The sequence below is a fragment of the Crotalus tigris genome, unplaced genomic scaffold, assembly GCF_016545835.1.
Source record: "Crotalus tigris isolate CLP2741 ecotype Arizona unplaced genomic scaffold, ASM1654583v1 scf7180000018042.565515, whole genome shotgun sequence".
In the NCBI taxonomy this organism is placed as follows: domain Eukaryota; kingdom Metazoa; phylum Chordata; class Lepidosauria; order Squamata; family Viperidae; genus Crotalus; species Crotalus tigris.
This window is the reverse complement of record NW_024096791.1, coordinates 439,717-565,515: the sequence shown is the minus strand read 5'-3', so window position 1 is coordinate 565,515 and position 125,799 is coordinate 439,717. Positions and strand designations below refer to the sequence as shown.

The 125,799-nt window shown below is 40.8% G+C and overlaps 1 protein-coding gene across 2 annotated transcripts; it reads right to left on the bottom strand.

Annotated features, from left to right (window-relative positions):
• Positions 1–4,203: 4,203 nt before the first annotated feature.
• On the bottom strand, positions 4,204–116,294 carry LOC120309589 (SLIT-ROBO Rho GTPase-activating protein 2B). Of its 2 annotated transcripts, none has more exons than XM_039346986.1 (9): positions 115,778–116,294; positions 87,104–87,296; positions 63,169–63,331; positions 24,175–24,237; positions 15,011–15,226; positions 12,284–12,412; positions 7,003–7,227; positions 6,130–6,231; positions 4,204–4,949 (listed from the first exon to the last, which is right to left on the bottom strand). In XM_039346986.1, exons 2-9 carry the CDS (start codon positions 87,181–87,183, stop codon positions 4,698–4,700), a joined length of 1,230 nt encoding a protein of 409 aa, XP_039202920.1. In that variant the 5' UTR covers positions 87,184–87,296; positions 115,778–116,294; the 3' UTR covers positions 4,204–4,697. The 2 variants fall into 2 exon arrangements, with proteins under 2 accessions (XP_039202920.1, XP_039202921.1); XM_039346987.1 differs by having other exon boundaries at positions 4,205–4,949; positions 7,003–7,224; positions 115,778–116,292.
• Positions 116,295–125,799: the final 9,505 nt, after the last annotated feature.

The following is a 125,799-nucleotide window of genomic DNA, read 5'->3' as shown; positions in this document are numbered from 1 at the left end:
AATCAATAGAAAATCCATCCTAACTCCAATTAGTTTATTAAATTTAAGTCACACCCTCCATCTTGTCGTAATAAAATAAATTTTTTTTCTTCTTTGGAAACCTATTAAATAAATATCAGGTTCTCTTTTTCTCAAGAGATCCTCCAATATGACTTTTTAAACAAATATGGGTTTTTGGTGCCATCTTGAATAGCTACTATTAAAGTATAAAGAAAGAAATACTCTTCTTTGTCCCTTATACTTAAAAGCTGAGGTTGCTTACATTATGCAGTTTCAAAGAACCGTCATTTCAGATTCATTTGTAAATATATATTTTATGCTACTTCAATTGGCAAGCTTACTTCTGTTAATACATCTGAACATTATAGAGTTCAGATGATTAAAATAGTTTTTAAAAGGTCTCTTAAAATCCAACAATATCCATAACTGTAACTATCTCCCTCATAATCCATATTTAACATATGATGCTGACTGCATGAGGAGATCTAAGTCACACACTGGAAAATATTGCTGCAGCTGCATGTTAAAACAGATCCCAATCTCATACATCTAGAAATAAACCCTGCCGGCTTCAAAAAGAAACCTAAGTCACAAGTACATCTGTTTTGGATTATATCTTAAACTTGGAATTCACAATATAGACTCATTACTAGAAACATTAATGCAAACCAAATTAAGAAGATATGTATTTCCAAGATGGCAGATGCTATACTTTGGTTTATTTATTAAACTTGCTTATAATGCCTCAATTTAATAATTCTAGGCAATATGCACAATACATTATCAAAATTAATACGATAACCATCTTAGCTGCCATACTCTGCACCAATCATAGCCTTCAAGGCATCTTCAAAGGCATCCCCATATAGTTTGTTGCAGAGTGAGCCTATCCAGAATGTCAACTGAAAACAATGTTTCAAGGGGTGAAGATACAAGGGCAATTCGGAAATAAACCTCCGTTTGGTTATCAATGACGGACACTCACAGATACAAACTTGTATTATACACATTAGAAAACTGAATAGCAGCTCCACAGTGCAGGAATTTAGTCTCAGTTTTCTTTGTTCCTTGTGAACTCCTGACACCAATTCAAAACCTCACAGCATTTCTGGTCTGGCTGGGGGTTATGATATATAGCTGAGTGATGATACTTTATCCCAAAACAACAGCTTACCTTTCTTTGAGGCTTAGTTTATATACTGTAGATATTAAATAACACCAGAAAGAGAATTGAGCCCTGTAGTTCTCCACGATGAAGTATTTCCTCCATGACTACAGACTGGAACTCGGATAAAAGTGGGCCCACCATAAAATCTGCTTCTAATCCCAGATGGGTTATTCAAAAGAATATCATGATTGTGTTAAGTGCTACTGAGAGTTTAACAGGAATAGGAGAGACATATTTTCCCAATCCAGAACCTGCTGAAGTTCAGCCACCAGTGTGACCAATCCTGTTTCAGAGGACTCAGGTACTTTTATTCTTTCTGTATTCCTCTACATATAATTCCTCATAAATTCCTCAACAAATCTTCCCAAAAAGGAGCAACTGAATATTAGGTGGAAGCCCCAGAGACAGCTAAACAGAGGGCATATCAGGACCTCTTTCAAGAATTATGGCATTCCACTCTCTCAGACAGTAATCAGTCACTTCTCAAATCCAACTAGGTACCCTTCAGCCACTTAAAAAGTGCTAGGCTGAACATGGCTCCAGACCAGAGTTTATACATTTATTTAGCCTATTCATCATGAAAGCTAGGTATCTATAATGTTATTACACTGTAGATGTTTGGCTGGCTAAGATTGCTAGTTCATTCAGCTCATGCTCATGCACTATCCAGGGTGCACCACAATGGGTAAACCAGCTCTGCACACAAAGCAGTTAATGATGTTCTGTGGAAGTGTTGGAGTCATCTAGGGATTTTTCTCCATCATTTTTTGCATCGCATTCAGGTTGGTCTGGCACTGTTTGGTTGGCAGAAGCTGAAGCGAGTGAGGGAGCTCACTCTATCACGCAATGCTAGGGCTTGAACTGCTGGAATGCAGACAGCCAATCTTCTCTGACCAACACATCCAGCATTTCTAAGCTGCTGAGCCACTGTGCCTCTTGCAAAGTTTATACTATACAGGGTTTTATTAATTTCTTCAGATTCCATGAGCTCAAAAGAATATTAGCTGATATTAGAAGATGTTGCTCTTGTTACTTGGCATGCTCTATCAAATAACATCTAATTCTGAACAAATATTAGTGACTATGTGTGAAGAAACATGAAAAAGCGTCACAACTGCTCTGCAGGTGTCTTGTCTTCACCTCTGTCCTAAAATATCAGGAACCAGCAGGAAACCAAAATAGCATAGAATATACAGGTGTTGATATTTTATTGCCATTATGTAAGCTGAAACTCAAGCATGTATCAGTGCTTGGTTGTGTTTGTTTATAGTTTTCAATATTGTATTTTATTTATTAATATAAAAATTATTAAATTTGTTTACCACCTATCTCGCTATAATTTTACTTCATTTGTTGCATTTCCTTGGAGGACTAATGACCCAGTTGGTATTCTTGAGTAGAAAGTAGCCTGTAAGAAAAAGATCACTGGTTGCCTCCACAGTCATTGGGCAATACCCAAAGTGCCCTCTAGAAAACCTCAGGATCCATTAAGCTCTGGGGTGAATCATCCTAATAGATCTATTGCCCCAAGGGGTCCTGTTTGCTCATGGTCTGTCATTCAATAAAGATGATTCTGAGCTTCAAAGGACATTTTGAAATACTAAAAGCATTCTACGCCCTCTAATTCTGACAGATTCCCCAAAGCATAGAAAAATTGATAATGGGCCAGATCAGCTAATCCGGTGAGCTGACAGAACAGGCTTGTATAATGTAATACCTTTCTTCTTCAGACCTAACATAAAATCCACCTAGGAACACTGCAAACCTAGGTAGACTGTCTTTTACCTTGCTCACAAAAGTGTATCATATTAAAATGCACAGTAATGTAATAGTTCATGTTCTAGTTTCCTTGCATTTATTTTCTCACACCATTAATGCTCAGTCACAACTATTTTCAGGCTGCATAAATCATATGATACTTTTAACTAAAGCCTGAAATTCATATTAAGGGTACCTGTAAGCTGGAAGATCATATGGAAGTTTATTTATCCTGGATATATGAATATGACATGACTAATGGCATATCCATTTCCTAGAGGCAGAAGGTTAATGTCACTGCCATTGGTTGAGAGCAAAAATAGTTATACAATGTGAAGAAAAAAATGCACTGATAAATTCATATTTATTTGAAAAGGGTTGAGTTTTTCCTAAAAACAACAACATGGAAGCTCATTTAATAACCATTGACACTCAGGAGACCTCAACTGCTTGTTAAATGAATCAATCCTTTTTTTTTGGGGGGGGGGTTACATTCATCTTCCATTCAAACCTTCTAATTTAATAAGGCTTTTGAAGTATTTTTATTTCTTATCTAAAAGAATGATATACTCTCCAATAAATCTATTACTAAACCAAATCCAGGATAAACCACTTTATCTGCTTAAGTAATTTGCAGAGTAGGCAGCACTTTTTAAAAGTCCCATGATCCCTATAAGAGGACCATAGCAATTTAAAACATGCAGCCACAAAGCAATGAAGCAAAGCTTCTTTACATATGTGCCAATTCACATGGGGCCACATTCCACCAGTTGGCTGTTTGGGGGAAAATTAAGAAGGGAGATGAAGCAAGTCCAAATAATAGGCCACAGGCCACATCACAGAGGCAACAACTGAGGGAGTGTCAGTTTCTGTCTTGCTGACTGGTTGAAATGTATACAAGAAATGAAACACATCAAGGATTAGAAGCTGTGTATCCGGAATGAATAAGCAGAATGACAAGATTGATACTGACAGTATTCTAATCACACTCTGTTCTCAAATGAAGGTTTTCCTAATGTTACCTCCAGAGTTTCAACCTAACATCAGCTGCTGCTTAAAAGTTGGCTGTAAATTGATCAATTATTTCCAAGGATCCTTTCCTAGGGACAGAGCACTTCTGCTTCTCTCTGAATCTTGAGACGTGAGCATTCTCAGGGATTTAGTCAGGGCTTTTTTTCTCACAGAACGCTCAGAACGGAGTTCCGGCACCTTTTTTGGATGGAACCTTGTCGGGTAGGCAAGGCAAATTGTATGATGTGTGTGAGTTCCTGCACCTTTTTTTTTTAAACAAAAAAAGCACTGGATTTAATTAATATCTGGCTGCCTCAATCCAAGTTGTCTTAGAAGATGGGCCCAGCACAGCCTCCCCTGCAGGTCCTGAGTTCCTTGTGGAACTCTACCCTGTCTTTGAATGTAGACAATTCCAGTGGAATACGATAGACACACATTTTCTTTAGTAAACATCCAGTCATTCAGAACTTTAAGTACAGAATTAAGAAGAAATGTTTCCATTATACTCAACTGCATGTGCATTTTTTTTTCTAGAAGCCTGCTGATGATTGCTTTCATTTGCTCTGTTGTACTATCTAAATTAGGCATGGAATTTTACCAGTTTTTAGTAAAGTTTTAAGAAAATATGTATCAAAATAATCTTTGAATATATTTAAAAATATTGATTTCAGCAAAATTGGAAAATTCAGTATTACCAGCTTTAGATTTTTTTTTCTCACCAGCCAAATTCATTTGACTGAACTTTGAATATATTCCATCTCTAAAATATTACTGTTTTAACACATGAAAGATGATGAAAATTCAGGGCTCTTACTGTGAAGTAGAACTGTTCAGTCTCCTGTTGATTGGCCCGTCTCTTGGCAATGCTTGGCTTACTCATGAAGGTTTCAGAAACTGTGGATTTTACAGACTCCATAGAATTGCTATACTGGAAGCAATCGGATACATCAAAATCTTCAATAGTGACAATATCTTGAATAGTCTGTAGTGTGGCTTCCATTGTTTTTTTAACCTGGCATAGAAAATGAAGAAGGAAAAATAAAAAACAAAAAGTGAGGCTGAAGCATAACTAATCCTATATTAGATACTGTTTCAACATAAAGACCTTTTGTAGAGATGCTGAGAAAGAACAAATCTAATTATGTATCTGATATACCATGAGAGGGATCATGTCCTATTTCTAGGACATGATTTCTAGATCTAGAGCAACTCCTTTTTGAGAGGGATTTCAATACACCATCTTTAGGGCAGGTGACATGTGCCTAACCCCAAAGAAGCACTGGCAATCTCCTGCTTCCAGTCACTTGTGCCTGACTTTGCCGCCCACAGAAGACAAGAAAGATTGAATTACACAGGTTGTTTAGTTGTTGGTTTAGTATTAATATTGATATTAATGTCTGCTTATCTGGGTATTGATTGTGGGTAAGTAGATGTTGTGATCTTTCAGCTTTCTGATTTTCTCTTTTGAATGTATGTTGATGTTGTTTGTCTCTATGTGCCTGTTGATGGTTGATTTGTCTGAGTACCAGGCTTCTAGTGTATTTGGACTTAACTTCTAGGTCTAGGATGCTCACAGTTTCACATCTGAAACTATGGCTGTGTCTATCCATGTATTGTATAATTAAGGACTTTTCATGATGTCCTTTGACTGCTAGCTGCTGTTGCTTGTTTTGAAAAAGGTGGTATTAAAGCATTTTTTATATGTGATTTAGCCAATTTAGATGTTCTAGGTCCTGGGTGTCCAACCTTTTGGCTTGCCTGAGCTGTAATGATTGAAGAGGAAATTTCTTGGGCTGTGTATAAAATATTTAATATAGTTAATGTATATAAATCACATAATAATATTATAATTTTGAGATCTTGTGGGACTGCGTGATTAGCTATCCAGGGCCACACGTGGCCTGTTGGCCACAGGTTGGACATACCTGTTTTAGATGTTTAGGTGGGCAAGGACCTCATAGCTAAACTACATCTTCTCTAACTTCATATAGTCTTCTCTAACACTGGAAGATTGATAGAGATCTTACCCTGCCCACCAATGTGGATGTTGGTCCACTGATGTCCAGCCCAGAATGGGTACTAAATACATGCTGTCAGGCTTTAGGCTAAATGTCATGGAAAAAGAGGAATATGGAGATGTATCAATAAAAAGAGGGAAATTTTTATCAGCGATGTGGAGTTTGGGTTCTTACCTCTTCATTTTCAATCTTCAGAGTGGATAGCCTAGATTGCAGCTGCTGACATCTTTGTACCAACTCACTCTGCACTGGTTGCTGGGCACAAAGCTGGAATACCTAGAAAAGAATAGGCTGTTTTTTAACTTTCCAGACACTTGCTTCTAGTTCTTCACTTTTGTTAAAACTCATAATCAGGTATGAGATATCTACACTGGGCCATAGAACAAAGGATTGCTAAATAAACCAGGAAACAAATTATTTTTAATTCAAATTCAATAAACAACAATTGCCTGGATGTTCACAACTAGTCATACACCACAGTTTACCTTATACAATGGTTAGGCTCACACACTGGAATAAACCAAAAGGGCAGAAGACGGAGGGGAGATAAGTGTGTGGGGAGAGTTCAAGAAAAGGGAATCATTTCCCTTACAGAGGTTTGTGGCTAGAATGGACCAAACCAGGAATGACCTTGGTTCATTCCTTGCCTAATGATCAATGGGATTCAGTTAATTGTGGCAATGGGGACTTGCCACTGCAGAAACAATGCAGTCATGTGACATTGTGCTTTATGACCACACCGCTTAGTGACAGAAATTTTGGTCCCAATTACTGTTGTTAACCTAGAGCTACCTGTATATATACAGAAATGTCCCCAGTGAATATGGAATAGGTGTTTGTTTGGAAACTGGAAGAGCATTGCATCACAATGAGCACAGCTAAGCTAATTGGACTTATAGCATGCATTCAGTACTTAAGGATTGTTCATATTGCTGTAGAATCCTTAGCCAATCATGATTATAGTTTTTTCTGTTTCTTATACAGACTTTTTAATTATGTCTGGAGTGAAGTTTGCAATGAAAACAGAAAATGGAGGAAAAAACTAACCATGTCACCCATGTGGGGCTGAAACTCAAACTTCATGGGTGGGCAGAAAACACTGTTACACATTTCCATCAGACGCTGCTTGTCACTGTTGGCATCCAGATTTTCAACGGCATTCTCAATGGCATCCAGGCCTTCATGCTTTGATTGTTCTAGATTCAGCTCTGCTGATAGGAATGTTCTAAGTGCCCTACCAAGGCTGGCATGATATCCTAAGTCACAGCACTGCTGAAAAAAAATAGGAAAGTAAAAACCACGTAAAATTCAAAATGTTGAAAGAAAATTTATAAATGATACAATATAAAGATAAATACAATAGACAAATATTCATCTCAAAAGATTTATTGTTTTCTGGAAATCAATGGTGTTTACACCAAAACATACATTTATTTAACAAATATAGAGGTTTCCCAGGTTGTAGGAGACCTGATTTATATAAATTCAACTTTACACAAATAATAATAATAATAATAATAATAATAATAATAATAATAATAATAATAATAATAATAATAATAATAATAAAGTTGGAAGGGACCTTGGAGGTCATCTAGTCCAACCCCCTGCTCAGGCAGGAAACCCTATACCATTTCGGACAAATGGCTGTCCAGTCTCTTCTTAAAAACCTGGACCATTCACCACTTCTGGAGGCAGGTTGTTCCATTGGTTAATTGTTCTAACTGTCAGGAAGTTTCTCCTTAGTTCTAGGTTGCTTCTCTCCTTGCTTTGTTTCCACCCGTTGCTTCTTGTCCTGCCTTCACGTGCCTTGGAAAATAGCTTGACACTTTTGGCAGCTGCAGCACACTGCTGGCTCATATTTAGGTGATTGTCCACTAGGACTCCGAGGTCCCTCTCACAGTTACTACTATTGAGCAAGGTACCCCCTACACTATACCTGTGCATTTGGTTTTTCTTGCCTAAATGTAGAACCTTACTTTTTTCACCATTGAATTTCATTTTGTTAGATAGCGCCCAGTGTTCAAGTCTGTCAAGATCCTTCTGTATCTTAAGCCTGTCTTCTGGAGTGTTGGCTATTCCTGCCAGCTTGATGTCGTCTGCAAATTTGGTGAGTTCCCCATCTATCCCCTCGTCCAAATCATTGATATAGATATTGAAGAGTACTGGGCCCAGAACAGAGCCCTGGGGCTTCCCACTACACACTTCCCTCCATGTAGATGCGGTTCCATTGAGGACCACACGCTGAGTATGGCCGGTCAGCCAGCTACGGATCCATCTGGTGGTGGTGCTTTCTACACCACATTTTTCTATCTTGTCAAGTAGTAGATAGTGATCTACTTTATCAAATGCCTTACTGAAGTCCAAGTAAATTATGTCCACAGCATTCTTCTGATCCACTAAGTTTGTCACTTGGTCAAAGAATGCATTAAGATTTGTCTGGCATGATCTATTTTTGACAAACCCATGTTGGCTTTTAGTAATGACTTTGTTTGCCTCTAGGTGTTCGTTGATTTGTTGTTTGATTATCTTTTCCAGGATCTTCCCAGGTATTTATAAGCCACATTTAAGGTGAGAAAAAAAGTGTTACACTGGCAGTGCAAAGTAGTGCAGCTTACAGTTGAATATCTTATTTACACAGTTTGAATTTGTAAAGCTTTCCATAACTGATCAGATATGAAAGTTAGGAAGCATGTGTAATAAGTACTTTCCCTTTTTTTAAAAAAAAAATGCATCACATAAACAATTTGTATTGTGCCAGACTAGGTCAATCAATTGCTTAAATTGAAAACATAGATTTATATAGCAATTTGTTTTAGATGGTGGAATTATAAAACACAGTTTAATCTGATATAACAGAATCTCCTGCTTCAGACTGATTTATCCACTGATACAGCCCATAATAACTTGTCCTCTTAGATCTGTATTCAGTCTTATGAACTGGGACCATTCTCTGCTCTTCCGCTCCCAGTCTCTCACCTCTGGTATTGTATGGTATTATATGAATAACTGATGTGGGCAGGGTATCAAAATAAATTTATTTTATCACATGAGCATGTGGTCCTTGCTCATGCTGGCTAACTGGGTCTATGAAATAATAAATACACTTCTGCAAAAAAAGGCTTTAAGATACTTCAAAAGAGGAGACTACAAAGCCTCTCTCGAAGAAATCAGTCCTGCAATTCAAAAATGCTTTTCCCACTATGGATGAAACACAAATATTCTTCTGTCTGCTTCCAGAGAAAGATGCCTATTATAGGATGCCCTGATGCCAATATAGGAGCATGTACAGGAAAGAGCATAAACTTGTTAAATAAGATATATAATCAAGTAGTTGCTGATAAAGAAACAGATACTTACCACAACATCCAAAACAGAAATCTGAAGTATTTTCTACATTTATTATATGTAGAATACATAATAATAGATGTAGACTACATAATAATAACAACTCTGCCAAAGCCAAATCATATAAAAATAAACTCCTGCCATCACTTGATGAGAAAAAAAAAACTATGTATCAGTAGAAGAGGAACAATGGTTTCAGCTGGTGAGAGGAAAGAAGGGAAGGAAGGAAGGAAGGAAGGAAGGAAGGAAGGAAGGAAGGAAGGAAGGAAGGAAGGAAGGAAGGAAGGAAGGAAGGAAGGAAGGAAAACTTCTGAATGGACAAGTATCCATTTGTTTGACAGAAGTCACAAGCTTACATCTGCCCTACTAGACAAGTATTGCACATAAATGGTGGAACCGAAATGCCATGAATGAAATGAACACGTGCCAGAGAGAGGAATCAGAAAATCAGGAGAGAAGCATAAATGTATGTAGTTAAACTGAGTCCTGCAATAACCTGCTCACTGTGACATGACTGGGTACAGTGCCAAAAGTCTGGGGCAGGTGTGGAGAGTCTGCTTGTAAAGCAGCAATTGTTGGTTTTACTGGAAGCAGGCAATGAAAGAACAATAAATTTAGTCAAGAAGCATAAAAACTAAATAGGGATTAAACAAAAAAAACAAAAAAAATGGTTGATTAAGAATCTGCACATGTCAAGGCTATTTTAATTCATAAATATTCAGTAGTTTCAGCTTTGCAACCAAATTAACATTCCGTGTTTTTCACAGATCATGGAAGAGAAATCGTGAGAATCTTGCCAATGAGGGAAGTCACCAGAAATTTCAAAATGACTAATATTCATCTGTATTAATATATGGTTTACTCTGTCAGAGTTGGAGCCTTATGAATGTAGCTTTCTCAGGTGCAGGTTTCTCTTTCATAGAATAATTTCCCACCATTGCATTCCTCTCTATAAAACCAGATTGAATGATCTGTGTGGGAGTAGATGAGAACAGAATAGATGACTCTATTTTTATATTTCCATTCATGAACATGAAATTATAATTTATAATCCCCATTGGAAATCAGAAGAAGAAAATTAATTCATCTAGGTTTTCCAGCTCAGCACTCCTTCCTTATTTTTTTTGCATTTTAAAATATCCCTTAAATTACATGTACAAGTGTATCAGTCTCACTCATCTTTCTTGGTTATATAAATACTTGATGCATGCTTTTTCCAAAGATTTTTTAAAAAAATAAGAATTCAAACAAATTAAATTCTCAACATGACAAATTAACCCTTCATCCACTAAAACAATCTTGAAATACAAAGCTGGTAATATAAGAAAATGTCCAACATTCCAAAATTCAGCTTAAAAAATACGTTTGTCCACACTTTTACAGGTTGCACATTTATTGTTTAAAAGTACATTGATGAATCTAAAGACACAAATTCAGTAAATGAAGTTTACTGCCTATAAGAGTGCCAAGATAGTTAAATTTATAACCGGAACAGTGAGGGTTGTGTAAAGAGTTAGAACACACAGTTATAGCTGATTGCTTGGTGAGATGGCTCCTTGCATGAGGCAATCTAAGCTGTGATTGGTTGCTTTGAGTAAAAAGGGGAAGTCTCCTTGATTCCCGCCTTTTTGCCCTGTGTGTCCTGTATGCTCTCTGTTGATTTATCTGATGATGTTGCTGATGTGTTGATTTACCTGACTATGCTCCTGATTTGCCTCTCTTATTTACTGTAAATATATTTATTTATATAAAACAACAAGTTCTTGTCAGCATCTCTGAGTCCATTTGGATACTGGTTGCACAATTCCCTGACAAAGAGACTCCTCCTTTTACTGTTTTGATTGTTCTTTATAATTAATCTTGCATTATTTTCTTATTTCTTTTACCATATAGATGGTTTAAAGTCAAGCATTCTAATTTATATTTTTCGGGACTGATGCAAAAATAAAACACAGATCAGAATTCTGGAATACATAAATACTTCATCCAAAAATGGATAAACCAGTTAATAAAGATTTGCAAATTATATGAAGTACATTTGAATTTTTATGAATCATATGGATATTATCAATATAGATTTAGCCAATCCAGACTTAAATTCAATAAATGCTAGCCTGACAAAACTAGAAAAGACAGATGTGTCTGTCCCTACTACTAGCCTTCTATAGGCACTGTGCTGAAGGAGGAGGCCAATGATTTGCTTGTTTGAACATTTATTTCACATACCTTCCTTAATGTGTTGAATTGGGACTGAAAAGACAAGTTACACTTAGGAATATTTTCTGTTTCTCAGCCCAATCTTATAGGATTGGCTGCTATGGTGAAAAACACAGTAAGGCATGTTAAATATGCCAGCATGTGTATCCTAGAAGAAAGACCAGCTGTAGAGTCATTGAATAAGGAGAAATGTTGATATATTCTTTGTGTAAACTTCATGCATTCCTATATAACCTTAAGAAAATTCACCATTCATCTCAACAAATTGGGTTGGTTTCAAGATAATTTGGATAAATGAGGTTGTTTAAATCTTTCAGACATTTAAGATGAATTGCAAACCATTTTACGCATTCTGTTGTAATTCCTGGAAATCATTCAAGCAGTAAGTCAATACAAAAAATAAGAAGAAAACATAAGGTATTTATAAAAAAAACTATGAGATGAAGACATGGCTATTTTATAGTATGTCCCATTGATGCATGCAAATTAAGGTTGTTCCCAAAGCTTTCTACAAAAGTTGAGGAGTGCACACTCCAAAAATAATGTTAAAATAATGGAAATACCTGACAATTGCAGAATTTGGTTTGGCTATTTAATTAGTGCTGTGTTTAAATGCTGTTGTCCTTCAATAATTAAATGGAACACAGATAAAAGATAAAATCTCCATATGAACTTCTGCCACTGAAGAAATTAACTGAGGAGAACAACATAATGAGGCTTAAAGCAGAAACATTCTGGAAATACACCACCAAAGTACACTTACATCAATGAGGTCTGACAGGTCATGGATATAATACTTGAATACAGATGCATTGGTGGCTTCCAGAGCCAACAGATATTCATTTCTTGCCTTAATAGCCTTCAGTTTATTTTCTGTGTATTTTGCTTGGCGCTGAAAAATATACAAATGGATTTTTATTATAAAATAATTAAAATGAATAAAGCAATCACCTTGAAAGAAGGAAAAAATATTCTGCAAAATCAAGAAATCATTTCACTTTCTTTTTAACCCAGACTAAGAAATCTTGACACCTTTAGGCAAAACAAATGCATCATCATATAACAACGATTCAAGGAACTGTTGAGTCCTGAAGAGACAGGAAGGTGATCTAATCCATAGATGGCCAAAAAGTGGTTCACAGGAACACATAAAGTTAATATATCCAATCCTAGAAGTATGTTTGTAACCTGAAGATCCCTGCAGAATTTTATTTGGCTCTGATATGGACACACAGGACTGACATCAGCAGAAGGCACTAAAGAGCCAAGTGTGAACAAAGGTCTGATACCCAAATCCTCCAAATTATAGAGACCGATCATGTATCACTAGAATTTAATATACCGTCTGCACTAGGCAGCTGGAAGCCTAGGCCCACACACATATTTACATTCCTCTGCCCAGAAGAATAGGAAACAGGCCTTCCTGACCTAACCCAATCAATATGTGAATACTGTATATATGGAACATTAATAATTTAAACCATCATAAAGTTAAAATTAATTCAATATTTATTGATTGATTTCTTTACTTGAAAAAATCCAAAATGGGTAACATTTAAAAATATTTTACAATAAATTAGAATAATTAGAAATAAGCTCTATGGCTCTAATTATTTATTAAAAACTGAAATCCGAAATACAATGCAGTATAATCCTAAACCAGATGGGAAGGCACAGCAGCACCTGTCTACCCAAATATTTGATGAAGAGGTCTTAAACTGTCACCAAAGATTTACGATGTTAGCTGTCAACAGCATCTGAAGCAAAAGGAAATTCCACAGCTGAGACTGTGGAATCAAGAATCTCATTCACAACTCACTGCATAGCAAATAGCCAGTGATGCAATAACCCAGTATGTCACCTACAGTAAATCTTCCTATAAGGACAAATTACATGTAGTCCTTGAGTTATTGGGACCAGGACTGCTATTGTTAAGTAATGAGGTCGTAATGTGTGAAATCATGTGACCACATCATTTAGTGATGATGATCCAGGCAGTCCCAGTTGCTGTCATAATCTCAAGATGTGTGGGTCATTAAGCAGGCAGGAAATAACAGGAGCCATAGGTAAAGAGAGCAACAGTGCCACACAGGGACAGGGAAGATCCACCCTATACAAGCTGCATGCAAATTGAAGAAGGGAGTGCTTCAGTGTGGCACAAGAGCAGGAAGGCTGGAAAAGGAGGGCACAGAGTACATGTGAGAATAGAGAGTCAAAGAAGGAGAATGCTGGTGGCTGAAAATGTAGGGAAGTCCGGGTGAATGCTGATGGGGGCATGCTTGCAAGAGCAGGTCTGGAAAAGGAAGACGCTGGTGTGTGTGTGTGTGTGTGTGTGTGTGTGTGTGTGTGTGTGTGTGTGTGTGAGAGAGAGAGAGAGAGAGAGAGAGAAGGGGAGAGGAGGATAGTGGTGGGTGTGTGCATGCGAGTGCAGGGGGAAGAAGGTGTAGTGTGTGCAAATGAGCAAAGAGGGAGGAAGGGTGTGGTGTTTGCATACAAGGAAAAGGGGGGGTAGGACACCACAGTGCATGCAAGCGAAGAAAGGCAGGGATGGGGGAGACTTACCTAAGCAATTTGTGACCTTCCCTGCACGTTTCCCCATTGACTTTACTCTTGTTAAGTCAGCAGGGAAGGTTGCAAATGGCAATCAAGTGACCATGGAACACTGGAATTGGTCATATAGTAAGTGTAAGTTGGTTTTAAAGTGTTCGAATGTTGTTCATGTAACTGTAGGGGTGCTACAAAGGCTGGAACTTTAAGGGCCAGTTGTAAGTTTCTTTGTTCAGTGTCATTCTATCTTTGAAAACCAATGGTCAGTCACTTAATGAATGGTCATAACTCGAGGACTATCTGTATACTGCACTGAGGAACAAAAGAGGGAAAAAAAATCCATTGGCTGTGCTTATTTACTTTACTTGTTTCATGCATGATCCTATGAAAAGTGTGCTTGTATTTCTGTATCTCAGTACAATGAGCATTTCCAATTAAGATTATTACTTCTTAAAACAACACATCCAAGGTAGTCTTCTGCAAATATTAAGCTTTTCCCAACTTTTTAAATAGTCTCTCTGCTTATGGCACTATGTTACATTACCTCTGCAAATTAAAAGATTTAAATATCAAATTGCTAACTATTTGATACATAGTATCTTTATGTACCATGCAAATTAGTTTCAATTTGAACACATTTACATAGTTGACTAGGGATAAGAAGAAATGGATCAGTGCCAAAACGACCTCCTTGGACTTTTGATTCCTGTACCTCCTCATTCCATTTCATGAATACTCATACCTAAATATAGTTTCTAGACCTCAGGTTAATCCCTGAGCCATTAGGTCAGTATTTCTGCTATTTCCCCATTAAATATCTCTTCTCCCTTAACGCCCTGATAGATATTCTATTGTGTATTAGATTCGCAGCAAACACTCAGCAGTTGCTCTTGGTAAAGAGAGCTTTGCAATTACCTAGCAGTTAACCCTGTTGTGCACTCACCTTCTCTTTCATTTTCTCAATCTTCTTGACTGAGCTCCGTCGGACATGCTTTTCTTCAAACTTGACACTGGAGGCTGAATCAGGGGAGCGTGGAGTTTGCTTTTCCTCCTGCTTCACAGACTTACCAATCTGTTTTTCTTCTTGCTTCTCTGCCTCTTTCAGCTTGCTTTGGGCACTGATGCTGTCAGCATTGTACATATGGTAGGTCTTCATTACCTGCAAAGGCAATTCTCACTTAATAAACCACCTTACTTTTTTTTAAAAAAAATCCCACTTGGAAACACCTGAACATTAATCAACCAATGCCTTCAAAGTAAACTTAAAATTCAAATAGAAAAATACCTATAACTATTCTATGCACCTACTATACAGGCAGTCCCTAACTTATGGTGGCAACTGGAACCAGAATTTCCACTTCTAAATGATGCAGATGTAAAAGTGTGACCGCATTGCTTAGCAACAGAAATCTCTGCAGTCCCAATTGCCATGCTTAATCAAATCCCATTGTTGTTAGGCAAGGCAACTTCTTGCCAGTTCTCACAATCAAGTCAGTGGGGAAGCTGGCAGGATGTTGTAAGTCCCAGGTGACTTACAAGCAGGCTGGCAGGCAGGTTAAATGGCTACTGCAGGGTGGGGGAAGGCACGAGGGGGTATACAAAGGTGTGAGGAAGGTGTGGTAAGGCTTGGGAAAAGTAGAAAGGAGGCGTGACATGACTCGTGGAGAGTGTGCAAGAGTACAAAAGAGCCATAGCAAGGGTTAAGGTGGGTCCATGAGGATGCAATGAAGATGCAAGGGGGTGAAAAAGGGAGCAAGGAAGGTGTGGTTAGGGTCAGGAAAGGTATGTAACCGGTGCAGCAAGGGTCAGTGAAGGTGCGCAAGGGAGGAACGATGAGGCTCAGGAGGGGGCACAATTAGTTGTGGCTAAGAGAGGGGCTAAGGGAGGGTATGTGGATGGGGACGACTTATCCCAGTTAATCTGATCACGGAGTGCTGCAACTGGTCTTAAGTGCAAACTAGTTGCTAAGCACCAGATCATGGTCATGTGACCATGGGGGTTATGGGATGGCCTGAACTCTCAAGGATCAGTCATAACCAATACTCGTTCAGCACAATTGTAACTTTGAATGGTTGCTGAAAGAATGGTCATAAGATTTACCTATAGAACTCAAAAGGATCAGCAAAGGTATGGAACATTTTAAAACTCTCATGTGATTCTGATGGCTAACCCAGGGCCTCCACTACTTTATCCTAACTCTGCTTGTCAAGGTTTGCTGGGATTTTTCTTTCTTATTAACATATAATTTTTATTAAAGAAAAGTTTTAAAGAAAAATAACAATTTTGAAAAAAACCTGAAGTAATAAGTGAAAAAGTGCAAAGAAATAGAGAAGAAAAGGAAAGAAAATAAAAGTTATAAAGAAGCAGCTTTTGATACTGGAAACAGAAGTACATTTATATTTTACCCTCTCTTTCTAGGGTTACAGTATAATCTTCTTTTCCTAATCTATCTTTTTAAATCATCAAACTCATAAATCACAAGTTCATTTTTTCATTTGTTAGCAAAAAGTCCATAAGGGGTTTCTAGTCACTAATAAATATGGGTTTTGTTCTTTCTCTAGTCAGACAAGTCAATTTTGCATCTTTGCTAATTGCATCATCTTCAGCAGTTGTTCCTCCATTGTGGTTATTTCAGATTCTTCCCATTTTTGTGCATGAAATAATCTTCCAGCAATTATAACATATAAAATAGCTTTCCACAATGCTTTTCTAACTGTTTATCCATTAGTTATAAAAAGAAAATTTCTGCTTTCAAATGAATATTAATCTTTAAAATTCTTTATTTTTAACTTTATTTGAACCCCAATTTTTTTTGTCACAATAAAATGACCCTTCATGTTTTTCGCATTTCCAACATAAATTGAAAATACCTTTATACATTCTAAATAATTTTTCTGGAGCCTGTACCTCTTTATAAAATTCTCTTTTAAAGTATAACATAATGTAAATTTCAGTCCCTTCAGCCATGTATTTCCTACTGTTCCATCAATACATTATGTCCAAATTTTTTAGGAACGTTTCTGATATTTGTTTGAATATCAGTAGATGTGGGTCATTATGCATAGTGCAAATCTCTATTGTAGTCCATACAACAAAGCTCCAATGATTTTAACGTCTACTGCATGAAGTGAAACACCCTATTAGCACAAGGCTATAAAAGGCCAGATGAAAATAGGAAAGAGAGATGAACAGATAAGAAAGAAGTACAAGAATAATTCTTGTTCCAACTGGAATGTGACAATATGGGGATAAGGACAAGGAGAAAAAGGTCATTAAATAGTATTCCTTTGTTTTCCCCAGGAAGTTGATATCTTTACTTTAAAAAGCAATTACTAGAAGAGAGACCACTTTTTAACTGACCGCATGGCAGTCCATGCCCTATCAGTGCTAATCCTGCTCAGCAATACAAAAGGCAACATAGACAGCAGAGGCTGACTCTGCTAACAATCAGCCTTTCTTTTTGTTTCTCTACAGTCCCTCCATTGTTTTGGATCAATACTGACTTTTCCCTTTCTCACTGGCATTTGTTACAAATAAGTGAGCTCTAATAGTTGAACCACATATTTTGATTCCTGTCCTTCTTTGCATTTTGGCCCTCCTGATAACCTTTTGAACTTGGCAAAGATCAAATATCAAAAGTTTTGTTGTTGTTAATTGCGAAGTCGTGTCTGACCCATCGCGACCCCATGGACAACATTCCTCCAGGTCTTCCTGTCCTCTATCATCTTCTGGAGTCCATTTAAGTTTACACCTACTGCTTCAGTGACTCCATCTAGCCATCTCATTCTCTGTCGTCCCATTCTTCTATTGCCCTCAATCTTTCCCAGCATTAGGCCCTTCTCCAGTGAGTCCTTCCTTCTCATTAGGTGGCCAAAGTATTTGAGTTTCAACTTCAGGATCTGGTTAATTAACACATCATCTAGACATGTTTAAAACTTAGATAGATAGATAGATAGATAGATAGATAGATAGATAGATAGATAGATAGATAGATAGATAGACAGACAGACAATAGAGATTTATTTACTGAAAATCAGTTATATCCTCTCTTTCCCACAGATTCTGATCAAGGTAGCTTACATTATAAAATTTACAAACTGACTTGAAAAGATGCAAAAGATGCACCCTTCCAATTACATCATAGACCTTCATGAAATATTAATAATAACTGCTTTGTAAATGTGTGCTCAAACAGAGAAGAGATCTATGTTCCAATTTTAAAATCCTGCTGCAAGCCAACTCTGGCCTCAAATCCTTCCAGTTTGCAAGCACCAAGCCCCTGAGTCTTCTTTCACCTCAATTTGAACTTGACCGTAATTTTTGTTAGGTGGAATATATGTTCTCATTTCGTTACTCCTTCTGGAGCAATTAAATCAACACTCCTTAGTTACAGGAAAAAGTAACAGTTAAAAATGCTAACCCACTCAGTATTAAAGGAAGCATAATTTATCTATACGGTAACTCTGAATTATTATCAATGAACAGAATTAAAGGTGACATTTGGAATTGCCTTAAAGAGGAAGAAGTATTCTTTCCATGTACCCCTATTCCCATTACTTCTAGTGAAAGACATCTGGCACAAGGCATCAAAATTATGTAAGTCCCAGTTTTAATGGTTTCATATATTTAAGGATGTGTCAACATGGTCGATCCATATTTTCTGCCAAGACTGACATCAAGGTCCAGGGTCAAAGCAATTACATAAGGATTCAGTCCGGGAGTCTAAGTATTATGAATACCACACGCTATTCCCATCAAGGGATTATATTAAGATACTAGATGAGCATCTATTTTGCCAGTCCTGCCTTGTCTTTCTCCCCCTCTCTTTTAATTAGAACTCTCACACCTTCCTATAGGAACGAGCAAAGGAGTTTGTCTTGAGTAGCCCAACTGAATAAAGAAAATAAAACTCATATTTTTTTTTTAAAAGCCCACTCTTGATTATCCTATACTTAACACTGTTGATCAATTGCCTCAACAGAAAAACTTGCCTCTGACCATGATACAGCCCTGCCTATTTTGCAATACTATACTTCAGACTTTGTCCTCGAAAAGTTGTTCAGGTCTGATGTAAAACCAGGATTCATGGAGGAACTTCACTTTGTTGATATTTTAAGAAAATAACTACTCAGAATTTGTACACAGATTTGGAGATACTGGACGTAAGACCTTCTCAGTATGACACTCAGATAGAAGGATTACCTGAAGGAAACTCTTCAAAATGTTAAACAAGAATGCACAAAAATGATACCAACGTTTTGGAATGGACTACTTCCTTCTATTTTTTCTTCTTCTGTTCAGTCATTGTCTGATTTTCAGAGACTGCCTGGACAAGTCCTTTTTTGGCAAGTTTTCATAAGTGGCTTGCCATTGTCTCCTTTCTAGGACTGACAAAAAGCGACTGGCCCAAGATCACTCACTTAGTTTTGTGACTAAACAGTTTCCTGGTTTCAAGCCTAATGCCTTAACAACTACACCAAATTGCCTTTACTTCCCTATATATTATTTGCCTATAGAGAAGTGCCATAGGCATTTAGGGGATTCAGTCCTTTTGATTTCCTACACGGAAAAAACCAAGAGGAGTCCTGGATCAAATGAACTTCCAGGACCAAAGATTCTGATTATGTTATCTCTCTCTCACACACACACAAAAGGGCAAAAAATTCAATGGCATATTTCAGGAATAACTGCACAATAAGACTGATATCATATAAGGCTCTCAAGAGGTAGAAGAAAAAGTGTTGCTTTTCGTTGCCTACTCAAGAATACACATTTAAGCTACTGTAGGTGGCAAAGCTCACTTATGATGATCAAAAATGGAGTACATAAATCACAAAGTAGATTTGAAATGGAAAAACCATCTAGTCGTAAAATTTTAAGAAAGTATGTTGCTTCATTAGGAATATATAGATTAAAAGATCTAGCAAAACAAATTGATAGTTATGTGCCAGATGCACAGAAAGTATGAAGAGACACATATCTTATCTTTGTAACAAAAAGCAAACTTAGAACCACTGTTAGAATATGTCAAGTAAGTATTTACAATCAACCCAGGCTGCATTAGTACAACACAAACATGCTACCAGAGATGCAAACACAATAAAGCAGAAACATCTATTCTAGAACAGGGGTCCCCAAACCCCAGTCCATGGACTCGGACTGGTCCACAACATGCCAGAAACCAGGCCACGCAAACAAGAGAAGCCCCATCCGCGAGATGCAGGAAGCATGTGAAACCACGCCACCTCCAATTCATGGAAAAACCTCTCTCCACAGAACCGGTCCCTGGTGTCCAAAAGATTGGGGGACACTGTTCTAGAGAATTAGAGATACACTGAAGAAAGAAATGCAAAACATGCTAGAATTAAGTTTTGTTGAACTTTCATACGGTGAATTCAGTGAATATAATTATAGTGATTTCTCCTAAGTCAAATGGAAAGGTAAATTTCCACTGCATCAATGCAGTGGAATGTTACCAAGGATTTTCTGAATTAGATTATATCTTTGGTGTCAGAAAGAAGTTAAGCCAGAAGAGAAGAAGATGCAAATTATTTAATAGATGCAGCCTTCAACTACCAAGAAAAACTAAGATCATTATTGCCCTCGCAGTCTTAATCAACAAAGCTTAATGGACTCCTGAGTGTAAAGAAACTTCTTAAGAACTAAAAATTACTTTGTATAATCTTCCCATATATAAGAGTAACAGATTTCAGTCTTCTTTCTGCTTTGAACATAGATGCCTTTGATGTATAATTGAGAGTGATAACACAAAACTCTGAAAGAGGAAACACGTAATTCTTTATATTTCAGAAAAACGTTTATCAATAAAAAAATCAACTGAAGACTGGGAGTCTGAATGGGAGAAAATCTACTCAACACAAATGACCTTCAATGGAATTGAAGGGATGACAATCCAAGATGTTACAACATAGAGAAAAGCCAGCTGCTAACTTGACTGAGAGAAAATTGACACAGAACTCTGTAATCTCTTCCTTAACTCTTAATTTAGGAAATAGGTAGACTTAGAAATAGAGCAGGAAACACATAAATCAAATTCACCTCATGATCCTAAAATATGCAGGCTTAGATTTGTTTTTTGCTGTCTTCAATACAGGAAAAAACTATTCCTTGGCTGTTTAAAATTGCTAATCAAACAATGTTTGAAAATTCATGGAGTAATGCAGTGCAATTAGTTTGCTTGCCAACTAACGCTAAAAAAAAAACTGCTTATGCAACATAGTTTAATATGCTTCTTAATTAGAGGGGGGAAAAACACTGTCTGTTCAATGTGTCATCCCCAACTCCTAAAAATCCAAAAAACAGTCTTTGTCCTTGAAAAGTTGCTCAGATCTGATTTAGGACATGCGGATGTCCATTGTGTGGATGAGTGAATCTCATTTTGCTTTTCTGGCAGATTAAAAGTGATAGTCAGAAATCCTTGCTCATCTCCTGTAAATAAGCCAGAGATTCACTGGTAGAATGAGATATACATTCTGCCTATTCCATGTTTTCTTGTTGTCATCCTCAAGGATGAGCAATGTAGATCTTACTGAATCTTAATTTCCAACCCAAATCAGCATAATCATTGCTAATTGATGCTGTGAGGTATAATCTAGCAACAGATTGCTGACTTAGAGAAACTGCTTAAGAAAGAAACTGATGGAATTCAAGATAAATTAGTAAAAGCAAATTAATGTAATTTCTACATTAATTGCAGAATATAAATTCTAGGAATTCTATTCATAGAAATATGAATTCTATGCTAGGATATTTAATTTGCTGTTAAAATTTAAATAGATAAATAAGGATACTGCAAATGTTACTGCCTTCCAGAATGTGGCTAACACTCAGCCCTTCTTGCAGGTACAACGCAAAACTGAGAGTTGAGCCCAGCACATGTAGTTTTGCAATAGGAATGTAACAGTAATTTGATTGTGTGAAACGAATGAATGGTCATTAAGCAAGGACTACCTGTATGTTGTTGATCAGAGTTATGCTGCGTAAGGTAGGTGAGCATACATAGTTAATCAATCAATAAAGAAAGAATTATCCAGATTAATAAATCTGTGCCATACCTCCTTCATTGTTTCAATTCGTTTTGGAATTAATCTTCCTATTCTCAAAAGTAAAGCTTTCTATTTGGTAAAGGGTTATTATTCTTTCACCGTACAAATCTAGATTTCTTTTTAAAGATCATTTGTAATGAAATGTGTGGATGACTTTATGGGAAGAGGTGGAGAGATGCTGTCTAGGAAACAATCAGGCAACAGAGGCATAAATCCAGGGGCTTAGTGGTCAGAGAAAGAAACTTAGGAAGGACCTGCCCTGATGGATTAAGCAGTTAAAGGTGATAGTGGGAAGTTTGTACTTTCACTCTTGTAAGACTGATATCAGTCTTCCCAGGTAAACCTGACAGGAAACATGAACTAATAGTGAATTAATTCTACTTTATTATAATGCTATATTAATAGAAAGTACAAATTTCTGACCATCCATTGAAAAATATAATTGACTTCTATATCTTCAGAGATTTAACTCATGGTTTCTTTCTCCCATCCTTCCAAATGTACTCAGCGTGGCTTCTTTATATAAAGTTATCTCTGCTCTGGATACACCATTAAAATTTGTCAATCCCCTGCCCCAGTTTACCATTATTTTCAATAACGTTCATAGTTTTTCCCCAAAAGTTCATTAGTATTACTCATTCTCATGTAAAAGTATCTCACAGTCAAAATTGCCAGGTGATATGTATGTATCTATGTACATTCATAAAGGGAAAAAACAAATCAATACTTAAAATTCTTAGCAGTCACATTACATTGGACCCTAGCAATTACATTTCTTCAATGAATTTGTTACAAATCAGTATAAAATCCTACCAATAGGACTTCTCTAGTCCAGGGGTGTCAAACTGCCGGCCTGCAGGCCGGATGCATCATGGTGAAACTGTGCCCACCCCATTGCCAACAATGGAAAAAAAGTCATGATATGTTGCGACACATCACGTAATGTTGCGAGTCTGACACCCTTGTTCTAGTGGCTTTATTAGGGTTAACTATTCCTTTTTTCTAAAAAGCAAGGTTAAAAGCCACAAACAAGGCACACCCTCTATTCATTTTTAGAGCACTTCTAGAATGTCACCATACCAGTTGTATGTTCAAAATGATGAACATCTGCAGCTGGAATTCAGTTTAATAATAATAATAATAAACACCACATAAAGGTTTTAGGTTTGCAGCTGTCAAAAGGCAGTTCCCAACATTTGCCTATAATAAGGTATAACCTTTATCCCTGTGTGATTTGCTGATTCATATAAATTAGACAAAATTGCAACATCAGCCTGTATCTAGACCATCATGATTACTAGTTCTACTTCATGGCAGGGTCTCATTGCTTTTGCCTCAAGAGTTTCTGTGAAACATCTTTTCATGTGGCAACTGGGTGTGGAGAAAAATATTTGCCAATGCAATCACCCTAGCTGACCAAACAAAATCCAAAAACTGTCTGCTGTTTGGGGAAATGCCTCAAAGAAAACATTCAAAGAGCCTAAATTTAAAAATAGAAGTAATTTGCTCTAAGTTGCGAAGTTTCAGTAAACCTGAAACAGGTTTAATAAATATTAAACATTTCCAATTCAAGCATGAAAGAAGAGATGCCCAGAATTTTTATGAGCACATGCCTCCTTTTGTGCCAGTCAGATTCTAAAAAGCCAAATTAAAAAAAAGTTATACAAGCATCTAATGCAAATAATTATTGCATGTGTATTGCAGGACAAAAGCTTGTGCCTCATGCATTCCTACATTTGTGATGAAAGAAACCATTGTGTTTGGTCCATTTGCAGCCAAAACTGACTTCAAAGCTGATACTATCTTTCAATTAAGAGCCCAATGATTTAACTAAACACTCACCAATGTTCACTCAATGTAGAAAGTAATCCCACACCAGCAGCAAAGGCAACAGGGATGAAACCAGAGAATTAAAATGAAACAATAGAAGAAAATAATTTCTGGTGCTTTATTGCCATTTTTGTAACACACAGAGGAAAGTCAAACTTTTTAATATGTTGTTACTTTCTAAAAAGAGGGGGGGGGAGCCAAATGGATTTACCGTGTAGAGCTCATTCAGGACTTTCATCAGGTCTTCTTGGAGTTGCTGTCCAACTTCTTTACTCTGCAATGCAAAATGAACAACAGAAAGTTAGCTGGAAAAAAGATATGGTGGCTGCACGCATGTTACAACGTTCACAAATTAATTGCTGAGGGTGAAGTGTTTGTTCTCCGAGCTTGAGGGTTGGTTTCTGAACGTTTCATTATCAGGCTAGGTAACATCTTCAGCAGAGTCTCCTGAACTCAGCTGGAGATGTTATCTAGCCTGGTAACGAAACGTTTGGAAACCAACACAAAAGCTTGGAAAATGAGCCTTCATCCTCATCCGACACCTGAGCTACAGATATTCACCACTATTTTCAAATTGGCACAGACTATTATGCCCAAATTGAAGAAACATTTTTAATAAAGTGAAATGGGCTGTGTCCAAAACCAGCCAAATATCGGTACTGTTTTGGAAAAGGAAAGCAATCTTTTCTACAGAAAACAAACAGTTCAGTGTCTATTATTTGATAAACTTTTGCTTTATAGGTATTTATTATCAAAAAATCTAACTTTGAAGGAAACACATATGTATGTGATATTATAATACAAGGTTAATTCCAAACGCAAAGTTTTCACTATGTTTTGCAATAAAGCCAGTTTATCAACCCAACTAAGTAAAATAAAAAGTTTTATAAGATAAATGTTCTGATTACTCCATGGAGATACCCAATAGGCATTAGAATTCCATTGCCTTCTTCCAGAATGGTTTTCTATTTCACAATCTAGCTTATTCTTTTGAAATGTCCTAGTACATTCCCACCTGTGTGAGATCAGATAGGTAATTTAGGTGCTGTCATCATTTGTGCATCCATTCAAGCATCAAGCATCAAATTATGAATCAGTGTACATCAACACTTCATTTTGCAATAAAAGGAGATTACTTAATGAGGTGAAATCATACTATTTAAGCCAAAATGTGTCTGGTTCTACAGTCCTGCTCTGAGTGATACCAGAAAAAAAAAAGGTTTCAGTTAAACATGGGTGGAATTCACAATATGAAATCATTCCAGCAGTTAAAAATTTGGGCATGGTTTATATGTACTCTATGGATGCAGAGTTCTTGAACGAGAGTAGCCAGTATTGGGATCTGAAATCTATACTTTAAAAGGATACTTAGATTAGGGAAAGTGGTTTAGGTTAATGTAAGCATGCAGCCCTGGGGTTCCAGATTCCCTACTGTTATCCAGATTTGTTCCACCTGTTAGCAGTAACTCTTATCGAGGACAAAAGCATTTCATTCAAGGTTATGGGACTGACAAGGAACAAAATTAAATGTTTCTCCTGTTTTTGCTTTACATGAGAGAGAAAAACAGCTTGTGATAAATTACATTTTTTTCTGTGGCTCGATTAATACTCATAGAGACATTTTTAATTCTAAACTCTTCTGATTATGTCCATTAGAACCTGGAGAAGAAGTATTGCTTTTTTACAATCCTTGCTGAATGTACATTGTGCAGTTTATAAGACCTGCTACTTTGCCTTATTTTAGACTACAGTTTCATTGCCAAGATTCAACACAAAAGAAACCCCACCCAGTGTACTTCATATTCATACACAGTCAACTCTCAGCATGCCTTCCAAGACTCAGATGTGTCATTGTCTTCACTTCACAATACTGTCATCTATTTTTATCAGCAAACAATCATAATACAGTTATACTTGTACAAATACACAACATTCCATAGTTAGGAGAGCCTGGACTTCTGAACTACCATGTTAAATCCAGGGCATCATGACTCATGCATTTGTTCACTTTAGTAAGAATTATTAATATAATAAACTAATCAAATAAAATTCTTCCCAATATGGACTTTACATGGAATTTTTACATGGACTATAAAACAGACCTGCCTAAAATATATTTTAAGAACAATTTTTCAGCTTAATCAGGTATTAATAAACTATTCTTTACTTGCTTTAATTAGTCATATAATCCACACTCAGAACTGCTAAATAAAAGAATATCTTTATCCAATTTTTATAGCAGCAGCAATACATTACTAAAATCTATTCAGAACTTTCCTTCTACATAAAAAGCTAAAACCATGGACCGAGGCACGATAACTTCTGAAGCCTACATATTAAGCATGGAGATTTTTATTTATGAAATGCATAAACTACTTTAACCCAAGGGATTCTAAACTGTGAATAAGAGGAACAGCATTGCAGACAGTGCAGAATAGTACACTAAAGCACAATATAAAATCTAATAATAATAATATTTAGACCTAGTGAAGAATAGAAAAAAGAGACATGCAAGGCAAAGTATTACATGACTAGTATCATTAAAAAGTAGCAGGCAAATCAGATTACAAGACCCAGCAGTGGCTAAGAACAGGGAAGCTGAAGAAACAGAGGGACTAATTCTGGCTGCACAAGGCCAAGCATTAAAAACAAATGTGCACAAAGACAGCATTGAGAAGACAGCAACAGACAACAAATGCCGCCTCTGCAAATAAGCTGAAGAAAGAGTGGACCACCTAGTTAGCTGCTGCAGGATCAGTTAGTTGCTGCAAGATTACACAGACTGGCTACAAACGGAAGGCATGACAAAGTAATAACAATGGTGCATTGGAAGAGCTATAAGAAATGCCATTTGCCTGCAAGCAAGAATGGTGGGACCACAAAATAAAGTAATAGAAAATGAAGAAGCTAAAGTAGGACTGGGACCTTAGAATTTAAACAGACAAGCACCTGCTACATAATATAGTACTCCAGACTTAATGATAGGAAAGACAGAAAAGTCTGAACAGTGAATGTGGCACTACCTGGAGACAGCAGAATAGAAGAGAAATAACTGGGGAGGGGATCACAAAAATACAAAGACCCGAAAATAGAAGTAGAATGACTGTGGCAAAAGAAAGCAAAGACAGTAGCAATAGTAATAGGTGCCTTGAGTGTCATCCCAAAACATCTGGAATAGCACTTGAACATTACTGGCATTGACATAATCATCACAAGTCAATCGCAAAAGGCAGCTTTATTTGGACCATCATACATCCCTGGATAATACATCCAACAACATTTGTCTATCCCAGGTTCTTGGGAAGGACTTGTTAGGTTGCTAATAATATCAAATCCATCTAAACATCTGATTAACAAAGCAACAAACCATAATTCTAATTGCATCTGGAATCATTAGGCCTACAACAACCAGATCTTATAAGCAGACTGGAATTATATATTGTATTTCCACTGTAGTTACTGTTTCCATAATCTGTTCTTTGTGGAAGAAAAAATACAAATAAACTTTAGGTTCATATCTTCTCTTTTCATATGAATTCTAATACTCTGATTTTAGCTGTCTTTGACTTATTTGCAGCTGTCTGTTCACCTAATGATGCAAAGGTATATTATACACATGTACGCAGTGCACCAATGTGTACACATCATGCACGCACACACACACACACCCACACACACACACACACACACGGCTCTGATTGAACATTTTTTTACTATTCTGAAACAATGTTTTCACTTTCTAAAGCACAAAAGTAGTGGTATCAAAGACCAAGAGAAATCTCTTTATATTTATTGAATAGTTTATAATAGTTGCACAATGATGAAATCCCCACCATTGAATGAATGACACTAGGAAGACAATGAAACCAGTAAAAGAACAATTAATGCAAGCAGATGTTTCCTTTCCTCCTAACAACAGTTCTGAGAAGGGATGTAACATGCATTATCCCTGTTTATTTCAGCAGCCTGCTGAATTGAGTGTGACTTACTCCTTTAGTCCTAGTTCCCTATGGAAATTTGTATTGTGCTTTACAAAGGAGCATGAAACTTTATGTTGTTTAAAGTAAGAGACCTGTGAAAATCCAAAGCTTTACCTACACCAAACCACAATCCACAATCACTGAGTATAAAAGTCATCCAAGATTACTATACAGTACTGTGTAGAAGCCAGAACGTAGATCTCTGATTTACAGGATATTACATCTTATACATACATATACATATACATATACATATACATATACATATACATACATACATACATACATACATACATACATACATACATACATATATATATATATATATATATATATATAGCCACCTTAAAGCATGCCAGAAGGAAATTCTCTGCTATATTATAAAGGTATATTATAAAGATGTTTCCTGGATGAATCCCTGATTATGAAGACAAAGACAATTATTGACCATGTGAAATCTGGGGCTGGTCCTTAGAATATTATAATGGAGGGCAAATTAAGGCACGGGGGGATATTGGAATCAAAAGCAAAATAAGAAAATGTTAATGCCTACCACCCAGAAAAGAAATCCAGGAATAGGTTAATAACAATGAGCTCAACTGTAGACAAAAATATAAAAAAACAAATCCTATGGTATGGATTGTTAGAAAAGGGACTGAAAATAAACATGCAAAATTTTGTAATGATCACATCAAAGCAAAACAAAATACAACCATATAATTTTAAAAAGATTTTTAGAATTGGAAAGAGAGCAGATTAGATCAATCAGTACAAGTAAAGGTTTAAAACATTTTCAATATTTTTGTTTTAAGGAATTAAGCAGATGATAAAAGCAACAGAAATTTAAAATTTATGCAATTATGCATTTTGCAAATCTGGAATAGTTAGGTCATTCTACAAAAATGACTAGCATGAGACATAGATCAGGAAAAAAGAAAATACTTGACTCTACAATTCTGTTAATTTTTTGGAATTCATGGACTGTAAAATATGTTCTTGTTTATGGAGAACTGAATATTCAGCACACTGCAATGAAAAGTTGCTACAGCTAGCATGACTGCTGAGAGATCTGTTTTCCATAAACAAGAAATTAAAGCTATTTAATCATTAGATGACAAAGAAGGAAAAGGGGATGCTCAAAGAGGATATGGAGATTGCATAATGAACTCTTTGCCTAAGTCTGCTCTGACTTGTAACAACTAAAGCAAATGGAGGGGGACAACAGAAAACATTATAGGATATTTTCATAAAATACAAAGTTAACAAATCTCTGGATCCTGATGGCATCCACCCGAGAATTCTTAGGTTCTCAAATCAAAAACTGATGACCACTTAGCAAAAATATCTAATCGCTTAGGCATAATGTTAACAGACTGGAAAGGAAAATTTAGTTAAATCCAACATTTAATATATAAGGTCAGAAGTATTTTCTACTTGAAACTGACCTACTTAACAAGTTTTTAGGAAAATATATTACTCCACAGTACAGTCTAATAATTCTCTCCCAGAAGAATATAAATATTTCCTCCCAATAATCAACTCAGGAGTCTAAGTCTCTGGGAATGTATTGGAACAATTCTGTGAGCTACCTAAGAATGCTTTATCTTTTATATTTGTCAGTTACAAGTATTATACAGCATCCAAGACTCACAGAATGTTGACAATTAAATAGAATCAGATTTTTAAAATAATCCCTTTGGCAATAAACAGAATGTTATGTTTGTTGATGTTTTTCTGGGCTGAACATGCATTGCAACACTCACGTATAAACTAGAGCAGGGGTCCCCAACCCTCGGTCCGTGGACTGGCAATGGGCCACAGCATGCCAGCAACCAGGCCACACAAACAAGTCAAGCCCCATCCATGGGATGCAGGCAGCACATGAAACCACACCCCCTCTGGTCCGTGGAAAAATCTTTCTTCACAGAACCGGTCCCCAGTGCCCAAAAGGTTGGGGGCCTCCGAGCTAGAGCCTTGATTTTCTTTTTAAAAAGGAAATATTGGGTGGGGTGAGGGATGAATTTAAAGTATTAAAGATTTAAAGGCAGAGAGGTTTAAAGAATTTACCTGCTCAAGAGTCTTAAAATTATACTGGAATTGTGTACCTATTATAGATATAACATCTTCCTCTTTATACTAGCCAAGACATGTATGAAAGAAATTGGTCGAGGCTTTATAAATTAAAAGGGAAATACAAATGACAAACCAAGACAATGACCTAGATAGTTTTTCTTACTGAATTTACAAAAGAGGTTGTTAATGTATCAAAGAATTCTGCAATCAAATCCTGCAACAATATTTGAATGAATAAAGATTAAGACTATTAGAAGTAAAAGGAAGAAATATAAAATTGGTTTATCTGATCAAGGTTAAAACAAGATATGTTGTTACCTCTGTAACCCCTTCCAGACTTTCTGCTGACATCAAGACTAAAAACTGATACTTTAAGGATTTGTCTAATAGATAACTAATGGTATACAGAATGAAGAGATAATTGTTTGTAACCTTAGAGCAGTGATGGCGAACCTTTTAGAGACCAAGTGCCCAAACTGCAACGCAAAACCCACTTATTTATTGCCGGGTGCCAGGTGGGCGTGGCCCACTGTGTGAGCATGGCTGTGGTGGTCATGGCAGACTGGATGGGTGTGGCCAAGGTGGGCATGGTCACCTCAATGTTGCTCGTGGGGAGGGATGCCTGTGGGGGCCGGGCAGGGTTGGGGGAGATCCAGGGGGTCTCTGGCAGATGGGGCAGTGGGCAGGAGGCTTGTCCTGCAGAGTGAGGCAAGGCAAGGCGAGGAAGGGCGGGGGTGCCCTTGTCGCAGGGCAAGGTGAGGCAGGGGCTGAGGTGGCTGCTGCCTGACACCATCGGCCCCCACACACAGAGGCTAGCAAGCGCATGGGGGCCGACAGTGTCCGTCAGCAGCCACAGCCTGCCGGCCCATTGACCAGCGCACTCTGGGGCTCTGAATCCCGCCGCCAGCAGTTCAGAGAAGCCGCCTCTGAGCTGGACAGCCGGCTGACAGCTGAGGAGGTGATGCAGTGGGTCATGCCCAGGAAAAGGAGAGCATGTGAGGCCAGGAGAGATGGGATGGGGGGGAGGGTAACCAGCCATGCTGGGATGCATCTAGCCATGTGGGACCTTGGCGAGTTAGCGGATGGCTGGATGAAGAGGGACAGTTGCCATCTACGGGGCATGGCGCGCGTGCCCACAGAGAGGGCTCTGAGTGCCACCTCTGGCATGCGTGCCATAGGTTCGCTACCACTGCCTTAGAGGGTATGAAGAGTCATTAAATTTGTGAAATTGGATAGTAGTTCTTTATATATATTCTTTATATATTTATATATTTCTTTTTTCTTTCCTTATTATGTTTCTATCCTTGTCTCTTTTTTCTTGCACTTTTTACTTTTTCTATTCTCTTTTTCTTTCAGTTACATTTTACTATTATGATCAAAATTTTCAATAAAAATGATATACAACTAATCTTCATCTGACAACTGTTTACTTAGTAACTCTTAACGATTATAACAGACCCTCAAGTCAAATCAGTGCTTATTACAGTCAGAGATCAGAGACCAGATCAAGTTAAAGACACTTAAGGAATATCTAGAATATTCTAGAATAAAACAATAAAAGGTAAAATCAACATTAAAATCACAATTTGGCATCCCTTCTGTCACTTACACATAAACAAAACACAGCATGGCCAACTATACTATAATATCAATCTTTAAATAGTGAGACCCATAGTCATTAAATACTAAAATGCAAAAGAGTAGTAGTAGGGTTTGCTGAATTAATTTGTGTAAAATAGCTATGATGGATTAATCACGTGTTTCCGATTTGACTTGACTTGACTCTGAAAAAGGTACTTATAACCCAGATTCTCCTCAGGTTATATGATCAATATTTTGTTCAGTTATGCCTTGTTCAGATGCTTCAAAATGCCTTAACTCTTTAACTTTGCTTTTCTATTTTTTTTTCCAATCCAACAGAATATCACTTAGGAATTACATAAAGGGGTTCAGGACTGTCCATCTATTTGTCTATCAGCAAGATCATTTTCTAAAAACAAAATGTTTGCATAATTGGAGAAGCCAACAAAGAAAATTTGAGTTCAAAATTGGGCCAGATTTGGCTGGGGTTGTAGAGGGAAAAAAATAAATCCTCCAATGCATTCCTACAGTCTGGGAGATACTTGAATAGTGGTTGAGAATGCGGATGGCTGCTGTATTCCTAAGGCCCATTCCTCATGATACAAATGATACAGGGCAGAGCTGCTACAAATCTAAAAGCCATTCTCTTTATGTTCTCCATATCTTGTTTCTCTTCTCCCCCCCCCCGCCACCTTTCTTTCTATTTCTTAAATACTTAAAAGTCCTTCACTGTGCCAGACTTTTCTGTCTTCACACCAAAGTAGGCTTCCTTATTTGATATTACTATGGATTGAAAACTATGATTACACACCACTCCTAGTTATGGAAAATGAACAGTGCAGGTATATTTCTTTTAATTGCTGATCATTCTTAGGAGGTCAGACTGAATCATATCTACTCAGTGAAAATGTGGACACAATGCATGATCCATGGGGGGAGGGGGCAGAATTTCCTTACAGCACAATTTATCTCAGATTAATAATACTGAGGAACAGTGGAGGAAGAAAACATAATATAACTCTAAATATTTTTTCCTAATTGATCATCTATTTATAAAATTGACTACTTTTACTATCTTAACAAAAATAGTAATCCTGCTGTTTATTAATATGTATTTAACAAAAGTTACTCTCAGTCACACAAAGAAATGTGCAATAGTCAGTTCTTTTATGTGCAGTCATGAGGTTTATTTTATTTTAATTTATTTTGCTGTCATATAAGATTGATAACTCATCCAACCAATATAAAATTATCTTATTACTGGACACTGGGCTATCATTTAGTAAATGGCCGGAGAATGAATATGCCTAAAGAAACTAATACTGGAAACAGGATGGATTGGGAGGTCATTCACTAGGTCATGCTTTCCTCTTTCAATGAGCCTATTAATTATGATTTTGCTCTAAGTGTTCATTCCAACAAGATATGAAGCTTTTGAAAAAAAAATATGTAATCTGATGTGATCTGTTACCTGTGTCCTGATAAGTTATAAACTTTTCACAGTTTATGATTAGCTGAATTGACTCTAAACTCTTCATCGAATATAAAAATAAGCAGGAAAATTAGAATGTTCAAATGATTTGAATTTTCACACTCGATTTTAATATATGCCCTCAGGTCCCACATAACCATCCATAGGTTAGTTGCTAAGTAAATAAATCAAGGCTGGAAATTGACAAAGGAAATGTTTTATGAAAGAAAAAAAAGCTATAGTGCCCCGGTAAAAAGAACGTTGTCTTACCTGAACGCTTTTTCTCAGCAGGATGGTGTAGACTCCACTGATTGGGTAGTTTAATCCCACCTGCTCAGACTAAGACAAAAAAACTCTGCCACGCCTCCTTCTGGGTGTGACTTCCCAGTTTTGTCGAGGCGAAGCTACCAGATGCAAGGCTCCAAACAAAAAAGAAAGACACAGGCCTAGACTAACAATAGCAGGGTGGGTGTGGAGTCTACACCATCCTGCTGAGAAAAAGCGTTCAGGTAAGACAACACTCTTTTCTCCATCAGGATGGATGTAGACTCCATTGATTGGGACATACCAAAGCCGCTCATGTCCCTATGGGGAGGGAGTCTAGGCCTGTGACCCCTGAGAACCCACTATTTGCTGTAGGACTCTCCTACCGAAAGCAGCCTCAGCTGCTGCAAATTGATCTATCCTATAATGTTTTATGAATGAGGAAGGAGAGGACCATGTCTCTGCCCTGCAAATCTCCTCGAGCGATGCCTGGGTAGACCAAGCCGCTGAGACAGCAGCACTACGTGTAGAGTGAGCGGTAATATGTGAAGGTACCGGAAGGGACTGGGAAATATAAGCCCTGGAAATACACAACCTAATCCACCGACCAATGGTGGAAGAAGAGACCTTCCGACCCATAGTACAGGGTTGAAAGGACACGAATAATGCCTCGGACTTCCTGAAGGCCGAGGTTCATTTAATGTAATGGCGCAGAGCCCTGCGCACATCCAACATATGCCACCGTCTCTCCAGACGATGGGAAGGGTTAGGACAGAAGTTAGGAAGGACTAGCTCCTGCGAGCGGTGAAACCCTGTATTGACCTTTGGAACAAATGCAGGATCCAACCTGAGGACCACTCTGTCCTCATGGAACGTGCACAAGTCCTCCTTGACTGACAGGGCCGCCAACTCTGAAATCCTCCTGGCCGATGTGATGGCCACTAGGAAGGCCACCTTCAATGTAAGGAAGTGAAGGGAGCAAACTTTCAGAGGTTCAAATGGAGAGGATGTTAAAGCCTGTAACACCCTAGACAGGTCCCAGGATGGATAACGATGAACCGTGGGTGGCCCTACATTGGCCGCACCCTTGAGAAAGGCACTGACTGCTGGATGTTGGGACAGGGAAACCTGGTTGTCACAGGTGAGAACCGTCGACAAGGCTGCTATCTGCCTACGTATGGTGCTGGTTGACAGACCTCTAGTTAACCCCTCAAGTAAGTAATCTAATATGTCTGGGATGGAGACAGCGAGCGGTGAAAGCCGCTTTTTGGTACACCAAGAGCAAAAACTTCTCCAAGTGGTGTCATAGATCCTCTTGGTCGAGGGACGCCTCGAGGCCTGGATGACGGAAATAACCCCAGAGGAGAAAGACTGTTTGGTCAGACTCTCCCGCTCAAGTGCCAAGCGGCTAATTGGAGCCACTGTGGATCCGGATGTTGGAGGTTCCCCTGGCTGAGAGCTACTCGGTCCGGGGGAATCTTCCATGGAGGTGAAAGTGACAGGTCCACCAGGTCGGCAAACCACGGGCGTCTTGGCCAATATGGAGCCACTAAAATTAGCTCTGCCTGTTCCTGGATGAGCTTGCGAATCGTTACTTGTATTAGTGGAAGAGGAGGGAATGCATAAAGTATGCCCTCCGGCCATCTGCTCCGGAGGGTGTCCGTTCCCTCCGCCCCCCCTCGCCAGAAACCTGGAAAAGAATCTGGGGAGCTATATGTTGTTCAGAGAGGCGAAGAGATCTAGGATGGGCTGTCTGAACCTGCGTGATATTTCCTGGAACAGGACTGAGTCTAATTTCCACTCTGAGTGATCCACTGTGACCCTGCTCAGGGAGTCTGCCTGTTGATTCGCCTCCCCCGATACGTGCTCTGCCCTGATGGACCTCAGGTTGGACTCTGCCCACAGCCCTATGGCCTGAGCTTCCTGCATGAGTGTCCAAGAATGGGTGCCCCCTTGTTTGTTTACGTGAGCCTTGGCCGCAATGTTGTCTGTCAGGATTAATATGTGTTTCCCTGATACAAGAGGGGAGAATCTTTGGAGAGCCAGGTGGATGGCCCTGAGCTCCAGCCAATTTATATTGTGAGCCAAGTCTGAACTGGACCACTGACCCTGGGCTAAGTGGTTCAGAAGATGAGTGCCCCAACCGAACAGACTGGCGTCTGTAGTGAGGGTGATCCTGGTGGGTTCCTTGAACAGTGTCCTTGGACAAGGCAGACGAGGTCCACTATAGGAGGGAGGACAGAGTGTGATGAGGAACCCTGACCTTCCTGTTGGAGGCGCTGATGTTGCGTTTCTGAAAAGGAATAAGGAACCACTGGAGGTTCCTGGAGTGCAGTCTGGCCCAAGGAACGATGCCCAAGCAAGAGACCATCTTCCCCAGGAATTGGGATAATTGTACCAGGGGTACTCTTTTTTCCCCTCGGATCTGCAGTGTCAGCTTCCGGATGCTGACTTGGCGCTCCTGGGAGAGATATACCATGCATAGGCTGGAATCTATCAGAGCTTCTAGATTGAGCAGACGTCTTGTGGGTGTGATGTGACTCTTTTTGAAATTCACAGAGAACCCGTGATCCTGAAGTGTTTGAATAGTGATTGCCAGGTCTGACTGCCCTGATTGGAAAGATTTGGACTGTATCAGTATGTCGTCCAGGTAGCACTGTACCCGTACGAGTATCATCCTTAGATGGGCCGCCAGCACAGCCAAGATTTTTGTGAAGACCCTCGGGGCCGAGGATAGGCCGAAGGGGAGAGTCCGGTACTGGTAGTGTTTGTGTGCGTAACAGAACCGCAGAAACCTGCGGTGTTCCTGGATGATCGGAATGTGCAAGTAAGCCTCTGTCAGGTTGATGGAGGAAAGGAAATCCCCCTTCCTGATACTTGCCAAGATGGACTTTAGGGTCTGCATCTTGAACCTCCTGTAAATGAGGAAGTAATTTAGACCCTTTAGGTCCAGTATCGCCCTCCAACCACCTGAGGCTTTGGGAACTACAAACAGGATGGAGTAGAATCCTTTCCCGATCTGTTCCTGAGGAACCCTTTCTATGGCTCTGATCTCTAATAAATGAGCGATGGCTGTTGTGATTAGTTGTGTTTTTGATGTATTGTTTGAAACCGGGCACTGTATAAAACGATCTGGGGAAAATCGAAACTCTAGGGAGAGACCCTGTCTTATGGTCTCTCTTACCCAGGCGTCTGTGGTTGTGTTCTCCCAGACGTCGTAAAACCGTGCCAGTCGACCCCCAATGGGGTAGTCCTCCTTGGCGTCACTTGGACCGCCTGTAAGGACGACTGCCCGATCCCCTGAAGGGGCGCTTGGTCTGGGACTGATCCCTGGCTCCACTACTCTGGTGGTCCTGTTGCCGATCTTGTCTGAAAGAATAGGATCGCGAGCCTCTGGGCCAATCCCAGGACTGCCCTGCCCGAAAGGGCTGTCTCCAATCCCAGGAACCGCTGGGACGGAATGATGGCCTACGGAAATCCTGTTGGGACCATCTATCTGGTTTTTTAGAGGGATGGGCCATCACCTTGTGCTTGTCCTTGCTCTCAATGATATGAGGCTCTAGGACCAGACCAAAAAGGTGGGTGCCACTGTACCTAGATGTTGCTAAGCGCCACTTTGCTTTTAAATCTGTGCGCCATTGCCTCAACCAGAGCAATGTGACGCCACTGAGGCTGCAATAGATCTGGCCGAACATCTAGCCGAGTGCAAGGATGCATCCGCAATATATTCGGATGCTGCCACTACTTTCCCTATTGTTTGGTGCGCTCTGACCTGATCCGGCGGAATGAGCGCCTAGAGTTCCTGCAACCACATTATCGCCGAGCGTGCAAAGAAGGAGGATGAGGTTGCCGCCCTTATGGCCCAAGCCGAAGATTGGTGAGCTCTACGAAAGGAGAACTCGAACTTTTTGTCCTCTGCCTTCAGGAATTCAGCCATGTCCCCCAGAACAGCGGTATTGGAGAACAGAGAGGTCAGCGGAGCGTCTACAGATGGAACTTCTAGAAGAGAAGCGAAAGAAGAAGAAATATTGTAAAGTTTCTTGTCTAAACTGCTCTGTGAAGGAGTGGTAGCTAGGGATGCCCACTGCTTCTCCACCGTAGACCTGAAGACTAGTGGGCATGGAATCTGCGGTTCCTCCTTGACCTTTTCCGCAAACAGAGGGTTGGCTTCCCGGTTGGTTGAGGAAGAAGGTGTCTCCTTCTGGGCCGAGGTAAGTTTTACCATGTCAATGGCCCTTATGAGGAGTGACCGAAAAATAGACGGATCAAAAAGACCGGAAGAGGTCACCTGCTCAGGAGCTGGATCCTCCTCCTCTGACAAGGGAGTGTCTGCTACTCCCAGTTCCACTGATCCCTCCTCCCTTAATTGTGAGGATGTCTCCGAAACAGCAGAGCTAGGTCTAGTGTCACGCTCCACCTGAGGTGGGGGAATAGATGCGGGAGGAGTAGGATGGGACTGCACCTGGCTACTGTCAGTTGATGACATAAACTGCCTGAATGCGTGGTGCATGAAGGCCTGGAATTGAGCCTGGGACCACATTTCCCTTTGGTCCCTGGAACTGGCCCCAACCTCTGTTGGGGCACACCTGGTCTCAGGTGGTTGGTGTGCTGATGAAGGAGAAGAGCGAGGAGGACCAACCTGCTCGGTTTCCCCCCGAGGAGACCAAGGCCTTGGGGCATCTTGATATGATTCAAATTGAGGTTCCGACAAAGGAGTATCCAGTGGGGCGGGGAAAACCATTTCAGTCCCACTGGATCTAAGTCTTTGTGCCCTGGAGAATTCTCTCTCCAATGCTAAGTGTCTCCTTGTGGCCTCTCGCTCGGCTGATTTGGAAGTATCTTTGGAAGACAGATGTTTGGTTTTAGCTTTTTTCTCCCCCCCCACGTCCAATTCTTCTGATCTGCGCTTTGCTTGAGCGGGGGGGGGGGACACTGGACTGAGAAGCCTGGGGCGAGGAGCTGTCTGCCATTGCAGTCTAGGTATTCCTGGACAGTTGTACCTAGAAATGGGGGGAGGAACCCAACACGCAGATCACAGTCAGAGATGGAAAACCAATCCTCGCTCTGAACAGAAGGCAATGGCAAGAACAGCCAGACAGAGTTCTAATACTGTCTGTACAGGCCTTGTGACAAAAGGTCACTGGCTAAACTGAGAAACAGGTGGTCAACAAAGTAATCTCTTCGCTCGTCTTTCTAGGCCTTAGGGCCAGTTAATAACACCTTGGTCTGCTCAAATGCAGTCAAGGCCCACACCTGGAGTAGCCCCACAAGTTTCACCACAACCACTGTGGATACAAGGATATCTTCCCCCCTGAACAGGTCTGTTCACAGACCAATTGACACAGGCAACAACTATGAGTCTGCAATAATGCAGGAATAACTGCCAAGGATGTTGCAAAGATTTTAGTTAGGCCTCCAAAATGGCGTCTGCCACGTGGGCCCTCCTAGTAGCACCCGCGCTAAACCATGTGGTGAAAATGGCGGCCGCCAGGCCTTAAGGCCTGGAGAAGCAAAGGGAAGCCTTGGCGTCCTTTTAAAAACGGGAGAATAAATAGCGCAGCAGGGAAACACGAAGGGGCTTTAACTACGAATTCCTCCCCCGGTCCCCAAGCACTTGCAATTAGAAGCGCAGCCTCCGCTGCGAAGTTGCAGTCAGGAATTCTCCCTCAAGGTCTCGACGCGAGCAAATGGTCTCCGAGCCGAAGGCTGATCTCCGTTGCTCAGCTGATCGGTGGAATTGTAAAGAGGCTACAGATCGGCGGAATGGGAGCTCCCCTCCGAACGAAGTCTGCAGCCTCCCCTTTTCAAAACCCAAAGGGCTGCAGAGGAGGAAGGGCAGAGCCCTTATCCCCCCCCCACGCAATCTCCAAGGATTCCTAATTTGGAAGTGAAAGCCAAATTATTCTAATTTAAAGGTAACCAATTTTAATTTGAATAGTCTAAAAGAACAAAAGGAAGAATCAAGCTAAATTAGGGAGCCTTCTAAAAAGCGACTAAGACAAAACTGGGAAGTCACACCCAGAAGGAGGCGTGGCAGAGTTTTTTTGTCTTAGTCTGAGCAGGTGGGATTAAACTACCCAATCAGTGGAGTCTACATCCATCCTGATGGAGAATAAGAAATTCTGCAACTATACTCAGTCCTTTTTCAACAACAACAAAAAAAAGGAAATTAGAACTGCTTTAACGATTGCTACTATGAAAGATGCCCAAAAGATGTCATAGATGTAATTTCCTTAATAGGAATTATTTTTAAAAACCAAATGACATTCAAAGCATCCCAGAGCTTTAATTTTTTAACCAAAATATTCCATGTTGGTGCTCAGCTTCATGACTATATGGTTATTTACTGTCCAAACTATTCATTTTTTAGAATGTGGCTGATTTTACACTCTTTTATTCCACATTGACAGCTTTTGCACTCATGCAAAAATGCTCAAGTGGAACTTTTTAAGTAACTGTGGAAAAGATGCTTTTGAAATGCTGAAGTATGCTGGTTCAGGGGAAAAAGGAAAGATATGCACAAAAGGAAATCAGGCTAGTTGATAACCTGGGTTACACTGAAATTAATGAATATACAGCATTAAACAGGAAATGTTATGGTTACAAAGTCAATTTTGGAAACTATAGATCTGAATTATGGAATTAGGAGTCAGTGCATATGGTGGCATAAACACTAGCTAAAATGGTCAGAAGGGAGATTTCACTGGATATGAAGAGATAATAAAAACAGACAATATCCAAAGTTTTCCAAACAGTCACACACATGCAGTTCTATAAGTAAAAGTTGTGTTCTTGGATTCACAGGAAGCAGTCAAATAAAGATACCGTTTGCCAATAGTGCAACATAAAAGAGAGACTTACACTGAGTAAATAATGGAAAGACAAAGAAGAGTGCCACACTAAAAAAAAGTAAACCCCTTTTTAAAAACAAAATGAATCCACTTTTTTTTAGTAGTGGACTATAATGCATATACATAGCATTTATAAAAAGTCTGAAGGATAAGCTGACATTCTTGACCTAAGCTCAAAATCTTGCTTAATTGAATAACATTTTTCAGAACAAAACAAGAATGTTAAAAGAAGCCAAGAGTATGTGTGTGTGCGCGCACGCACACACACATACATACGGTATGTCTTGTACACATACTCACACTCAGTCTTCTCCCACTGCCTTAAAGCTTTGGTCTGTACATGATTCATGGACAGAATTGTAGGTCATTACCACAACTGACTGGAACGTTAACTCTCAGAAGCTAGTCAAGGCTCTCTTTGTTCACCCAACCCGGCCTGCATTTAATTTAATCATTATTTTGGGGGAGGTAGGGAATCCTGGGCAATGGTTGCTTGACGGTTCCACATTCCATTGAAAATTACAGCAGCAGCTTCAAAATATTTAGAGGAACAAAGAAGGCAAGTTAGATTATATTGTCCAGATTTTACAGTCTAAATAAAACATACCTTTAAAGCATCATCAGAATGTATGGTAGAAAAACAAATTTAGCTTCAGTAGCCTTTACCCTATTTCAAAAATTAAAAGGATTTTTCCACACTATTATTTGGTCATTATGAGGACAATTAAGTATCCTATTAGCTGAAGTTCTGATTACTTTCACTTGTTTGATTTTTAAAAAGATCAATATTCCCAAATTATCAACTGCAATTATAAACTGTGCATTACACAGACAATTAGAATTAGATTTTAGGATTCAAGACAAGACTTGTGAAAGTTTAAATAACAGAATAAAAATCAAATGGATGATGAAACAAAACCAAAATAATATCTACTGATCAGTATGCATTTTCTTCCATTGTTAAAAAAATCTCCACAGCTTCTTTTTAACATTTTTTATTAGAATCTATTTAGAATATTTTCTTAGCCCCCTTTGCATGAAATGCTTCACATATATCCTGTACCTTTATAATATATCACAACATCGAGGCATCATAGGATTGAGAACCATTTAGATTACTTTGGCAAGTAATTTATGTCCATTTTCCAGGCAACAATAAAGTATTTTCCCCATATTGCATGATTCTATCTCTTTCTTCTCTCTTACTTACTCTGCCTCCACCTTCCCCTGCCAATATATGTATCTTTATATCTATTCCCAGGTACTCCTGTGCATATATAGAAGCAAAACTACTGTTCTGCAGTGAGTGTCCAGTTAGGTCAAAGATTGCCAGACAACCAAGTACCTTTATTTGTGAAGCCTGCTTATGAGTAACAACCATGCACAGGTCAATTTAATTCTTTATATTTTTCTTTAAGAAATATAATGAAGGGCCATTTTTTAATGATGTTCATTGAAGATGATGGTAAACCACTGAGAGTCAATGACAGCCACTGGTATAATAAGTAGATATTGTTTCCACAGTTTCATTAGTTTTAATTTAAATGTTGCACAACAGTGAGATGAATGTATTATTGACCGACAATTTAATTTACCTCTATAAAAGATTAATTAAGTATAAAATAATCATAGCTTTGCTGTTTATTTCTTTGACTCATAAAGTTGGCTCCAAATATTGTCTTAAATGCTGTGAAACATACAATGTTTCATCATCCATATGAATGAAATGAACCATGAAGACTGCTTCAAGAGGTGGCAAACTTTACCAGCTGCCTGGAATACTAGCAGAACATCAGATATTATGTCCTGTAATTTATCCTGCACAATTCCAATTTTCCTTACAAGATACCCTTGCACTCTACCTTCACTGATGCCCTTTTTCAAACTGCTAAGCAGAATGTATGTTGACCGACTTGTCACTTAGAGAGTGCTGCTGCCAATCCTTTAACTGATCTGAAACTAAACAGGCAAAAGCAAATTGCTCCAAAAAGGTCAATAGATTCTTAATAAGTACATAAGTTTTTTCCCCTCTAAATAAATTATACAATATATTTCTGCTGTTCATAACTTTGCAGCAGCTATTCTCAGCAGCTATTTTTTTTTCTCATCTATGTCGTCTTTCACAGCATTCCACAAAGCATTCTTGGAACTCCACACCATTCTGTGGCACTCCATAAAATAATTACTTTCTCATTCCAAACATTTTTCTCAACTATTTTTCATTCATTCTGTTAATGGGATTAATCTATATTTCTCTTGCTGCAGTAATTCTTTTTATATTCCACTTGCTTTCAACATACATTTTAACGCTTGCATTCATAATAAAATTTACACCTTCATTTTTCTACATGTATTTGTTAATGGTATCTAAGATCAGAACACTTTCATTCTGCTCTATTTCAGTCTTCTCCTTTCTCTTAGTTTCACAGACAGACAACACATTCTATTTCGAGGGGTCTTTGGTGCTCTCTGAGCTTGGTTGTTTTCTTGCAGAGGTTTCATTACCCAAACTAGGTAACATTATCAGTGCTAGCCTGATGATTTAATGTCTGCAAGAAAACAGCCAAGCTTCTCCTTGGCATCCTATTTTTCTTACTTTCAACTTTATTTTGTAAAAATGTTACCTTATAGCGGGTGACTTTTGTTTAATTAAACAACCTTTGGTTGATTGATTGTTAGGAAAAGCCTCTTACACTTCCTGATTTACAGTTTTACGTAACTATTCATGATCAAATCTGCTATACTCTAGCAATCAAGCAAGAAAGGACTTCTATATATCAATTGAAGTAAATGAATAGAGGCATTTTTGAAAATGAACAAATTTTAAAGCAGAGATTAGGCTAAAAAAATATAAAAACATTTATGAACAGGTTTTTACAGGGGCGTTGTCTTACCTGAACGCCTTTTCTCAGCAGGATGATGTAGAGTCCAATGAATGAATGGATGGGTTCTATGACAGTCTTCCCGCCCGACAGACTAGGTCAAAACTCTGGCCACACCCTTCCTTTGGGCGTGACTCCAGTTTTGACTGAGACGAGTTGTTTGTTGAATTTTATATATATAGCAGCTCCTTGTTTGATGCCTGCCTAGACCTAATACCTGGGGGGGGGGGTTTGGACTCTACATCATCCTGCTGAGAAAAGGCGTTCAGGTAAGACAACGCCGCCTCTACAGGATGGCTGTAGAGTCCAATGGATGGGACATACCAAAGCCCTCATGTCCCCCTGGGAGGGAGTGTGTAGGCCCCTGGATCCTGAGCAGAGACAACTTGCTGTAGCACTCTTCTACCAAAGGCAGCATCCGCTGCGGCAAAGGAGTCTAAACGGTAATGCTTAACGAATATGGAGGGAGAAGCCCAAGTTGAGGCCTTACAAATCTCTTCCACTGAGGCTTGTGTGGACCACGCTGCTGATGTGGCCGCGCTGCGCGTTGAATGAGCAGTCACGTGTGGTGGCACTGGAATTGACTGAGAGACGTAGGCTTGGGCTATACAAGTTCTGATCCACCTACCTATGGTAGAAGATGAAACCTTCTTCCCCATAGTTGATGGTTGGAAGGAAACAAATAGAGCTTCCGTCTTACGGAAAGACGAAGTGCGCTTTACGTAGTAACACAGCGCTCTACGCACGTCCAGTTTGTGCCATCTATGTTCTAGCCTATGTTTGGGATTTGGACAGAAATCAGGAAGAGTCAGTTCCTGAGATCTGTGGAAGATGCTGTTTACCTTCGGAATAAATGTAGGATCCGGTCTGAGGACCACCTTGTCCCTGAAGAAGGTACAGAGATCCTTCCTGACTGATAATGCTGCTAGTTCCGAGATTCTTCTCGCTGAAGTGATAGCAACTAGAAAGGCTACCTTCAAGGATAGATGATGGAGAGAACATGAGTCGAGAGGCTCAAATAGGGCTAAAGTCAAGGCTTGAAGAACTTTAGGCAAGTTCCAAGACGGATACCTGTGTATAACAGGAGGTTTAGTATTGACTGCTCCCTTTAAAAAGGCGCTAATCGCCGGATGTTGCGACAGAGAAGTTGTCACAGGAAAGTACAGTTGAGAGGGCCGATACCTGTCTACGAATGGTGTTGACTGATAGGCCCTTATTAAGTCCTTCTAATAGGTAGTCTAAGATATTGGGAATAGACACTGAAATTGGATCTAGGTGATGTAGAAAGCACCACCTGCAAAACCCCTTTCATGTAGCGTCGTAGATCCTGTTTGTCGAAGGTCATCTTGATGCTTGTATGATCGATATCACCCCTGAGGAATAGGATTGCATAGCTAAACTTTGCCGCTCAAATGCCAAGCGGCTAGTTGCAGCCACTGAGGATCTGGATGTAGAAGCTTGCCCTGACTGAGTCTCACTCGATCCGGGGGAATCTTCCACGGGGGTGATATTGAGAGATCCACAAGGTCGGCAAACCACGGACGCCATGGCCAGTGTGGAGCAATCAAGAGTACTTCTGCCCCTTCCAGGATCAACTTGCATATGGTTGCCGATATTAGTGGCAGTGGTGGAAAGGCGTACAGGAGATGCGTCGGCCATCGACACCTGAGAGCATCCGTTCCTTCCGATCCCAGAGACGGGAATCTGGAGAAGAACCTGGGTAGTTGCGTGTTCTTCGGAGTGGCAAATAGGTCCAGATGTGGTTCTCTGAACCTCCAGGAGATCTCCTCGAACAGAGCCGGATCCAGACGCCATTCCGACTGATCCACCTTGGCTCTGCTCAGGGAGTCTGCCTGGAGATTTGCCTCCCCGGAGATATGTTACGCTCTGATGGAACTCAAATTTGCTTCCGCCCACCGAGCCAGAGCTGATGCCTCCTGCATCAGTTCTGCGGATCGTGTTCCTCCCTCCTTGTTGACATGGGCCTTGGCTGCTACGTTGTCTGTTAGAACGAGAACATGACTTCCCGTTACTAGGTGGGAGAATTGACGTAGGGCCAGGTGAATGGCCCGAAGTTCCAGCCAATTGATGTTGTGAGTGAGGTCCGCCTGATTCCACTGGCCCTGCGCTATCTGAGTTCCCAGATGGGCTCCCCATCCGAATAGGCTCGCGTCTGTCGTGAGCGTGACCCGGTTCGGCTCCCTGAATATGCTCCCCTTAAGCATCATGGGGGATATCCACCAATTCAGTGATTTCAGAACATATTTTGGTACCAAGACCCTCCTGCTGGAGGTACCGAGGTTCCTCCTCTGATAGGGGAGGAGGAACCACTGCAACTCCCTTGAGTGGAGTCTTGCCCATGGGACAATGCCCATGCAAGATATCATTTTCCCCAGGAGCCTCGAGAGCTGTATCAAAGGTACTCTCTTGTCTCTCTGAATTTGATGAACCAGCTTGGAAATGCTGCTTCGACGCTCCTGGGAAAGATATACCCTGCACTGGGATGAGTCTATCACTGCTCCCAGGTGCTGGAGCTTCCTTTAGGGAGTGAGGTGGCTCTTTTCTACATTGACCGAGAATTCGTGATCCTGTAGTATGCGGATTGTGGTCTGGAGGTCTAATTTTGCTTGTTCGTGTGAGCTGGACTGAATCAATATGTCGTCCAGATAAAACTGTACACGCACCGGCATCAACCTGAGATGGGCCGCTATTACTGCTAGAATTTTGGTAAATACCCTTGGGGCTGAGGATAGACCGAAGGGTAGAGCCCTGTACTGGTAATGCCAGTGTGCGTAGGTAAACCTGAGAAATTTGTGGTATTTGGGATGGATGGGAATGTGCAGGTACGCCTCCGTGAGATCTATTGAGGATAGGAGGTCGCCCTTCCTGACACTGGCTAGGATGGATTTTAGGGATTGCATTTTGAACCTCCTGTAAGTTACGTAATAATTCAGGCCTTTTAGGTCCAATATCGCTCTCCACCCTCCTGATGTCTTTGGGATCACAAAGAGGATGGAGTAAAATCCTCTTCCTTCCTCTTCCTTTGGTACCCTTTCTATGGCCTGAATTGACAAGAGGTGTGCTATGGCTGAGGTTACCAACCTTGCCTTGTGTGCCTTTCTGGAGATGGGACATCTGATGAATCAGTTTGGTGGGGGAGAGCAAAAGTCTAAGGTCAGGCCATGCCTGATTGTCTCCAAGACCCAAGCGTCGGTAGTGGTCTGCTCCCAGACCTCGATGAAATTCCCTAACCGACCTCCTATGGGAGTGTCCTGCCTGGCGTCACTTGGAGCGTTTAAAGGGTTGGCCTCCCGATCCTCTGAAGGGATGCCTGGATTGGAATTGGCCTCTGGCTCCCATGTTTGGGCGATCCTGGGAACGATCCTGTCTTGAATAGAAGGATCGTGAGCCTCTAGGCCAGTCCCAGGATTGCCCTGTTCGAAAGGGCTGTCTCCAGTCCCAGGAGTTGCCTGGGCAGAAACTTTGTCTCCGGAATTCCTGATTACCTCTCCTGTCTAATTTTTTTGATGGGCGGACTAGAATTTTTCTTTTGTCCCTACTCTCATTCACATGTGGATCCAGAATGGATCCAAACAAGAGTGACCCACTATACTTGGATGTCGATAGATGCCATTTGGCCTTTAGGTCTGTCTTCCAATTTTTGAGCCACAGTAATCTGTGAGAGGCTACTGTGGCCGCAATTGATCTTGCTGCATACTTGGTTGCGTGAAGTGAGGCGTCAGCCATAAATTGTGAGGCAGCCAGTATCTTGGCCAAAGTTTGGTGAGCTCTGACCTGATCTGGAGGCACAGTGGTTTGTAGCTCGCGAAGCCACATAATACATGCCCTGGCGAAGAATGAGGAAGATGTTGCCGCCTTGGCCGCCCAGGCTGCGGCCATGTGGGAACGGCGGAGGGAGTGCTCAAATTTCTTTTCTTCTGGTTTCAAGGCCTCCGCCATGTCTCCTGGAATCGCAGAAGTAGAAAATAATGAGATCAAGGGACTATCTACTGTGGGGACCTCTAGCATGCCCGAAAAGGAAGGAGAGACATTGAATAACTTCCTTTCCACGCTGTTAGGTGCAGGTGGCGTTGCTAGGGAACCCCATTGCTCCTCTACCGTGGTGCGGAAAATCTCAGGACAAGGGATGTACTTGTCCTGTGGAACTTTTTTGGCAAAGAGAGGGTTTGCCTCCTTGCTTGTGGAAGGATTTTCCTCCTGAACTGAGGTCAAATTGACCGTAGAGACTGCCTTTATCAAAAGTGATTTAAGAAGAGCTGGATCAAAGAGGCCAGAGCTTGCTGCCTGCTCAGGAGCAGTCCCCTCATCCTCCGAAAGGGGCATGTCAGGCATGTCTAGGTCTAGTAATTCTCCCTCTCCTATTTGAGAGGAAGTCTCAGAAATGTTTGTAGCCGGAGCCTTGTTTCGTCCCTTAAGGGATGGTTGAAAAGCTACTTGGCCCTTAGAAGCCATAAACTGGGAAAAGGCATCCTGCATGAATGCCTGAAATTGGGCAGACCATATGTCCTCCTGAGTTCTGTCCGTGGACGCAGCCACAATGGGAGTATGGTCTGGTGAAGAGGCAGGTGAAGAGGAGTGGGAGGAATCCAACTGTTCGGTTTCCCCCACAGGAGACCAAGTTCTGAGAACTTCCTGGGGAGTAGGTTCTGTAGTAGGGGCCACCAATGGGGCAGGGGAAATCATGCTTGTCCCATTGGAACTGGTTTTCTGGGCCCTGGCAAACTGTCTTTCTAGAGCCAAATGTCTCCTCGAGGCCTCTCGCTCAGCTGTTTTAGAGGGTCCCCTTTGGGTAAGGTGCTTTGTTTTGGCCTTCTTCTTCCCCCCCACATCAGATTCTGTGGATCTACGCTTTTGTTGTTGTTGTTGTGGGGGGGGGGTGGCTGGGGACCCTGTGTAGCTGAATGCGAGACACTTGTCTGCCATTGTGTCCAGGTACCCCGAGTAGGCAATACCTGGAGTGGGGGAAAACACTGACACGCAGATCAAATTGCAGAGTATGAAGGCTGCAAGCCTGACTCTGAGAGCAAACAATGACCGGACAGACAGGTACCTTTCTGAAGGGAAAAAAAGGCCCGTAAGGCCAGTGACAAAAGGCCATCTTAAAGAACAGCTGGGAGAAATTGACAATTCCTTCACACTCCTTCACCAAGGTTAATTAATAGTAGTATCACAGGTTAACAAGAGGTGATTGGATGGAATTATTGTATTGTCCCCCGTTGCATGGGCTGTTAAAAAGCAGACCCGAGGGAGTGAAACTTCGCTCTCCCTCTCTCTCTTCTTTTAACATATATCTCTCTATATATAGATAAGTATCAGCCTGCTCTCAAAAGACTCCGGGTGGTTGAACCACCTAAAATGGATTACAGTAGTAAGCACGCTCAAAATGGCGATGAAAGAGAAGGCCACGCCCCCTAACTGCCAACTGCCAAAGCCACGAGGCTAAAATGGCGATTTGAGGCTCTTGGTAACCCCGCTGAGGCAAATTGAAGGTTGGTCTCAAGAGTGGGGGGGGGTCAAGAAAAATCCCCCTTTTAAATTGACAACGCAGGAATTTGCGGAGGACAGTGATCCGCAGATCTGCCTGGCGCTCCGGAGATCGCGAGGCCCTTTGCGCTGCAGCTGAGGAGGGAAAGGCTCTTTCCCGACGAGAAGGGCTGTAAGGCTTCCTCTCCGGTAGAAAAAATGGCGATCCGCAGACCTGCCGGTCGCTCCGGAGGGCCGCGGAATCCGCGTGTCTCAGCTGTTTGATTTTTTTTTTAAATGAAATGAGCAAGGCTAACGTTAAAGGGGGCTTTTCTCAGTGCAATCTGCACAGATACGCTCACCACAAGGCTCAAACGGACGGGCTCGGTGCTCCAATTTAGTAATCATCCTCCTGTGCTCCCTGAGAATGCAGATGACTGGTTAATTAAGGTAGAAAATAGGTTTCCTGACTATCTGTGGAGCTAAATTTTCTGCTGCTATCGGGCTATGAGACTAAGTCAAAACTGGAGTCACGCCCAAAGGAAGGGTGTGGCCAAAGTTTTGACCTAGTCTGTTGGGCAGGAAGACTGTCACAGAACCCATCCATTCATTCATTGGACTCTACAGCCATCCTGCTGGAGAATGCCTCAGTCTATACATGCATATATTATAATATCGATGACAATATTATATTTTTCAATCTTTTACTGTTACTATTACATGACATCAAGAAGATTTTAAAGTAAAGGAAAGAAAATTAGCCTATTAGAGTTGAGATATTTTTGATTGCAAAGCTAAATGGCCCATACAGGCAACTTTCTTGCTACCAAGAGAGAACCATAATATGTCAGCTTATTTGAGAAGGAAACTCGACATTTGGTTTCTCTTTCTCAGAGAGCCATCTTGAAATATGGGAAGAGACTATGAAGATAACTTTAGGATTCAGATAGAAATTTTTGAACGAAATAGCGTTTTAATATAACCCAGGCTCAGCTTATTTAGAGCATTATAAAACCAAGACTGAACTGGATTGAAAAAAAGATTGACAAGTGCAGATTAAAAGACGTTGAATTTTGTAACTTATTTATTTATTTACTGAACTGAAATAACCGGTCTCAGTGAATAATCTTGCCAAACTATTTTGGGCCAGCTAAAATGTCCAGGTTGTTTGAAAGGATAGCTGCACAAACAATGTGCTGCACTGATCCAATCTCAAAGTTACTGGAGCATAGACTATTTCTGCCCAGACACTGCTGCAATTGGTATAAGAACTCAAACTAATGAAAATGGCTTTATACCACTAAAGCAACTTGCTGTTTCAGTGACTGTAAAACATCAGAAAGACCCTAAAACTACAAAAGTGACCCTTTAGTTCGAGTGCAAATTGCATCAGAACAGAATGAAAATTGTTCCATGATGGAGCTTCATTTTTTTCATCCCGTATTAGAAGACTAACTCTCCTCCATTTCCTCTGTGTATATGTGTGTTTGTATATACAGTATATCTATATCTATATCTATATATATACCCACACATGGGAAGACTTTATAATTTTACCTTGTATTTTTATATAGCATGAGTAAATTCCATAACACAATTATCAACAACAATGTAATAGTTCACTAGAATCAATGCATCTCTAGGGAATTTCTACATAAAAAGGACCCCATATCATATAATCAGATTATCTATCAAGAGGCATGCTGGGGTTTATGAAATGGAAGGCCAACTGATTTAATAAAGCTGCACTCTCCACTTCTCTTTCTTGAGCCCAGGCAGCTTTCATTCTCACCTGCCTTAAAGCTAGACTGAAACTTATCTAGACAATTTAATTCGCTTAAGAATGTAATTGGATGTAACTACAACTGAATTGTGAACCCAAATATTACATGGCTGTGCATCTAATCATGCTGACAGTAAATAAAATAAGAGATGATTCAGTGATTTTTGTCTTTAGCAAGTACTATTCTCCAAAGCGCCTGAAGGCAGGACATGAAGCAATAGATGGAAACTAATCAAGGAGAGAAGCAACCTAAAACTTAGGAGAAACTTCCTGACAGTTAGAACAATTAACTAGTGGAACAACCTGCCTCCAGAAGTTGTGAATGTTCCAACACTGGAAGTTTTTAAGAAGAGACTGGACAGCCATTTGTCTGAAATGGTATAGGGTTTCCTGCCTGAGCAGGGGGGCTGGACTAGATGACCTCCAAGGTGTCTTCCAACTTCTTCAAGGTGTCTTCCAACTTCTTCTTCTTCTTCTTCTTCTTCTTCTTCTTCTTCTTCTTCTTCTTCTTCTTCTTCTTCTTCTTCTTCTTCTTCTTCTTCTTCTTCTTCTTCTTCTTCTTCTTCTTCTTCTTCTTCTTCTTCTTCTTCTTCTTCTTCTTCTTCTTCTTCTTCTTCTTCTTCTTCTTCTTCTTCTTCTTCTTCTTCTTCTTCTTCTTCTTCTTCTTCTTCTTCTGTAGTAGTAGTAATAGTAGTAGTAGTATTGGTTGATAGGCTTGAGGCAAGGATAATATTTTGAATTAGAACTTTGGAACTGTATATAATTTCCTGATAATAAAGAGTTCAGTCTTAGAAAAAATGCCAGTCTCAGAGATTCATGCAACAGAAGGAAGAAGAAGAGATTGCAGCAAACTTTTATAACACAATTGGAACTCAGCCACTAGCTGAGCATATGGAGGAAACAGTGTTATGGGAAGCAAGATTCTGGTGACCCAGAAGACTCCAGAGGAGAAACAGAAGTAAAGCCAGACATGCTGAGAAGATTATCCCAGCTTCCTTCTAGATATAGTATCGTTGAGATGGTAGTTACATGTTAATGTACCTTTTTAGTTGTTTTTGCACAAAAATAAAATGTACATGCTCCAGAAGTAGGACATTTAAACTGATGTCAGTTTTCAATTTTCTCTATTATAATGCATGTTGTAGTTGGTCAATCAATCAAAAATTTTTTTACAGAAGATGTGTCTCATCAATAACAGGAAAGAATAGGAAAAAAAAAGATAGAGGCCCTCAATGGTTCTGTAAAACAAACTGTTGACAGTGTAAACACAAACTGCTGTTCTTCAGCAAGGCCTTAAAAACCTGATTCGTCCAGGAGAAGAATTTTTGTATCTCCTAGACCTAGATGATTGTCTATTATTTTGTGTTTCTCATATTCCACACTAAGTTGTTGTATGACAATTAGATGGCCTTAAAAATCTGGTAAATTGATTAACAAGACCAAAGGCATAGTAATTTTTTCTTAAAAAATCAATGAGTAAAAAAAGAAAATGAAAAGAAAAAGAAGTGTTTCAACATCCAATTTTGGATCCATGTAGAGTTACTTCAGGCCCACATTAAAAAAAGAAAACAGGAGAATTGGAATGAGAAGCGAGGAATTTTCTTTTCCAAACTAGGCTCCGTTTAAATGCCTTACCTTCAAATTTTACAGAGTTTAAAAAAGAGCATTTCATTTACAAAAGAAAAAAAACATCATTGCTGATACTTGAAAAGGTGTCACATCTCTCTCAGCGAGATGTGTTAAGATTTGTGGGATCCAGAAGGAATACAGGGCAAGTAATTACCCTTTTAAGTCCTTTACACCTCTAAATATTTAACCATTCTTACAATAATGGCCTTTTCATCTCATTTCAATCCCACTATACTTCAGTCATAACTTCTTTCATTATTCTTATAATTTCATCTATTGTACAGAAGGTGGGTGCGCGCGTGCACGTGTTTGTATGCACATACACCCATATGCACACATAAACAACTGAAAGAAGCAATACCCCTGTTCAAAGTTTACACATAAAGAATGCCAATCCTACATTTATTAGAATTTGAACACTGATACAGAACAGAATTATCAGAACACATTCTGACGGCAGAATTTATAATTTATATTCAATTAATATAATATACAGTTAGTCCTCAACCTACTACTAGTAGTTTAATGTCCGTTTGAAAATACGACGGACCTCCCATGACTACATGGTCCCAGATTTGAAGTCCTCATGGCTGCCCCCGCCCCGTGATCATGTGATCACATTTTGGACACTTGGTAACTGGCTCGCATTTACAGACATTTGTAGCATCCTAAGATCACATGACTGAGATTTATAACTTTTTTTTTTTTTGCTGGAAACTGGTATTTATTTAGAGGTTCCACCCAAGAATACCCATTATGGAAAATGGGTATTGTGGAAAATGGATTCACTTAACTGTTGTGTTTGTTTAACGATTGTAACATTTGCTTAATGACTGCCACAAAAAAATCAGAAAATCGGGCATAGTGTTGTTGGGATCCACTTAACAATCCGCATGACTTACTACTATAATTCTAAGTTCAATCAGGGTCACTTGTCAAGGACTATCTGTATTTGGAACCATCTCTTGGCTGGAAAAAATTGAATAATGGAATCTCACCCATATAAAACCTTATATTTTGTTCTTTACTCATTGCTTTTCTCCCTTATAATATTCTAAGACCAGTCCCACATTCAATAGCAAACACTAGTGTTCCAACTCATTAAATAATCTTGCTACGATGAAAAAAATCTTAACCAGCAAACAGCATTTTGAGTAAATTAAAAGCATTGACAATACGTTCTACATACCCCCCAATTTTTAGCTTTGGCAGTCAACCTGACTTCCCTTATCAGTAGAGATACTTTTGAAGTGGTTGGCGGCCTTCCATCCATAGCTCAAATAAATGAGTCCCTTCTTATTATCATAGCCTTGAAAAGAATCTCTTCATCATGTTATACAAAGATAAATCCTTAATCAGATTATATTTAACCATCTTTCAAGCTGTTTCTAATAGCAAACAAATTTAACAACAGAGGCTGAAAACAGACTTCTGAAAAGCTTCACAAGACCTAAATATATAAATTGCTTCTGGAATTTATGAAAGTTAATCATGTAAAAGGAAACTGATGACAAAGGATGACAGGCAGAAGGCATGAACTATCTTGGTAACATCTTCATTTTAAAGCAAGAGAATTTGTTGTGGCCTGCTAAAGACTAAATTATCCATTTGTTTTGCATTTGTTTTATAGAAAATTTAAACTATTCTTTGATGCATTGTTGAAAGAATCAAGAGGCGGCCACTTTTCCTCATGGAATCCATGACTATGTCAGGGTTCATTAACTGTCAATAACTGTGACAGGATGCATCTTTCCTTCCCTGCGATAAGGGTTAAGGCATAACTGTGCCTCACACAGACCTTATCACATTCACAGGCCCATGTAGCGGGAAGGCCCGATTATAGTGGCAGGCATGTCTTAGAACTATCCTTGCAAGGGAGTTGCTTCATCTGGCACACTAGCAGTTCATTTTTTTCAGCTTCTCAGTTGATCATGACCATGCTTCACATTTAGTATTAGCAATTCTCTAAACATGTTGGTGTGATCTGAATCAAAATCAACTTTTGGAACTTGTAAACCAGGCATAATTGTAAACTTCTTTTCTCAGGCTTTACTAGGCTCCTGTAATAAGCCACTTATTCATGCTTACTTGTTTATTAACACTGATTTGCATATATGTACATTAAGTATCTGTCAGAATCCAATTATATTTCATCTTTAAATTATCAAATATAGAAACTCCCAATTCTGCCTTCTCTGGATTCTGCCATAAGAGGGAGAGAAGGGGGAGAACAAAGGGGCTTTATGGCCCTCACTTCCTTCTTTACACTTCAAAGAGCTAAATGCTGAATGTGTGTTTATTGTAACCTCGAAGTGTTAGCATACCAAAGGAGAGTAATTGCCTTTCATGTAGTTATCTGAAGTCTCCATCCAGACGGAAGAAAGAAGAAAGGGAGTGGAATTGTGATACTTGAAACTATCACTGGAAGGGGGGTTGATTGGGTGGGACTACTGGGGAACCCCTTAAAACCTTGAATGGGAGAGCTTGGGACCCCAAGTCCTGTCTAGCATGCCTGCAACCATTTTCTCTTAATAAAGGATTCCTGTTGGAAGAATTATTCCAAGAGTTCTGTCTTCTTAAGATGCAAAGTGGGGTGGGTCCTTACATTAGACAGGACTTGCAAAATTAATCCACCTGGAAGGGAGACCCTTGCCGGGGGATTTTGCAAAAATTTACCATGTCAGACAATGGAGCAAGAGAGGGGGAAAACTCCCTGGAAAGAGAGCCGCTGACCCAGATGGAACCTTGCCATATGTTGGGATCCGAGAGGCCAGTTTCCTCAGGAGAAGAAGTGGTGGAGACCCAGGACCACAAGCCTCGCTGGTCGATGGGCGTTGGAAAGAAAAGTGAGTGGGGAAAGGAATCAAGAAAGGTGACCCTGAGACGGGGGACCAAGCAACCAGAATGGAAGCAGGAGATGGAGAAATCCCTGCACGCAAGTGAAGAGGGAGGAAGCTGGGCACCGTACTCAGACTGGATCCTAGAGAAAGCTATTGACCTGATGAAGAGAACTCTCAGCTCCCTAGGAGAGGAGAATACTGAGCCCTACGGCCGCCCCAGTTCCTGGAGCCGCAAAGGGAGAGACACCGAGGGGGACATGGAACCTGCAACCCCAGGGACATCTACTGATCCAGGAGCCCCCACCCCCTACCGGACCACAGATGGCAATCTGGACGGAAGACACTACCACCCACAACGGAGGCACCGATCCATTCCAAGACGTCCACCGTTGGAAGTGAAATTCAAAGGGGAGCCAACACGCTTGGGGTTTTTCCTAACCCAAGTCCTCAGCTACATGGAGGAATATGGGCAGGATATTCCCAGCGACAAAGCCCGCATCCGGATCGTGCAATCTGCCCTGGATGGACCAGCTGCAGATTGGGTAGTGAACTTGCATGACTCCAATGCCCCAGAACTCAGTAACTTCAACCGTTTCATGTCCTCTTTGAGAAGACGATTTGAAGACCCCCTGGCTGATCGCAAAGCCCGTGAAAGAATAACAACGATGAGGCAGGGCAAACGCCCAGTGGCTGAGTATACACAAGAATTCCGGGCCATTGCCAGCAAACTGAATTGGCCAGAAGACATCCTCCTTGGCCGTTTCAAAGACGGACTAAACTATGATCTATATGATGCTTGCCTGCCCCGAGGGGACCCACATCGACTTGAGGAATGGTACGTCTTGGCAGAGGAAGCAGAGATCGACATATTGAAGAGGCACCGCCGAGGAAAACAATGGAGCCGCCCCCCGCCTGAGCTGACACACCAACCGGTGAAATCATCGGATACAGCCAAGAAGCAAATGGGGTGTTTCAAGTGCGGAAGAGAAGGGCATCGAGCTGTAGAATGCCGCTCAAAGGCCCCCCAGCACAACCCAGACAGATCCCCAATCAACAAAACCGGAAAGTATTCAGCTAAGCCAAAAGAAACAGCCATGAGAATGATGGAAATTGCAGAAACCCCCACCTCTGCTCACCAAGGGGAAAGAACTCCAGCCTACACCACAGGGCCGGTGGATGCCTCAGATGACAGCTCGGAGGGCGAACCCCTGGTAAGTGGATGCATCACACCCATCTTCAAAACAGTGACTATATTAATCCCCCCCATGCCCGAAGCTGTGAAGGTGAAAGCCTTAATAGACTCTGGCTGCACCCGCTGCCTCATTAGCCCAACACTAGTGGGGAATCTGGGCATCCCATCCAGGAGACTGGAACAACCAATCTCATTTGGCCAGCTAGATGGATCCATAGCAGGGGGGGTGCCAGCTACCCTAGCCACTCTGCCAATACACCTCTCCCTGGGCAACCATGAAGAGGACTTAACGTTTGTGGTGACCCCAGGTATGGAATGCCCAATGATTCTAGGGATGGAATGGTTGAAAAAATGGAACCCCTGGGTAAATTGGAGGACGACAGAAATCAAATTCCCGAAGGGGGACCCTATGGACTTAAAACCCCAAGGGAGGCTACCAGAATCAAGAATAGAAAAAGCATCCATAGGAGAGGAAAAAAGATTAACAGAAATACCAGAGGAATATAGGGACCTTGCTGAAGTCTTCAGTGAGGAGAGGGCAAATGAGCTTCCCCCCCACCGACCCACAGACTGTACCATTGAATTCAAGCCTGGGGCAAAACTCCCGAAGCCCAGATTATACTCCATGAGCCCAAAGGAGAAGGAGGAAATGGAAAGATTTATAAAAAAAAACCTGGAGAGAGGTTTCATTGAACCAGCTAAGCCTAAAGTGGCTGCCCCGGTCCTTTTTAGAGAGAAGAAGGATGGCTCTTTACGTTTATGCGTGGATTATAGGGCCCTGAACACAATCAGTGAAAGCAACCTATACCCGCTGCCCCTCATGAAAGACATGCTGTCACACCTATCGAAAGGGAAAATTTTTTCTAAACTAGACTTAAGGGAAGCTTACTATCGCGTGAGAATCAAGGAAGGGGACGAATGGAAGACTGCATTTAACTGCCCCATGGGGTGCTATCAATTCAAAGTCTTGCCATTTGGATTACAAGGGGGCCCTGCAGTCTTTATGCAACTAATCAATGACGTTCTAAGGGAGCACCTGTTTAAGGGGGTCCTTGTTTACTTGGACGACATTCTTATCTTTACCGAAACAAAAGAAGAACACGTCAAACTTGTCAGAGCGGTTTTAAAGAAGCTGCGAGCCGCTCACCTATATGCCAAACTCTCAAAATGCGAATTCCACCAGGAAAGGATAGACTACCTAGGCTATCGCATATCCCCACAGGGCATTGAAATGGACCCAGAGAAGGTCAGAGCAGTATTAGAATGGGCACCACCCCGCACAAGAAAGCAACTACAAAGTTTCCTGGGCTTTGCAAATTTTTACCGCCAATTCATCCCCTCATTTGCACAGATAGCCTTGCCCCTCACTAACTTACTAAAAACGAAGGGAACATCCTCAGTAAAACCTAGCCAGCCACTAACATGGACAATGGAGTGCCAAGCAGCGTTTGAGAGACTAAAGAGACTTTTTTCTGCCGAACCAGTACTAAGGCACCCAGACATGGACAACCCTTCATAATACAGGCAGATGCAAGTGATGTGGCAGTGGGGGCTGTGCTATTACAAGAAAATGATGATGCAGTATTGCAACCCTGTGCATATACATCCAAGAAACTCACGGAAACAGAACAGCGCTGGCCCGTATGGGAGAAGGAGGCTTATGGGATACGTTGGGCATTACTCACATGGCGACAGTTCCTGGAAGGCAACAAAATCCCCTTCCAGGTGTGGACTGATCACAAAAATTTGGAAGCCCTGAAAACTTCCAGGAAACTCAATCCCAAACAAGCCCGCTGGTCCCAGCATTTTCACCAATTCCAATTTAAGCTCAAACATTTACCAGGAAGAAAGAACTTCCTGGCAGATGCACTATCTCGCATGCCCCAATATAACAGCGCACGAACCACAGACTCTAGACCAATAATGGCAGAGTCACAACTGGCAGCACCAGTAACCACAAGAACCCAAGCCAAATTAAAACCACAACTGGACAGCCAAACTGGAATTGAATTCAGAAAAAGTTTGGAAACAGATGATTGGTTCCAGAAAAACAAAAATGTGTGCACAATGAAAGACGGGTTGCCTTGGATAGGGGAAAAGTTATATATACCAACAACTCAAAGAGTAACTTTCATGCACCTTTGCCATGACACAAAATCAGCAGGGCATTTTGGATTTGTAAAAACTTTACATTTAATTAAACGGCAATTTTGGTGGCCATCCATGAAAAAGGACATTGAAAGTTATATAGCCAGTTGTCCAAAATGTGCCACGGCAAAGAGGTTGCAAGGGAAAGTGCCAGGACTATTGCAAACAGTGGCAAGTCCCTCAGCCCCCTGGAGAGAAATAGCCATGGATTTTATAGTGGAATTGCCAGAAAGCAATGGGAATACTGTGGTCTGGACGGTCACAGACTTGTTTTCCAAACAGGTGCACTTTATCCCTTGCCAAAAGATTCCCACTGCAAAAGCCTTAGCAAAACTTTTCATCCAACACATTTACAGATTGCATGGGGCACCCCAACGCATCATCTCTGACAGGGGGGTGCAATTTACGTCTGCATTTTGGAAGGAATTTTTATCCCTCTTAGGAACCACTCAGGGACTGACATCTAGCCACCACCCTCAAGGAAATGGGGGGGCTGAAAAAATGAACTCAGTACTTAAGCAATATTTAAGATGTTTTCTTAGTTTCCAGCAGACCGAGTGGGCGGACTTACTCCCCTTTGCAGAAGTTGCCTACAATAATGCAGTCCACTCCAGCACAGGTTACACTCCTTTTCAAATAGCCACCGGTCAAAGTTTCAACCCCATGCCAGAATTAACCCCAAACGAACCAACGATCCCCTCGCTGAAAGAATGGATGGAAAAATTACAAAACACCTGGCCAATAGTCAGAAAAGCACTAGATGAAGCTAGGCAGGCTTACAAAACACAAGCCGATAAAAAAAGGGTTGAGCCTACACCATTCATTATAGGAGAGATGGTGTACTTATCTACAAAATACCTAAAGTCCCTACAGCCCTGTAAAAAACTTGGACCAAAATACATAGGACCTTTTCCAATTAAAAGAATCATAAATCCAGTAACAGTAGAATTAGAATTACCCAAAAATCTCAGGCAAATACACCCAATTTTTCATTGCAGCTTGCTGAAAAGAGAGCATCAGTCACCTCTACGGCCAAAAATCCCCCCCCCCACCTCCAATCATGGTGGAGGGTGAACAACACTTCGAAATAAAGGAAGTCCTTGACTCTAGGAGATATCATGGAGCAACTCAGTACCTAGTTGCCTGGAAACACCTCCCTCCCTCACAAAATGAGTGGGTCCATAAACGTCATGTCAGAGCCCCGAAGCTATTGAAGAAGTTTCACACAGAGTATCCTAACAAGCCTGACTAAATTTTATACTTGTGTTTTCTTTCAGGTGGATCTCTCTTATTGTTAAGAGGGGCCGGATGTCAGAATCCAATTATATTTCATCTTTAAATTATCAAATATAGAAACTCCCAATTCTGCCTTCTCTGGATTCTGCCATAAGAGGGAGAGAAGGGGGAGAACAAAGGGGCTTTATGGCCCTCACTTCCTTCAGTACACTTCAAAGAGCTGAATGCTGAATGTGTGTTTATTGTAACCTCGAAGTGTTAGCATACCAAAGGAGAGTAATTGCCTTTCATGTAGTTATCTGAAGTCTCCATCCAGACGGAAGAAAGAAGAAAGGGAGTGGAATTGTGATACTTGAAACTATCACTGGAAGGGGGGTTGATTGGGTGGGACTACTGGGGAACCCCTTAAAACCTTGAATGGGAGAGCTTGGACCCCAAGTCCTGTCTAGCATGCCTGCAACCATTTTCTCTTAATAAAGGATTCCTGTTGGAAGAATTATTCCAAGAGTTCTGTCTTCTTAAGATGCAAAGTGGGGTGGGTCCTTACAGTATCTTTCACTTATTAATGTTTTTGCTTATTAGATGCAAGCTCTACATTATATATGCATTTATCCCTCAAGATGCAAACTCTCATAAATTATGTCATAAATGAAGAACAGCACAGAGGCAATAAAGTTTGCTTCTAGATGCTTACGTTGTCTCTTTATTTTTATTGTCCCTATTTTTTAAATGTAAGCAGCTCAGAGTCACATAAAGTTGGATGACCTCTAAATTGTACTAAATAAATAAATAAGAACAGAACTACAAGGAAACACAAAGGAAACAGGTATTGTCTTTCAGGCTCTGACAAGTTATTTAGCAATTTTATAAACATCCTTATAAACATAGCTTTAAAGCTTATTCAGGATAAAACATGGATGAAAACAGAAGATGAATAGCCAATGAACATATAAATATTCATAGCTCTACTCAAATGTTTTCTAGTATTTATTTATTTATATATTTATTTATTTATGAGACTTATATACCGCTTTAAGTGCAAGCACTCTCTAAGCGGTGTACACCAGTAAGCAATGTATATATATATTTACATTGCCCCCAACAATCTGGGTCCTCATTTTACCTACCTCAGAATGATGGAAGGCTGAGTCAACCTTGAGCCGGTGAGATTTGAACCGCTGACCTGCTGAATACAGTCAGCTAAAGACTAGGTTATTGCAAATGCACATGCAAAAGTGACTTTAATTTGTGTAACATGAGATTTTGTATATCTTCCCCCAAGGACAACATTAATAGAAAAGGACTATCCTTCATAAACAAATTAATTTCAGTTACCTTACATATCGTATAATATATCTCCATCTAAATGAGATAAAAAAATCCATGCACTTGGAAACTATCCAAATAAGACAGTATTATTATAAAACTACATAAAATCACAAACAAGCAGAAAAATTTACACTATAAAAATATGAACCCAAAAGCCTACAATTAAAATACATAAAGGATACATGGCATCAGCCATTAAAATCCAACAGCAAATTAAGTACCGCAACAAAAGATTTCTTATTTTATAAAATTACACTGGTAATATGTTTTAAATGGAAATTATTAGCAAAGAAGCAAATAAAGTGATGAAACTAGAATTTTCTTAATTGTTGGATCACTTGTAGCTAATCAACTATGATGTAGTTTGACACAATTACTTCAAAGAGTTTCCCCCTGATTTTATAACTACTTTTACACAGCTAATGTTTGTTATTACTATTATGAGCCCAAATTAATCCACTTTAGAATGAAGATTTCTTCACTAAAGCTTATGGATCATAACCTATTATGCTGCTCCAGTGAGGTTAATAGATAGACACTTTTCAACTTTCCAGTCTAGGGCTGAGAGAAAATGACTAGGTCAAAGTCACCTAGCCAGGTTTCCTACATAACACTTGGGTCTCTAGTGTCACTTCATTTTATAATTTGTTCTGTAGTTAAACAGGTTAGCTACTTGCTTGTTAACAAATCTGCCACTTATGAGCTTTGATACTCGGCCTTTATCAGTTGCCTTGTGCTAGTTCACACTTTTCAGATTGATCGTAACACTAAAGGAAGTTTCCAGCAAAGAAGACAATCAGGAGAGGTTATGGGTACAGTCACATAGCATTTCCATTTCACATATCATATGTCACTTGAGGAAAGATTCCCCAGGAGAGACTGATACAAAGAGCTATAGAGTAGCGACACACAACAAGCCGAAAGCGAGTTTATATATGAAACTGTCTTGGCGTTTGACCAAGTTGGCAGGGTTGTTACTTAGATACTAAAATCATGCTTTTTGTTTCCTGACAAGTAACAGCTCCTGCCTAGGCATATTTGAGCAGGGAGGGGGGAAGAGAGAAAGAAAATGTATTATTAGGTAGAAAATGAATAATGAAATAGTTATACCTATATTTAAAATTACATTGTAGCTATTCTAAAATTTAATGCAGATAGCAAACCTATTTTAAATCCCCATGATAAGTTACTGTATTTTTTTGTTTTTATAGCAATTTCATAGTTACTTCAATTAAGAAATTAAGGTACTGTGATCCTCCTGGGTTTTACTGAACTCTGACATTGGCCAACTTGGCCCAGAAAAACTGACAATTTTAGTAAAGAAGATTTTTTTAAAAAACACTCAACTATCAGTTACTGCATATTTGCTTATAAGCAAGCCCCATTGATCTTATTCTCAAGAACAAATATATTAGTTTTCAGCCTCCTTTGACTCTTCCCTCAATGTCTAGTAGAACAAAATTTCAAAATAGCATCTTATTTTCCTAAATACAGGTAGTCCTCGACTTAGGACCACAATTGAGCCCAACATTTCCGTTGCTAAGTGAAACACTGGTTAAGTGACTTTTGCCCCATTTTACAACATTTCTTGCCCCAGTTGTTAAGTGAATCACTGCAGTTAGATTCTTTGAAAACACACTCTGTGTCAGATGCCGTTGCTGTCCCTACATTTTTTAACACTAGTGCTGATTATAGCAAAAATGAATTGTTTTGCTTATATATAAACAAGGTCACGAAATGCTACTTTAGATTTGGCCCCAACATGAAAAGTGAGTATGTTCAATTCTTCATTGTTTATGTATTTTTATTAAGTAAAAAAATGAAATCAGAGCATAAAAGAATAAATAGAAAATGAAAGGTCTCATTAAAAGAAAACAAGCAATGCAACTTGCTAAATCAACAACAACAAACTCAAAATTGTTGCTGTGCCTTGGAACAATTATGACTAGCTCAGACTACAAATAATTAGCTCAAAACAGTGAAAACTGTTTCTCTAAAAAAAATATGTTTTCACCAGCTACTGAATACAGCAAGCACAGAGAGAGCCAATGGACCTTCCTTAGGACGTTATTCCACAACCTTGATGCCAGGATAGAAAAGACCTCTGCAGACATCCCTCTGGTCATATAGACAGAGAAAAAGAAGGGCAGACTCCATGTTAAAAGATACCGGTAGTAACTTTTAAAATATCTAACCTTGCCACATTATGAGTTTAACATTCTTCAAATCAACACAATAAATTGAGCCAGAAGCAAATTGGCAGCTAAATGAAAAATAACATGACATCAGAGTGACATGTTCCAACCTGCATGCTCCAATCAGCAGCCAGGCAGCTGCCTTTTGAACCAAATTATGCATTAAACACAACTAGACAAGAAACAATAGTGGCCAGGTGCCCATCTACATTTGCTTCAGCCATGTCTGGAGCCATAAAGAAGTGCACGTCACAATAAAATCATTACCTTTTTGAAAAGTCGTCCAGAGTCTTCACTGACTTGAACAAACCGAGGGATTATATTGTTCAGATAGATGTCACTCAAAGTAGTGTGGTCCCTGCTCTCTCTCTTCACCTGATTTAAGAGGAGGTTCCAGCAATTGACCGGAGAAAGAACATTTTGATCCTTCCTACAGGAGAAACAAAACCATAATATGACTTTTCACCCAGTGTATTATTTTACACAGTGAAGTTTTCAAATACAAACATTGATGCAGTTATCAGGGAAGTGAGGGAAAATGTTGGTAAACCATCATCCTATAATCAAGACATGAATAGACAATCTACAAGAACTGTAAAAAAAACACCAACAAACCTGTAGTCCCTTTGATATTCATTATTTTTACCCAAAAGATATCCAACTATTAGCTACTTGCTAGCTTATATGAAGTCATAACAAAAAAAAAAAAAACTGCTAGCCACCAAGCTTTCAAAAATAAAAGAATAAAACAGTAATGTAAGAAAGAATATGATTAAATGTGGCACGTCCTATAGGATAATGACCTTTACACAGAAGTATCATCAGAGTTTTGTTTGGGTTTGTCATACGGATAATCAAAAGGTTTATCACTTAGTGAAGAAACATTGAATGACACGCAAGGAGGAAGTTAAAGGCTGCAAGCTGATGACCTTGTGAACTGTAGTTTTCCAGAAAGTGAACGCTCAGGGAACAGAAAGTAGCATTGTACTCTTCTCAGAACATAGCCATGCCCCATTCCCATCATAGTAACCATGAAAATTATCTCATGACAGGATATTACACAAATATTCACTCCATCATCATTTATCTCAACAACAAAGAAAAAATATTGACAAGAAACTTTTAAAGAGAGGCCAGTTTCCAGCATAACCATCTCTGACCAGCATAAACAACTGTCCTGTGAGCTTTTAGGGTATAAATGGATTATTATTACTATTATTTGGCCATGAGGATAAAGCAGGGGTCCCCAATCTTTCTGGGTTGGCGGCCCGCTGGGAAAGAGAGGGGCAGGCACCTTTATGCTAATGTGGATGCATGCATGTGTGCGCGAATCAGGCTGCAAGCACACGTGCTCCACAAATAGGGCTGCTAGTGCCGGAACGCGGTTTACCAGCACGAGGTGCGCAACTCGGCTAGCACTGACACAAATCTCACAGCTCAACTAGCGCCAGCGTGAGTCTCGTGGCTCAGCTAATATCAGTGCGAGACTTGTGGTTCGCAGCTTGGCTAGCGCGTAGCTAGTGCTGGCATGAGGCTCAGCTGGCACCAATGCAAGGCTCATAGCTTGCCGCTCCACTAGCGCCGGTGCAAGGGGTGAGCATGCGTGCGCACTTGCCAGCCACTCATGTGGCCCATATGTTGGAGACCTCTGGGGTAAAGTATTTATATGGCACATTTTTCAGATGTAATACTATCTAAAATAGCCTCACTCAACCTGATGTCCACTTGAGGTGATGGACTTTAATTCTGATAATTCCAGGCTTACATAATCTTTAGCTAACAGTTGTAAGAGATAGAAAAGGTGTAAGGAAAGTTCAGCAAAAATAAATGAATAAATAAATCTAAAGTTTTTAAATGTCTTTAATTTAATTGTCTTTAAATGTCTTGTATATGCCCCAAAATATTTAATTTGAAGTTAATCAATTTAAGTCCAATGTTTGTCCTTCAAAGATCAAGAAAGATCTTTACTATCCTCCATGACTGCATAATACTGCTATAAAGAGTAGTAAAAGTTTTCAAGTCTTCAGAATATCCTCCTGAAATCTCAATCTCTGTCTCTCTCTCACACACACACTCACTCACTCACTCACTTTCTGAAACACCAGTTATTCTACTTTCATGACTAACATTCAATTCCTTACTTAGTTATATTTTATATCACATTTCAGTTCACACATTTTTCCACTACAGTGCAAATTGAATCCCACCCTCCTAAACAAGTAAAGCACATTCACACATACATATCCACCAGGCTCCTCCTTCAAGGTAAGCAATGCAATCCCAATAAATAAATGCCACTGTGAAGTGAATAAATAAAAGACAGTGCTCCTAGAAATATCAGAAATATAAATGAAATTTGATTTCCACAGTTATTTCCAAAGCAAAACAACACAAAGCAAGACTGGATCTGCAGTAAGATGCAGGTTAATTTTATTTAAACAAAACAGCAAAATACAAGAATCCTATTTTCAAAGCAGCTGATTTGGCAGAGTTTATTGATGAAAAATTGCAATCCGGGTTGCTTCAGGAATTCATATATAAAGGAAGTGAGACAGTTTGATTGATTCAAAGCAACCATTAGTTCTAATTGCCAAAAAGAAGTAGTGCGTTCAAGGAGAAATACTTTTATTCTGTGGTTTTGTGTTTGTATGCTGCTATTGCACAGAAAAGTTTGAGACAAAGATCAAAAGGCAGCACCACGGAATGTAACAATGAACTGGCCGCGGAACAAACACTCTCTTTCTTGCATACAAGTATAAAAATAGCAAAAGGTCTGCGGAGCTGTATTTATGCCCTTCCATAAAATACAGCATATGGTAACCTTAACCTGTGGCTCCCTAGATGTGTAATACCATAGTTCATCTCAAGTCAGTGCAATCAGGAGAAGGAATGATGGGGGATGTAGTCCCATTGCATTTGCCGAGTTTCAGTTTTGATTAGTTGATCCTACAGGTTTTGCAATTCTTAATACAACATGCTACAAAATTTCAAATGACATTGCACTGGTACAAAATGATACAATATTGCTTCTTGGGGCAAGTGATTGATTGGTTCCTCTGCAGCAAAAGGCAGGATCTATTTTAGTTGCTGTAATAGCACAGGCTTAGGCAGCCTAGGGCAATACAATAGTCAAATACTATGGGGCAACGTGGGGGCCTTACAAATTGCCTACAGGCTATGGATTTCAAACACTAGCTTTTCTGTTACAAAGACTAGGTGCAGCCTTTTGTTTATGAATAGCAGGCAATATCTGCTTGTTTGTTTGTGACCAAGTAATTCTTTTCAGCAATCCAAATATAATCAAATTGGCCACACAGGGGAAAAAAATTCTAACAACACCAAAAAGTCAAAAACTCTGAATGGAAAAATAGAATGAAGTGCATTCTATTATAGAATTGTAGGATTACAGAACTGTATACCCCTGAACATTAAAAAGAATGCATGTTCTGCTCTTTGCCTCCTCTTCCTCCTCCTTCTGAAAGGGCAAGAATTAGACAAGTATGTACATTTTTCTAGTTATTCAACCAAAGTGATAAATTGAATAAGGTAATGATTTTAGCTCCAGGGGACTGAGATTGTGGATGGCTTATTTGTACTTTTGGACTATTATTGCATACATTTCTTATTAGAATTACTTAACATTTAGCATTCTCCAATCCCCCCAAACAAGTCTTTCTGTGCTAACTCATTGTGGCAGGAGTTACAGTAACTCATATAGGGTAGCAGTGATATAGGAAGATGCTGGAGGCAGATTCTCACTTCAGTGCATTGGCATCAATTCATACCATGTAGGAAAAAGCAGTAGTAAATCACTCCTATGTATTTCAACCAAGAAAATCACCTAGACAGACAATATGAAATAGTTGATGATATAGTATTGGACGATGGCTCCTCAGATCGGATGGCCCTCAACATTCCAGGATTACAGTCTTCAAGATATTTAGTTGCCGATATTGCCATACAGAAAAAGAAAATCCAAAACTGCAAAAACAGAATTTACAGTGGGAACCAGGAACATGAAAACTAGACACCATGGAAGATGAAGTGAAATGAGTACAGATTAACTTCCTAGGCAGTAGCAAAACAAGATGGACTGAAATTGGACAATTTCAGTCAGAAGATTGTACTGTTACTACTCAGGACATAAAAACCAAAAAGGAATGGCACTGTTTTTATACCTGGGAAAAGTATAGCAAGAACAGTATTTGGCTACAATGAAATCAATGACCAAATAATATCAATTAGACTTCATGAACCTGACCCTTTAATATGATGATCGTCCATGTTTATGCTCCAACCACTGATGCAGAAGAAGACTGAGCTGATGAGTTTTATGCTCAAGCTGAATTTGAAATAACAAAGCATTCAAGCAAAGATGTGCTGCTTATGACTGGAGACTGGAATGTCAAAGTTGAATACATTAAGGATGAAACTGAGATTGAATTGGATAGAACTAAAACAAAGCAGGAGACCAAGTTAGTAAGTTTTGCCCTCCAATTACTTCTTCATAGGTTACACTGTCTTCAAGCAAGTAAAACAACACCTGTATAGACAGACATCACTAGATGGCGTAAACAGAAATCAAATTGATTATATTATTATTAAAAGGAGGTGGAAGACCTCAACTGTAGCATCAAAGTCTAGGTATAGAACACAAGCTGTTCATGTGCAAGTTCCAAGTCAAGATAAAGATGAAAGCCATCAGTTTCCACAATATGATCTTGAACATATATCCACCATTTTCAAGGGGAATATCAAGAATCACTTTGAAGTCCTGAATCTCATCAGTAAAGAACCAGAGGAGCAGGGAATGAACAAGTTATTAAGATGAATGTGACATACAGGTCAGGAAGTCACAGTGTGAACAGAATGGGGCAAAACAGGTTGACTGCAGGTTGGCAAAGGAATCTTTATAGACTGTATAACCTCCACTTATGTACTCAAACCTACAATAAATGTTGAACATATATTAAGGGAAACTGAATGTGGCTTTAAAACCGGACAAAGAAACATTGATAACTTGCAGTATAACGATGACATTACTCTAACAGCTGAAAATGAAAGGATCTGAAAACTCTAGTAATAAAGGTCAAGGAGCAAGGTTAAAAAAGAGGGATACATTTAAAGATAAAGAAGACCACACTGATAACAACAGATTTAACAGCCATGCTTTACAATTGAAAATATTACAGAGGTAGATGGCTTCTGCCTTTTAGGATCAACAGTATAGATCAGAAGTCCCCAAACTTTCTAGCTTGGCAGCCTGGTGTGTGGGGGGGAGAAGGGATGGTGCGAGGGGCAGGACCATGCACAAGTGGAGCTGTGCTCATCCGCCACTTGCCCAGCCCAGTTCCGAATGAGCCACAGCCCAGTACTGGGCCACGGCCCAGGGTTGGGGATAGATGACAGTATAGATGACAGTACTATAGTACATGTGTGGTGTTTGCTGACAATTTTAATTTTGGCACGGATGCATTTTAGACTAAATACTGTACTTGCCTTTTGAATGGAATGTGCAGGGCTAATTGAGGACCTCTCTGTAGCAAAGGAAGCCTGTCTGCCTAAAGCAGCGGTTCTCAACCTATGGATCGCGACCCCATTTGGGGTCGAACGACCATTTTACGGGGGTCGCCAAACGCGATCCGCCATTTTTCCCCCACAGGGGGCGGCGCCGCACATGCGAACCGTGCATGGGGGTGCCGCCACGCATGCGCCGCGCCGTGTGACGGGGGTCGCCGTCACACAAAGGTTGAGAACCGCTGGCCTAAAGTCTTAGAAATAACTAAAAAGTTAGATGTTATCTATTTTGTATGAACCTGTAAACCAGACACCTGGCTTTGAAAACCTAATTCCAATGCTGTGAGAGCAGCGTTATTACCAGAAGGCAGAGGAAGATGAAGAACTATTCACACACAATCACAATCACAAAAAAAAAGCTTTATAGCAGTGGTTCTCAACCTTTCTAATGCCGTGACCCCATAATACAGTTCCCCATGTTGTGGTGACCCCCAAGTGGGTGTGGCCACCAATAAGAGGGAGTAGGACAGCTAGGGAAAAGGGAAAAAAATGGCGGACAGCGTGGTTTGGCGACCCCCATAAAATGGTCATTCGACCCCAAATGGGGTCCCGACCCACAGGTTGAGAACCACTGCTTTATAGCAAGACTCTTTGCTATTCTTTGTGAATAAAAATTATTTGGAGTCAGAAATTCCTCCATGGAAACTAATTAGTCCTGGGTGAATTTAGGTGGAGTTCTCAACTGTTTCTGAATGTAAACAATGAATTCTGGAAGAAATGTCCAAAGGGAGAGAATGTAAGATTTCAGGCAAGTATTACAGAGCTGCTTGGCCATACCAGAAAGGCTCCATCAACTTTATGCTGTGCATATTCACAGTCATCATATGCAGACCCTAGGACATTTGCCCAAAGTTTATTTAGTTCTTAGCTTAATGTAAAATCTTCACCCCTAACTAAAACTATTCTAAAATGCATAATACATTTTAGTTGTGTAAGATTCAATCACACATGTTTCTTGGATGAACTAAACTAGGCAGTAAAAATTTTATATACAAGATATAAAGTAAGAAATTGTTTAAGAGATAAATAGACAGACAGACAGACAGACATTCCACTGTGAATATCAAGTATATGAACATACTTATAATTACTGCTCAAGGGCAGCTAAATGCTCTAGTAAGGATATTTAAATTATTTGACACTGAACTTTTTAGATGGTCGAGAAGGTCTTAGATAAAACAGTTTATCTGGACTCTTTCCAGTAGGGTTTCAGGCCCTGATAAGGACAGCAATGGTACTGGTTGTATTTTTGGATGATCTCTGGTAGGAGTGGGAGTTAATACATCCATCTTGGTTCTTCTTGACCTCTCCGTAGTCTTCAGTACATCAACCATGGTATTCTTTTGCGTTGGTTCTGGGAGTCACCTCTTTCTTCTGTGATCAGTCCCAATCAATATTGATAGGAAGCGAGAGATCCAGTTCATGCCCCCCCCCCTTTGTGGGGTGCTGCAGGGCTCAGGGCTCTCTCTGCTCCTTTTCAACATCTACATGAAACCACTGAATGAGATCCTATATAACCATGGGAGGAACGGCCATTAGTATACAAACGATATCCAATTGTACATAACTAAGCAATGCTATTGATGTTCTTCGTGGTGCCTGGTGGCTATGGGGTTCAGGATGGGAACAGGCTTCAACCGAACCTTGGTAAGATAGAGTGGCTATAGGTGGTGGGCTCTTCTGTATATAGGAGTTTACCATTGTTGATTATGGGTAAAGTTGTACTGCCCCAGATAGACTTGATGTATAATATGGGCATCCGCCTAGATTCATCATTCCTGCTTGAGGAGCAGGGGGCAATTGTGGCTAGGAGGATCTTTGCCTCTTTCATGCTATACGCTAGTTGTGTTCCTTCCTAGTCAAGAAGCTCTTCTCTCAGTCACTGCTAATCTCTGGATTAACGCAACATGCTCTTCATGGGGCTACCCTTAAAAAGAATCTAGAGGCAGTAGCTGGTGCAGAATGCCATGGCATAAGCAGAGAGCATTCCAAAAGAGCTCTGCTCTGACTAAGTTCTGGTAGTCCAACAGTGTTTAGGCAAACCATATTTTCTATGGAATGCTATTCTACAAAGTTGGGTATTTGTGCAATATTATACTTGCTTCCTAAAATGGAACTTCCACAGGCTGAGCTACAGAGGGGAGGTGTGTGATAATATTAGCCAATAGCAGTAGGGTCAGCTCAGCCTCTTCCCATACCAAACAGGATTTCCTTTAACAATAAGAAAGCAGATAAGGCCCTCCAATAGAAAGGGATATGCCTTTTGTTCTGCATCCACTGAAATTTCGGAAACAGATTTGAAATGGTATCATAACTTGTAGAAAATAAATTCTATTGGGCTTCCAAAAGACTTTCATTCAAACCTTTTGTCTGAAATAGTAGGGTACTGGGATTTATTTCAGAAGTAGACAGGATTTTTTTCAAGATAGCTTGCACTAATCTTAAAATTCATTTCAACTGAATTTGAACTGAAATTGCAAATCATGTGAATAATAATAAAACTGTAAATTAAATGAATAAGTTACACTAATTAAAACAGGTTCAGATAAAACAATTAAAAATACATAGACATAATAACAAAGCAACCTTAAAAGAGATGGAAGAATTTTCTCTGGAAAGGCATTCTAAAGTCAAGGGGTCACCAGGGGCTATTTTCTATGGGCATTCTTTCTATAATGATCAAGAAAAATAATCAGTCTAGGTACTGTTTTTATTTTATGTTATGAACATGTTTACAGCAGATGGCATACTTACATACATACCATCACACTGTTTCCTTTCATAGTAAGCAATACTATATATGCATGCCTGTTCATGTTACAATGGACCTCTAAGAGACCAAGAATAACATACTAGGATGCTATTCCCATGGCAGCTTAGCAAAAAGAAAAAAAATAAGTTTCTCAAGCAATTTGACCCAAATCTTACATAGTTTAGTTTACCCAATTACTTTTAAACTTTGTTTCAAATTGTCATTTAGCAGAACTTGGTATTTCAAATCACTGGTGATTGACAGATGGCAGGTGACACAAACAGCTGAGATTGAAAGCATGGCTGTCTGAAGAATAACAGCCTTATCTTGAAATGAGAAAAAAGCAATGCCAGCATATTAAAAAAGATCATGTCTGACTGCAACGTAAATACGTCAAAATTAGAAATAGTTGCTACTGCCACAACTAAGAGGATTCTGGACTTAAATTCCCAACCAATTCTCAGTAGAACCAGCACATGCTACAAACTGGCTTCTTTATATCCTCTCTAAAGAAATTTAAAATTCCACTGAAAATCAAAGAGTTTCTGAATTTTGCAGAAACTCCCGATTGATATGTCAAAGTCAGTTCTGTTCTGTTAGATCAAAGCCTACTTTCCAAGAAAAAAATATGCCTTGCTCGCCATACCACAATATGCTAAGGAGAATGCTAAGGAGTGTATGTTCTATTGTGGCACTTAATATGTGAAATGATTTTCACATCCAGTTTAGATGATTTCCTGGTTTTGAATTTTTCTGCTGACAAAATTTATTTCTCTGGGCATTTCCCTTTCAATAGCTGTCATAACTACAGTCATTTTCAATCACTTCAAGAATCATACATGGAACTCTGATTACAACAAAATAGATTTACATTTAGTAACCTGGTAGATTCTTAATTAAAAGGCATATAACATATTTAAATACATAAAGTGTTCAATTACAAGAGACACCTAAATAATTTTTAAGTGGAAAATTCTGCATGATTTTTTTTCTTGTTTTTTGTTTTGGTAATGGGGGCGGGGGGGAAGAGAGAAAAAGTAATTAAATTCTCATTATACCTCTTGTGACATGAAGCTGATGAAGAAGAAGCTTTTCTTTTCTGGCCGTAGGAAAGATCCTGACATTTGCTTTGTGCCAACTCAAAATCCCATGCTATCGTCTAATAGCAGCCAGTCAATCTGCCACAGCAGAAGGCGAGATGGAAGTCAGGGCCCACTATCAAGTTGGTTAAGAGACTGTCTTCAATTGGCTTTTTTCCCCTCTAACCATCACCCAACAGCAGTTATAGCAGAGGGTGAGCTGGTGAAAAAAAGGTACAGAAATGGAACTGCTCAAAGACCAGCTGAATGGGGCCCTGAATTGCTTCCCATTCCCAGAGATAACAATAAGAACTGCTTTCTCTTCCTCCTTGAATACATTTTTAGTTTTGTATTATGGAGGGCAAGGAGGGTTTGTCTTATGTAAGCTGGTCTGATACTTTTCAAACGAACACTGAGGTTAAAAGAAAATTAAAATAAAGAAATCATGAATAAATAAATTAGAATTAACAAACATTCATATTTCTTTCTTAATGCTAATTAACCTTAATAGATTATATGCTTTTATCTCTATAGCAGGCCTATAATTCCAAAGCATCTTAGCCTATAGCATGGGTGTCAAACCTGCTGTGTCACGTGACATGTCGCAATGTATCACAACTTTTTTCGCATTGCTGGAACTGGGGTGGGTGTGGCCTCCGCATGATACAACCAGCCCATGAGCCGGCAGCTTGACACCTGTGGCCTATAGCCTCTAGAAAGCCAATAATATTCATCTGACTGAATCAGCTGAGTGTTGAGATTTTTTTTTAAGCAAAACTATACTGAACAGTCAGATATTTAGCCACACAGAACAAATAAATAATTAAAATAATCTAAGAACAATGGACCTATATGACAATTTCAGCTCAACTATCTAACTTATTTAACATTACAGTCCTATAATGTTCCAAACAAAGGTTACAAATATGCACTTATCTGCTTCCTTCAGAAAGGTTATACTTTTTTTTAAAGAAAGACCTAAGTTCTCAACTTAATATACATGTAAAGTATTAAAATTCACTGAGCAGTTAGTACAATTAAAAGTTTCAAATAAAAAGTTTACAACAGTTTCTAAAATTAAAGGGGAAGAAAACAAAGACAAAGTGATGCTGGAAGTAATTTTGCATTTCAGAAGACAAAGCCTCTAAGACACGGGTGACAAACTTGCCACGTCACGTGACGTGTCGTGACATATCGCAACTTGTTTTGCATTGCTGGAGATGGGGTAGGTGCAGCCTCCGTAAGATGCAACTGGCCTGTGGGCCGGCAGTTTGACACCCCCCCCCTTTAAGATGACATAAGTTGCAATTAACTAAGAAAGGGCTTCTCGGTCAAGGTGCTGTAAATTTGTTCTAGTGATCTCTGTTGTTGTTTTTTTAACTCAAGGAAGGTCTACATTGTTCTGGAAGATATCAGGATTTTCACAATCAATTGTCTCTTTCCCTGGGTACTCTGCTATGTTATTGTTTTCTGCTAACTTCCAGGTTTTGCTTTCACATAATTGAAAACAGATGTTGATCAATTTCTTAGCACATAGTCTCTGTTGTTGCTTTTAATATGGATTTGTTATCCATATGAAAGATCTTTTAGAATAACCAAAGATGCTTAAGCAAGTGAACTAAAACACAGTTCAATTTTCCTAGTTTAATTAGGAAAAGAGAGAGAAGGAATGTGGCCTCTTATAATAACAAGATTTCACATGTGCAATATTGGCCAAATATGAGTTTCTAAAATATATATTTTCTCATTCTAATGTGAATATGGGGAAACAGTTACAAACAGTAGACACAGATAACCTTGTTTCAGCTTTTTTACTTCTTTATTGCCTCTCTTTCTTGAAATAAACTAAGATGGTGGGAGGAAATGATATCTTGCCTAAATTACTTAATCAGAAAAGTTACAGTCTACTTACTTCTATCTTGGTCACCTCAGATTTATCACTGAGTATATCCTTCAAATGTTTCTACTCTACACCCCTGCTCATTTTCTTCAGGAGCATGTTCCAAATCCATGTTTACTGGGGCAATAGTTTGGAACAATGAGGGGTAAAGAAGGTGTTTCTACAAAAGAATTTTAAGAAAAGATACATTTTCCTGCCCATTGTTTTTCACATTAATCATTTTACCCATGCTAAGGAAAAGTGGAAGGAATGATTAAATCCCTATGATACTTCCTGAACCTCCCCAAATACCTATCTATGGCTTGACAATTAGTATTATCTTGTTGGGTTTTATGCTTGTTAAATAAAATACATCATATCTTGGATTCTTCAAACTAGATGAAAGCGTTACATAGGGAAATCCAAACATGAAATAAGGAGGAACTTACTGATTGTGAAAGCGAGTGACCATTGGAACCATGTGGAATTGTGGGTTCTCCATTATGGAGATTTTCAAGCAAGGTTGAAAATCAGTGAATTGGGCTAGAAGACCTCCAAGGTCCTTTCCAATTCTGTGATTCTCTGACACTGGAGAAGTAGCATTCAATGGGGAAAAAGACAAGGAAACGGAATGGGACAACTTGCTGTAGCCAACTCGCCACAGCCGATTTGCAACGGCCAATTCATCATAGCCAGCTAGGCACGGGGCAACTCGCCCCGGGACAATTCAACAATTCAATTTAATTATTTAAAATAATTTTTAAAAATATTTTAATTTTTGTCATTCATATTTCATTTTGTCCCCTTTCTTCATTTTACATTCTTTCTTTAATGATTCTATTCCATCATTTCTTCGATATTGGTGTTACTCTTGTTCTGTGGTGAATTGCCGACTTGCCCATGGCAAGTTGTCCCACAGCAAGTTGGCCACAATGAGTTGGCTGTGGCAAGTTGTTTTAGACACCAAAGAAAAGCATTTGGTAAGAAGTTTATATCTGGTGGGACAAATTTCTAGACCTTCTCACTTTCTAGGAGGGAAAAGAAGTCTAAGCATTTTGAGAAACTGGCCTTGGTAGTGATGGTGAGTATAGGAAGTTTTGAAGGCAAAAGAGTCACAGTTGTGTTCAATTTCTGAAAATGTGGATTTGCCACATCTGACTCCTTAGATGCTGTATAGCCACCCTTAGGGCTAGTGATCACACGTGGATTTTTTAAAAGTGTAATAAAGCACTCTGACAAATGAGTGAGAGAGTAGCTTGTGTGGGATCACAAAATATCCAGTTAACCGACATAAATTTGTAATTTTACTGCCTGCCATTAATCCCTAACATTTTCTCTACCCATCCACCCTCCCGGTTTTGGGAGCAGTTCAGTATACTCTTCAGCAATCACTTTTGTTTCTTTTTTCTTTTTTTTTACTGAAGGAACAACTAATGGAGCTTATATGTGAAAATAAAGATGCTGGGACTTAGTACTTAGTTTGTAGAATGAAAGCTCATTATTTTATTTAAAAGAATCTAAAAATCTTTGTGGTACAGCACAAAAAGCCTAAACAATTACTCAAAACATAATGAGAGTTTCTGAACACAAAGGGAGGATGGAAAACAATAGGGATGAGAATAAATATTAGTAAACTGCAAAACCATTTGCAAGTTAAAAGGCTATACATTCCAAATTCCAAGCTGCTGACAATTGTAACTCCATCTCCATAATTCTTTTGCTATCACTGACATTTGAAGTTAGGTTTATATAAGATAGGAGTAGCCAATTAATCCACACAAAACACATCTATCATATAAGGTAGCGCATATTTCTTTTGCCTTTATCTGCCTGTTTTTGTTTCCTGGTTACAATCAGTTTTGCAACAAGTCCCCAATGCTATTTTCTTAGTTTTAGGGACCTCCAATCTCCCCATTCAACATATGTCTGAATTAAAAGTTGTTGCTAGAATGACAATTTCCTTTGTCTCCGTTTCCTGTTATTTGCCGAAATTTGGCAGCAAAGTTAAGTAATAATGAGAGCATCTGGGAGAACATATTTTTCCATCACCCACCTCCTGTTCACTCTGCTTTTCTCACTTCAAGATTTACCATAGAATCAAAAGCTTTCCAAACACACACACACACACACACACACACACACACACACACACACACACACATCCTGCAATAAAATAAGATAGGGAAAGCCTGCACACAGCAGACGTTCTGGAATTCTTTCCAGCACTTTATCAGAACTGGGTATAGGAAGCATCAGTATCATTTTTTGTGTAATGAAATAACATGTTGTGTCTTTGTATGGCTGTTTCTCTTCTCTCGTCATGCTGCCGAGTGTGTGTTTGTGTCTATAAGTATACAGGAAAACACACGGTAGTCTGCATATGTTCTACTATTGATCACAGGACTAAAATGAAGGAGAGTCTGAATGAAACAGTTGGCAATACAGTATTTTAAGCCTCTGACTAACAGTCTCTCCCATAGGGATACACTGGGGAAAAGGTTTGTTTGGAATATTTTCTCTGAAGCCCCAGACTGATTTTCAAACATGGTCTTTCTTTTTCCAGAATTTCACCCTAGATTAAATCTTCGTCCATTGTTATAGATATGGCTAGTTTATACTATTATGTAAAAGCAAAAAGTTTATACTATTATGTAAAAGCAAAAAGTTGAGGTTATTCTACTGCACCAAAGGGAGTCGGAAGTCAATGGCTTTTTTTCTCTTTTTCCCCATTTTCCTACACTTTTCCCTTCCCCTTTCCTTGCCCTATTTTTCGTAATATTTTCTTTTGTATTTTATATTATAAAATAATAAAAAAGGGAAAAGTAGATTAAATCTTGTTCCATTCTATCCAGTTTAATTTATTGAATACAATTTGAAGGCCACCCGATTCTCCATAATTATAGGTGGCTTACACTTTGAAAAAGTATGAACAATAAAAAATAAGCCGCTCATAAGTATTCAGAAGGCCAATTCTATGACAAACAGTTAATCCGCTGATAGACACATCAGTGAACAGGCAGGCAGGTGGAATGAAAGACGGAATCCTAAATCCCTTTGCATGATTTCTTTCTAACATGCCATTAGGTTGGAAAGATTGAAAACATCCCTTCTATTTCCTGTTTATTTTTCATGAACACTCTAGCTTTATTGTCTGCTAACAGAGTTGCAGCATTCTCTGATCTGCAGAAGGGTCCTTCCTCTATGCACTGTCTATGAAAACAGGCAGAACTTGCTGCCAAGAGGAAGATGAGCCTACTTCTTAAAAAACAACAGGAAAGACAATTAGGGAGTGATTGGGATGACTGTAATAACAACAGAAATTAGGAGTCTGCAAAAAAAAAAAAAAAAGCATCTGAACAATACCATCTGCATTTGTTTCCCTAGCCCTCTTTTTTTTTTTCTCTTGCCCTCTTTTGAAAATTTAGCCCATGAACTGATGGCCCACTCACAGTATAATTACTTAAGAGTCTGTAGAGTCCTTGGTGCTCTGTAAGCTTGGTTGTTTGTTTGCAGATGTTTCATTATCCAACCAGGTAACATCACTTATGCTATTACCTAGCTGGATAATGAAACATCTGCAAGCCATTAACCAAGCTCAGAGAACACCAAGGACACCAAAGTTCAACCTTGAGCTGTGTATACTGTCTTCTATGGGAACTTAAGACATTGTTTTAAAAACTAGTAATCTCACTCTTTTCAGTGATGTACTTTGCAGTACCAATCAAAATCCTGCTAGGTCACTTAGGTCATTTCCATACTGATATTCAGTTGAACGTGCCCTTCAGAAAGAAAGCAGAAATTTAAGTTATAGCTATAATGAGAGGGATTTATATTAATGAAATTTAATGGCATCATGAAATGGAAGCTCATTCTTGCAGTTATTGTTAGAATTTTTTAAAAAAAAAAAAACAATATGAATTCCTAACTACAGAAACACCTTTTGCTTTCTTTGTTTTCTGTCCTATAAAACAAAGTCAGATCTGGCCAATACTTGGATAGGACAACTCCAGGGAACAGCAGTACTGCAGTCCAGACAGGGAAGAAGAAAAAAGAAACATTCCAGAAGAAGGTAAAGACAAATCACTGCTGTATTACAGCCAAGGAAACTACATAGACATATAATCAATCAACAACTTGAAGGTGAATTTACTTTTCCTTATTCTGTAGAAAATTTGGTATTAATACATTTGACAGACTGGTAACAGATCCTGGGGGAAAAGTCTTGCTAAAGGTATTTCAAAAGCAAAAAAGTTTAGAATTACACATGAGAGTTTGACTCACTTTGCCAATTATCTGTTTCTGTTATTTTAAGATGTAATCGGCCATCATATTTAAAAAGCTGAAGGACAGAAATATTTTAAGGTGAAAATATATTTTCTAGGATTTTGATAAGAATCCTACATTCTATAAAAGCAACTCTATAGTAATAAAGCTAGATTCTGTTTCCTATAGAAACTAGCAATTCTGTTCCAATTTTTTTTCCTTATATACAATAAGAAACTGCGGCCCTGTAAAAGTCCATATTTTGTATTTTAACATACTGTAGATATGATCAAAGGAAAAGAAGATTCACCTATTTGCACAAGTTATCTCATCATCCTAAAAGTCTGGAAAGTAAACATAAATATCATGCCTTAACACGACAGCAAGGATAATTTAAATATCCATTTTTTAAAAACAGTAATTAAATTTACTTTGGGTCCTGCATTTTGATTCTATGATCACATACCACATTATAATCAGAATTAAAGAATATGAATCATTTACTGTACATTAGGTTTGATAAAAGAAAAAATAAAAAGATAAAGGCTGGCATATACGACTTAAACTGTAATTGAGAGACAATTTTCTTTAAGACATCCATTTTCAAACATCCAATGACGCTTGTGAGCTTTTCTCAATTTTCAGTGTTTCTGCATAAATATGACCTAAAACATGATTTATTCTTTACACAAGTCCTAAAAACTAGATAGAGAACCCAATTAAATTAATGACTTAAAAAATAGTAGTCCACCCTTAGTCATCACAAATGGAATCGGTACCTCGATCATTAAGTGTGTGAAGAACAAATATTTTAGGTTACATTTATGCAGAAATATTAAAAATGCAAAAGGATTAAAAATGTTTAAGCAGATAGCTTAAAAAGTGTATAAATAGCTCCAAAATAGCCATCATTGAGGGTACAACATGAATTACATCCTAGATATGCTTGTTTTTATCCTTAAGAGAATAATATCTTATGTCTATAGCAGTAATGGCGAACCTTTTAGAGACTGGGTGTCCAAACTGCAACCCAAAACCCACTTATGCATCATTGGGTGCCGGGTAGGTGTGGCCTATTGGGTGGCGTGGCGTAACGGCAGACTGGGTGGGACTAAAAAGTTCAATCAATCAATTCCAATTTTGTAAAATCTTTTTTTTTCCCACGAGAAGTTGAAATTGATTGATTGACTGAACCTTTGTTTTTTTTGCACACGGCAGTGGAGGCCTAAAGCGAAAATGTTTTATAATACCCAGCTGAAGGCTAGGACTGGGGCAATGGCGCGCATGCCCACAGAGAGGATTCTGAGTGCCGCCTCTGGCACCCGTGCCATAGGTTCTCCACTACTGGTCTATAGAGTATTTTAAGAGAATCTAATATCCTTCAAATATTTGGAATACAAATTTCTTGGGAACAGATGACTATCTTCATACTGTTGTTTCAATATAAGTCTGAGGCAAATTTAAATATCTATTTGTGTCTATAACCAAGTCAGCTGAATCTCAAATACTCTGGCCATCAAATGAGAAGAGAGGACTCATTTGAAAAGAACCTGATGTTGGGGAAGAGGAGAATGGGCATTGTCTTACCTGAATGCCTTTTCTCAGCATGATGATGGAGAATCCACAAATGGGTTTAGACTGTCTTCCTGCCCAATTAGACTAAGTCTGACAAAGTAGCCACGCCTCCTGCTGGGTCCTGTGTTTCCCAGACATGACGAAGGCGAAGCTATTGACGATAGTCCAATGTGTTGGCTCCCCTACCCCTAACACTGGTCCTGATGGACCTAAAGGGGTGGGTGTGGATTCTCCATCATCATGCTGAGAAAAGGCGTTCAGGTAAGACAACGCCCCTTCTCCAGCATGAGGATGGAGAATCCACGAATGGGACATACCAAAGCTACCCTGTCCCTATGGGAGGGAATCAGTCTGGGCCTGTGTCCCACTTGATGGCACCAGTTGTTGGAGCACCCTCCGGCCAAATGAAGCCTCCACGGAGGCAAATTTGTCCAGCTTGTAATGCCTCACGAATGGAGAAGGTGAGGACCAGGTCGCTGCCCTACAAATATCTCCAACGGATGCCTGTGATGCCCACGCTGCTGATGTTGCAGTGCTGCGGGTGGAGTGAGTGATGATATGACTTGGAACTGACAGGGAATACGACTGGTACGCTCCTGCAATGCATGCCTTGATTCACATGCCTATCGTTGAAGACGAGACCTTCTGTCCCCGGAAGAAGATTGAAAGGAAATAAAGAGTGCTTCCGACTTGCAAAAAGCTGAACTCCATTTGCGGTAGTGGCGCAGCACCCTTCGAACGTCCAGGGTGTGCCATTGGCGGTCTAGCCCATGGGATGGACTAAGGCAAAAATTTGGGAGGATTACCTCCTGTGACCTGTGGAACAAGGAGTTTACCTTCGGTATGAAGGAGGGGTCCAGTCGGAGAACCATCCTGTCATCGTGAAAAACGCATAGGTCCTCTCTGACAGAGTGGCCAGTTCTGAGATGCGTCTGGCTGATGTGATGGCTATGAGGAAGGCTATCTTCATGGTTAGGAACTGTAGTGAACATGTCCTAATGGGCTCAAACAGTGGCGAAGTAAGGGCTTGCAAGACCCGTGGGAGTTCCCAAGAGGGATAAAGATGAACCATGGGTGGCCTGGTGTTATTTGCACCCTTGATAAAGGACTGCACCATCGGATGCTGAGCTAATGGCACCAAATTGTCATATGTAAGCACCGTGGATAGGGCCGCCACCTGTCTGCGGATGGTGTTGGGTGCCAAGCCCTTGTTGAGCTCCTCCAGTAAATACTGAAGGATTTTCGGGATAGTGATGGTCGAGAGATCGAGGTGGTTTCTTGTGTACCAGTGGCAAAAATTCTTTCACGAGTCGTAGATCCTATTGGTTGAGGGGCGTCTTGCGGCCTGAATCATGGAGATAACGCCCACAGGGTAGGACTCTTGTGTCAGGAGCTGCCGTTCAAGTGCCAGGCAGCTAACTGTAGCCATTGAGGATCCAGGTGTTGGAGGGCCCCCTGACTGAGTGCCACATGATCTGGAGGGATCCTCCACTGCGGAGAGATGGAAAGGCTCACGAGGTCGGCAAACCACGGTCGTCTTGGCCAGTGTGGAGCAACTAATATTACTGTATTATCCGGATAACCGCCGGGAGCAGAGGAAGAGGGGGGAAGGCATAGAGCAGGCCCTCGGGCCATGAACTGCGGAGGGTGTCTGCCTGCTTCGCTCCTGGAGATGGGAACTGAGAGAAAAATCTCGGGAGCTGAGCATTCGACGGGGAGGCGAACAGGTCCAGAACTGAAAGTTCAAACCTCTCAGAGATCTCCCTGAATAGGTCGGGACGCAGGCACCACTCTGAGCAGTCCACTGTCGACCTGCTCAGGGAATCTGCCTGCTGGTTTGCCTCTCCTGATATGTAATCTGCTTTGAGGGAAGAGAGGTTGGTTTCTGCCCAAGAATTCAACAGTTGGGCCTTGGTCATGAGAGACCTGGACCGAGTGCCCCCCTGCCAGTTCATGTGTGCCTTTGCTGTCACATTGTCTGTGAGTACCAGGACATGTTGACCCACCACCCTGTCGCTGAAGTGGCGCAGTGCCAAGTGTATGGTCCTGAGCTCTAGCCAGTTTATGTTGTGTTTGAGGTCCAATTGTGACCATCGGCCCTGAGCTAACTGTGAATGTAGGTGTGCCCCTAGCCGAACAGACTGGCGTCTGTCATTAGGGTAATTCTGGCTGGTTCCTTGAATAAGCATTCTTTGGCTACTGCTGGGGAGATCCACCACTGGAGGGACTCTAGGTTTTGAGGGGGAACAATTACCCTCTAGTTGGAGGAGCTGGTGCCCTGTCTCTGGAATGGGAGTAAGAACCATTGAAGGGTTCTGGAGTGTAGCCTGGCCCATGGTACGATCCCCATACAAGAGACCATCTTTCCTAACAGTTGGGACAGTGTTGCCAGAGTGACCACACGCTCCCTTTGTACCTGCCAGATCAGGGCCCGGATGTTGTCCCAACGTTCTGGCAACAGGTAGACCTTGCAGAGTTTGGTGTATATGATTGCGCCTAGGTGCAGGAGGCAGGTTGAAGGTTCTGTCTGGCTCTTTTGGAAATTCACCGAGAACCCGTGGTCTTGAAGTGTCCTGATTGTCAAGGCCAGGTCCGACCGCACCCTCTGTAAGGATGTGGACTGGATGAGGATGTCGTCCAGGTAACATTGGACCAATCTTAGGTGAGCGACCAGGGCTGCCAAGATCTTGGTGAACACTCTTGGAGCGGATGCAAGGCCAAATGGTAGAACCTTGTACTGGTAGTGATGATTCACGTAGCAGAACCTGAGGAATTTTCAATGGTCGGGGAGGACGTGAAGGTACGCTTCTGTGAGGTCGACAGACATTAGGAGATCGTGCTTTCTGATGCTGGCCAGAACGGACTGGAGTGTTTGCATCTTGAACTTTTTATAGAAGAGATGCGAGTTTAGTCGCTTCAGGTCTAGTATAGCCCTCCAACCTCCCGAAGCCTTTGGTACAACAAAAAGGATGGAATAGAACCCCTTTCCCAGTTGCCCAGCCAGGACTGGTTCTATGGCTCTGATTTCCAGGAGGTGATGAATGGCTTCATTCATGAGTTGTATCTTGTCCAGGTTGCTGGGAGTTGGACAAGAAATGAATTGATCTGGGGGACGGGATGCAAACTTGAAGGAAAGGCCGTACTTGATTGTGCTGAGCACCCAGGTGTCTATGGTGGTGGCCTCCCATTCGCGAATGAAGGAGGTGAGTTTGCCGCCTATGGGGAGGGCCGTCCTGGAGTCACTTGTTTCTTCTGAAGGGATGGCCTCCCGTGCCTCGAAAGGGCCACTTGGCCTGAAATTGTTGACATGATCTTGGAGCGGGGCGTTCCGATTGGCAGTCAGGCCTGGAGTGGAAAGGACGAGGAGACACTCAGATCCTGATCCAGATCAAAATGGCAGCCTATTTGAGTATGGGTTGGACCTCCTGTCTGCCCTTCTGTTAATGTGAGCCAAGACCTTACGCTTGTCCCTGTTTTCCACTAAGTAGGGATTGAGCGCCTCTCCAAATAGTTGCCTGCCGTGATAGGGGTCGGTTGCCAGGCGCCACATCGATTTTAAGTCCGCTCACCATTGCTTGAGCCATAGAAGCCTGCGGGTAGTGACGTTAGAGGCTATGGCTCGGGATGAAAATCTGGTGGCGTGTAGTGATGCGTCCGCTATATATTCGGATGTGGCCACTAACTTACCCAGATTATGATGAGCACGAACCTGGTCCGGGGGAATCATGGTTTGGCGCTCTCAGAGCCATATAATGGAAGTCCTGGCAAAGAAGGAGGTGGAAGTGGATGCCTTCAACGACCATGCTGAGGCTTGGTGAGACCTGCGCAAGGAAAACTCAGATTTCCTATCCTCTGCTTTTAAGGCCTCAGCCATGTCTCCTGACACCGTGGAAGAAGAAAAAATTGGTGTTAGTGAATCATCAACGGACGGAACTTCTAAGAGTTGTGACAAGGCCGGGGCGACATTGAACAACTTTTTGTCCACCTCCCCCGGTGATGGGAAGGTGCCAGGGGTCCCCTATTACTTTTAAATGGTATTCAGGAAAAAGGGGGGACAAGGGATATGTCTTTCGGTAATCGTAGGCTCGGAGAAGAGGGGTTTTGAGTCTTGGTTGGAAGGAGGAACCAGTTGAGGTTCCTGTTCAGGAGAAATCTTGGATGAGGTAGTTGCCTTCATTAGAAGTGATTTAAACAGGTCCGGGTCAAAAAGGCCAATGAGGGAGAGAAGTCCGGAGCAGAATCCTTATCCTTGGATAATAGAATGTCAATTGACCCAATGTCAATTGGGCTTGAGTCTCTGTCCTGAGACGAGTGATCGGACGAGACAGATTCAGGATACCCCGGGGGTTCCACCTGATGGTTCTGAGGAATCATGGGAGTCACAAATTCTGACCTGGGCCCCTGAATGAATGAAGATGCCATTCCCTGGGCAAATGCTTGAGCCAGTAACGCCTCAGTTGTTCTGGTTGAATCCCTTGAGGCTCAGTGGGGCGAAGGCCAGCCATGTGGGTGTGAATGTGGCCTCTGGTGCCGACTGGGACCTGGGTAAAAGGGCCACCCTTTGGGGGCTTGTTCCCTGTTTGAGAGGCGGGCCTTCTGCTTGTCTGGCCTCACCTACTGGGGACCAGGCCCTTTGAGCTAGGGAACCAGATGGGGCCAGCTGTGGGTTAAATAGTGAGCCATCATGTGGGACCTGGGTACCCTGAACTGTCTCATTGGTGTTCAGTTGTTGAGCCTTGGAGAATTGTTTCTCCAAGGCCAGGTGTCTCCTGCTGGCCTCTTTCTCTGCTGCCTTAGAGGGCTTTTTACCAGGAACAGCTTTGGCCTTGGCCTTAAGCTTTCCTGCACCTTCAACATGGAGGACTTGGGATTCCCTAGCACGGGAATGTCAGGAGCATCCTGGGCGGTCTGTGGTACCACATTGTCTGCCATCACAACTGAGATCCTTGAGTGTTGTACTGAGAAGGATCTCAGACTATGGAAGCGGAGCGCTGGGTATGGATGTGATCCCAGATACTGGCAGAGCCAGTAATTGCTCTAGGCTATGGTGGACGCTGGACCGGTGGGCCTCTCTTATACCAAAATGCTCCTGATGGCTTTTTAACAATGCCTGAGAGTGCACTGATAGCGCAGTGGTCAGGCGGATGGTGCGGCCAAAATCACAATTTGGCAAGCACCTGCACACTCGTCCCTTGTTAAAGGCAGCAGATGACCTTGGAATTTAATACTACTGATTTAATTTTTTTTCTTTTTTTAAATTAATAATTTAATAATTAAGTTAATTAGTAATACCTATTCCTTATCATGAAATCAATTAATAATACTGGCTTGGCTAGCTGAAGATCAGGCCGGTTTGTGATCTGTTGCTGATTTTTTGTCGATCAGCTGGCCTCCAGTTGAAGCGGCAAATTTAAAAAGTACAAGCTGTGCTGGCCAGGTGTCCAAAATGGCGTTCACGAGTTTAAGGCAGATGCACTGAGGGATCCTCAGGGCCGAGGTTCAGCTGTGGAGCCTCCTCTGGCCTGTAGCTAGTTGAGACGTTCAGTTGTTCTCCAGCTGGAGCGGTAAATTTTAAAAGAGCCCAGTTGCGCCGGCCACATGACCGCGTGTTCAAAATAGCGGCCACGTGCTGAAACGAAGCTTTTGATTAATTTTAGTCCTGATCTATTTTGGGGCAGCACTGATCCCAGTGCTGGAATTAAGGAAGAGAATCCACAAAGGGGAAAAAGGAAAGATACAACCTGTCCAGAAGTCTGATAAGGGAGCCAACCACAATTGTGTCCTGCTGGGCTGAAGACTAAGTCGTGTCTGGGAAGAAGCACAGGACCCAGAAGGAGGCATGGCTACTTTGTCAGACTTAGTCTAATTGGTCAGGAAGACAGTCTAAACCCATTCGTAGACTCTCCATCATCATGCTGGAGAAAGGGATAGAAGAGGTTGAAATGGTTAGATAGTGTCATCAATGCAATAAGCATGAATTTGGGCAAACTGCAGGAGATAGTGGAGGACAGGGGGGCCTGGCATACTATGGTCCATAGGGTTGTGAAGAATTGGATACAACTCAGTGACTGAACAACAACAACAAATACAACAATGACACAATCAAATCTCCACTTGTATAGGTTCAAGGGAATAACCTTGAGGGATTGGATTAAGACCACTATCAAAACAAGGTGCCTGAATCCAGAGGAAAAAATGTACTGCAACATGAGTAAATGTCTCAGGCAAGCAGTCCCTAGTTCTCAAGAAGATAAATGAAAGGAGAGAGAAGCACATTCAGCCTTACAAAATTCTGTACTATAGCTTTACAATAAAAGCATAACTGATTTACATGGCACTGGCTTCTTGGTCTGATCTAACTTGAAATCTACCCAAAACTGAGCCTACACTGATCTAGAGCAACTTTCCTTCTCAGGTTCAAAAGAGTCACAATAACTGATTCAGCCACACCATCTTCTTAAAGAGAAGCTTATTTCCAGTTCCTCCTTTGTAGCAGACAATCATCATTCATATATTTGCATATTATAGTTGAAAAGGGCAGAAGTTGTGTGTTTAAAATTCTTCTTGGGTGTCAAAGCTAAAATATTTCAAATTGACAATAACTAGAAATAGTCATGATTAACAACAAAATGCAGTTGTAGAGTTTTAAAAACATTGTTTAATCGTGTCTTCTATAGAAGGATGCAAGTTATGTCTACAATCTGCATCAGAACTTTCTGCATCTTCAGGTCAAATCTTATTTTATTGCACCAGTTACAAAAAGCTGTTCACATAGAAGCACTAGATTTCATAGGATCTTCTAATCTTTCCATTATGCAATCATCAGAAGCTGAGCACAAATGCTGAATGACCACACAGATGTTATATATATCACCCCTGCACTTTAGCTAACAATGGAATTGAGGGGAAATGGAACTCTCTTATATTTGCATTGTAAATGAAATATAAACCAACAATAACCTGACTATGACATTCATAAAGTAATGTGATTTGCATGCTGATAACTGGCATCTTCCCAGTTTTATGACTTCCCTCTCGCTCCCCAGATCCCATTTCCTCCAAGAAGAAATGATTTACTTGAATTGCTGGTCTTTGGTGCTCCTTGTTTTTGCCAGAAATCGTTCAGCCAGCTTCTCCAAGTTCCTGGAGTAATCCATTTCAATTTCAGCTTTCTTGCGAAAAAAATCCTGCAAATCCTGGAGTAGTTGGACTCTCAGTTCACATTGCTGGTCAAGACATTTCAGTTGTTCAATAAGCTGGGCTCGAATCTCTGCAAAATAGGGGAGGGAGGGAATTATTTATGAAAATAGCATTAAAACAGAAAATGCTATGAACTACCTGAATATATTTGCTACCTATAACTGTTAAAGCTAAATCTCTCTAAAGTCAAATAGCAACCACAATAACCATTCTGAGCTTTCTAAAGAAAAACAAGTAAATATATATAGTGGTGTGAGACATAAATTCTAAGTCGTTACATAGGTTTAAACTCAATCAGTTTCTGAAGCACATAGAACGATCAAGATTTCTAATATTATAAGGTTCTGAAAATAAACTGGGATAACCTCATAGTCACTGCTCTCAACTCTTTGGAGAAAAGGCAAAATATAAATCCCCCCCAAAAAAGGATATTAAAAACAATTTTTAAAATGAAAGTTAAAGTTCCTCTTGATCTTCATATCCCAATGGACCTTAATTAAATATTAACTAAAAATCCCCCTTCCTCACTGGGTCAGCTGATTTTTTTTAAAAAATCCACCAATTACTATTGTGCATTAGACACAGTAGGCAATGAATAACAAAACAACCTGATTCCAATGCAATCTACTTATAAGGATGATTTTTACTGGTAAAGAGTCTATTAATAAGCCATGTCAAGGATACATTAGCAGTCATTTTCCAAAAGGGGACTGAATCGCAATCTAGATAAAGGCCACAGGGTTGGATAATGTTCTAATTCTCCACTCTTAGCTCAAATTTCCTCTAGAGACACTATTAAATTCCTTTGCAGATTATTCCTACGGCAAAACCAAAGCACTGATCATGCCATACATTTCCCAGAAGATACCAATTTGGGACTATTCATGCTGGGTCTCCAACTGCGACATTGCAATTAAGCATAGCACATCAAATTGTGAATGGTTCGCCTTTGAAAAGTCCAACAAATTTGCATGCCCAGTTGGGAAAGGTCACAAGAAAGACAGTTTCATTTTTCATGGAAAGAATGCCTTTGAGCAAAATTTGCAAGCAGATTATTTTTGACTGCATGCAGGGTGTTTTGAGTGCAGATGATGCTGGTGGTTAATACACCATTTTTTTTAATTTAGCCTTAAAATATTTCAAAAAGATCACCCAATGTTTGTAGTGTAATTTCAGAATTTACCCTCACATATTCCCAATACATGGAAAAACTAATTTTGCTAACAATGTGGTACTGAATCTCGAAATTCATAGCATTTTTCTTGGACTCTACAATGAAATTCTACATATTATTGCTTTTAGTTACGGAATGCTAAGTTTTTTCATGCCATGAATATCTCCATCCAATCCCTCTTTTTCAAATTATCAAATTATATTATTTCCTCTTCACATCGCTGAGCTCACAAATGCTAATCAAAGATGCCTGATGTTGCTGAATGTTTGCTGCAATCTTTCTGAGCTTGTTCAAAATTGAATTTATATTAAATACAAGATGTCCTTGACTTATGACTACAATTGGGAGTAGAATTTCCATTGCTAAGCAAGGCAGTGGTTAAATGAGTCACACCCAATTTTGCAACTTTTTTGTCACAGTTGTTAAGCGGATCACTGCATTAGATAAGTGAATCAAACAAATTTGGCTTCTCCATTGGCTTTGCTTGTCAGAAGCTGGCTGGGAAGATCACAAATAGTGATCACATGACCCTGGGACTCTGCAACCTTATAAATACATGCCAGTTGCCAAGTGCCTGAATTTCGTTCATATGGCCATGGGGAAGCTACATCCATAGTAAGTGCAAGGACCAATTGTAAGTAATCTTTTTCAGTGCCATTGTAACTTTGAACAGTTGCTAAAAGAACGGTTGTAAATTGAGTTCTATCTGTAGTTCAAGTAACACAACATTTAACATTCAGTATATTTCTGCCTTTTTTATAGATACAGATCATCTATGTAAAAAACTTGATGGAAATTGTTTCATTCAGGAAAAGATGTGTTTTCCAAATATTTTACTTTATAAACTGACTCTTCTCTTTTTTCCTTTCTTGTACTCAAGAAACACACAAACGCACAAATTATAAATTTTATCTAGATGAGACATAATTGCTGAAAAAGAGCTTACAGCAGCATTTCTTAACTTGTTGCTTTTCACATAAAACACCTGGTCAGGAATTGCATCAGGCCTCTTAGTAAAGAAATCCACATTACACACCAATTTTCTGAGTCCTGGATTGTAATTTCGCTTGGAAGGACAATTTGAAAAGATAAACTGTCTTTCTTTGGGCCAAGGATCAAGTGTTAAAGCCAATCCAGGAAGAAAATGCACTTCATCCATCACTTCTTTTAATAATTGATCAGAACAAATGAATTTAGCTGCTCAAAATTTTTCATATTATAGATACAACTTCATAGTTATCCATTATCAAAATCACATGAGAAAAAGTTATAACTCCCATGAAATCATAATATGTCAATACAATAATCCAATGTAAACAGATTCAAAATTCACATTTGACCGAATTGTAACATGCCCTTTATTTCTCCTTTTAATTATCTTGTGTGTGCTTGTTGTTTATAAGAAAATCAAAATCCAATGTATAACACATATGAAATTAAACTATGAACTACTAATTTCAAATCAATGATATACCCCAACCAATGAGCTATTTTAAGTATTCCAATTTATTTTAGATCCAGCCATCTATTTTCTCCTAAGTATGTTTAGATATGGGTTTCAAAAGAGAGCCAGTTCCATCTAATAGTTAAGGCACCGGCTAAGTATGTTTGCTGCCTTGAATTATTTATAGGGAAAAAAAATAAATGCAGGAAATAAATCAATAAAAATGGTTAACATCAAACATTGCTAAAAAGAATTAAAAATATTCCATTGCAACTACATATAGATACAGTTGCTCACAAAAATACAACTATATCACAAGTTATAGATGACATATGCAGAGATCCCATACATAGCTTCTCATACACATACAAGTTTGCCCTTTCTTTGTTTTTCACTGATTTTCTCATAAAATTAGTAATTCATCAAGCACAATAATTTCTATAGTTAAATAACAACTACATATCTGCTGCACATTTGTATTTGGGCACTACTAGAGAAGTGATTAAGAGATCTGATTCTTGGGCAACCAGATCCAATGGAAATGCTGAAGTGTTAGATTTTACTACTTATAGTACGAATAAATGAGATATTTTATCTTTTGAAGCCCAAGCTGGAAATAAACTGCTAATTACACTATTTAATTAAGTTTGTTTAGAAGTTTTTTCTGCTAATTAATATACTATCCAAAACATTCCAATTATTAGCTCTAGAAAGAATTTACTATAATATTCAGCACTAACCTCTATCTTCAGTGCACTATGTTTCAGATAATAATAAACATAATAATGATATTATATATATTATTAATCATAATAAAGAACATCCAATAATAATTTCAATGACTTTCAAATTAAATATTCAATCATAATTTGCCAAGGCAAGAGAAATCATTTTGAAAAAGTTTACAATACATTTAATACAATATATTTCAGAATAATCTACTATATTACAAAGCAGCACGTATTAAGAAGAATGTTATTTCAAGACCCCATGCCTTACTCACCCCACAATGTGTCTTCTGAATTATTAACAAGTCTTGATTATGCAACTAATCTGACATGCATATACAAGAACAAAGTTCTAAATGAAGCAGATAAGCTCTTTTGCTTCTTCAGATATCTATTATAATCAACACTGTATTACTGTTTGCATAAAAGGGAAAGTAACGGCTGACTGAGTTCCTGGCAGTGGCATACAAGAGTTTGTTGAAAATCTATGTATCCTACTACAGAAGTATGAAGTATAGAAGACTGGGTCTTGTTCATAACTTTCTCTTTTTCAGCAATGTTTTGTTCTGGTTGCACATAAAGAATATCAAGGGTATTGGTACTGTATTTCCTGAAACTCAGGTAACTTCTAGGGATATAATGTTTTTTGGTAATTCTGTCACTTATGTAAACAAGAGAGATATTCAGTCTACTGTCAGAACAAACTGCAGCTAGTGGATCACAATACAGTTTGCAGAAAAAAAATGCCCTTGCAAGTTCAATATGAAGACTCAAAAAACTTGGAACTTGAACTATTAGAGGCAATTTAAATTAAATTGGAATGGACTGTATCTCTATTTTTTAAGAATTCTGAATCCATTTATGAGGATGATATTTTAACACCTACCATAAATTACAGAGAACAAATAAGGAAAAGACCTAATTTCAAGCATGAAGTTTAAACATGAATATAAATATCAACTTAACCTAGAATACACATAATAAGCCTTTCCTGATGATACTGAAAAACCTTCCTATCTATTTACATTTAGGGAGATTATAGCAAGTTGCAAAAGGGCAGAGCTGGGGTTATTCTCCATGAATATATATTGATAGTTTGCAATGGAGAACCTCTTCTACCCATTTGGTTTCTCCATGCAGTAGAAGACGTAGACAACTCAGGGCTTTGCAAACAAACCTCTTGTGCACTGAATCAAGAACTTCCATGGTTCAAATTAGTCATAGGGAACTTCCTGCCTATGACCTAATGCAAGTCATCTATTGCATTTAATAAATAAAATATAGCAGGAGTGTATTTTTTTCTTTTTATTTTTTTTGTAAACATAAAGAATGGTTTGAATACTGAGGGAAAATTAAGTTTAAATAAGAATTTTGAAAATAGAACACATAGTGACCTAACAAGATGACTTTTACAAATACAATTGAAACATAAGTTAATTAGAAAAGATGTTATATATGGATGCTATTGTTATTCATATAAACACAAAAATGTTTATATCCAACCTTGTATGTATTGAAAATATTACTATATTTATCTAATGTTGACAAGGGAGAATAACATTGGAAGAAAGGAAGATCAAGGAATTATAGAAATTAATTATTATTGATTGTTTTTCAAATATATGAACCCAGACAACACACTGTTTACTAAGCACTGAAGATTGTTATTGCAAAAAAAATCAATAAAATATATTTTAAAAAAGAACTTCCATTGTTCAAATTAGTCCTAGGGTACTTCCTGCCTATGATCTAATGCAAGTCATCTATTGCATTTAATAAATAAAATATAGCAGGAGTGTATTTTTTCTTCTTTTTCTATAAACATAAAGAATTACAGGTGAAAGAAAAAAAACAGCAAAATTTCTTCTTCCCTCATTCCACCAGTAAAAAGGAGCTACGCTGGATCAAAAGTCTCTCATAGGCAAAAGGGGCCTTTTCATCTGAAGAATGACAGTTCTAGATCTAAAGGAGAGGGGAGGGAGAGAGCATAGCTTGTATGATATTTTTTTAAAAGAAGCAAAAAAAAAGGATTCAAGGTACCAGCTAAGTGGAGAGGACTCAGAGACAGTCTAACACAGAGTGGCGGGGTTAAGAAGCAAGCAGGAACAACATACATTGAGCCGCACAATCAAGTACCTGGCATTGTGTACAGAAACATTTGTACAGAATATGGGCTAGCTAGGCCTTCCTAACTCTAGATGGGAGATCTCACAGAAGGCTGTGGAAAATAAAAGTGCTAAGATCCTATGGCATTTTCAGATCCAGACAGACAGGCAGGAAGTGGCCAATCAACCAGACATTATGGCAGGAGACAAGGACCAGAGACAACCGTGGTGATGGACATAGTGGTGCCAAGTGACAACAGTATCAGGAAGAAGTATGAAAAACTGGTGAAGTACAAGGATGTGGAAAGTAAAGGCCAAAGTGGTCTCAGTAATGGTAGGAGCACTCAGGGCTGTGACTCCTAAGCTGAAAAGAATGGCTCCAGAAGATCCCAAAACATCACAGCTCTCTATCCAGAAGGGTGTGCAGTGCTAGGAACACAGTGAAGAACACTGAAACTCCCAGGGTTCTGATAGAGAAGCCATGATTGAGGAAGACACAGACCACCCATAAGGGTGAAAATGAATTTTTTTACTTATGTACACACACACACACAGAGAGAGAGAGAGAGAGAGAGAGAGAGAGAGAGAGAGAGAGAGAGAGAGAGAGAGAGAGAGAGAGAATACATATACATACATACGTGGCTGTGTTGGCTCAGCTGCAAAGGGGGCCAGGGGGCCAAAAGTGCCAGCAGTCTGGCTCAGAAGGGGAGTGAAGGGGAAGAGGCGGGTGGGTGGGCAGGGTCTTAAATAGGGCTTATTTTTGGGGCAGGGCTTAAAAATCAAGGTAGGGCTTATTTTCAGGGTAGGTTTTATTTTTGGGGAAACCCGGTAGTTCTGTCTTAAAAAAGATCACTGTTGTATTTTTACCCAGCTATGTGGATGCTAACAATAATCTCAAAAATTCAAGAAGAAATGAAATACACTTGCACTGTCTTTTACAGAAAAATACAATTTCTTAGGTCCTTGTGCTTTTCTTCTCTTTTTCATATCTTTTATCTCATATCTTTTATATTTCATATCTTTAATCTGTTTTACTATGTTCAAATAACTGAACCTCTGGTTTAATCATTCTCAAAAAGGCACAGAGTGTTTTACAATTTTACATATAGATCATCTATTTTGCATGGAGATATAGTTCTTCTGTTTCCCCACTGCTGCATTCATTAAATACCAGTTGGAGAGAAGTTTAAAAATATGCTGTATGAATAAAAAGCTCATTAAATTTAGATTCATGTATTTATCAGGAGCACAAAGGTGCCTATCCGTAGAAGAAAAATATCCATGATAGATTTTTCTTAGAATAGTCAGAAAGAGCCATTTTGGTCACTGAGTCCAGCTCCCTGCCCAATGCAGGGATCCAAATCAAAACATTAACAGTCTCTGCAGTGTAGGGAGACTCCTCAACTCTCTGAATTATGGTACCCCCAGTCAAGAACATTTTTTTCCTACATTCAAACAGAACCTGCCTTACATCCATTGTCCCATGACCTGTAGTCTTAAAAAGCAGATCATGGTCTTCTCTTATTTGATTCCTTTCAGATATTTGAAGCACCCCAATGTGTTTTCTCAAGATTAAACATACACAGCTCCTTCAATCTCCCCAATGATCACTGCATTTCTCTGAACAAAAGGTTAGCATCCAGGATTACGTATAGTACTTCAGGTGTGGTTTCAGCAAAGACAGAATGGAATTATAACTTCCCATAATTTGGAAATTCTATTTCTGTTGATGCAGAATAAAACTGGATTTGTCTTCTTCGTAGCCACATCCTTCTGTTAGTTCGTATTCAATTTACAATCAACTGCTATTTAAAGACAGTTAACAAACTAAGTATGCCCATGTACTTTGGAAATTTGCTTTTGCTTTCTAAATGAAGAACTCTGTTGACCACTGTGCTACTTTTGATTGATTTTTCCAAACTAGTAAAACAGCTTTGAATTCTTGGCATTAACTATACACCCAATTTTGTAAAGCCTGAAAATAAAAATAAAAAAATAATTAAATTAAAAAATTTAAAAACTCTCTTCATCCAAATCACTAATAAAAAAGTATTAAAAATAGATGACCTAGAATTGATTTTCGTGGCATCCCACTCGATACCTCTCAATTTCTCAATTTGAAGGTTCCCCAGACTTAACTATCTTGCTAATCAACATGTAATGGGATACTTTGTCTTTGATGAAGCTGAATTTCAGCAAACAATTTGCTGAAGTAGAGGCACAGCAGGCAACATAAAAGATGCCAATTAAATAAATAAATGTCCAAAGCTCTTCCCAAACGGATCAACAAATGAGAAAGATTAATCTGGCAAGATTTATTGACAAAACCATGCTAATTTCTGGCCAGTTGCCTACATCCAGTTTTGGTCACCACAATATAAAAAAGATGTTGAGACTATGGAAAGAGTGCAGAGAAGAGCAACAAGAATGATTAGGGAACTGGAGGTTAAAACATATGAAGAATGGTTGCTGGAATTGGGGATATCTAGTCTAATAAAAAGACGAATTAGGGGCAATATGATAGCAGTGTTTTAATATTTGAGAGGCTGCCATAAAGAAGAGGGGGGTCAATGTATTTTGCAAAGCACCAGAAAGCACAAGACAAGAAGCAATGGATGGAAACTAATCAAGGAGAGAAGCAACCTAAAACAATAAACTTGCCTTCAGAAGCTGTGGGTGCTTTATCACTGGAAGCTTTTAAAAAGAGACTGGACAGCCATTTGTCTGAAATACTATAGGGTCTTCTGCTTGAACCCTAACCCCTTACCCATTGTTTTTGTTGGAGAAAACTAGTCTCAATTGGAGTTGAATTGTCTGTAAGTTCTTTATTACCCATCATCAAAGAAATCAAACTTTAAGTGTTGAAAAGCAACAGTGGAAAATTTCTGAAAGGAAAAAGACAATAGGACAATAGGAACTATGACACAGAGGTTACAAATCTGTCACTCCCCTGGTTTCATGAATCCATAAATTCCTTACCTGACTGCTTTAGCCATACCAGTGCTAAAGAAATACACTCAGTGAATCTAGGGTTTTAGTGTCCCAGCAGCATTCTAAGTAGCATTCTAAGCCCTTTCAACTGAGTAATTAAAAGTAAAAATACATTTTTCCCCAGCTCAAAATATAATTTAAGCTAGGACAATAACACATTTTAGTATGTGCATTTACTATATCAATACACCAATCATTCTTCAATGTAGTAATTTCAAAACTCAAAAATCATACCAATGCAATATACAGCTTATGAGAAACATGGCTTCTCTTGTTTCACCTAAAATATATGCAACCTACCATAATTAACGCAACATAGAATTCTTTCAAAAGTCTTAAGAATGCTGATTTGCCAAAAGGATTCTGGGTGAGATTTTACTTCATATGTCAGGGATGAGGTCTAGAACTTTTCTTTTTTTTAAAAAAAAAAATCAATTTTTAAAGCCACATGGTAGCTAGAATTTTATGGATTAAGAAAGCAGTACTTTTCTTATGGGAATTTATAGATAATTAATTTAAAAAGACTCACAGTAAATTGACACGGATAACAGCAACAAGATTATTGTGTACACCAGAGTTCCCCAATCTTTTGGGCACCAGGGACTGGTTCCATGGAGAGAGGATTTTCCATGGACTGGAGAGTGTGTGGTTTTGTGTGCTGCCTGCATCTCACAGATGGGGCTTTGCTTGTTTGTGCGGACCAGTTACTGGCATGCCGTGGACCAGTACACAACAGTAAAAGAATAATGAAATTCTACAATGGAGGAATGAATTGTGAAAATGTCAGAATTTGCAGAAATTGTGAAGCTACCAAGTTTGGTCAGAGAACAAACAACAAACACTTATTTGAAAGACTGGAAGCCTTATAAAAAATTTTCTCTGAAAAGAAGAAAAAATAAACAGATGAATTCTGGATTTGAAGTAAGAAAGACGAGGACTAAATGAAGACGTGACAGGACTTGTTAATATATTTAAGAAGGAGGGATAATAAGAATGTAATTATCTGTTGAAAAGAAGACTGGAAATTATCTATACGTTTCTTAACTTTGGTTTTCTTTTTTTCTTGCACTTCTGTTTTTTTCCTTTTGGTTGTTATTATTATATACAAATTTTCAATAATTTTAAAAACATAATGATCGCTGGGATCTAAAAAGTTGCCTTTACAATTGTTTATTCAATAAAACAATATGTGTTTGTATTATTTTTGTTAAAAATCCTTTTTATTACCTGCGCTGCATCAAGAAAATAAAAATAAAACATGATATATACTTACTAGATGTAGCACAGGCATTAAGAAGCAAATAAGAGAAGTCTTAGCTTACTATAGCTCAGTGCATCTAAGCAATTGTTAAGCAAAATGCTTGCGAAGAAAGAATTTCTTGACACCAATTTATCTTACCACAAGAGAGGAAGGGGCATTGTCTTACCTGAACGCCTTTTCTCAGCATGAGGAATGTAGAATCCATGAATGGGTTGATTTAGTCTTCTAGCCCAATCAGACCAAACAATCAAAGTTGTCACGCCCCTGCAGGGTCTGAGCATGCCCCAGTTTCGAAAGGGCGAAGCGAATGATTGTATGACGTGATGGCTCCGAACTGCTGACACTAACCTAACTGCTAGTAATGATCAGGGAGGGGTGGATTCTACATTCCTCATGGTGAGAAAAGGTGTTCAGGAAAGACAACGCCCCTTCTCCAGCATGTAGAGGAATGTAGAATCCACGAATGGGACTTACCAAAGCCCCTATGATCCCACAGGTGGGAAGCAGGTTGGTTAAGTGTCGTTGCTGAAATGGACCACTTGTTGTAAAACCGGACGGCCAAAAGCGGCCTCTGCGGAAGCAAACTTGTCGAGTTTGTAATGGCGAATGAATGGTGAAGAGGACGACCATGTAGCCACCTTACAGATGTCCTCTATGGATGCCTGAGTCTGCCACGCCGCTGACGTGGAAGCGCTACGAGTAGAGTGCACTGTCAGGCAGCTTGGGACAGGTAAAGAGTAAGCCTGGTAAGATTGAGCGATACAGGCCTTGATCCACCTGGCTATAGTAGAGGAGGAAACCTTCTGTCCCTTGGAAGCTGAGTGGAAAGAGACAAACAATGCCTCCGATTTGTGAAAGGAAGCTGTCCTCTTGATGTAATGATGCAATGTCCTACGTACATCTAAGTAATGCCACTGCTTTTCTAGTGTGTGAGAAGGATTGGGACAAAAGTTTGGTAGTACAATGTCCTGAGTCTGGTGAAACAGTGTATTCACCTTGGAATGAATGAGGGATCTTAACCTCAGCATCACTCTGTCCTGATAGAAGGTGTACAGGTCTTCCCTAACTGAAAGAGCAGCCAGCTCTGACACGCGTCTCGCCAACGTGATGGCTACTAGGAAGGCCACTTTGTGGGACAAAATGTGAAGAGGACAAGACCTTATAGGTTCAAAGGGAGACCTAGTGAGTGCCTGCAGAACCTGAGGTAGTTCCCAAGATGGATACCTGTGTACTACCGGAGGTCTGGTGTTGGAGACTCCTTTCATAAAGGACCGGACCCTGGGATGATGGGACAATGGAGTGGCGTTGGCACAGGTGAACACCGTGGAAAGAGCGGCCACCTGTCTACGCGAGGTGTTGGGCGCTAAGCCCTTATCCACTCCATCCATGAGGTATTCAAGAATCACTGGAATAGTGACAGAAAAGATAGACAAACCCTTATAGGTACACCAGTCACAGAAGTTCTTCCAAGTGGCATCATAGATCCGGTTCGTCACCGGCCTTCTGGAAGCTTGGATCATAGCTATCACCCTTGAAGAGTAAGTTCCGCACATCAGGAACTGGCGCTCAGATGCCAGGCGGCTAGTTGTAGCCACTGCGGGTCCGGGTGGCATATGGCCCCCTATGTTAGAATTATCCTCTCTGGAGGGATTTGCCAAGGGGGGGCTATGGCGAGGTTCATGAGATCCGCGAACCATGGACGCTTCGGACAATACGGGGCCACAAGGATTAGTTCCGCCTGTTCCAGTAACAGCTTCCTGATGATGGCCGGGATCAAGGGAAGGGGTGGAAATGCATATAGAAGGCCCGCCAGCCAAGGGCTGCGGAGGGCGTCTGCTCCCTCCAAACCCTGGGATGGGTACCGAGATAGAAACCGGGAAAGCTGGGCATTCGTCGGGGATTCAAACAGGTCGACTTTGGGCCAACCGAAACGGTGAGTTATCTCCCGAAAGAAACAGGGATGTAGACGCCACTCCGAATGATCTATCGTAGATCGACTCAGAAAATCCGCCTGGTCGTTTTCCACCCCTGAGATGTGTTCCGCCTTTAGGGACAACAGATTCTGTTCTACCCATGACCCCAGACACTGGGCCTCGGACATTAGAATCTGCGATCGAGTGCCACCCTGCCTGTTGACATGGGCCTTTGCCGCCACGTTGTCTGTCAGAACCAGCACGTGGCAGCCCGCCAACTTCTTGTGGAAATGGCGAAGTGCTAGGTATATGGCTCTGAGCTCTAACCAGTTGATATTTTTCTTGAGATCCCGTTGAGACCACTGCCCGTGGGTGAATTGGGATTGCAGATGTGCCCCCCATCCAAACAGACTGGTGTCTGTGATCAAGGTTACCCGAGTCAGTTCTTTGAACAGGGATCCTTTGGACAATGCTGGGGACAACCACCAGATGAGGGACGTAAGTGTCTGTGGTGGGACTCGCACCCTCTGTGGAAAACATGCTACACCCCGTTTCTGGTAAGGGAGTAGAAACCACTGCAGTTGTCTCATATGAAGCCTGGCCCAAGGTACTATGGCAATACATGAGATCAGTTTCCCTAACAGCTGTGACAGTAGGAGGAGGGTTACACATTTCTCCTTGTGTACCCTGGTGACCATCGTACGTATGCTGAGCTGACGCTCCTGAGACAGGAAAATTCAGCACTGGTTGGTATCTATTATTGCGCCTAAGTGGAGCAAACGGTTTGCTGGGATCAGATGGCTCTTTGGGAAGTTGATCATAAATCCATGATCCTGGAGTGTCTTGATCGTCAGTGCCACATCTGATCGGGCATTCAGTGCCAAGGACGACTGTATTAGGATATCGTCCAAGTAGCCCTGAACACAGACTGGTACCAACCTGAGCTGTGCGGTGAGAACCACCAGGATTTTGGTGAAAACCCGTGGAGCTGATGATAGGCCGAATGGCAGGGCCCTGTACTGGTAGTGATGGTTGGAATACCTGAATCTGAGAAAACGCCTGTGATTTGGATGTATGGGAACATGCAGGTAAGCTTCTGTCAGATCTATAGATGTAAGAAAGTCCCCTAGCCGAATACTGCCCAGAATAGAATGAAGAGTTTGCATCTTGAATTTTTGGTAAATTAGGTACCGATTTAGAGCCTTGAGGTCTAGGATCACCCTCCATCCTCCCAAAGCCTTTGGCACCACGAATATGATGGAGTAGAAACCTAGTCCCCATTGATCTGAGAGTACCCGCTCTATTGCCTCTATGCTTAACAGATGACGAATGGCCTCCTCCATGAGACCTTGTTTCACGGGATTTCGGGATAGGGGGCAGGAGATGAAGCGCCGAGGGGGGAGTGTGAGGAACTCCAGAGACAGTCCGTCTCTGATAGTGGTTAGAACCCAATTGTCCGTGGTGGTGTTTTCCCATTTGTGGAAATATAGTGCCAGTCTTTTGCCAATGGGGGGAATCCGCCTCAAGTCACTTTGACTTTCAGAAAGGACGACCTCCTCTGCCTCCCCGAGACCCACAAAACACTGAGGAAGGTCCTAGCTCAGCAGCTGGAATTGTATCTTGGACCTGTAATCTCAATTCTCGGTGAAAGAGGGACAGATGGTCCTGTTCATATCCCAGCAAAGAACCCTGGTCCAGGGTCTGCTCAGGAGACCAAGCCCGGGTAAAAGGGGAAGGTCAATGCTCCCCTGATGTGGATGCAAGAGGAGGGGAGGGGATAAGCTGCATCTCTCCTGCCTGGGCTTTGGAGAATTGTCGCACCAGCGCCCTATGTCTGCTATCTGCTTGCTTGTCATTGCCCTTAGAGGTCCGTTTGACCTTGGCCTTTGCAGGTGTATCCTGACTGGATGGCTTGTGTTTTACATTTCCACTGGAGGTGGAAGCCTGTGAAATGCTGTTATCCACCATATTGAAATAAACAATAGGAAAGAAACAACAGGTGTTCACCAGGAGATCCCTGGATCGGGCCTGTACTGCAGTAGAAGAAAAGACAGGTTTTCACCAGGAGATCCCTGGATCAGTCCTGCTCTGCAGAAGAAGAAAGGGCAGGTTTTCACCAGGAGATCCGTGGATCGGCCCTGGTCTGCAAGAGAAAGGAAGGCCATGGCCCACCTGGGTGGTACAGGCCTGCACGAGGGTCTGTGAAGTCCGGCCCGCCGTTAAGCACGAAGTCACTATGCGATATAAGCCGCGCTACACTCAGGGGCTGTCCTCCCTGTTCAATTTTTCAGGCCCACTGTAATAAAGAGACAATTAGGCCGAAAAAGTATCAAATGTCAATTAAAGATAAGTCTATATATGAATATAGCTATATATCTTGTTTATTTTAATTGTTTTATTTTAATTATTTTTTTTACCCTCATGTCTCACTTAGTGATGGCTAGGACAGTAAGTGCCGATCACTATGCAGACAGCGGAAAACAGGCAAGACAAGCAGCAGTCCAATCTGTTGGCACTGGATATTTGAAAGGTACTGGTAAGTCACACAGTCTGGAATATTACCAGATAAAATGGAGTGAGAGAATCAAGGTATTTTCCCTATGTTCACTAGGTAACCTAAGATGGCGCTTATTAAGCAGCTGAAGCACGAGGTAATGAAGATCTAAAAGAGTGTAATTAGAACTCCTATTCCCCCCCCTCCCCACGTAGGGAGAATCACCAAATAAATAAGTTGCTTTGTGACTGAGAAGGCTGTAATTAGGTCAAAGCAGTCAATTTAATATGTGCAATTGGGTGGAGCCCAAAATGGCGGCCGTGACGATCTAATGAGAGATAAAACAAGCTGAGAGAAAAGATCCTCTTCTGCAAGTAATCTGGTAATAAGTTCTTTTAGTCAAACAGTTCACCTGTGGTTTAGGTAATTTATAGCTGACAATCAACAGTAATGTGAGGATCGAGCCTTCTAGAGGCTCAAAATGGCGCCTGCAGGTTGTTTGAATTAGTAATGAACCCAGGAAGGTGAATTCAGAGTTTTCAGCTGAAAAGGGGCGTTGACTTACCTGAACGCCTTTTCTCAGCACGGAGATGGATAATCCACGCAGTGGGTTGAGACTGTATTCCTGGCCAATCAGATCAGTCAGCCAAAGTTGCCACGCCCCGTCTTGGACCATGATCCTTTAGTCTTGACTCGAGCGCAGCCATTGACTGACAGTAAGACGTTTTGGCTCCACTAAATATACCCTATTATTCTAGTCTATAAGGGTGGGTGTGGATTATCCATCTCCGTGCTGAGAAAAGGCGTTCAGGTAAGTCAACGCCCCTTCTCCAGCACTGGAGATGGATAATCCACGCAGTGGGACATACCAAAGCCTATTGTCCCTTGGGTTGGGGAATAGACTGGTCCCGTGTGCAACTTTGGTCTAGCACCTGCTGGAGAACCCTCCTACCGAAGGAGGCCTCTGCAGAGGAGTACCTGTCGATTTTGTAATGACGAATGAATGGAGAGGGCGAGGCCCAAGTGGCTGCCCTGCATACCTCTTCAATAGAAGCCTGCATGGCCCATGCTGCTGAGGTGGCAGCACTCCTTGTGGAATGGGCTGTGATATGCTTGGGGACTTGCAAGGACTCCGCCTGGTATGCCCCCGTGATGCATGCCCTAATCCACCTACCGATGGTAGAGGACGAGACCTTCCGGCCCCTAGTAGCAGGGTGGAAGGATATGAAAAGCGCTTCCGAGCGTCGGAATTCCGCTGTGCGTGAAATGTAATGTCTTAGTGCCCTGCGTACGTCCAAGGTGTGCCATTGTTGTTCCAGGGGATGAGCTGGGTTTGGACAGAAGTCTGGTAGGACTATTTCCTGTGATCTGTGAAAAAGGGAGTTGACCTTTGGAATGAATGAAGGGTCTATTCTTAGGACTACCTTGTCCCTGTGAAAATGGCACAGGTCCTTCCTCATTGAGAGAGAAGCTAACTCGGATATCCGCCGAGCTGACGTGATGGCTACCAAGAATGCTACCTTATGGGTCAGATAGCGAATGTCACATGTTTTGAGTGGTTCGAAGGGCGCTCTGGTAAGAGCTTGTAGTACTCGTGGTAGTTCCCACGATGGATACCTGTGCACGGTTGGCGGTCTGATGTTTGCAGCCCCCTTGAGGAAGGATCGTATTAAGGGATGCTTGCCCAAGGATTCACCGGGGCTGGCAGAAAGTATAGTTGAGAGGGCGGCGATTTGCCTGCGCAGTGTGTTTGGCGAGAGGTCCCTCTCTAGGCCATCTAGTAAAAATTCTAGGATCTTGGGAATTGTGATCCCTTCGAGTAACAATTCCTGTTTAGAGCACCATGATTGGAAGCTTCTCCACGTGGCCTCGTAGATACGGTTCGTGGAGGGGCGCCTTGATGCCTGTATGACCCTAATTACACCCTGTGAGCAAGCCCCCTTGGCTAAAATTGACCGTTCAAGAGCCAGACGGCTAGTTGTAGCCATTGTGGCTCTGGGTGGGAGATCTCCCCCTGCTTGAGGGAGATCCTCTCCGGAGGAATCCGCCATGGATTCGTGCGGGAGAGACTCCTCAAGTCTGCGAACCAAGGTCTCCTTGGCCAATAAGGGGCCACAAGGATTACCTCGGCCCTTTCCCGCAGAATCTTGCGTACTACCGCCGGAAGGAGAGGTAAGGGTGGAAACGCGTACAGGAGCCCCCTTGGCCATGGGCTCCGTAACGCGTCCGTCTGCTCTGCTCCCTTGGATGGGAATCGGGAGAAGAAGCGAGTTAGGTGGGCATTGGAAGGAGAGGCAAAAAGGTCCACCTGGGGAAGCCCGAAGCGGTGACAGACCTCCCTGAAGATCCTCGGGTGTAGTTGCCACTCCGAGTGATCTATTGTTGATCTGCTCAACAGATCTGCTTGGATGTTTGCCTCCCCCGATATGTGGTCGGCCTTTATGGAGGCCAGATTTTGTTCCGCCCAGGCCCCCAGTAGGAGGGCCTCGGCCGAGAGCGAGCGAGAGTGTGTGCCCCCCTGACGGTTTATGTGGGCCTTGGCTGTCACGTTGTCCGTCAGGACCAGTACGTGCCTGCCTTTTATGCTGCTGTGAAAATGCCTTAACGCTAGGTGAATAGCCCGCAGCTCGAGCCAGTTTATGTTGTGTCGGAGATCCACCGCTGACCAGCGGCCCTGTGTCCACTTGGTCCCCAAGTGGCCTCCCCAGCCGAATAAGCTCGCATCTGTTGTGACTACTACTCTGTCTGGTTCCCTGAAGGGGGACCCCCTGAGGAGAGCTGGAGATAGCCACCACCTGAGGGAGTGTCGTACTCTCAGAGGTATGCCTACCCTCTTCCGGGATGCACTGATTTGTTGTCTCTGAAACGGGAGCATGAACCATTGCAGTTCTCTTGAGTGCAGCCTTGCCCAAGGAACTATTGCTATGGTCGATATCATCTTCCCTAGCAGCTGGGAGAGGCAGACCAGCGTCACTGACTGACCGCGGCTTACCTGTTTTACGGCTTTCTTTATGCTGCTGAGGCGTTCCTGTGATAGGTACACCTTGCATTCCTTTGTGTCTATGACCGCTCCCAGGTGGAGTATTCTCGTAGTTGGGGTTAGATGGCTCTTTGGAAAGTTCACCGAGAAGCCGTGGTCCTGCAGCATTTTTATCACTAACTTTAGGTCCGCCCGAGACTGCTGGGCGGACGATGACTGGATTAGAATATCGTCCAGGTAGCACTGGACTCTGACTGGTACGTTTCTTAGTTGTGCTGCCAGAACCGCCAGAATCTTGGTGAACACCCTGGGCGCTGATGACAGGCCGAATGGAAGTGCCCTGTATTGAAAATGGTGCCCCCTGTAGGCAAACCGTAGAAAGCGGCGGTGAGCCAGAGAGATAGGGATGTGCAAGTATGCCTCCGTGAGGTCGATCGATGCCAGAAAATCCCCTTTCCTTACGCTTCCAAGGATGGAGCGTAGTGTCTGCATTTTGAATTTGCGGTATTTTATGTAGAAATTTAGCCTTTTCAAATCCAAAACGGCTCTCCAACCCCCCGAGGGTTTTGGGACCACGAAGAGGATAGAATAAAACCCCTGGTCTCTCTGGTTCATAGGCACCGGCTCTACGGCCCGTATGTTTAGAAGGTGCTGAACGGCCTCGTTCATGAGCCTTCTCTTTGTTGGGTTTGTGGGACAGGGGCACGGGCGGAAGCGGTTCGGGGGCTTTGAGAGAAATTCTAGAGATAGACCATGACGTATGGTGTTCCTGACCCATACGTCCGTGGTGGTCTCTTCCCACTGGGGAGCAAACCCTGCTAGTCTGCCCCCTATGGGAAGGTCTGGGCGGGAGTCATCTGGTACGGCGGAAGGGGCGGTTGTTCCCCCGAAAGGGCCGTCTTCCCTGTGTTTGCCTATGTCTTGTGTTCTGTCTGTCCCCCTGTCTTTCCCTATCCTGTCTAGCTTGGAAGGGTTGGGAATTTTGAAAGTAGTTGACCCTGGCTTCCGTACGAAAGGATTGTTTCCTTCCCCAGGAGCCGGGTCTCTTGTCCTGCCTTTTAAGCATGTGTTTAAGGACCTTGCGCTTGTCCTTGTTCTCTGTCAGGTATGGCGTTAGTGCCTCACCAAACAGCTTTGCCCCTTGGTACGGAGCCGAAGCCAATTTCCACTTGGATTTGGTATCCGCCTGCCAGTTCTTTAGCCAGAGGATGCGCCTGCTCGTGTTGTTTGCCGCCATTGCCTTGGCTGAAAACTTGGTCGCTAAAAGTGTTGCGTCCGACGCATATTCCGTGGCCACTACCATTTTGCTGAGTTCCTGATGAGTGCGTATATCTTCCATGGGAACCCGGCCCTGTAGCTCACGGAGCCAACAAAGTGTGGCTCTGGTGAAAAAGGACGCGGAGGTAGACGCCCTGGTAGCCCAAGCTATTGCCTGGTGCGTTCTCCTGTAGTTGGACTCACTCTTTCGGTCCTCGGCTTTAAGAGCCTCAGCAAAATCTCCTGATATGGCCGTGTCCGATATCAGGGGACCTATGGGTTCGTCCACCACCGGCACCTCCAATGTTCCCTCTAGCTCCCTTGCTACGTTAAATAGCTTCCTCTCCGCATTGCTAGGAAGCGGTAGGGAGGTTGGCGCTGCCCACTGTTTCCTTATTGTGTTTAGGAACATGGTCGGGCATGGTATGCGGTGTTGAGTGGTTACCTTTTCGGCGAACGTCGGCTCAGCCTCCGTGTCAACTGTGACAGGCTCCGCTGGTGTCCCATGCCCCAGATGGGCTGTGGCCTCAGCCTTGCGCAGAATAGTAACAAAAAGAGAAGGGTTAAACAGGCCGCTGAAGGACGGCCCTTGAGGTGAGGTGTCCTCCTCCTCCTCAGACATTTGAATCCCTTGTGACGTACCTGGCTGGTCCAGGTAAGCTTCCTCAGAGACCGACGAGTCTGAGACGGAGGAGAGGTCCTGATGGTCCTCCGTTTCCTCCCGATGCCTCGTTCTAAGTCCTAGAGACTTGGCTTTTGAAGTTTGAGCCCTGGCCTCAAATGCACGGTCCACTGCCTGTGCTATTAGGGTAGCTAGCAGATCCCCCGTCAATGCAGGAGGAGTGACCATTGCCTGCGACCCTGCAGGTGCTGTGGTTAGCATGGTCCTCGGGGTTTCCTGTAACCTCCGTGGGGAGGGGGATCGGGAGAGCGATGAGAATTCGCCTATCCCACCCTCTGTTTGGGACTGTGATGAGCTCCCTAATGACCAAATGGCCCGTGGGGATGAAGGGAGACCCAGCGGTAGATCAGGACCTATTCCCCCATTCTGCCTATTTTCAATTCTGGCCCTTTTCTGGGCTCTGTCGAACTCTTTTTCTAGGGCTTGGTGTCTTCTGATTGCCTGTTTGTCAGCCTTCTTTGATGACTTCCTTGCAGCCTTTCTAGGGGCTGCAGAGGATTCCGAATCCTCTGAAGCAGGTGCTCCAGAGGATGAAGGCGGGGCTCCAGTGGAGGGAATGATTGCTTCCTCCATTCTCCACTAACGCTGGGCCGCGATAGGGGGGACCCAGGTAGTAGGAGAGCTCCAACTTTGAGTAAGGACAGGCGCACTACTGGGGGCGTCTGGAACTCAGGAGCAGACTCTGCCAAATTGTCAGAGTTAGTCACTGTGCACGGATAAGAACAGGCACGCTAATGGGAATGCCTGGAACCCGGCTTGACTATGGTGGGTAAGGACAGGCACGCGACTGGGGATGCCTGGGACCCACCACTAAATCCAGAGGCGTACGGGCCACTAATGGGGGACCCGAAGTCTGGAAGGAGCCAAAGGCAACTAAACACAGTTAGTTATGAAAGGTTCTTATTTACTTTAGGTAGAAGACACCAAGTCCTGGAACCAGTAGCTATGTGTCTGATTTGAATGTCTCTGAATGAATAATAGATGCTTTAGTACCCCAGTACTGCTTGCCTATTAATTCACTCCAGCGGCTGAACCTAGCTTTCTTAAGGAACTTTAACTCCCCTGTTTGGACAAAAAATATGGCCGCCGCTGCCAGGAAACTACTGCGCATGTGTTAACAAGGCTGCCTATGCCACGTGCGGTTGTAACAAAGAGCTGCGCGTGCTTCCAGCTGTGCAGACAATGGCGCCTCGTTTAAAAAATCCTGAGCAGCCTGGAGTGAAAAGACTGCTTCTTCGCACGCCAGCTGTTTCCCTTAATCAATCTCCCTCCCAGCATGCGTCCCCTTTGTCCTCCGCTTCCCTCGCTAACTGCTTGCCTTTCTGTCTTTTTTTTTTTGTTGTTTTAAACGCGAGGGGTTGCCCGAGCCTCCCCGTTTGTTTAAGGCGGCTGCCAGCTGCTGGAAGGTGGCTGGGGTTGGTTAGGGAGGGGAGTTAGGGATTTCCCCCTTTTAAGTGGGGGTGGTTTCCCCTGTAGGAATCTGACTTCCTGAGTTTTACAATTTAGCAAGGAAATTTTTGAGTGGTCAATTAAATTGAATTAAATTATCTCTAATTAACTTTTAAACTAAGCAATTTCAGCTACTAGAAAAAATCCCCCCTAATGGAAAGGAACTATACCTGCCCAGGAGCCAAAAGTTGTAGATGTCTCTGCATGGCCAGATCAGTCAAGACTAAAGGATCATGGTCCAAGACGGGGCGTGGCAACTTTGGCTGACTGATTTGATTGGCCAGGAATACAGTCTCAACCCACTGCGTGGATTATCCATCTCCAGTGCTGGAGAACTAGTAGTTTTAAGGTTTGTATTCACAGCGAAGATCCTGGGAGGAGGTGGGAGGTAGATTGTAATGAGGAGGCAGCGATCGACGATCAGCTGTCTGCCTCTGAAAAACTCAATGGAGAAGGGAATTGATTAAAGAGAGAAGAAATGGTGTAGCACTGAGCCCAGAGCTGAACCAATCCCCCCCCCAAGAAGGGGAAAAAAAGGGTAGAGAATCCACGAATGGCAATAACTACCTTTCTGAATCTAAATTGGGAGCCAAATTCTCACGTCTCTTCAGGGCTGAGACCAAACGAAACTGGGGCATGCTCAGACCCTGCAGGAGCGTGGCAACTTTGATTGTTTGGTCTGATTGGGCTAGAAGACTAAATCAACCCATTCGTGGATTCTACATTCCTCTACATGCTGGAGAATTACAAGATGTTTTTATTTTAATCCCAACATTTATAACTGAGATCAAAATAATTTACTCCATGTCTTGGCCCTTCTCAAAATGAAAAAGAGCAACAGCAAACATTGTTCTTCCTTCCAGCCACCACAATGGCTCATAACACATAATTTGTGGTATGGGTGAATTGTGACTGAGCTACTAACTTTTCTCTCTCAAGTGTCTCAGCAGCAGGTCAAAATGTTCCAGAATGAATAGCAAGCCATATTTACAGTTAGCTGAAGTAGCAATTTTAGATACTAGATTTCATTGGCAATTAGCATCTGAAGTAAAACAGAAGCTTATGTCTCATAAAACTATAAATAACTTACACTCAGGATTTCACAATCTGGACAGCTTAAGATTTATGCTTTAGTCTAAAAATGAATTTAAACTTATCATTAAGAACACATCCAAACAAAATTGTGAGGCAAACAAATTTTTTAAAAATAAACTATCATATTTGGGAAGACCAGTTGGATTTCCAAATGTCTATGGACACTCAATAATCCAGGTCGTGGTTGTGCCAAAGGTGCTTCTTCTGAAAGGAAACTGGGCTTTCTTGATTTTTTTTCTTTGAAAAAGTTTCACTTAGCTTCTTGGATGCAAAGTGAAATGTTTTCAAAGAAAAAACAGAGAAACTCCAGTTGCCTTTTGGAAAAAGCATCCTTGGCATGTTAGGTTTCCAAGTTAATCAGATTTAGGTGTTGTAGGAATCAATGTAGTTTTCCTAGTAACATTATGGACAGATTTGCCACAGCCTTCTTTTGGATATTTTCCCATCCCCTCAGTTCATTCTACCTTGTTCTCATCCAATTTTAATCACACCAGGGAATCCTTAAGTTTTCAAATCAGCCAAGGTCAGATAAGAGCTGCCATTCAAAGTAGGTTACACTGAAATGGAAAGCTCTTCATGCTACTAATAACCAATCCACATTGGTGAATGTGAACAAAACTGAAATTGGCAAATGGGAGAAATATTTTTGAGGAATGAAGAAGGTATTTGAAGCTCAAGATTTATAGAAGTATTAAGAAAACTATGATAAAATGAGTAAAAAAAAAAGCAATGTTCCATAAACTCTCAAAGAGTTCAATTAGGGTTGACATGTTAATTCATCACAGAACATTAAAGTGCTAGGGAAAATAATGGAAAACTGGGGAGAGGAGAGAACAGTATATAGTAGAAGAACCCTTTTGCTGCTCTGCTCTTTGAAATAAGAACTCATTGAAACAATAAGATTATTCTGATGAAATGTATTCAACCAGTTATGTCCCTTTTCCTATCTTGATAATAGGTTATTGCCAGAGCTAACACTGAAAAAAATTTTCTGAAAAGAAGTATCATTAGATTTATATATACAGTAACAAAAACACTCACAACCCTACTTTGGGGGAAGTCAGTCAATTGCTTGCAATTGTATTAAGTTATGTACAATGGATGCATCCTCACCAAGTAACAATACCTTTCATATTTAATTGAATTTCAATTTCTAATAAATTGTACCAGCCACGGACATTGCATAAGGCAATAGCAAATCTGCAATCTACAAAAATATCCTCTTCATATTTTCCTCCTCACATTATTTTATTTATTTAAAACATTTATAGTTGCCAATTTTTCAACCAATTCTGGGTGGCTCTTAATCAAAAATTAAAAGTCACATAAAATCATTTTTAAAAACTGTAAAACAGCCACTTAAAACCTAAAACATTAAAGCAACTAAGTCCTGGCACCAATCCATGCTAATGTGCCATCATCTAATCCAGGGGTCCCCAATCTTTAAGCCATGAGCTGCTGGCCACCGGGCCACAGGACAGACTGGTCAGTGAGCTCACATGTGCATTCACATATCGCCACTTGTGCTAGTGCCGCAGCTGCAGCCGCAAAAACAGGCCAATGCCGCACCACAGGGTACAAAAACAGGCCGCTGCTGTGCCTGAGGGCATGAAAACGGGCCAATTCCGCATCTCACAATTTGCAAAAATGGGACACCGTGCCACCATGCTGGATGAAAATGGGCCAAAGCTGCACCTCAGGATGCCACCACGCCTCGGTGTACGGGCCGATGCCAAGCCTCAGGGCATGAAAACAGGCTGATGCTGCACCTCGGGGCATGAAAATGTGACACCACGGGGCATGAAAACAGGATTCCATGCCACTGCGCTGCATGAAAACAAGCCAACGCTGCATCTCAGGGCACAAAAATGGGATGCTGCCACACCTCGGTGTGCGAAAACAGGCCGACACCGCACCTTGGGGCATAGAAATAGGGCACTGTGCACAAGATCAGGGCAGGGCTAGTGAGCATCATGCAAGCACTCGCCCCACCTCATTTGCATCATGCGCATGCTCATGGCCCTGTGTGTGTGTGTGTGTGTGTGTGTGTAATGCTTTCCCCTCCCTTTTCTCCGGTCCGCCAACCATGAAAGGTTGGTAACCTCTGATCTAATCTACTCCTAACAACTGGGGGGGGGCAGGTCTTTAGATCCTTACAAAAGGCTAAAAGGATGGAATCCTGGCAAACCTCAGGCCAGGCAAAGTGTTCAATAGGGCAGGGACTGTTATGGAAAAGGCATGTTTATTTTGGGTGGAAGGAACCAGTAGCATGCCTACCCTTTCTGATCTGGTAGGGCAAGTAGATGTTCTTAGTAAAAGCCTGGCCCATACAGGGCTTTCATATTGATGGCCAGAAACTTCATATTGAATATATGAAGTAATGGTAATAAGTGGCTCCAGTATAGGAACCATTGTGAATCATTTTTATTAATTTGATAGGAAGTACCTAGAAGGTCCATGTAAAATTTCTAAAGTAGATATAAGGGTCATCTATAGCAGGGCTTTTCAACCTTTTCACCCATTGTACCACTTTTAGGATATGGCAATATCTGAGTACCACCAGTCGCCTAGCAAGGTATGAAAAACTTGATAACCAAAAAAGGGGGGGAGTAATAAAGTACAGGTAGTCCTCGACTTACAACAGTTCGCTTAGTGACTGTTTGAAGTTACAATGGCACTGGAAAAAGTGCCCCCCAAGCCACAGACGAGCAAGACACCTGCCCGCCCGGTGGCGATCTTCCTCCTGTCCTAGGTTTTCATTGTTGTGATCATTTCTGTTGAGGATTGGCAGCGGAGGTGGGATGGGGGGTGTTTGGTTGAATTGAATCAGTTGCCAAGCATCTGAATGTAAATCCCAAGACCCTGGAGATGCTGCAACATTCCAGCTGATCAGCGCTTCTTCTGGGCTCAGCAGAAGTGCCAGGATCAGCGCCGAGCTCCAGCTGGAGCCTGGCGCTGATCCTGGCACTTCCGTTGAGCCCTGACAGCCCTGAAGAAGCGCTGATCCTGGCACTTCTGCTGAGCCCTGACAGCCCTGCAGCTCCAGCCATCTCTCGCTCAAGCTTGTGCGGTGCTGCCACTGGTTCAGCTCATTCCCCTCCCCCGCTACCACTTTTCTGGAATGGTCGCATGCCACCTGCCAGGTGCCAATGTACCACAGGTGGTACTTGTACCACTGGTTGAAAAGCCCTGATCTATAGATAGGCTAAAATCTAAATTTCACTTAATGCAATCTTTCAAATGTCCATTTGAATACCAACATATTAGTACCAAAACTTTCAGATTCACTCAAATAGAAAAGCACATGTTACATGTTCTATACCCCAAAATTATTCTGTTGTTTTTTAAAAACTCTAGAAAACAACAGAAAGCCACATTTAACCACAGTTAGTGTAGGACAATATCCCCCCCCCATAGCTTTTCAAGATAGAACAATACATATACACACACACTCAGACTGAATTCCCACCCCATGCTGATTTTCTGGTTGTTTTGATCTGGGAAGCTGGTATATTTCTCATTTTTTAAAGAAAATTTAAAAGTGTACCTTCAGGATCCAACAGACTGTTCACAATACCTTCCAGAGCTACATTATATTTGAAATACATGAGGCTCCAGTAAAATAAGAATTTGAATAGTTTTGCTATTTTTGCATTAGCATTTGACTTGATTGTACATTCTGAACATTAATTTTAACACCCACTAACATCACACTGTGAATGACCTGGACTACTAGTTCTCAATTTCTTGGTTAATTAATGAAATATGTTAAGAGAAAATGGTTAATCTTCAATCTATGCATTTCCAGGAAATATGAAGAGATACTTTTAAAAGTCTTCAGCACATAGATCATCTTTATAACTCTATAGCCACTACTTCAGCTTACAAATAAAACTATTTTTGATTTTCTCTTGCTATAGAAAGTGAGTGCTATTTATAAATAAATCAGAACACACAGAGACACACACTCAAAAAAAAGAATTGGAGTTACACAATGCATTTTTTTTCATTTCCAGACCATTTCAGGTGTTCAGAATCAAGGATACCTCCTGCAAAAGAACATTCTACGACAAGATTGCATCCTGCTCTTACCATCCTTGCTGACACAATTCTTAACAGAAGAATGAAGTGACAGAGAGAATGAACTTTCACCCCTCCACTTCAATATACGGTTAAGGACACAATGTTGATAAAGGCTGCATTCAAGCCAGCAGAGCTCTATCTTTTTTAAAATTCTCTTTGATAAAAGGCATCAGTGTTCAAGAATGTCAATCTGATGTCTTTCAGACAGATTTTAGTCCCTTAAAAGAAATATAAATAAAAGGTTACAGAGGGATTGATGTCAGGTGTAAGAAGCTGAAAGACATTCTCACAGAGACAGCTCCTACTGTCTATGTTTCATTGATGAACTCACAAAGGAATGAATAGCTGATCTTTTCTTTAGTTGTCTTGACACACTGTGCTCAGATAACAACCAGAACCTGATTAAGATTGTATTCAGGTTTCTTTGGAGAGAGAGGGGAAGGAAAGAGAAGGTAGTGTACCATATGATCTATGCCAAAATATTTGCAGACACAAAGACACTTGTGTTTCCCCATTTACTGTACATATTCAAATATACATGATGCAACATTGATATGACACACATTTATCTGTATATATAAAAATATAAATACAGAACACTGGCCATATCCTGCTGCATATCATGTCAAAATTTGTGAATATGAAAACAATGGATGTCTAAATATCACTACTTTAACCGTCCTAAATCCGCAAACTCTGGTTAGCTGATGAAGAATTGAGTCCCTCCCTGAATATCTGATCTTAAGGAATGTTTCCAAGATGAATGTCCGTGCAATGTAAGTCTCTTTTTCCCAAATTTTATGTAGAGAATCTGACACCACAAGTTGTCTTAGTGGCTCAATAATATAAACCCAACATTAAAACACGTAATGGAAGATAAAATAATAATTCAGGTAAATTTAAAATGTGAAATTCAAATAATTCTTTGCTTAAAATGCTGGGTTGAATAAAAAGGGGTTTACGACACATTAAAAAGTGTATATAGACAATAACAGGGTAGCCCTCTCATTAAAAAAAATTCTTTGGAATTCCATTTCTAAAAATGAGTTACCTGCTCTCCTTTTTTTGATGGGATTATTTAAGAGTTAAAATCAACCTTTTCAATTTGACGTAGAAATGACAGGGAGTTGACAAAGCACAGATGTGGTCAAAACACTGTATACCAACCCATTTATAATCTTTCCATACTAATCTAAGTCAATTGCAATTTTTAAACAATAGAAAAGGCAGCCACATTTCCAAGGTTAAATCATTAGAACATGAACAATTATGACCTGGCTATCAACTAAGCTACTAAAAGGAAGGATAGAAGTTATTCAAATATAGAATAACACCAGATCAGTAAAACAAGATGCAGGATGAGAACTGGATCTTATGGGACAAAGGGATTTAAACTAAAATCTAGTGCTATAAAGAGCGTATACAACCTTAGATTCAGCCTCTTCAAAAACTGTAATTTTTAGTTTGTTACCTTAAATTCATCAAGAGCAATCATATGGACTGCATTTTTAAGTTAATGCAATTTTCCATTAAATCAGATTTTATTTCTGGATGCATTCACTTCTTTGTCTTGGCTTAATCTACTTTTTGCCTTCTCCCAGCATGCCATCCAAAGTAGTTCTGGGATGGAAAAAAAAAAAAAACCCCAGTCCACCATGTGTTAGGGAGAGTACAAATCCATCTAGTTATAAGATAGAATTTCAGTGTATTTTTTCCCACCGTATCTATGAAACTGATTCAGAATAGCTGCAAACTCTATGTAAGCATTTGGCCTGTTCATCTGAGATCTAAAAACGTAAAGATGCAAATCTCTCTTCCAAAATCTTCCCATGCTCAGGGTATCCTTTTAGCGTTGAGCCTTTTGCTTGTTTCATTTTTAAGTGTCCAAATGAAATATATTCCAAAGAGTGACATATTCACCTATGTCAAATGAAAAAAAAAAGACAAAATTGGGATACCAGTGTCCATATCCCCAAGATCAAAAGAAGGGCGGAAATTTGTTCTTAAAGTTGCAGTGAACAATGTAAGGTCTCAGACATTCATAGTGAGAAAATTCTAGTATTCCCCAATATACAGAAGGTAAGAGCCCATCCTACTTTCATGCTGATGGAGACACTTGGAAGCTGTGATACCATGCTACCTCCAAACCTCAGCAAGGAACTTAAAGCTGAGCCTCTGTTAATCAGTGACAATTTAGTTATTAAAATAATCTAGATGAATTTGGAGTCCAATTCACAAAAGTTCATGTTCTGTGGGTTGTCTCTGACTTGCGTATTCTTTAGAAGTGTGAGAATAAAATACGGTATTCGTTCTGTTAGGACCACTGCCACAACCTAGAGATAACAATGCATATATGCCCCATTTCTTTCTACTGAATTGTCTAGGCTTGAAGAAAAAAAAATATTCTTAAGGCAGTTCCAAACATGTGAACTGTCAGATTTTTTTTACTCCTTTTCATCATACTTTGCTTGCTGCAATACATGTAATCATATAGAAAATATTTAGTGTCTTAAAACAGCCTGAAACCATTTCTGTTATTGCCATAGCTACTAATATATTAATTCAGCATTTGAAAAAAGCTATGTAAGAGTTTGATATATGGTTTTTGGGGATATCTGTCAATATTTAATTTAAATATTGTTATATTGGAGGTAGCATTTTTTTCTCTAAGAGAAAAGCATAGAAATTGCATCAAAAGTCACCTATAAGCAAATGCAAGAAATCAGGACATTTATCCCTAGTTATGATTCCCTTGTTTTTGCCCATGGCTAACCAATCATCTCTTGAAAATTTAAATAAACAAAAGGGAAGGCAGGAAGTACCTTTCTCTCTTTCAATACAAAATCAATCATGCGTGAAGGCCAGAATACTACCAGAAACTCTATTAATTCATACCAGATTTATTGTGGTTAAAATCATTCAAAAGTCTTCAGAATAAATTTCACTCTTCTCTCATTTTCAAGTCATTCCATAGAGAAATCATTCTCATATATCCAAGGAAAATGTAACCCCTTATTTCAAGAATCTTCAGCCAAATCAGGGCCCTAAGTCTCCTGAGAAATGATAAACACGCTGCATTAATGGATATTGAACTATTTTGCATTCTAGCCAGAAATTCAATACCTTCAATTCCTACAAAAAGTGCTTTCATAATGCTAAAAACTGTTCTAGTGTTAGAGAAGGAAAGGTATGGAGGGTTGGAAAAGAAAAAAAAAATCTATTATTTTACAATGAGGCAATTCACTCTATAAAGCAAATAAAATCTGAAAATCACTTCACAACCCAGTTAGTAGCTAAAAGAACTTTTCCTAGCATTCCTTTTTACATTCCAAAAAGTAAAATGTATTACTTGTGAATTGTTTATTCTCCCACTTATATGCTACTTGAATAAGTGAATGCCTTTTTTCTGGCTTAACAATTGCAATGATTCACTTAACAAATGTGGCAAGACTATATAATGGAGCAAAACTCATTTAAGAAATTTCTCACCACTTCTTTTATATCCTCTTTTCTCTCTCCCCTCCTTTTTTTATATCCTCTCTTCTCTCCCCCCTCCTTTTTTATATCCTCTCTCCCCCTCCTCTTCTCTTCGCTGCATCTCCAGCTGATTTCTCTTCTCAAAGCTGCACTTCTCCCTCTTTCACTGTCCCCTTCTTTCCCCGTTATCTTTTGTTCTCTCCCGCTTCTGCCAAAACCTACTCCTTTTATAGCCTCTTCTCTCTCCCTCATCCTCCTATTCTCTTCTGGACATGCCAGAAGCGCAAATCCTGGGGCCTCTGTCTTACCCCTGCAGCCTGCAGAAGTGCACACTGATCCTGGGGCTTCTGCCGAGCCCTGCAGAAGCGCCGATCAGCATATAGCTGTGCACGCCAATCCTGGTGCTTCTGCTGAACCCTGCAGCCCCAGCTGACTCTCCCTCAGGCTTATGTGGTGCTGTTGCTGCTTCAGCTCACTCCCCTCCCCCACTACATTTGTCTAAGTGCTAAAGTACCACCTGTGGTACACATACCACTGGTTGAAAAGCCCTGTTCTAGTGATCTCAGTTGGGCAAAGAAGAAAGAAACATAATAGAAAAATAGAAATAATGACACTGCACAAATGAAAATATTGGACAACTCACTTTTCTGGTTTTCTTGTGAGCATTCCTTAGTAAATGGGGGAAAAAATCTTGCTATTAAGCCATTAGATATAAATATTGCTATTAGTTTTGGTTTGTGATTCCATAGCATCCTGAGAGCCTTCCTTTTTAAATAAATAATTATTAAACAAATATACAGCACTTTAAAAATGTACATGCAGCAAGATAAAATGCTAACAGTTTAAAAGTATCTGAAAAGCATGACATCAAGAGCTACGATCAAACAGATCAAATAGATATATTGATTGCCATACAAAGGAAAGAGAACAGAAAGGCAATGTGTCAAACCTATCACAACTTGTTATGTCAGCAAATAAAAGAGCTTTCATTTGCCTTCTTTCGCATAAGAACTTTCCCCTCATTTTGGACATTGTTTATTCAACCTGAATACAACACCCCTAATCATATTCCCAATAGATAACTGAAACCATAATAGGGTTCTTTTCAGCCAAGTAGTTATGATTGTCTATGGAAAGATAACCGCAAGTCACCACCAAAACTCTGTTCTTGTTGCCATGGCAACCAACTCTTCCCCTCCCCCCCCGAGTCTGTTCAGGTTTCCTGCAGCCACAGAATCTACTTTGATTTAATACAATTGTGCACTTCTTGGTGCTCTCTAAGCTGGTTGTTTGCTTGTGGACATTTCATTAGCTGACTAGGCAACACTAGTGATAGTGAGTGTAGATTTGCTCCCTGCTTATGTACAGTAGCTTGCCCTGCCAGTGTAGGTGGGGTATGGTTTTCTTCTTGGTGGTTCCTTGATTAGGGTATTGTTAGCTGCTTGATTGATTGTCTAGCATTAATCCCCGATTAACTGGGTATGATTGCTAGAGAAGGGTGTGTTCTGGTTTATCCATGTGTTGTGAAATTAAAGAGTTTTATCATATCTTCTGATTACTAGTTGGTGTTCATGGATGCATTCTGTTTGTTTTTTGCTTGTTCTACATAATGGTAGTAGCTGTTACAGTCCTTATGCTGTAGATCAGGACCTTTCAACCAGTGGTACGGGTACCACCTGTGGTACATTGGCACCTGGCAGGTGGTGTGCAACCATCCTAGAAAAGTGGTAGCGGGGGAGGGGAATGAGCTGAACCGGTGGCAGCACCGCACAAGCCTGAGCGAGAGATGGCTGGAGCTGCAGAGCTGTCAGGGCTCAGTGGAAGTGCCAGGATCAGCGCCATGCTCCAGCTGGAGCTCAGCGCTGATCCTGGCACTTCTGCTGAACCCAGAAGAAGCGCTGATCAGCTGGAATATTGCAACCTCTCCAGGATCTTGTGATTTACATTCAGATGCTTGGCAACTGATTCATATTTATGATGGTCACAGTGTCCCAGGACCATGTGAAGTGACCAAAAACTGCTGCAACCACCCAGTAGACGGGGGGAATAAAAACCAAACACCCCACCCCACCCCATCCCCGCTGCCAATCTTCAACAGAAATGTCACAACAATGAAAACCTTGGACAGGAGGAAGAGCACCACTGTGTGGGCAAGCAGGTGTCTTGCTCAGCTGTGGCTTGGGGGAGCACTTTTTTCAGTGCCATTGTAACTTCGAACAGTCACTAAGCGAACTACTGTAAGTCGAGGACTACCTGTACTTCATCACTTTTTTCCTTTCGGGGGGGGGGTCATCGAGTTTTTGGCACCTTGTTAGGCGATTGGTGATGCTCGGATGTTGCCATAACCCAAAAGTGGTACAATGGGTGAAAAGGTTGAAAAGCCCTGCTGTAGATGAGCTCTTTTTTCTTATTGGACTACTGGGTCTTTTGGTTTACTTAAGATGTTCTGGAGGGCTTTAGATGGTTTCTGTGCTATGGTGATGGCGTGTGCTTGTAATATAGTCTGTTGGTTGTTTCTGAAGTGTTTTTGATGTATGGCAGTGTTATCCTTTTCATAGCTTGTGTTGGTTGTGCTGTACTGGATTGAGTGATAGGTATCCATTTTGTTGGAAGATGTTGTATAGGAAGTGTGACTACTTTTTGTGAAGTTCTTGTTGCTGCAGTGTGTTTAAACTTGTCTGACTGTGTTCTTACATAGTTTCCATATAGGAAGTTGGATTGTCCTTTAAGATGTTGATTGTTTCATGTTTCTTTAATTGTTCTTTTTTTATTATGATAGAGGTGTGGTCTATATACCCTACCATATATCCACCAATACGGTCCGAAAGGGCTGCCTATGGGTGTATGGGTTTGAGCGTCTGTTGGCCCGCCTGCTGGAGCGGGCCAACACCTTATGCTTGTCCTTGTTTTTGGTCAAGTAGGGGTTCAGTGCTTCTCCGAATAGCTGCCCACCCTGGTACGGGGCCGTGGCTAAGTGCCACTTGGCCTTTGGGTCGGCTTGCCAGTGTTTGAGCCATAGCATCCTGCGTGTTGAGACATTGGATGCTAACGCTCTGGATGAGAACCTGGCCGCATGTAGTGTGGCATCAGAGACATATTCTGATGCAGCCGCCAGCTTGCTCAGGTCTTGTTGTGTATGTACCTCCTCCTGGGGGATTCTGGCTTGTAGTTGACGAATCCAGAGTAAGAAGGTTCATGCAAAGAAGGATGCACAGGTGGCGGCTTTTACAGCCCATGCCGCCGCCTGGTGGATCCTGCGGAATGCAGGTTTCCATCTCTTGTCATCGGACTTTAAGACTTCCGCCATGTCCCCCGACACTGGGGATGGGGAGAAGAGGAATCCAAAGGGTTCATCCACCTTTGGCACCTCAAAGTCCTCTGACTGTTCTGGCGCTGCACTGAACAGTTTCTTGTCTGTTCCCCCCGGAGGGAGGAAAGGTGCCCGGTGATGACCATTGTTTCTTGATGGCATTCCGAAAGAGTGTCGGGTAGGGAATGTGGTGCTGAGCCACAACGGGCTCGCAGAACAATGGGTCTGCACCAGGCGATGGGTCTGGCTGTGGGGTATGGTCCGGTCCAATGTTGGCTGTAGCACTGGTTCTGTGGAGCAGGGGAAGGAATAAAGACGGGTTGAATACCCCTCCGAATGGAGGGGGTCTGGAGTAAGGTCTTCCTCCTCCCTCCATGAGAGGTCCTTTGGTCATCCTCCATAGGGGAGGAGCCCCTGCTTTGAAAGGATCATGGTGGAAAGGAGGAGTCCTAGTGTCTGGTTTCCCCTGGTTGGAAGCAGGTTGGGGTAATGTCCATCACGGATTCGGTCCTCGACCCGTGGTTAGCCATAGAGGTCAGTATCCTGTTAAGTGCCTGCTCGATTAGGGTTTGGATCTGATCCTCGAAGGGGAGACTTTCGGTCTCGGCCCCCCTTAGCCCTGCTGCTGTGGGTGTGAAGGTGGCCTCAGGTGTGGTTGCTTGGGCTTGTTCCTCCTCCAGGACCTGGAAAGTCCCTTCTGGGAACCATACTCCTTGGATAGAGGGTCCCAAGGGCAGATCGAAAGGCACCTCCTCCATTTGTTCCGCCTTTGTCCTGGCCTGCTTTTGTGCTTTGGAGAATTCATTCTCCAGAGTCTGGTGCCTTCTGTTAGCCTGTTTCTCTGCCAACTTGGAAGGTTTCCTTCCAGAAATGGACTTAGCTTTGGCTTTGATCCTGCCTGCTGCCTCCTGCTTGGAGGATTTCTGTCTTTTGCGGCTGGTGGGAGGGGAGGTGGTGTACTTGGGTTGAGACACCGTGGGCTCCTCCATCCTGAATTGAGCTTTCTCAGTGTTACCGAGAGGGAGCTCTGGCAGGGGATCAGTTGGCGAGATAGGCTGAACAGGTACAGCAGGGAGTGGTCATCCTGCTCTTCTGACCACTTGACCAGTGGTAGGAGGTTGTCTGGTCTTGTCTACTGTTGCGGCAAATCTGCTTGCTGTAGACTGCAGGTATGCTTAAGGTGGTCAGGTCCGCAATTGCACCAGATTGTATGCAGGCGTTTCTAGGGAGGAATTATGATGTGTATGTCTGAGTATTTTTTTTTTAATTTTGTATAAAATTAATTTATTATTACTATTTATTTATTATTTATTTATGTATAGTTGAAGATAGCTTGCCGGTTTCCGAGTGAAGAGAGAGAATGAAGGGGGGGAGAGGAATGAATGGTCTGGGTATTAAAGGGAGAAGCACTGGCACAAGGACCTTGCTGTGCAGCTCCCCCCTCCTTATGGGATAAGGGTAGATTTAGGAATCCCTGCAAGGAATTAGGTTCAGTGGAAAAAAGGAAAAAACCGGCTGCCGTCTCTGTTTTGGGATTTAAAATGGCGACCGGAGCAGTTCCTGGTAAAGAAAAGGGGCGGCGCTTGCCAGGTTGCTGTTTCCGTGGCGGGAAACTTGAGGCGGAGGAAGAAGAGGCTGCCTCCTGCAGCCACGGCATGTTCCAGTCTCCAAAATGGCGACCGGAGCAACCAGAAACAAAGGTGAAGTGATCGCTCTGCTTATCCAGTGATCGCTCAGACCAACTCATGAGACGAAGCCTCTGTGTCACTAGGAAACCCCCCCCCCAAGGGAATGAAGACGCAAGGAGAGAAGAGGGAAATCCTGGGAGAATGGCAGCCCCCGCTCTGACAAACGAGCCCAGCCAGCTGCAGCACTGATCCCAGCGCTTAGCAGCTGATCGATCTTTCCCCGGGCTTTCCCTTTGTTCTGGCTGCTGCTTAACAGCTTAACAGCTGATCAGGGCTTTCCCCAGAGCTTTCCCTTTCTTGCAGAGCCCTGGCAGCTGATTTGGTTCTTTCTTCCACTTCTTTAAAGCTGAAGTCTCAGGAGAAGCTTCAGCTCTGTGGATGGAAAGGAGGGGAAAAAGCCCCTTCCCTGTCCCTGATCCCAGCGCTGCTGGAAAGGCTGTGAATGAGGAAAGAGAGAGAATCCACCAATAATTTAATACTACCTGCCTTAGACCAGGAGCCAAATTTGTCAAGTCTGTCTGGGCAAAGACCAAGTCAAGAATGGGGAGTGATCACCCAAGGACGGGTGTGGCAAATTTGGTTGACTTGGTCTAATGGGCAAGGCAGAGTTAACCCATTAGTGGAATCTCCATCTCCGGTCCTGGAGAACAGCAAAGTTCAAGGAGCATCAAGGACTCCACAGTTCAACCCTGAAGTATATCTATTTTCTTCTATTTAATAACTACTCAAGGTATAATGAACCTGTATCCTTTCTTAGATCTCACCCTAACCAAACCAAATTTTACTCTGCCCCATTCCCTTTACAAAAATTATTCTACATCACTTCATGAAAGAACAATTTTAATCCTATTAAAATCACTTAACACTTTTTAGTAAATTACAGAAAGATTACTAGACTTGCTTATACTATATAAAATATGCAGCATTTCTTGAAAGCTGTAATTATTTATTATTTGATTATTTTTGAGCATATCTGTCCGGTATGGCTGAAGTGCAACCAAAGATCAGTTTTATTCCAACAATTATAACATATTATTCAATGCAAGATAGGGTCTCTGCTGGCCAGTTTAATGTTGGCTACAACTAAGAGGCATGTGTAGTATTGTAAGTTAATCAGGATACCAATTAAAATGAGCCGAGGTGGCGCAGCAGTTAAAGTGCAGTACTGCAGGCCACTTTAGCTGACTGTGTTCAGTAGGTCAGCGGTTCAAATCTCACCAGCTCAAGGTTGACTCAGCCTTCCATCCTTCCGAGGTAGGTAAAATGAGGACCCAGATTGTTGGGGGCAATGTAAATATATATATACATTGCTTACTGGTGTACACCGCTTAGAGAGTGCTTGCACTTAAAGCGGTATATAAGTCTCATAAATAAATAAATAAATAAATAAATAAATAAAATAAGTTTTAGAGTATTCAATATTTAAAATAGTAAATATAGTGGGAGGAATCAGTAGCTTTAGGTCTCAGAAACAATGCTAATGAATACAGGAGGTCCTTACCCAGCCTTGCAGGTAAGATGAAAGGGGTGTGTGTGTGTGAGGCTAATATAATTCACTGTAGGAGTAAGGAAATAGAGACTCTATAGGCATTAGAGAAATCAAAATACTTAGCAAAAGTAATGTCAATAACGAGGGCAAACTGTCCCAGTATTATTGCAAGGAATACTATAAAGACATTGGTACAACCGTTTGAGGATCTACAAACTATATCTCTCTGCTAGAGGAGGCCTAACCCTTTGATTTTGCCAAAGAAGCAATTGGCTGTTCCACATTTGGGGGAAGTTGCGGAGGGGAGGAAGTCCAAAAATGTTTTTCTGTGATGAGATTGGCTCTCTAAAATAACTTTCCTTTGGAGGTTCAATGAGTTCCAAAATTATCTGTCTATTGACCACAAGTTGTCAAAAGATTTTCTGGAGACCCTTGGGGTATTTATACTCGATATTGTTATATCTTGTTATTGTGTTACATTTTATTATTGTAAGCCACCACCTGCTTTTCATGATTGTGACAGGATATAAATTATAAATGATAGACAGTTGGATGGATGGACTATTATAGATGATAGACAGTTGGAGAGACTATTCCAATTATTGAGGAAGAATGTCAAATTTTCACAAGGATTTCAGCAAGGAAGGCTGACCACTGATGGTATCAGTACTGATGGTGCCAGTTCTTGAAACGCAGAATGTGAAAAGCATGAAGTAAAAAAAGATTGTCAAACTAAAAATTAAATGTACTAAACAATGTGTCAGTTAATTACATGATATACTATTTGGGTCAGGAGATATAGGAAGCAACAGAGTGGCACTGATACTCAGAAAAGGACACTTCTAAACATGTCTTTGTTTATAATCCAATGATAGATGCATATCTATCAGAATTAGTAAATATCAGTGTTACAAAAACTGGAAGAATTATTAAAATATAAGATCTAATATATAGTGTCACTAAAGGATGACAAAAATACAAAGCTGGAGAAATGAAGGAACCACAGAAAGCTTTGGATTGGGCAAATGCAATTATGTATGTTATATTAAGTTATATGGAGTTTTGTCAAGAAAATTATTTGCCAATTGTTAATATCTGTGCCAAATAACATAAACAACCTTTATAAAGGAACATCACCAAATGGACAACACTGAATCAAATCGAATATAAAACAGGAAACAGAAAATGGAGAAGTGCCATTTGGTCAATCAGGAAACTGATACATATAGTGGAACAGACCATGAATTATTAATGTCAAATATGCAAGTTAAACATAGAAAAATAGTTGTGCCAACAAGATTTGACCTAGAGGGCATACAGTTAGAGTACATATTCAATAAAAGGAACAAGATATTTAACACGGAATACATTGGTTTTACTGACTAAAGCAAGGTCTTTAATTCTGTTGATTATACCAGAATGTAACAAATTATATTAAAGCTACTAGGTGTGCCAGAATAGTTTATTATTCTTCTGAGGAACTTTTTTAATGAACAAGAAGCTACTGTAAATGTGTTGAGTTTAGAATAACATAGTTCTACAGAATAGACAGCGAGACCAGGATATATATTGTTTCTCTGTTCAACTTATACATAAATCTATTATTAGAATGAAAGAACTAGAAAACAGCTGGAATCAAAATTGAGGGCTAAAACACTAACAACACAAAATACATAGATGATAAAACTTTGTCAGGCAAAGTAAAAAAGGACTTCAATGATCTTGTTATGAAAGTAAGAAATAAAAGGTAAATTCTGCTTGTCTTACATGTAGTCTTTGACTTAAGACCACAATTGACCCCCAAATTTCTGTTGCTAAGCAAGACATTTGTTAAAGTGAGTTTTGCTCTATTTTACAACCCTTCTTGCCACAGTTGTTAAGTGATTGCAGTGTTAAGTCAGTAACATGGCTGTTAAGTGAATCTGACTGAGCCATTGACTTTGTTTGTCAGAAGGTCACAAAAGATGATCACAAGCAAAAAGTAATCATAAGACCCCGGGATACTGTAACCATCATAAATATGAGTCAGTCGCCAAGCGTCTAAATTTTGATCATATGACCATGGGGACGCAACAATGGTCATAAGTATAAAAAATGGTCATAAGCAGTGGTAGGATTCAAATATGTGAACAATCGGTTCTCTGTGTGGATGCCGCTTCTGGAAATCCATTCTGGGCCTGGGTAACAAAAAATTAGCTTCTGGTTCTGCCGAAGTGGTGCGAACTGTCTGAATCCCACCACTGGTCATAAGTCACTTTTTTCAGGACCGTTATAACTTTGAATGATCACTAAACAAACTGTTGTAAGTTAAAGACTACCAGTATTTTGTTGCAGCTATTTCCACTATCAAATTGTTCTTTCCTTTCTTTCAACTGAAATGATTTTCATATAATTTAAGAACATAACTCCATTTCCTGCAGCCTGGAATAGGCCTTGACTTCTTCAGTATGACATTCTTTCGGGTACTTTGAAAATGCTAACAGATCCAGTTACCTTTTCTCAAGACTAATGTAACAAAGAACCATTAAAGGAACCTGGGTAAGATTGAGTTTCCAGACTGCCCATTGTTTTCTTCCTATTTATTTTAATGAAAGCTAATCTTTACAGAGTATATGACAAAATATGCCAACCCAAATTATGTTGCTTTCAGTACTTTCTCATTAGAATTATTAAAGAATTCTAGAATGTGGAAATTCTTGCTTAGCATTAGTTAACTAGATGAAACACAACAGGAAGAGTGGGCGGACACACCTCTTGTCCATAGCTTATGGACAAACCCATCATTGAAATAATTATAACTTACTCAAGCTATAAAGTTATTAGGTGTTATTAGATGTTGGAGCAAATTATTTGCCTTCCTGCTGAAATGTTGTGCTTAAGGCAAAACCATACCAGATCATCAAAGTTGTTGATCATAAAGTGTGTTATATACCACACTTTATGTTTAAGAATA

Bases quoted from the DNA above. Each gene is read 5' to 3' on its own strand.
- LOC120309589 (XM_039346986.1), bottom strand. From the start codon at position 87,183: ATGGATTACTCCAGGAACTTGGAGAAGCTGGCTGAACGATTTCTGGCA. The intron at 63,332-87,103 runs GTAAATCATTTC...TTTCTCCTGTAG, and splicing joins ACCAAAGACCAGCAATTCAA to GAAGGATCAAAATGTTCTTT. The intron at 6,232-7,002 runs GTTAGTTTTTTC...ATTCTTTTCTAG, and splicing joins AGCCCCACATGGGTGACATG to GTATTCCAGCTTTGTGCCCA.